The sequence below is a fragment of the Tympanuchus pallidicinctus genome, unplaced genomic scaffold (genome assembly GCF_026119805.1).
Source record: "Tympanuchus pallidicinctus isolate F22 unplaced genomic scaffold, pur_lepc_1.0 scaffold6, whole genome shotgun sequence".
In the NCBI taxonomy this organism is placed as follows: domain Eukaryota; kingdom Metazoa; phylum Chordata; class Aves; order Galliformes; family Phasianidae; genus Tympanuchus; species Tympanuchus pallidicinctus.
Window position 1 is genome coordinate 15,843,926 of NW_026294780.1, and position 144,179 is coordinate 15,988,104.

The 144,179-nt window shown below is 40.7% G+C and overlaps 1 protein-coding gene across 6 annotated transcripts; it reads left to right on the top strand.

Moving 5' to 3' along the window:
• Positions 1-9,837: 9,837 nt before the first annotated feature.
• Positions 9,838-115,770, top strand: ARHGEF7 (Rho guanine nucleotide exchange factor 7). 6 transcript variants are annotated; one of them, XM_052705887.1, is made up of 22 exons: positions 9,838-10,145; positions 20,900-20,986; positions 50,933-51,017; positions 54,044-54,174; positions 56,526-56,727; positions 62,463-62,551; positions 69,195-69,289; positions 69,599-69,694; positions 77,051-77,173; positions 87,196-87,334; positions 88,217-88,276; positions 89,448-89,594; positions 90,917-91,003; positions 93,519-93,597; positions 94,614-94,753; positions 95,386-95,610; positions 97,520-97,613; positions 99,967-100,056; positions 103,230-103,406; positions 111,699-111,798; positions 112,388-112,442; positions 114,864-115,770. In XM_052705887.1, exons 1-22 carry the CDS (start codon positions 9,981-9,983, stop codon positions 114,984-114,986), a joined length of 2,589 nt encoding a protein of 862 aa, XP_052561847.1. In that variant the 5' UTR covers positions 9,838-9,980; the 3' UTR covers positions 114,987-115,770. The 6 variants fall into 6 exon arrangements, with proteins under 6 accessions (XP_052561847.1, XP_052561848.1, XP_052561852.1 ...); XM_052705892.1 differs by lacking the exon at positions 9,838-10,145 and adding an exon at positions 20,684-20,805; XM_052705891.1 differs by lacking the exon at positions 9,838-10,145 and adding an exon at positions 20,722-20,827.
• The last annotated feature ends 28,409 nt before the right edge of the window (positions 115,771-144,179 follow it).

The following is a 144,179-nucleotide window of genomic DNA, read 5'->3' on the forward strand; positions in this document are numbered from 1 at the left end:
TTCCCAGGCAGGAACATGTAGAGATAGATCACTTCTGACAGATATTTGTCTCGTGTTTTCTTAAAGGTTGCAAACAAGGTTAAGATTACAGCACCATGCCAAAAAAGCTGTAAAGACATTTCCCAGTGTTGAATCTGAATTTGCCTTGCTGCAATTTAAACCTGTTCCTTCTCATTTCACGCACCACAGACATGGAAAACACATTATTTCCATCTGTTTTGCAATAGCCTTTTAATGTGTTTGAAGATTTCCTCCATCCTTTTGCATAGGCTATAGATGTTCTGTATTTTGCTCTTGCTTCTTCCACGCATTCTCACACTCCCCTTGCTGTTATCAGTAGCATCATTAGCATATGTGCCTCTTGCTATTCTTAATGTCATTTTTTGCATCAAATGCCTGCAGTTTGAACCTTTACAGGGAATTACTTCTTGATAGTGAGTCATCAAAACTTGTTATATTTCAATAGGATTATTCTAAATAAAGATTTCCAAAGTCAATGCATCAATATTTTTTGCTAAGTCATTGAAATTTAAATATTTTATTTGAATACTGGTTTCAGTATTCATACAAGTGCTCGTTTCACTTTTCAGTTCTGCAGTGTAAAAACACCCCCTGCCTAAAAATCAGGCATGGATCACTTCTGTTTGCCTCTGGTTTCAGGATGACAGGTCAGATGATTTTTGTGGAGGTCACAAAAACCCTCCAGCCCAGGTCCCTGTTCACAGCCAAGCTGCCTGCAGCTAGGTCAGCTTGCTCAGGGCTTTCTCCAGTTCAGTTCTGAATAACTTCCAGGATGGTAGATATTCACCTCTTTCTTCTGGGTGTCCCAGTGCTCAGCTGCTCATTTTACTTCTCATGTCCTCTCGTGCTGCTCTTTGCAGGAACACATGTCCTTTTCCCCTCAACTTCACTCTGGGTACCTCCAAAGGGTGTCTCCTTTGCAGCCCCCCATCAGATTAGTGGAGGCCACAAGCTGATGCCTCCGCATCTTGCTCTCTTCTAGACTGACTTGGCCAGCTTTCTCAGCCTCTCCTTTTATTTCATGGGCTCTAGCCCCTCATCCATCCTCATGGCCCCATGCTGGAAGGATTCCAGATTGCTGAAAAGTCTGTTCTTGTTCTGGGAGGCCAGAACAGGATGCAGTGCTTCAGATGTGGCACCACAATTGGGAGCCATCCCTTCCTCTGCCTTGCTGGCTGCACTCCAGCACTGAACACATCAGGCAGCAGGACATTAATGTGGCAGAGCTGAAGTTTCTCTGCTGACTTAACAGCTTTATTTTTCTCCCTTTGCTTCAGGCTGTTTCTGTAAGTTTTCTTCAGAAGAAGTAATATATTTCAGTAGCCATCACACATGTGGTTTTATCTAGGGCTCAGCATCACTGCAAGCACTTCCCTCCATAGTCCTTTTTTACTCCTTTCTGCTACCAGTGCTTCATGCTTCCCGCATCTTCAAACAAATAGGAACAGAAAGCCATGCTGAAAATTGATCCGTTTGCAGGCTTGCATCACCTGGATCCATTAAAGGAATATCTCTATCTTTTTCTTCCATAAGATGTATCAGCATTATTAAGCAAATATTCATTCATCTCATCACCATGTTAAAACCCCACTGCTAGAGTGGGAAGCGGAGCCTTCATCGTATTGTGGTTGGCAAACTCCTCGACGCTTTATTTTGGGAGCTCAGCTGGCTGCTGCAGAGGGACAGTTTCCGCTCTGTCTGAGCACATCCTGTGCTGGTTAAATACCTCAATCATGAACATATGTTACAGGAAATGCAGTTGTAGCACATAGTTCTTCTTTTTTTAACATTTTGTATTCTTAGGCTTATGACTAAAGGGCAGTGTCAAAGTTCATGGTCTAAAAGGCAAGAGTTCTTGACAGCCATCTTTTTTTTTTTTTTTAGGTTCTTTAACTTGAAACATGATTCTTTTTTGTTTTAAATGCCTATTTAAAGCTGTAATTTGCAGTAAACAATTAAATACCTTTGTTGAAGCTAAATTACTCCTTATGAGAGACAGATCCTAATGTTTACAAACCCAAAAAGAGAGCACTGCTTAACTAGAATAGCTGAATACACTCTAAGTTTGTTTGCTTCAGTTCTTTGGAGTTATTTCTTCCACTACTTGGGAAAGGAAGCTGCATTATATCCAGCTTTGTAGTCCTGCAGGCATGAGATGTCATCACTTCTTTCTCTCTTATTTTATTTTGCTGTAAAATACAAATACAAACACACTTCAGATAGAACCATACAATTTAATAAATACAGCCCTAAAACATATTTTAAAATAAAGCAAATGATCTGTCTCATACTTTGCAAATTAAAGCATTCAAACAGAGTCTTAAGCAAAAATGCCCAGAGCACAAACTTTTATCTTCTTATTGTATGGATCAGAAGCTCTTCCTCAAACAGTCCTGCTGTGTCTTTTTGAGGAGTTAGGGCCTCTTCCATGCAAATAAGACTTTGTCACACAATATTTAATTATGTTTAATTAAGGCTATAGAACATCTGCTCCTATAGTTGCTTAGGCACAGATCCTGTGTTAGCTAGCAGGGACTGAATGAAAATGGTAAGGTTGGACTGCAGCTACTATGAAGCCAAATGCACAATGAGACATTTCTGTGTAATGCTTATATGGTATTAAATACTTGATCCATAATTCTAACCATTTAAGCCTTTAATAACTGTGATACTAGCTGAAAGAATATAAAGATATCAAGCAACTGCAGAACTCACGGCTTTATTATTTCCATTTATTTTTTATTTGTGCAAACTGTTTAGCTCTGTTCCAATCACAGTGTTGCATTTGTTTAATATATCTTGTTACAGCTTCTGTATAAAAAACAAACTTTGTTTAGATCAATATTCAAAATCCTGTGAGATTCAGAGCAATTTTCCCTGGACATGAATTATTTCTTCATGCATTAAAATCAAGAAGAGAGAGCGAGGAAGAAAAATCCCTATAAAATTCCCCCTGGAGAACTTATAATTTGGGGGAAAAAAAGGAAGTTTATATTCTACATGGAGAAGGAAGGAGCCTGGAAAACGTGTGATCTTCTTGTGTCAGTGCTCCTCCAGTTGTTTTGCAGTTTCTCCATAGCCAGTTGGATCCATTCGCTACACATGCAATGGTGCGTGGTGGTGTATGATCCATCTTCTGCAGCAAAAGAGAAACATCCTTTCTGGAAGGATACAGACTCCAAAGGATGCTCCCTTGCTGGAGCTGGTAAATGGTCCAGTTCCACTTTTAAGGAAATAGCAGCGGTGGATGGTGTCTCCAGGTTTCCATTTGTTATTTCAGAAAGTTATTAATGACAGGAAGCAGCGATGCTTGCCTTTTGCTCTTGAAATATTTCAAGATGGAAGATGTTCAAGAGACTTATTTTTAAGCTGGTTTGAGTAAATGGAGTGCAGTTGTAGAGGCATAAGAGTGGCTGATGGCATTTTTTTCCTAGTTGGTTTAGAAAACAAGCCAAGCTCTACTCTAAACTTCTGAGTAGCTTTAGTGTCAAGAGCAGCAAGTTGGAATTGGTGCAGAGGACACCGTCTATGAAAGATCTGCTTTCTCCTGGCTCAGCCTCATCTGTTTTTTATTGCTAAAGTTCTCTGAGCTTGCAATCTCAGGTGGAGCATTTCTGATGGAAGTCTGTCCCCCAAGTGTGGACTCTTGCTATACAGATTTATATGATATACATAGCCTAGAAAGTTGCACCAAAGAAAACATGATGCTACCTTTAGCTTATTATTTAGTTTGATGGAAGGGATTATTCTTGTCAGTAGAATTTGCAGGCAGAAGTTACTACAGATTAAATTGATCCGCAGTGATGTCTTTTGAAAAAAAAAAAAGATACTATGAAATTTCATACTTTATGTTTAAAACATTACTTTTCCTTTCCTTTGCTCTGAAAAGTAGGAGAACAGTCAGATTCTGAGTGGCTCTTGAATGTTTTGTCAGTCCTTCCTCATGTAAAACTTAGAGCTCATTTGTGAGAATTTGCTTGAGAATGTACTCCAGTGTTTGACTCCGTATCAACTGGTTCAATAATCCTATTTTGGAGAAGTAGATAAAAATGCATGTGCTGGAGTGTAGCCGTGTTATGATAATCATTACTGGTTCAGACAGTTGTATGGGTTTGGATGGAACAAAAGGATGAAAAAAAAATACGAGTTTGAATTGCAAGGGCTACATTCAACTTCAACCTTTTTTTTAATGCTTTCCCCTCCCTCCCCTTCTTTTCTTTATTTCTTTCTTTCAGACTTTGTCTCATTTCCTAGTATATATTTGCAAGGTTAAATAGCTAGATCAAGTTATTTTGGTGATGTTACTTCTTCACAGCAGCATGAAGCTGTGACATTCAATCCACAGCAGTGGAGCCAAATAGCGTTTGAGGATCTCTGCGTACATTATTTATGTCAGACATCAAAGCGGGAGGCTCACATTTAGGTCTCACCTCAGCCTTATGATTGAATTTAAAGGCAGCAGCAATGCTGTTGTGAGTTATGCATCAACTGTAAATTGTTTACAAAACATACCTGAATGTTAAACTACCTCAGATCGTTGCGGTGTGATTAGATGGTGAATGTAATTTACGTGACGAGCAGCAGAGAAGTTCTTCCTTGTACTAACAAGCATGCATTAAAACTGGCTCTTGCTGGCTTCCTTCCCTTAATATCCTTTGCTTCTGAAGTTATTGTTTGATACACTTCCCCATCCCAGATTAGTGCAGGTAGTGCTGATTTAGCGCTATTTAGTGTTGATGTAGTAGTTGCACATGTTTCTTGTGACCGCCATATGCGGTGAGAAGCTTTTCCTTTCTGAACCGAACAATTATAGACTTGTTTTGCTGTTAAACTGAATATGCAAATAATTATGAGGAAAATAGGCAGCGCTCCCAGTGAAGCCTCTGGTTTCCAAGTTTCATCCAATTAGTACAGAAGGAAGCTTTCTCACACAGCTTTTATCATGGCCTGTTTCGCTGATCAGCTTTGTAGGCAGAGAAGGGACAGAACACTCCCCAGATCAGAAAGCAAATATAGAGCCAATCCATTGCAGTAATCACTGCATGTAAGCTTATAAATACCTTCACGTCCAGTCATGGCAGGTAATACGTTGGAAATAGAGATCTTCAGTGTTTTGGAAGCGCCCTACAGAGTTCAAGCCAAACAATGAGAAGCTTATTTTGCTTAATTTAAAAAGAGATTTTATCTTAACTACACTGTTTCCCTTTTGTAGCTGTATCTGATAAGGAGATGGAATATGCCTGCTGGAAACTAGCTGAATGATGCTGAAGCAATGATTGGAGTGCTGTATTTCAAAATGTATTTGACATAAATGCAGAAACCCTCCATTGGGAGTTAAATCAACAGAGAAAAAGGAGAAAAAAAACATCAGGCAATCCTCAGCCCTCGGTCCTTACAATGTTTTCTGACCTATTTACCATGCTTAAAAGCAAGGATATCCTATTGCTTTGCTGGAAGCATGGGATTTATCACAAGGCCACTCATTAACAGAGAGAGGTCTGGCCTCTGCTGACGAAGATCATTTTCACATTGAACTCTGAGAAACTGCAGGAGAAATTAAGAGAGGTCTAACCCAAAAGATGCTAAATGACAGCAGTATGCAACCACTAGAATTCTGTGCAATCCAACTTGCCAGTGACTCTCGTTTCTCCTCTCCAAGCAGATGTGGTGTGACTCTGGGAATATAGTTTGGCTTTTATATGTTTCTGCATCATCAGGATTCAAGGCCTCTAGAAGATCCTGTTTGCTAAGCTGCTTGTTGTCTGACTGCCAGTTCATCAGAGCATACTTTGCAGAGTTACTTGGCTAAAATGAAAAGCGCCGAGAATGGCAATGGCAGCACACAGGACTATAAAAGCTAAGGAAAAATGCACAATTTATTGAGCACTGGGAGCTCACAAAGAGAAAGGCAAAGTGCTGAGCCAAATAACCATCTCCACAGCCTATCTCTAGCAGGTAGCTGCAGTTTTAATCTGCAAAAAAGGTGGACCTCCACCCTTCTCCTGGTGCCAGATAACAGAATCAGAGCAAACCCTTTAGTCTGGGTAGATAAAACTTCACTAAGCCAAGATCTTCAGCAAGAATTTTGCAGGAATGGTTCATTTTCCATGAGATTTCTTTCAAAAGGAGCACTTGGGGAACTTGATGCTGATGGCTGAGAGTGGCAGGAGAAAAACTGGGGTGAAACAGCAGTAATACAGAAACCTACAACCTAAATGGATATAATATAAATATGTGATCACCAGGGCTGAAAGGGTGCAGATGTTGACTGTAAGGCAAATGGTGACATTTATTGATTGTAACATTTATTGACTGCAACATATATTGGCAGATCATTAAATGGCCTCTATCACCTTGGCACTTCAATACCAACTGCATGCAAAATACACATCATCAACAAATCATACTGGAGGACTAAAAATAAAAACTCTATAAACTCACGTGGTATGATGCAAAAATAGCTCAGGGAGCATTTACAAGCCTGGTGAAGACAACAGCTGCTCATGCTGAGCCGTGCTGCGTGGGGCAGCACAACCCCTGCACCCAAAAACAGCAAGGGATCAGCAGAGGGTAACATTTGCACTGCCAGATAGAGATGGTGATTTACCATGCAAACCTGGACTGATCCAGGTTTATGGCTGTATCAAGGGCCACTGTGTGTAGCTTCTGGCCCAGAGGTCCTATAGCTCAGAGCTTTTCTTCCATTAACCCAGTTGGCTAAATGAATTCTCCATGCAGTGCTGAACGAATGTCATTAGCGTTGCCTCTGAGAGGAGGAAGGGCTTTGAGTGTGGTTCTGCATGTTTGACTTGCACAGAACACTACCCACCATGATGAATGCTTGGCCCAGTCTGATTCTGATAGGGACAGGACTGGGTGAGCCCAATCCCTGCTGCAGCCAAGTCATAGATCTGCTTTAACCACCCATCGTGTGCCCTTCTAAAAACAGCTGGGCTACCTTCCCCACTGTTTCTTAACAGCACTGAAGGATTTTACAGACAGAAGGATCTTTTTTTTTCTTCCTGAATTCTAGCATTAATGTAATCAGAATCTGCTTCTATGCATTTATTTTTGTGATAGCATTGTCGTTGAGCTTACATGGCTCCTGTCTATCTGTGATATTTACTCACAGTGGTCCTACCCCCTTCTCCAGGCTTTCTTTTTCCAGATGGAATGAGCCAAGCTCTCAGATCACTGCCACGCTTCTAAGGAGTCTGTTCCAGTGTGATTTCAGTTTTCCTGAACGCAGCTGTCCAAGTCTCTGTGCTGCAGTCTAAACGAGATTTTACCAATGACTCTGCAAAACACCCTTATTCTGCCCCAGTTCCCCATCAGGCGTATCTTAGAATCCTCTTTTTGTGGATGGTCACATCAGTGCTCTGAGATCAATGTCTGCAGCCAAAGTTTTAGGGCTCGTTCCTTAGCGATGTCACAGACTCATCAGCTCGATGGAGCAGTGACAGCTGCTCCCGGCCAAGACCTTCCCCTGCAGCTCATAGGACGCAGACCGTGCTGGGATCTGGAGGCAACTGCCAACTTCCCTGCCCCCAGGACCTTACCCAGGGGAACCACCGACTCACTGCCACCCAGTCTGCAGCATTATGAAGGTGCTTACTGCATCCGCGCTAACAGAACACAGGGTAAATTGTAGTAAATATAAATACACATGAAAAATATCTGGATATCTTGAATCCTGTTTAATTGAAATTCAGGACCTTTTCAATCACTTGTAGCCTCTTTGATTCCTAGCAGTCCTGTTCTCATTCTTCATTTCTTTCCTGGTCTTCATTAAGTGTGAATAAAATACTTCAAAAATGCCAATCAAAATAGATTTCTTTCTGCAGAGGGAGCCCCATGTGACTGTTGTCCTTCTCCATTTCTTCCTTCCCCAGCTCTAACCTTCATCTATCACACGTGATGTAGACTGGGTGAGGACCGTGCTTCTATATTCATCTCTGCCTCAAGCAGAATGCTCATTATTGGTTTCTGGGAGAATAAAGAACACAACAGATCAATGCCATTATCTCAAGCTGCACTTAGAAGACAAATGTGGTGCAGCTGTTGCACTGATGGACTCAGGAGTACAGAAGCAGGGCTACATTTGGGGCTGTGGCAAACTAGCCAGAGGGCTCTGAGGGCACTTCCATCCAAAGAACACAGCCAGGGTAGAAGTTACAAATTCTCCAAGGATGCAACGCTGAGAGTTGTCTTCATTGACCTGAAAAATGAAGCAGATGTTAACAGAACTTTCAAAAGTGATCTGACCCAGTGACAGCATTTCTGCTTTGGCATGGCTCTAACAGCACCTGCCATGAGATAGCACAGCAACTGGGCTGTAGGCTCGAGGGCTTTAAGTTGTGTGCCAGGGGAGGCTCAGATTGGCTGTTAGGAAAGAAGGAGCTCCTCAGGAGTTGTGAGGCAGTGGCACAGGCTGCCCAGGGAAGGGTGGACTCACCGTCTCTGGAGGTGTTCAAGAACCTCGTGCATGTGGCACTGAGGAGTGTGGTGTGGGCACGGTGGGGGCGGGCTGGGGTTTGGACTAGTGGTCTGTTCTGACTTCAGTGATTCTGTGATTCTATGCAATTGTAGCTGGGGAAGGTTTGAGTGATTTGGAGGAGAGCGCCCGCTGTCCCCAGAGTATGTCTGCCTGGCTGGATGTGACTTGTGTCACCAGCCATGGGATTTTGCCTCCAGTGATGTTTCTCTGTGAGGGGAGGGATCTCTGCCTTCTGCAAACATGTTTTAGAAATACATCTCTCTTTGTTTTGTTTTGTTGGTTGCTTGTTTAAATAGATGAAGTGGGTCCAGAGGAGGGTCATGAAGATGGAAGAGCTTATTCAGTCTGGAGAAGGCTACTGGGAGACCTCACTGTGACCTTCTAGTATTTGAAGTGACCTTACAAAGAGGAGGGGGACCTTTTCACACATTCTGACATTGACAGGACAAGAGGAGGGGGTTGCGGGGGAGGGGGTAGCTTTAAACTAAAAGAGGGGAAATTCAGTTTAGATGTTAGGTGGAAATTCTTTACTCAGAGGGCAGTGAGGCGCTGGCACAGCTACCCAGAGAAGCTGTAGTGCCCCATGATGGTGCTCTAGGCCAGGTTGGATGGGGCCCCGTGCAGCTGAGCTGGTGGGGGGCAGCCCTGACCATGGCATGGGGTTGGAATGAGATGATCTTTAAGGACTCTTTCAACCCAAGCCATCCTGTGATTCCACGATCTGTGTGTTTACTGTGAAGTACTGCTCTGTACGGATGAGACTTTTTCTCAGGAGGATGTAAACTTCCATAGGGCGAATCTCCCTGTGAGAGTTACCTGCTGCGTGGGAGCTCTGGTTTCTGGTCAGACCGATGTTCAACCTGTCCCCTCAACACTGAGATCCCGACCTTGGTTTGGCACAGGGAGAACTGTACATCCATCTAGAGCACCTCCTCACTGCTCCAGAGGCTGACAGACGAGGCAGTAACAGCCAAAAGAGCCCCAGCCAACCTGGCCTTGATTGGTTGCCTCTCTAGGCAACCCATGCCAGCGCCTCACCGCGCTCGCAGTAACGGATCGATCCCGAGCACCCTCCCGCTGCAGCCCGCTCCCCCGTGCCGCACAGGCCCGCCGCAAGCAGCCTGCGGAGGCGGGCGGCTCCCCCAGCGCTCCGCAGCCGCGGAAGCTCCGCGCCGCTCGGGCCGCCGGGGGGCAGCCGCCGCCCGGTCCGATTCCGCGGGCGCGGGGGAGGGGGGTCCGCGGGCGCGCAAGCCCCGTGCCGTCACGGGGCGGGGAGGAGGCGGCTCTGCGGCTGCATGTGTGTGTGTGTATGTGTGCGTGTGTGTGGCGGGGCGTCGTCATCCGCATTCACATGGGGGAGGCGGGGGCCTCGGCCTGAAACCCCCGCCCGGGGAGGGGAGACAGCGATCCCATAAAGCCGCCCCCCCTCCCCCTCTCCCCTCCAACCCAGCTCCGCGCGGCCATGACTTCGGCCGAGCAGACCGTTACGTGGCTGATCGCCCTGGGCGTGCTGGAGTCGCCCAAGAAGAGCATCGCCGACCCCGAGGGCTTCCTGCAGTCCTCCCTGAAGGACGGCGTGGTGCTGTGCCGCCTGCTCGAGCGCCTGCTGCCGGGATCCATCGAGAAAGTGAGTCGGGGGGAGCGGGCTTTGTCAGGCCGGGGGCGGCGGCACGGCGCGGGGGGCACGGCGGCACGGCGGCCTCCGACTCGGAGCCGCCGGAGGTTCGGTGCCGAGTTCCTCCCGGAGAGGATGGAGCCGGCGGGAGGGAACAAAAAGCGCTCCCTTAGCCCCGTGGCCGCCGCTAACATTCACGTTTCACAATTTGATTTCCTTGTGCCGCTGTATAATGCGGGCTGTTGTCCTGCTTGCTTTCTTTATTTTGGCTTTCTGGAGGCCTCCGTGTGCTGGCACACCTCATGGAGCCAACTTTCCCCATCTTGCTGGTGACTACTGAAGGTCACCTGGCAGGTGGCTGTGGTCACCTGGTTTTCTGGAGCCTCAGAGTTGGAAACCTTTGAGCTATGTAGGGTGCTGGGTTTGGAGCAGGCTCTTCAATTCCCCACAGATTGTCACTGCTTTGTGCTGTTGTCCACCCTGCTATGTTTGGCAGCTCGGTGCTGTCCTCATGGACTGCAAGCAAATGGGGGATGTGGAAATGACACTGGAGCCCACAAGTGTTATGGAAATGACACAGGAGCATGAGTGACACAGGGACCAGCACAGGGACAGCTGCTGTGGCCTGGAGCAAGCTACCCATGGAAAGCGTGGAGTCTCCTTCTCCGGAGTGACTCAGAACCCACCTGGGTGCTGTCCTGTGTGACCTCCCCTGGGGAACCTGCTTTAGCAGAGGGTTAGGCTAGATAGATCTCCAGAGGTCCATCCCAACCCCTATGGTTCTGTTACTCTGTGTGTGTGATGCAGCTGGAAATAATGCGTGTCCACTCCTTGGCAGCAGTCACACGTTGGGGTGCAGACCCCCTCAGGAATAGTTTGTTGACAGACATCCTTCTGTCTGCATGACAGCCGTGGTGGTTTCCCAGTCTGTCTCGCTGTGCCTCCCCGCCTCTGGTCTCCAGAGCCTCATGGAGCTGGGTGCTGAGCACTGGGGCAACACAGGGCTATCCCTGCACTCCTGATAAGCCTGGGAGGATGGAGTCTTGAGATGGAGTAGGGAACAGGTTCTGCTGCAGGCACATTGAAACAGATATGAGTGCGATGGAAATAAGTGCTAGGAAAGTGTTTTCCAACTTCACGTGCTTCTGTGTACGGTGCAGCTAGGAGTGGCTTTGATGTGAAAGAGAGGCGTGCTTTTGCTATCGTGTCGAAGGAGACAATGCTTCTGATACTGGGGTCCCTTCCCAACCCCAGACCTAGAGGAGGCTGTGCAGGGGCACAGCTTCCCACAGGAGCTGTCAGCGGGGTGCTGCTATCCATTCTGCCATACAGAGATGAGCCTAATGGTGCAGGGATGTGCAGGGGGTGATGATGAGCTGGGACGGCTGGCAGAGAAGAGAAGGCCTCTCGGCCTGCCACCTACCCCAGTCAGCCTGTGTCCAGCTTTCTGCTAGAGCTCTGTATATCCACTAATTTCTTTGTTTTGTGAGCGGATCTATACGTAGTTTTTGGCCTTTCACGCTGTGCTTTCTAGCCCATAGGTGCCTTTGAAAGACTCACGAACTCATGTTCCAGTCCAACTTTGTGCATATGCTTTCTCTGTAGTTTCAGTGCGTACCCCACTGTGGTAGCTGGGAGCACGAAAGGAGTATGTCTGAGCTATTTGTATAATACTATTCTCTTTTTTTTCTTCCTGTGGCTTGCCAATAAAACATATAACATTAATATCCCTACGTCTTTGTATCCTGGTATTCTTTTTTCCCCCCATGTCTTTTTGTTTTTGCTACTACTGTTCATTTATAGAGAATTATTTTTATACTGAGCACGTTTTAAATATGAGTCCCTTTATTCCCTATTTGTCCTGAAAGTCTTCAGTTCAAACCAGACTTGTCTGAGCTCTCACCAGTACCTGGTTTGAGCCACAGATGTAGACTGGTTCAGCTCTCAGTATCATTTAACAACACAACTTTCTATGAATACCTGGCATAAGCAAGAAATTGGAAGACTCCCTCAGCTTATCTTCCTGTTAATACAAAATAGCAACTAAAACCAACAAAGAAGGATTGCTTATCAGTTTCTCGAAGATGTTTTCTAGCAAATGCTCTAAAAGCATTTCTTTCTTTCAAAAACTGTTTAGGAAGAGGACTCAATGCTCACAGGAATTTAATAATGTATTTTTGGCACTTTGTGCTTTGAAAGCCTCTGGGTACCCTGCGAGTAATTAGTAGACTAATTTTAGTAAATAAGGGTTGTCTGCCCATACAAGGAGTGAAGCACCTGAAGGTCAGCTAGCAGATTGTTTTTCAGTCAATAAAATGAATTGGTGGGTTTGAGGGCTGGTCACTGTTCTTCCTGTAGATTGCATTGTGTTTGTCTGCTGACTTTGTGCAGAGTAACTCCTTGTCAGGGAGCATTGGCTGCATTTGTTTACAGAACAGCTGCCTGTCTTGAGCAGCAGACAGGTATTCAATTCATCTGATTCCAGGAACTGTGAATGAGAGTGCATTGGAAGGCAGCATTACTATGCATTGCATCTCTTGCTTTTGGGCTGCTGCTGGCCATTGCTGCAGTTGTGTTGCTTTTGAAGAGTGGCCACGAGGAGGTAAAGCCAGGCAGGATTTGGGCAGAGCAATGGGCCCAATGAACAGTTTTGTAACATGGGAAAGGGGCAGAAGGCAGAGCAGTTGCCTGCAACCAACAGGGCAGTGACTGCCACCTCCCTGTGCCCAAACCCAGCGATGCCTCAACTCCTTAAAGCTCAAACTTGCGTTGCACCAGTCTGTGGATCTATGCTAGTGGATGGAGAGCTGTACTGAAAGTCATTTGAATGGGAAGCCAAGGTTTTGTGTTACAGCTTCTTTAAGGCTGAGCGGCCCTGGGGTCAGGGAGAGGCTGCTGCAGCCATACTGCCATGCAGTTGTTCACTGTGTGCATGTCTTCTGCTGCGGAGATCATTCTCCAGACAAATCCCTCCATTGCAGGCCCATTTGACCCACTTTTGGCATTGTAAATAGAGATTAAAACTGGAGCGAGAATTTTCCTTGTCATCCTTTGCTTCGCGCTCCATTAAGTTCTGTTTGTACTTTCATTTTTGGCCAGTTGCTCGACTGAAATGTATTACTTTGAGGACAGCTCCATTGGCTTTGGAGGAAACGGGATGTTCTTTTGGGGAGGAAGGAGTACTGTCTCTCAACTGGGAACTTCTGTGACGGTCTGTGACCCCTCTGCTATTGGTGCATACCAGGGACTAAGGACAGCCTTGACTGCTGTGCCTGTAGGGCCTGGCCTCCTGGAGGATGCTTCAATGGTGCAGTTGTGCAAGAGGAGTCATGGGAAGCTGGCTGGGGCAAGAAGGTAATATGTTTCCTCGCTGATGGAGGCTCAGTATATGGTCAAAGCAAAACTTGTTTCTCCCTCCGGAGGACTGGGCACTGGGGTCAGCGTTTGTGGTTATTTGTCGGTGCTGGGTTGGGACTGATGGGAGATTTGACCTAATGGTTGAGGTCTCTGGAGAAAAGAGGCATTTTGAATTTTAATTTGGGAAGAATTGAGCTGTGTGAGAATCCAAAGGCGAATGGAATGCTCTTCATGAGCACAAGCACTTGGAGTCTGAGTCCCCAGAAGGAGTGTCCAGGCTGTCACGTGTTGTGACCATCTCAGCGGCATTGCCTTATGGTAAGTGTAAACGCCCTTTGCTTTGTCCAGATGAGCTCTGTGATCATAGAATCATAGAATCACGGAATGATTTGGGTTGGAAGAGACCTTAAAGATCATCCAGTTCCAACTCTCTCACCTGGACTTGTCAACCACTAAATCAGTAATTTGGTCAGCTTGCCCAGGGCCCCATCCAACCTGGCCCTGAACACCTTCAGGGATGAGGCATCCACAGCTTCTCTGGGCAGCCTGTTCACTTCTCTCTGATTCCACTTAGCCAAGTACTTCTCTCCTGGTGACAAAGAGTGACCTGACTGCGATGTTTCAGACTTTGCAAATAAAGGGCAGGTGCCTGGGAGCCAGCACTGATCAGAAGCAGCGAATGTTGCAACCAGAGACCTTTGCAAGAGTGCAAGATGAACTGCAACCAAAGTTGCAGAGACTGAAATCAGATGCTTGTGAGGCAATGTGAGCACCCTGTGAGCAGTGCCACCCATCAAGTGGCAGTGCCAGCTGCATAAGCAGTCTGAATTTGGGAAGTAGCTCTGATACTTGGTGGGGCTGCCAAAGTACACCTGGCTGAACTAAAGGACTGCCCTGTCAGTGCTCATCAAGACCCACAGGAAGGCACTGAAGCAGCAGCAGGTCGTCCGAGGACTAGGCCAAGGAGGGGAGAAGCAAAACATTTGATGCATTTGATGTGTGTACGCTCTCTCCCCTTAGCAGCAGTCCTTGCATAGAGACTCCCAAGGAGATTATTTGCTTCTGGTAAGAGTATTCCCTGCTGGGCAGCTGTGGCTGCCTGCACAGGGAGACTGATGTTGCTGCAAGGAGGGTGAGCCTAGCTTCTGGGGAAAGCTAGCCCAAGTGAGATTGTTAAACTGCTGTTTTGTTGTTTTTTTTCTTTTTCTAAGTAGGTCTGATTCTCAAAAGTGTTCCTATGAGCTTCCTCATGGAACTGTGGTCCACTTACGGAGTTACCATTGACCACACTGCCTTGCAAGTACAGAGTACAGGAGGGGCACTGGTGGAGAATGCTGCTGCTTTTTGCATTTATTTGCTGGCTCTTTAATTCTGGTGGCTCTGATGTACAGAGAAAGACTGTGCCAAGGAAGCAGAGGACCAGTATCTGTATTTGCTGTCCCTTTTCCTTCAAAATCACACCCTGTTAATGCTGAAAGGTCTATACAGACCTTTTGATATGCCAGACCTACGGAAGAAAGGGTAATTAATGAAGCTATTAATGAGGGAATTGTTTTAATGAGAAAAAAATACAGAGGAAATTTAGTTTTGCTGATCTTGTTCTCTATAATGCCCTCTCCACAGCTCCTAGAAGATACATTCTTTCTAGGTTTGTGTGTAATACTTAGAACACACCTGGCACTGCCTTAGCCCTTGGATGCCCTGCTGTTACCCAGGCCATTCTCCAAACACCACATGTCTGTGGCTAAGAGCTCTGGGGTGCCCAATGTGCTAGGGAGCAGAATGCTCCTCATTGTTAGGGTGAAGATGCCTATGGTTGTAACTGAAGCCTTAGAAAAACTGCAACTGTGGCCTTAAAATTGAAAGTTTACAAACTCTATATAATTCATATGCATACATATATGTATGTAAAATCTGCTTTTGTGCCACTGGGGGGAGGGAGAGGTGTCTTGAATATTCATATTTACTAAATAAGACTTTTCATTTGTTACTGCCCAGTGTTTGTGAAGATGAAGCTTCACAAAGTTTCAGGCACAACAGGGCTTGCAGAGATGCTGTGAGTTGGCGGTGTAGCAGGGGCACCAGTCATGTGCTCTACCTGGATTCTGCCCTGGATGGCTGAGCCTTCCTGCCCCATCTCTAGCTGGTGTGAGCCCCTGATGTGGAGCAAAGCAGTGCTCTCTCCGCTCGGCGTCGAAGATGTGAGGTTGCAGCTGTCAGCCACCACTGGCGCAGGTGATGAGCTGAGAAGTTTCTGCAGCCCAGTTCTTCCCTGTGGACCTCAGCAGGCAGAGACCCTCCTGGTGCACGATGGGCTGTTCTGGTCTAGGAGAATGTCATTCAGGTCTCCATTTTCTGGCTCTGCAGTGAGTGCGATAGGAAAATGCTGGCACTGTGCCCAGGGCAGGGTCTCTGCTGTGGGATTTTAGTAGGCCTGTGGAATATTTCCTCACATTGAGGTGAAAAAGCAATCAAATCCCACACCCCTGGCAGATACAACTGTGCTGACAGAGCCGTGCTTTCGTTGGCTCCATCGATGTCACCGGGGGAAGTACGGTGCGGCTGGCAGAGGAATTCCCTCTCTGGCATATGTTACATCCACACGGAGGACTGGTGCCAGCGCTGCTAGCAGCAGAGCTCTCCCAGCGTAAACAAACCCTGAGTGATTGGGCTCCCACCGCCTCAGCTCGTGCTGCGCAGGCGGTGCTGCCGGGGCTGTGGGAGGGTGCGAAGCCCCCACCTGCCTGCAGGGTGCTCCCCAGTTATCCGCTGCAGTGGGTTTCCAGCAGCCTCTGCCTTTACCCTGCAGCAGAATTTCTTGGTGTTTCTTGCACCGAGCAGCTCCGAGGAAATGCTTTTCTTCCTGTGGGCTCTGTGTGTTCGTTCCTGCGGTTCAGTAACATAGCACAGGGCTTGGCACATCTGCATGCATGCAGGTACCATCATTTACTTTAAAACACACACACACACACACACAAAAAAAAAAAAAGATTTAGAAATATCTGGAAATGCTGGAAAAAAATACTCATCCAGATGTAACCGGACCTCTGTGTGCGTATTCACGATGCTTTGTGCATCAGTAGAATCCCACCTGGTTCAGTTCACAGAGTGGGTCTACAGGTGGCTCAGAGCTGCAGCTGCAAAAAACAGCTTTCATCTTCAGCTTTCCATGCTTGACATTCTCAGTTTCTTTGTGCTGTCTTAGCATAGGGTTGTTTTTCTTTTTTTTTTAGTGTGCCTGGAGATATAAAAATGGAATGGAAAAACTACATGTAATGTAATGTGAAAACAAAACTATCATTTGGAATACCATGATGCCCTTAACTTGATATGTTTATATCTTAGCCTTAATCAAATATCTGTCTCGTGGGAGCAGGTTTATAAACTTTGATGGGAATTTGATCAGGGTCCAAGGGAATTAACAAAAGTACAGTACTTCCACTGCAAAGAACATACTGTTTTGCAGGATGTTGTTTAATACAGGTGCAGATCTGGAAGGATGAGCTCCAACAGCTGTATCAGGCCCACAGTGTGATTTTCAAATGGCAGGTTGAAAAAGAAAAAGTGGCTCTAAGCGTAGTGTGGGACTCAAAGAAACAGCTTATTAAGGCTGCCATGGAATTGATTGACATTCTAAGAACACTGTAAATTTTCTTCCCAAACTTGAAAATATTAGCTGAGGGCTTTGGGGGGCTATTTGCAATAAGGGAGAGAAGCAGCTAAAGCAGAACATCAGTGTGTTTCAGTGCAGGTCACTGTCCATGAAGGCTGGTTAGATGCAGCAGTGTTCTGGGACACATGCAGAAGAGCTCAGAGCTGGAGAAGCCATCACCCAAAGTGTTCTTGATGCCGGGTGCCCTGATGGAATAGAAACCAGGTGAGCAGGAAGCTGCAGGTGGTGTGGCAACAGGCTTTATAGGTTGGGAAATCTCAGTACCAAAGAGCTACAGTAGAGCAGAAACAGTAGGATGCAGTGCTCCATTGAGCCTAAAGCCCAGGCTGTGCCTTTCTAAGAATCCTGCTCCATATTTTTAGTTTAACTATCAAATTCCTCTACTGTCACCTCATATCAAAATTAATATATGGGAAAAATGATCCAGTCACATACTGTGGCATGAGACTGTCTCCTTCTGATACTTACAGGAGAAAAACACATTCTCTTATGGTTTTATTCTTTTGTAACACTCTTTAAAGCACAAGGCTGGCCCTCTGTGGGGTTTTTCTCCTGGTGTGCCTGCCTGAAGGCTGGATCTTTAAACTACGCTCAGGCAGCTACACTCACAGTGCATAGAACACCATTAAGGTTGCGCTGGACACAGCTGCTGGTTGGCAGTATCTATTCTGTTTGCTGGTGGTTTCTGTTTTCTCATAACTGGGGTGATCTCTCTTCTCCCTTCATATTAAACCACGTTGTACCTGCTAGGTCACACTACATAAATGGATGAATGACAACAGAATTATTACACAGAAGTTTTAAAAAATCAAGCTATTGCTATCCTTTTTTTTTTTTTTTTTTTCAGATTTCTCTTACTTTTGCCCACTTTACTCATCATACAAGTGCAAGCAGGCAGCTGGTTTTCCATATAAATAGCTGATGATGTCACCTTCATATTGACTTATAGTTTACTCATTACAGAATCACAGAATGGCTGGGGTTGGAAGGGGCCTCAAGGATCATAAATCTCCGACCCCCCTGCTACATGCAGGGCCACCAACCTCCACATTTAATAGTAGACCAGGTTTCCCAGGGCCCATCCAATCTGGCCTTGAACATCTCTAGGGATGGGGCATCCACAAACTCTCTGGGCAGCTACCTTACAATCAAGGAGCTTTCTGTCTTTTAAACTCATTTATTATGCTGTGCATTCCTCTCTTAATTTCTTTGTATACTTTCCCTGCCCAAAAGGTGGCCTTTTTCATATTTTTTTTCTTAATGCAGTTCCTGTTATGGTTTTGCTCAATACTACCTGTCTCTGCTTTGCCCTTTTTAAAGTGTGTTTGCTGTTTTGCTTAAAGCCGTAGACTTTCTGGAGTCATAGAATGGCCTGGGTTGAAAAGGGCCACAATGATCATCTAGTTTCAACCCCCCTGCTACATACAGGGTTGCCAACCACCAGACCAGGCTGCCCAGAGCCACATCCAACCTGGCCTTGAATGCCTCCAGGGATGGAGCATGCACAACCTCCTTGGGCAACTTGATCAAAACAAATGTAATGTTAGCTGGCTGCCGTCCATTTGTATTACACCCTGTTTCTGGATGGCAGAAAAATGTAGTCCACTTCTTTGCAGTTGTGGTACATTGCATACGTGTCCTTCCTGAGCTGTCCCTAATTTCTAAAACTGCTCCCTGAGAGTTTTGGCCTCTATCAGAGTCTGTCCGTGAACCACACAGCAGTGGTGTAGGCTGTTGCTCCTGCTCTGTGCATTACCTTCCCTTGTCTCTCTGAATTCCACTCTGGAGCCCTGATCCTTAATTAAGAATCTGTCAGGTCCCTCTGGAAGTCCTGTCTTTTCTAATTACATGTATTCCTTTTTATTTGTATGACTGTAGCACGTAGAGGTTCCAGTTCAACACTGAGGCTCCTTTGTGCTACGGATGCTCCAGGCCTGTAATAAGAGGGCAGCCCCTGCTAATGAACTGACAGCGTGGGTCTGTGGCAGCCAGGGGAGAAAACAAGTACTGGATAGGAGAATTATTTAAGCTCTCCTTTTCATTGCCTTTATGTGCAGGCAGTCTGTTAAGCTAAGTAATTCTGGAGAATGACCCTACTTCAATCACTGAGGTTTTATATTTTGTTGTTTATCCTTGCTTTCTGAATGCATTTGCTGTACTTACCTGCCTTTACCCTGCAGGGTGATCAAAAGCAGCTGCTATGCAAGTAGTTTAAGAAAAAAAGTTGTAGAGTGCAAGTGTGTAGTTATTGTGTATCCCATGTCAGACAGGAATATGAGGTAGAGCAAACTAGAAGGGTAAACATGGAAGTACCCACAGCATGCTCTGGAAGTGTTTGTAACAGTGGGTGTTGGGATGGTTGGCTAAGCTTGAGGATTCCTACTTCTATTGAGTGAATCCAAAGAATCACAATGTATAGCATGCAATAAATGCAAAACTAGCAAAAAAAATAAAAGCACAGGAGGGATGACACTCGCCATGTTCCCTGCAGGGTCCATTGCCATTTGCGTGCTTTCCAAATGCACTCTGATTCCTCCTCAGGCTGTTATATGCGTGTGGGACTAACTTGGCACTGCCTTTACCTTCTTGTATAGTCAAGACATTATTCTCAACCCATGGCAGTTTACCATAGTATCAATCAGTGTGTTTGTGTGCATGTTTGCTTGAGAACAGTGGAGCTTCTTCCATTCATATTGCCAAATTACTTGTGAAAAACTGTGGTGTTTGTGTAAAATTGATTTGAATTTTGTCTTGAGAAAGCAATAGCAGCTCATGTTTTACATTTCTTTGTTCTAAGGTGTGTTTGCTGATGCTCGTGGTACTGTGAGGTCAGAATAGTTGATACAAACTGCGCAGGATGGCCCTGCCTTGGTTGCAGCTTGATGTTTGGACTCAGCCTTATGCTGAGCTCCACGTGCTGTGAAGGTAGATATTATGCATGTAGTTTGATTTCCATCAGTATGTGTGAAGCAGGCCTTCCTCTAGCGTAACGTGCAGGCAAAGGGCACAGCACCCAGAGACTTCCAGAGCACTTTGGCTTTCCAGCTCACACAGAAGGACGTGCCCGGGGCTGCAGGTCTGTTTACCTCTTGGTTTGAGCAATAGTTTGTTTGGTGGACTAATTTGTTTAAAAAAAAAAAAAAAAAATCAATTTTTTCTTTTTTCTTGGGGGGAGGTGAAACAATGCTTATATGTGCTATTAGGTGAGCTAAGCAAGGCTCCAGTAAAGATTCTGCACAGAGGCTGAGCTGTGCCAGGTGTGAACGTGGCTTCTTGGGCTGAGGTTTCTGAGGTCCAGCCACGGCTTTCCACTATGGGGTTCCTCTTTTTCCGAGGTAGGAAGGGGCTGCGGCTGACAAAAAAACCACGGAGCAGTGGATTATTAACCGGGTGCCGGCACATTTCCCACGGAGCTCTTCCCAGGCTTTTCTCTCAGTTATTTCTAAAGCTCGCCCAGGATTCCGCTCTCAGAGCAGCCCGGTGCCAGGCGGCGGCCGCGCCCCGCCCCTCTCGCTCTCGTTCCCGCTCCCGTTCCGCGCTGAGCCGCCGGGGCCGCGGCAGCCGGGCTGCGCGCTGCACCCTCCGCCCTCGCACGCCATTTCCTGCGCTCCGTGTTTACTTCCCGGTTCAACCCCTTCCCAGGCAGGAGCGGAGGGAGCGGGAGGTGAGGGAGCGGGGGCCGGGCCGCGCCCCGCGGGGCCGGGTCCGCGCTGAGCCGCCGCCTCTTCTCTTCCAGGTGTACCCGGAGCCGCGCACGGAGGGCGAGTGTCTGAGCAACATCCGCGAGTTCCTGCGGGGCTGCGGTGCCTCGCTGCGCCTGGAGGTGAGTGGGGCGCCGAGGGAAGGGGCGGTGGGGCCGGCGGGGCCGGGCGGCTCGGTACCCGGGGGAGCGGCGCTGCCGCCTTCGTGCCTTTGTGCGGACAAGATGGTGGCGGCCGCCCCTCCCTCGCCGCTCCGCGGGTCGGGGGCTGCGGGGTCGGGGGCAGCGCTGCGCTTCGGCTCGGCTCCCAGCCGTGCGGGGCTGCGCGTGGGGCTGGTGAAGGAGCCGGGCTGCGGCGCGCCGGGCTGCTCGCCGTGCCCGTAGCGCTGCTCGGAGTGCGGCAGCGCGGTGGTGCCGGTGCGGCTCTGCCCCTCTCGTGCAGCGGGCTCTTAGCGGCCACATCGTCCGCTTTGAGCGGCGCTGGGGTCGGCGTGTGGGAATGAAGCGCTAATGAGGGAAAATGGTAGATGTGGTTTCTCCCGAGCATCCTTCGGGTTACATAAAAACCCAGCGAACTGCCATATTTCCCAAACATGTGTTCGCAGGGTTGCACATTAGCGAGTCCCACGTTCCTTTTATATTTAGCTGTGAGAGGGACGTGCTGCTGCCTCGCTTCCTTGATGGGTGTGTGGGAGAGAGAACTGATGTAATCCAAAGCACTGCCCAACTTCTCCGCATTGGAGAGGCACTGTAATCTCTGTTCTTAGAAGCTTTTTTTGGGGTGGAAAAGATGGTTTCTGGTGCTTCTGAATGTGAATTGGCTCTCTGTTGCCTTAACGAGTTCTCAGGTTCTTGCAGTGCCTGTGGACCTGCCTGTAAGGCTGTGGGGCAGAATATCATTCTAAGCAGGTTGAGCTTTCCTGAGGCTCTGCACAGTGAGCTATCATTACTGAAATTAGTGGTGCAAGGTTTGCACTTAATCCTAGGTTCTGTTCTGGTAGAAGATTAAAAAATAGTTTTTTAGTGCTGTCCCTTGTGAAATTAGACTTCCCCCTTCAAAGAAGATCTGATAGGATTTGTTGAGAGGAAAGAAGAGTTTCTATGGCATTCAGAAACCAGGCTCTGGGCTGAGCTTTGCGTTGTCTCTAACGTTTGGTTTTTTCTTGCAATAGTTGACTTCCCACTCGTTTTTTATTTCATGTCTGTGTTAAGTTTTCCATATTTATAACCTCTCTGTGTGAGTACTGACCTAAAATTCAAGTAGTGGAGATACGCGAGCTACAGGGAGTTGGTGAGGGGAGATGCTTCAAGTCTCAAGTCAGAAATAAATTGCAAATACAAAAGCGAAAGGTGGGAAAAGATACAGTGAGTATCCATCTCTTTGTACTCATTCCCTTAGTAGGGCTCTCACTGAGCTTGGAGCTTTTCCAGTTGTAGTTTGCAGAAAGCTTTTGTCAGCTCTTTTGCTCAGAGTGGTAAGAAAGTGAAGAACAGTGATTTAAAAAAAAGATAATTTTTGTCTTATGCTTGGAGCATGAATATTTTTGAGCATAACCAAATTGTTAGCATGGCTTCAGGGGCTTCTCAGCAAGGCTGCCGGAAACTCCTTTCTTACGTGGAGGCATTTGGCTGCAGCAGCTTCCAGCTCAGCGTGTTGGAACAGGAATTATCCCAAGTTACCAGGAGAGGTGAGAGCCTGGCAGGAAGGGGCACAAATGCTTAGGTTTATGGAGCCTTCTGTATTTCTCTTAGGAACTTTGGTTATGCTTGGAGGTTGTCCATTCCCTGTTGTTTTCTCATTAATTTTCCCAACCCCCTGGCTGTGGCCAGAGATGAGAGGAAGGGCAGCCCAGATTCAACAAGTGAGTATCTGGCAGAGGCCTCTCGGCCGCCTGCTAACCCTGGGCTCTTTCTGCTCTCTGCTGTAACAAGGTGTGAGTCAGCCCTCGTAGATCTCTGCTTCACTAGCTGTGGGAACTGGGGAGGTGCCATAGCTTCTCCATGCAGCATTGATGTAATGCTTCCTTACTTGTGGCTGGGTTTGGAAAGAGGGTGGCTGCTTGCTTTGAAGACCGCCTTCTGTTTTTGCATCGAGTGAAGAGTGTCTCTGAAAACAGTGGCAGAGATTTTTCAGGAGAGAGAAGATTAAATAATGAGTCAATGGTGAGTATAAATATCTGACAAACCAGTGGATGTGGTTGTGACCTTTAAATAGAATAAATGTTTGAATAGTGCAGGTAACAGGAAACTGTAGGTTGGAGTGGGGACATGTCACCTTCTGTGCATGGATGTGGTGATTTTTGTAACGTGTATGCTACCTGCAATTTTGCATGGCTTTACATGGAGCTGACTTAGACCGGCGTTGAGTTGTACGTAGTCGGGTCGGGTGGTTTCTCTCTGATTTTTGGAGCATGGTAAGAAAACAGCACTAGTTTGCTTAGCTTAGGTTCAGCTTTGCACAATCTCTTCTTGTTCTTAGATCTGAAGTTATCATGAGTAAACTAGAATTGTGGTTTTACAAAATTATCAGAGCACTTTGCTTTTTATGCTGCATGATTCTAGCTTTGGAACTTAGATGTGTGTCTGAGAACTCGATGAACTGCCATGGTTAACAGAAAGATGCGCCTCAGTGGATAGTTTCTTTCAGATGTTTTCCTCTATGGCTTCTGTTTGTTGAAGGATGTGATGACTGCTCTCTGTACTTGAAGATAAGGGCAGAGGTGAGAGTCTTTGTTGGTTTGGGAATATTCTGATGTCTGGAAGTTATCCTTATTTTCATCCTTTCCCCAATAAGTTTAAACTGTTAGATATGATGTTCAGAAAGCATGGTTCAAATTCTAATGAGAAGTACTGCTGTTCCTCAAGGGAAACCGATGGATCTATTTCTTCCCTCCATGGTATTTGATGTGTAAGTGTTCCAAAACAAAATGAAAGCTTAATCTGGGGCTTGCAGTAAGCCTTTGTAAGTTGAAATCTGAGTTGGTAAAACAGAAATAGTTTCAATTAATAACTGTAAGATTGTTCTACAAGTGAAGTGTTTTCTTAACACTTCTTAAAATACTGATTTCTCATATATAGATTAAAAAATATTACACCTGTTAACCACAGAAAATGTCCCTGAGATCTCAACTAGAGTTGAAAGACTGAATTTTCAACTCTATATTATTTCTCCCTTCTGGAAGCTGTTAGTTTTTGCTTAGAATAATCATAGTGTCAAGTGGTTTGAAGCTTTGAAGCTTCACTGCGTTTGACAAATGCCTGCATAGATGGAACAGACTGTAGGAACAGCTGGCTACTTTGCAAGTTCATAATGTAATGTGCAGTTTCCTTAGGTGGGGAGACAATTTGCTATATATTGTTCTTACCAGTTTTGCTTTAAGAGCTGTTTTTCCACGCAGTTTCACCTTTGTGTGAAAAGATGCTTAACGATGTTCCCTTTTTGGAAGAATGACCTCTTTGTCAAAATGGGTTCCCAGGAAGGGCCTGCAGCATAGTGGATGTGCATGGCAGACTTGGTTCTAGAAGAGGATTATTAATTAGGTATGCTTGATATGGAACTCGCTGTGGATATGCAGTATCTTCCACTGAACACTGGCAGGAGAGGCAGAAATGAAGAAGTGATGATCCTAGAGTGTTTGTTCCTTCCTGAGCCCCCATGAGTTTGTCTGTGGTGATTGTCTCGTTCCTACATTGGGTTACTCCATGCTGTTCTTCTTTTCTGAGAAGTCTCAGTTTCCTGGGTGTTTGCAGTCTGTCTTTTGACCAGAGATGTGTAACAGTCTGTGGGGCCAAAAAGAAACTCTGAAGAACTTTGTCAACATCAACAGTGGAGGAGTTTATTTAGTTTCTCTTATATCTTAAGAGAAAAATGGTAGTGCATTATAGTGCTCATTGTTTAAAGCACTGAACACTTGATGTATCCCACAAACGCCACCTCTTTTATCAAAGTAGTGAAGTTCTACTTGATCAAATTCCCAGAGGAGTGTCTTGCCAAGTGTGTCTTGATCTCAAACACACTTTGTATTTCTGACTGTTACTGTGATGGAAAAGGTGACAGCAGGCTAATAGAAAAGTACAGGTGAGCCATGGACTTGAGAATCTTTTCCCTACCTGTCAACAGACCTCTGTACTTCTGGCATTCATGATAGTCAGTTTATTACAGAGGAAGCAATGCCAAAATCAGGGTTTTACTTCCTCAGTGAAATAACTAAAGAAGAAATAAAGCGAACCTGGCAATGCCATGGAATGTAAGGTCCTCTGTTTGTTCATCAGTAAATCTCTCGTGCAAGAATTTGCCCTTAAGGTTTTGAACGCTACATGCAAATTTGGGAAATGAAATCTTGAGAGCTATTTATTATGTCAAGATATGCAAATGTGTCTGTGATACAGCTGTAGCCCTGGGGAGAAGTTTGCAAGGGGTGTCAGTGTTGTTCTGTTAGACCAGTTCATCTTTTGGGAGCAGGATTACGCACCTTTTTCTCTTCTTCCCTGCCCCACTCCTTCTACAACCATAGCAATTAATCTGTAAGGTGATGCTGCTTTTTCTCTCTGAGCCTTGTATATTTCCCAAGATAATGAAGGCTGCAGTCCTGTTGCCCTTGTGGCCTTTGAAAGGTATTCTGCAAGTCAACACTCAAAGATGTGTTTGTGCAAGGAAAGTGTCGAGTTAAGTTGCTGTCATGAATGGAGCTTCCTGATGTCTGCTAGTGAATTAGGAATGGCTAAGGTTCTAGTAGAGAAGAGTGTTAGGCCAATATTACTATCAGATTTTGTTGTAGATTTTTATTAGATTGGAGGTTAAGATTAGATTTTAAATGTTTGTATACCTGCGAATTCTATTGTATTGCATGGTGACCTAATACTTGAAGCACCCACATAAACTAGTGTGCATGTAGAGTGTGTATGGCATGGTGAATGTGCCATGGACCTTGATCCATTTGTCTGAACTTCATGGATCATGTATGAGGGACGTGTGGCATGCCGAAATACACCTAGAGCATTTCAGTTGTCACTACATACAGGGGGAGTTTGGGAGGTGCACATGCTGTGCTTCTTTGCTGTAACTGTTATCTAGTATGTATCTGCTGAGAGTGGTTTTGCAACAGCTTGAATGGGGTAGCTCTGTGGTTCAGCAGAGGCTTTGGTATTACTGCTTAATTTGTGCGGTTCATTTTATTTTGAAGATCTGAATAAATCCTTGCCCAGTAATTAAAGCAGAAATATGGTGCACAGTTAATCTAGAATGCACAGCAGACTTCAGCAGTGCACTCTTATGCTTGAATGCAGCAAACAGTGTTCACAAAAGGGTTTTAGTGATTCTTCCTGATAGAAGAAGTATGGAAGCTAGGAGAATCAGGAGAACTGGGTTAGTATAGAGAGCCAGAGGAGGGGAGGCTTTTGCACAGAGCATCAGGGCACCCAAGGAAAAAAGGAATTAAGAGAATACAAAGGTAGTTTGCTGGCTTTTGCTCTTCTCTGGCTTGCTGGAGGAGTTCTTGTTCTGATTTCTTTAGCCCTCCCCTGCCTTCCAGCTCTTTGGAGTGGATTTCAGCAAGGAGGGGCTGCTCTGCTTGCCCTGTAGGAGGAGGAGGGACTTCTCTTCTGCTTAGTTCTGAACAATGTGTGAGAATGTGTATGAAGGCGGCTCCTGGGCAGAGGAGGTGAGCTCCAGGAGGCATGGTGACAGGATGAACTGAACACAATCACCTTGCTATTAGGTGTCAGATATTTCCCAAGCCTGTGTGTGACACAGATAGATCTTTTGTCCTCCCTACATACAGTATGTGTTATAGATAGTACATTCTGTGTGAAACTTGAATACCAGCAGCTTGAGTTATGTAGCATATGTGCCTTTAAGGTGTATTTTTGGACTCAAGCTACCAAAAAGTAGTTACATCTGTAGTGCATCCTACAGTATATAGCAAGTGGCGTTGGTTGGTCTTTGGGAAACTTTTCTATCAAAAATAGGATGCAACTAGAGGAAAGTTTTACCATAGAATATCCTGAGTTGGAAAGGAGCTGTAAGAATCATGGAGTCCTACCCCTGCCTCTGTGCAGGGCCACCCAACATTCAAACCCTTTGTCTGAGAGCAGCGTCGTCATGTCCTGTGAGCTCTGGCACTGGGCTCCGTGCCCACAGCCCTGTGCATCCCGCTCCATGCCCACGGCGCTGTGCTGCAGCCCCTTTCCCTGACCCCCAGCTGCCCTCCCCTGACAGCTCCATGCCGTTCCCTCAGCCCTGTCGCTGTCACACAGAGCAGAGCTCAGCGCTGCCCCTCCGCTCCCTGTGAGGAGCTGCACTGCCATCAGGCCTCCCCTCAGCTCCTCCAGGCTGAAGAAGAGCTGAAGAACGGAAGAAAGTCTGGCTCCATGAAATGGATGTTGCTTTTCTTTGCTGGTTTCAGCGTAATATTTCTGTTTGGGAGCCTTTATGTTGATTCTTGCGTGGGATGATGATGAAATATCAAATCTAGGTCATCTTATGACTTGATGTAATTTCTTAAATGCTTCCAGCGTTGTTACTATTCCTGACTTCTGCTCGCATGCAGATTTCTTGGCATGTGTGGGAAAGGTGATGTACGCCCTGTTGAGGAGAGGAGGTTTTGCAGGCTTCATTTTCCAAGATTGTCTTGATGAGAGAAAGTAGCTTGCTTGCTTCCTCTAATTTAAAGGAGGAGGCGTACTTAGAATGCGGTGATTTACCCCTTTCTTTTCGGGGAATTAATCTCACTATGTTGAGCTAAATCTCCAGCTGGTTGTAGTTCTTATGTGTTTTTGCTTGTGCCTTCTATTTCACTATAGCTGGCCGTATGTAGGCATTTCACCAGTTGCTGGGCTGCTTATGGCACTGTTACTGGGAGCTAGCCTGGGGAAAGAATAATTTTTCTGACGTTATTCACTTTTCCTAGGTCTTTACATCAGGAAGCATTGAAAAAAATTCTAGGTAATGGAGCAGTTGTAGTGCTGATAAGCTCGGCCTCATCTTACTGACAATAAGATGCCGTGTCCTCGTTCCTCCAGCCTCACCGTTCTGATAGCAGGTCCAGAGGCTGTCGGTGAAGTGGGAATATGAAGGCAATGTTTCAGTAGGTGGCAGACTTCTCTGGATCGCTGCAGAGCCGGTGGTGCAGCCCGATATGAGAGAGGGGGAAAGAGGTTGTGACACCTTTCTGTCAGTGCCATCTTATGGGCCAGGCATGAAGCCGGAGCTTGGTGATTCAAAACGAAGTGGGGAAAACCTTCTTATGTGGGGATGACCTGAGTGGTTTCCTCAGATGTTTCTGCCTCCCCACATCAGCCTTTGCTGTGGGGAGAGTGAGCAGCCCGACAGCTGTCTGTTTCAGTGCCCTGGTTCAGTGTGGTAAGCTGCTGTGCTGCTGGGGGAAAAGTGCAGGCTGCTCTTACACCTCGGGCATCTGGGATCAGAAGAGGGCTGGGGTGAGGGGCTCTCATGCTAAGTTGTTTCCTGAAGAGGTTGGGGTGAAGGCTCATAGCTAATAGATGATATTTTTGATTAATTCTGATTAATCCTTCTATCCCTGTAATTCTGTAGCGGGAGTTACAAACAAACAAAGCAACAACAACAAACAAATAACAAAATAAAAAGACACCAAAAACGAAACCCTGAAACCTCACCAAAGCACCAGCCCTTCCAATTTCTTTTGACTTGTGTTTTCATGTAGCATATGACCACTGCCCTATTTCATCATCAAGTTGGCTGAGCTTCTCTGAGTGGAGTATTTAGAAACAATTAACTTGCAGTTGCTTTTGAGTCTGATTTAGAAACAAAACATCAACAACTGAGCCAAGCCCCTGCTTCAGTACAAATCCTCAGTGCTGTTTGCTTTGCCAGCCCTACAGAAAGCACGACATAGTAGGGAACTGCCTCAGGTGGTCAAATAAATGAAAACCAGGGAGGGAAACAAGCAAACAAATAGGAGGCATTACAGGCTGGTGTATTGTTTGTGAAGGACATCCTGGCCTGCTGGCTTTGGGTGATTTTCATGTACTTACATTTTTACACTCCCACCCCTTATTTTCTATGGCCCTTCACATATTTTCCTTTGGGAGGGGGGCACTACAGTGGTCATCAGAGGGAGAACAAGTGGTGTGGTTAGTGATGACATGGCAATTTTATTATGAAGGTACTTGATAAATATCCTGTGAAATTTCTGTCTGGTGAAGCCATCTCCCTCTGATGCCCACTCTAGGTAGGCTGCTTTGCGTGATCAATTTAAGGGATCATTAGCTGTAAGTACCAGTGAAAGCAGAAGATCCTGTTGTGTCTGGAATAGGTGTCAATGCTGCAAAGCAAGCCAGTGCCCTAGTTCTATTTAGGTTGGCTCTCTATCCCTCTCCTCCCATTTCTCCAGAAAGGGGGCTTAACTGGTTGGACTCCCTTGTGTAGATTGCTGAACTGGTGGACGGGAAGGGTGAGGGAGGATATGATTACATCTTTCCTTTAATGGCGTTTGCAGTGCTGAAGAAAAATTAAATGCTCCTTAATTTGTGGGGTGACTGAAGCGCCCTGAGATTTTTCTGAATAGCACTCTATTCTCTGGGCTGAAAGTGCAGTCACTGTTTTGTTCTTTTGCACCAAGCTCTACTTTACAGAACACCAGGGACAGGGACTGCGGGCATCTCAGTACTGTCTGCATGCTGCTAAACATGCTGCCTACTCTGGCAATGACAGAGCATGGTACAGCAGGGCTTCCACGTGCCTCCCTGTGGCTGTGCACCAGCCTGCATCCTTTGCAAGCAGAAACCTGAAGTTCAGTTGCAGTAGAGCTAAAATATTTGGTAATGCAATTATTGTTGGTTTGGTATGGCATTGCTGATGGTGAATCTCTGTGATCTGCCCATCTGAAGAGTTGCTGGCAGCCACTACGGGGGGGTCTGTCCTTTTGTTTTCTGGGACCGTCCCTGCTTGACTGTTTCATCCTGTGCTACTTCTGGGGTGTGTGCCAGATACCTTCTGGAGCCAGCTGCCCGAGTAAATCCACAGAAATCCAACCTGTTCCCTCCCCACCCTTTGAAAAGGAAACGAAGCAGAACTGCCAGAAAGAAATCTGCTTCCCCCAATCCCCTAACTGCTGATACAATGAGCCTGGCTCCTCAGTGTGGGGTCTGAGTGCCAGGTTTGGAGGAATTAGGGATGTGGGTGAAATTTGGAGTCCTGCAGTAGTCTTCAAACAAACTAGTTTTGGTAATCCCATTGATGGGCAATCTCTGTCTGTGTAATTGGAGGCTGGAAAGAAAGAGTCACACCAGGACAGCACCCTGGTTTAGATGAGTGCAAGCTGCTATGGAAACACCCTTGGCCAGGCAGGCATCCACTGGTTTGACTTTCCTTACAACTCTGGCAGCAGGCGTGCATTGCCTGAGTGCTATTTTTACTTTTATTTGTGTTTAGCCTGTGTTTCATGTTTATTTCTTGTGAAGTGTGAGCAGAAACACCCTTTGCTTTATTTTTAGATGAACTGCCAGGCTCACTGCTTGGTGCTTTCCTGCCAGTCTCTGGTGGATCTGATTTCTTCCATCATGACTGCCTTCCACCCCTCCCCCCAAACTGAACCAGGGTGGAGTGGCTCGGTGACTGGCATAAAGTACACAACAGAGGAAGAAGTGGACTGGGGCCTCCTCTTTTGGCATCAGTGGGCTTCTGGCATGGCTTAGCTGTGTTGGGGACTGCCAGCCTAAGACACTGCTGCTGCTTATTCCTCTTCTTTACTGAGTGTGTCAGCACAAAGTTATTGGGCTAGTTTGTGAAGAACAGGGAAACAACCCCAACCAAAAGTAAGTATAACTTTGCATCTGAGGTCAGTTTGTGCTTCAGATATTCTCAGTTCACTCAGTTGATGGGAGACAGAGAAGCAAGAGGATTCATCAGCCCCCTACTTCCAATACTCTCATGTAGTCTCTCAAGTAATGAATAGAAATGAGGTGTAGGGGAAAAAAAAAAGAGCTCCTAATTCTAGAAGTCTGTCAGCAGGCAAAGCCTAGAAGCAGTTTTATTTAGATCAGCAGAAACAACAAACAGAGGTAGAAGCATTTAAGTGGTTTAACATGCAAAACGTGTTGGAACATTTTTCTTGTGTGTTCTATATGTTTATTAGCTCCATTCCATAGAGTGCCTTTGAAAATGTTCATCTTAACTGATTGCTGTGTGCAGTCTAAAAGCAGCTTAAATGCAGGAATAACATTGTAGTTCATCACTTCCTGTCACTTCATCAGGTTCTTTGTTCTGTACGTTGAAACATTTTAAGCGTGTGGAGATGGAATAATATCCCACTTCTTCCTCAAGATTGATACCCAACATTTAGGAAAGTGCTTACACTACAAGTGTGGAACAGGATATTAATCTATACTAATATAATCATCTTTAGAGTAAGCCATGTAAATCTATCCACCCTACAGGCTTGTGAGTAGAGTATAAAGGAAATTACAAGAGAATGCATTTTCATACCCTTTGCCATGGGCTACATCTTGTGTCACAGGAACATTTTGCAAAAGGAAGTTTTCATCTATAAATACAGCTAAAGCATTTTTGGTGCTTGACAGTGAAACTGATAGAGCAATTCTTCACTGTTAGGATACATTTGTTGTAATTAGCTGATTAGCTTTGATACTGTAAACTACTGATAGTTGAATTGACCACATCTAGGTAATATTTATGGCCTAAGTTAATTAACTACCTTAGAGGGCTCTCTGGATTTGCCGACGTCTGTCAGCTTGTTCATTTCTTTCCTGCCTATACTTGCTTGTTAATACAGTTAATGTTTTAAGTTTTTGTTATTACTGCTTACAGGGAGAAGTATCCCATTTTCAGATGTCAGTCTGTCTTTCAAAATTAAGTGAATGATTGCAATTTTATTTACAGCCGCTGTCAGCAACCGAGGAAGAAAATATAGATGTGCCTTTTAGGGATATCTGTGATCTCAGGAAATACTCTTTGGTACAGAAGTGAGCAGGAATATTTATCATCATTCATCCAGTCACTTTTTTTTTTTCTGAAGGGAAGCACTGGAGCATTTAGTTGGGGCTTATTTTGCACAGATGTTTTAAAAAAAAAAAAAGAAAAAGAAAAAAGATGGTTTAAGCTTTAAAGTGGGTGGGGTGGCTGCTTACCTTTTCACTACAAAAGCATCTCAGGCCCACAATGCAGTTTTTGCATACCAGGCTTCCCTCAAGTCTAACATAGTGGTGAATGCTACTGAGATGTTGAGAAAACTGAAGAGAAGCTTTTAGGTTTGGCATACGTCTGTATGTGCTTTGTGATCATATGTCGCTGCTTGGCTTTCAGTAGGAAACTGTCCTAGTTTCAGTTGGAAAGCTCATGTTTCTGCTGTGCACTGAGCTGGAAGAGGTGCACACGTGCTCAGCTGCTGTGTTACTGAAGCAGAGGGATGACATGACTTGGTTTATACATTAAGCTCTTGACAGCTGTTTCTGTTTCAACTTTTCCATTCTCCCTTTCTTGTTGGCTTTGTTGTCCCATTTGTCAGGGGGCTTACAATCCTCATCCTTCCTTCTGCATGTTCTCGCTAGTGGTTTACCGTGCTGTTTCCTTTTTTCTGTCATTGTTAGCCTAGCGTCAGCTGTCTTATTCCTGGATCCAAGTTGAAGGAGGGAAGATTTAGATTGGATGTTAGGGGGAAGTTCTTTACAAGGAGAGTGGTTAGGCCCTGAACGGGCAGCCCAGGGAGGTTGTGGATGCCCCATCCTTGGACGTGTTCAAGGCCTGGTTGGACGGGGTCCTGGGCAACCTGATCTGAATGTGTATGTTTGGTGGCCCTGCTAGGCAGGGGGGTTGGAACTACATGATCCTTGAGGTCCCTTCCAACCCGGGTGATTCTGTGATTCTGTGATTTCCAGGTCTCTGGGACGGTGTCATCTCTGCTCAAGAGAAGGATACTTTTCCATCTCTTTCTGCTGCTCACTGTAGGGTGGCTGTGGTACTTGTCAGTTCCCTGAAGCAGTGGAGAACTACACCTACCTAACATAGTAGTGCCAAAAGCAAAGAGTGCTTAGGAAACACTTTTCTGCTATGAGTATGGCCAAACGATGGGCTTCCTGAAGGTGTGGCTGATGCTTCATGTCTGGCAGCGTCCAAGAGACTTTTGGGCAACTGTGTAGCTGACAGCAATCTGGGAAGGTGTGGGGTTTGCTAAGGCAACTTTCTGTGATACTGTCCTTCCGTTGCTTCCAGCTCCTCCATCTGCTGGACTGCAGCTGAAGTTAATCATGGAACCTTCCTTAGACAGTCAACAGAAGAAGCACCTCCTGTGAGCTGCATGGGACGCGTGTCCCTCTAGGTGTAGATGGAAAGGGAGACGGCACAGACATCTGAAAATCTGTTCCCTGAAATGAGGTGAAATGCAGACTTGGCTTTGTCATTCTTCTTTACCATGCCTCCTTAGTTGTGGGTCTAGCTCTCTGTGCTGATGTTTGAGTTGGGCAGTTGCTTTCTCGTAAGGGCTCCCTCTGCTGGCATTAGCACCTGACCCATCCTTTGTAGGTGGAGTCCTCTGTGAATCTCTAACACACTCAATCTTTTCAGTGTGTCTTTATAGACCAGTTTAAAGAAAAATAAAGTGAAGCCAGAGAGTCTTTAGCTGATCAAAATTAGGTGGTATTTTTATTTTTTCTTGGGGACAGTTTCTGGTACATTTTAGAAATAAAGGACAGAATAGAGAGCCCTTAAAAACTGTGCTGCAAAGCAAGGGTAGCTGAAAGTTTGGATTTCTACAAGCTGAGTCCTGGCAAGCATTGTTTTCTTGGTCTCATTGCTGGTAATGATGGGGTTGGGACCTTCTGTACAAAATACTGTTAATAAGGTAAGGCATGAGGCAAATGCACTACGTGAAGAGTGTTGGGAATGTTTGAACTTTAAGAAAGCGTAATAGAAAATAAATCTGATACTGGGAAGTGTTAGCATTGCTGGGACTGCTGGCCTTGACACTTCAGTTGTGTATTCATGGCAGGATTTTATATCCTTATGTGGTGCACATGACTTGAGGATGAAACTTCTCTTGTGCAGAGGCTAAATTGGCCTAAAGTCAGACTTGTAATGAGAGAATCTGTGCTTGAGCAGCGTAGAATTGGCCCAAATCATCCATAGGAATTTGTTAAAGTATAAAGAGTACGTGTTGCAGCAGAATAACCAAAATATACTGATTGCAGAAAGGTTGCTGATTTGTAGTGAGGCCTGTCACGCATCTGGTAGTGCACTGGTACCACAGTGCTCAGCATTTCAAGTAGGATCTTTGTGTTTTTGCTTCACTACTGAGAGTTGTGGAGCCGGACTGAATTTCACCTAATTGCTGTCTGTAATTGCCCTGGAGTCTGGATTTGTTCCTGATAGTAGTTAATGCAGGTCTCATCAGAGAGCAGCCTTGTTGCTAGCTCCAGTAGTTTCACCAGATAAAGTGCCAAGTAGAATAATTTGTACCTTTGCGGTCATGTCTACCATCAGGTGTCTACGGCAATGCTTGAGTTGAAGTACACTGAGCTTTGTTGGAAATAAGCATGATTTTAATATTAAGTTGTTTCCACCTTTGTACATCTCTCAGTTGTTGTAGAATATGGAAGCTTTTTAGTCCGAAAGAGGAAGCTTCAGGTGCTCTCCCTGCATGTTAACGAAGGATGTGAAATCTCCCTTATAACGTGGAAGTCCTCTCCTTTGTTTTCCTGGCTTTTGAAAACAGCCTCTCGGAGGGGATTTCTGGAAGCAGATGCAGCCTCCTTTGGAGTTGTTGAGCTGGCTGTTTTGATTGTTGAAGTACTTTCTGCTCAAGCGGCTTGCAGAGAGCGCAGCTGCTCACCTACTTTCTGAGTTGGAAAAGCTTGGGACTGAGTTCTTTGGCTAGCAGGCAGCAAGATAGCACCGGGAGGGAGACACCCTTGTGTTGAAAGGTACTAAGGTGTCATGTAGGACTTAATGGATTAAATTGCTCAGAAAACACTAGGTGGATGAGACTGTGTAGTTAGGGTGATGAGTTGTCACAAAGTAGAACTATTGCTTTGGTACCGTCCAGAAGTCACATCACAGCTTCAGCTTCCTTTGAAGCATGTTGTAGTAACTCAAGCTCAGAAAGTAGTAATTAAATTTTAGAAAGAAAGTATAGGTTGTAGTTTGAATGTCTGTCTCTGGAAGAAACTGCTTTTGCAGCTGCCAGAAGGCATAATGGAAGCTATTGCTTCGTGCTTTAAGAGCAATCTTCACAGCTGGGTTTGCTGTCTGGCCACTCTGAAACTAATTAGGCTCCAAGGCACTGAATGTAAGGAGTATATACTGTATGTCTATTACTGTATCAGGTGTGCAGTATTGTATAACATGCCAATTTTGTACAAAATAAGGCAGGCTATTTTGAAAGCCTTGCAAAGGCTGGTGTTAAAACCAAGGTGACTTGACTGACTTAGACAAAATAAGCATTTTCAGTCTGTTCTTCAACTGAAAGAAAAGTGCTTTTTAATAACTATCAACAGTGTATGCTTTCAAATATGTGGTGTTACTTCTAGGAGGATAAAAACAGTATATTCACTTGGAATTGTTCATAGGAGTTGAGATGTATTAGAGAACTCAGTATTGTCCTAGGCTGTTCAGCCATGCATTCTGTTTCTTGCAGTGTAAGTGAAAAGATTCTCACCTTTGAAAGAACTTAAATGTATTCTTCTGAATATGAGTCAACTTCTTAGTGTTGTCTTGTATGCATAACATGTCTGAGACAACAGCTTCTTGAGATAATGTTACTGGAGGCTGTTAAAGATGTGGATCCAACAAAGCAGAATTGCTTGTTTTCTGATGTTTCTGGAACATCATATTGGAAAGATTTGCTTAGTTCTTCAACCTGGAACTGCATATTTTACTCAGCTGCGTTATATATTGCTTCCTTTCTTCCTGCTTGCAGTATCTGGTGTCACTTCTCATTCATTTGAGAGAAAATATGAGCCTTGGGAAAATTGTCAGTTTGCAGACATTTGTTGCTTTTTGATTGAGAAAGAGGAAGATATGCAGTGACTGTTGAAATGAGATTTGGATTCAAACATAGCTGAATAAGATACTCCCCAGAAAGTGAGCATCACCGTTCCAGGTACACACAGCACACCCTGTATGTGGTAACTTTGTGCTTCTGAATACTTATTGATGGCTTTTTAGTTGCTGAATGTGCCAAGAATTTGAAGTTGTGCTGTCATTGCTTTTTGTTGCCCTTTGTTGTTGTAGTTGAATCAGAATTAAAAATTCCTGCAAATAAAAACTGTTTCCTCCTCCAGGAGCAACCCCTACAGTGCCTCAGCTTTTTGCCTTCAGCCTACTTTCCCTGTTTGCCCAGTTATAGGTAACAGAGAAGCACTGTCTGTTGTGTTTGGACAGTTTGAGGCACAAGCTGCAGTAGGCTTTAAACACAGCATAAGTTGCAGTTCTGGTAACATCTTTATGTCATGGGTTGTATTTTTGGGTATGCTTAGACAAGAAAAGCTTTTGCCCCTTCTGTAGCTAAGCTAGATATTAACATCTGATACCACCTTTGCCTTAAGAAACAAGGAACATGAGAGGACATCACATTGGGCGTTGCTTGATGTGATGCCTGCTTTTGCTGTGTGCAGAGCATCTTGCTCATTTTTGTGTTGAACTCCTGTGAGGCTGGATTCTGTTTGCAGTGCAGTGTGGCTCTCTGGAGATCACCAGGACCTTCTGTGATCACAGTCAAAAGGTGGGGAGGTCTTAAGGCTGATTGGTGTCGGTGACATTGGTCACCGTGTGAGTTTCAGATGTTTTTTGGCCATGTTATAATGGAGATCGCAGTCTAAATAAGGATTATGAATTTTCTTATTTTGGCTGGTTTTGATTCATGCTAAATGACAGAATATTGTAGCTGTTTATGGCCTTACAGTGACTTCAGATGTAGTGTTCCTTAAAATGTGGTAGCTTTGTGCAATTCAATTGGTATCCTTTCTTCTCAAAGTGTTATGTGAATGGCAACTTCACTTTTAAGTATTTCCCTCTAGGTGTTTCAGTTGCTCTGGAAGCTACATCCTTCATCATACATCGTACTTCACATTGATGTATCAAAGAAATTAGTGAGCTGCCAGCAAGAGTCTCACTTGCAGAAGTCTCACAAATGCTTCAACTCAACTCTGTTGGCTGTGCAGACTGAGGTATTTAAATAGCAAAGGTTAAATGAGGGGGGGAACAAAACACCCCAAATGTGTCAACATACCATGCGACACCTTTTAATAACAAACTATCATTGCTGTTCTCTACCGTAGTCTCACCATAGTGGCACAGTGATACACGTGGAGTTGTTTCTTCTTGCCTGTCTTCTTACTACTGAAATCTAAATGTTTCAGTGAGCTGATCATGCAGAAAATGTGGAGGCACATGGGGTACAGCCATGGGGTGCCCTGAGTCAGGATTGGACCTTTAGTTGACAGGAGGCAATTGTCGACAGAGCTGATGGATGTATCAGTGTTTTTAATAGCTTGATGGACTTCTGTAGCTTTTTCTAAAGCCTTCTGAAGCTATTTTGAGCCTTTTTTTTTTTTTTTTTTTTTTTTTTTTTTTTTTTTTTTACCTCAACATCCCATGGCAATGAGTTCCATGGTTTGCTTATGCATTTTATAAAAACTTCCTTTTGTTTGTACAGCTGCTGCAGCTGATGCCAATAGGAACTCTTGTTCTTACGTTATGGATGACCTTCTCCATGCTGTATGTGACTTCACATATATGTGAACATATATGACACAGATGCAGTAAGGTTGTTACTGTGCATTGTCCTGTTGCATTTTGCCATGTGATGATGGACCAGAATAGTTTTTAAATTGTGGAGGTAGTATGGAAATAACAAATGCCATTAATTTGTTGCTTCAATCTTTCCTATTTATTTCCAGCATTGTTTCCTTAGAATTTCATGATTTGGCTGATTTGGTGTTATTAAGTGACTGTCCCTCTTGTATTTGTCAATGGGAATAGCTATTGCAGAACATTTTTTTAATAGTGAAGACTCCTCCACCCTCCTTTCAGTGGGGTCCTACTGTTGTTAGCATTGGATTTCACTTGCCATTGTAATATTTGGTCACCTCTAAGGTTCTATGGTAGCTATTTGTTATGAATAAGGTAGTGATTAACCTGAATGATTAGATATCCCAGCAGTGTTCACTATAAGCTTTTTGTGAAATGATGTCTGTTGAGTAATGTAGGTCCTAAATAGGATCCTTTTTGGACACTTCTTAGACAATCTCTTCCTAGCAAAAACCAATTGTTTGTGAATAGCTGTTGTTTCTTCATGAGTATTCTGAGTTTTCACAGGGAGTATTTTTTTTTAACTCAGTGTTCAGGTGAGATATAAGGAACGAGTTTTTTGTGATAAGGGTCGTGAGGGACTGAAACAGGTTGCCTGGGAGGTGGTGGATCTCGTTCTTGGATACATTCAAGGCTAGGTTGGATGGGGCTCTGAGTACCTTGATTGGGCTGTAGGTGTCCCTGTTTTTGCAGGAGGATTGGACTTAGATGGCCTTTAGAGTTTAAGTTCTTTACAGAGAGTGGTGAGGTGCTGGAACAGGCTGCCCACAGAGGCTATGGATGCTCCATCCCTGGAGGTGCTCAAGGCCAGGTTTGAAGGGGCCCTGGGCAGCCTGGTCCAGTATTAAATGTGGAGGTTGGTGGCCCTGCATGTTGCAGGGGGTTGGAGATTCATGATCCTTGAGGTCCCTTCCAACCCTGGCCATTCTGTGATTCTGTGGCCCTTAAGAGGTCCCTTCCAGCTCAAACCATTCTATCTGTTACTGCTCTTTGTTACAGCTCTTGTCAGTTTCTCAGGCTTAGGCACTGGCTTTATTGGTCTGTACTTCTCTTGACTTCTTCCCTTCTCCCTTTTCCTAGATCTCTAGAAGCCTGTGTTTGCTGCCTTCCAGTCCTCCTTCTGTGTCAAATATAATATTGTGTGCTATTCTTAACATTTCAATCTGGTGTCCGGCTTCTCTTAAGCTGACAGGTATCATTTGGGGCTGGTAAGTCACAGAGATCCATTTGATCAGTCTCATTGACTCTCCTGTGAATTCTGGCATGGAGATAATCAGCTTTACAGTAATACCTGGGAGAACAGTATTTAAAGGAAACAGTCGGTCATTAACACTAATTTTTGCAAGAAAAAGTAAGAAAAAGTAAGCAAGAAAAAGTTGGAATCTATGTGAGCCGCTGGTGGATGTGTTGACTCTTCCTTCTACTTGAAGAAGAGATGAGTATCTGAAACAGTGTCACCTGCACAGAGATGTTGGTTGTTTCTGAGTGGTGAGAGTGCACCTGGGGCTGGGCTGCTGCCATGATGGCATGAGGTGGGGCCTGCATGGGTTCCTGAATTAGTCAAGGGTGACCCTGCACTGCCTAGTACCATGGTACTTACGGCCACAATGCTGCAGGTAGGTGACTGGGCTCTTCTCTGGGGTTGGCTGGGGTGGTGAAACCTCATGCTGATGGCAGGTCTGAGGGTGGTGAGTGATTGCGTTGAGGATGCATGTATTGTTAGCACTGTGATTTTGTTTCCATTTTCCTCTTCTGTTGATCTGGTGTGTTCACGTGAAAGCTGTATTTTGTTTCCAAGTCTCTCTCTTCCTAATTCCAGGTGGGGACAGTGAGTGAATGACTGGGTGGTGCTAAACTGCTGCCTTGCTGCTAGGGTAAACCACAACTGGCAGGACTGGGACAAATGCTTTGTCACACTGTAACCAAACTGTTACCAGGTGGCCCAAGCTTGCTCTGTTCTGCCTGGTGAAGAAGCCCAGCGCTGCCTTGTGGCTCAGGATGCCAATTCAGAGCCCAGGCAGAGGTGGTGAGGTAGGGTGTGCGTAAGTAGGCAGCTGGGTTCAGGACCCTGCTTTGCAAAGGTCTGAATGCCTGTGGTTGTGTTACTGGGAGGAGTACTGGAGATCATACTGCTGAGACTGTTCACAGCAATGCCTTCAGTTCTCTCTGCCAGCTGGGATACCCAAGCCCATTGGCTGGCGAGCCAGAATCTTACAACTGCAATAGCTAGTGTCTTGGAAAAGTTCGCTTTATTTCCTTCAGCTTGCATCCCCAGGTACTACTACGAATAAACAGAAAAATTGACATGGATTTTGTTTTTGTTTTTGTTTGCAATCTGCTATAGGCCATCTTTTATGGAGTTTTGGGAATACATATTAAAAAAAGATCCCAAGTTCCATAGATTGCAAGTGTGAATTTTGTAAAGAAGTCTCTTGCCCAGCACCGGTGTGATGTTGGATAATTAGAACAGGGGAGGCTGCAGCTAGTTTTCCCTGTTGGAAAATACCTGACCTGTGACTCTTCCTCTTGCCTCAAGTGAGTTTTCTTCCTTTGACAGACAAAATGTTTAATGCTTCCCTCCCACATGTTAGCTTGGGTGCTAATGTGGTCCTATTTTGGGCTTGTTTAGCTCATGAAAGTTGCAGCAAGCTTCCTACTTCTTGCTGGATGCATTTTGTTTTTTTTGCCATGTCAGCTGTTAGAATGAGATTGCTGTGGGAGTCTAATGAATCCTGTGTTAAACATGTGTGAGGTCGTAGGAGATCGGAGTAAGGGAGATTCCCCATTTCAAACTGTGCGCTGATCTGTGGGCTTTTGAAACTGAGTCAGAAGGGTTTACTTGAGGCTGTGAAGTGTTTCTTGCCCTTAGGTATCTGCCTCACCCTTGGCAGGGATGACTGGTCTTTTCTGGCTGCTGCTGGATGGCCTCAAGGTGCAGTCTGTTGTGGTTAATAGTCTTTGGCTTTTGATGTTCTTTGCATGAAGATGCTGGGCCCTCTAGCTGCCCAGCTGCTGCTCAGGCAGCTAACCCAGCTTTGCATCTGGAGTGGTGACTGACACAGAGCAGAGATGATGGAACTTGTCCCTGGCTCCCAAATAAAGTTCTGTGCTTTAGAATCACAGAATGGCCAGGGTTGGAAGGGACCTCAAGGATCATGAATCTCCAACCCCCTGCCACAGGCAGGACCACCAACCTCCACATTTAATACTGGACCAGGCTGCTCAGGGCCCCATCCAACGTGGCCTTGAGCACCTCCAGGGACGGAGCATCCATAGCCTCTGTGGGCAGCCTGTTCCAGCACCTCACCACTCTCTCTGTAAAGAATTTCCCCCTGGCATGCAACCTAAATCTTCCCTCCCTCAACTTGAAACCATTTCCCCTTGTCCTGCAGTTATCACCCTTTCAAAGAGATGATTCCCTTCCTGTTTGTAGGCTCTCTTTAGGTACTGAAAGGCTGCAATGAGGTCACCCTGCAGCACAGAAATGGTAGGTGATCCCAGATCATGTTATTGCAGGTGACTGGAAGAGACGGAGAGATCCAGCCCTGGACTTTGTTAACAGCGTTTGTGCTTGCTGAAATCAGAACTGCAGGCTGTGACTAGCAAAGGGCCCACTTCAGAGGAGCTGTAGCTCAGAGCATGTGCATGGTTCAGAGCGGTTAATGGATTTTGAAACGGAAGTGTCAAAACGGGTTAGCTTGGATCCAGCTTAAACTTTCATTCTTTTTTTTTTTTCAGGCTAGCTCATTTCAGCTAAATGTTGCAGACTTACTGTTTTTCTTCCATTGCTTATAAATGGAGGCTTCAACACGCCTATGGAAATTCAGTAAGCCTTTGCTCTTTATTTTGGTGCTTTCCATGGTATAGTCAGGAAGCAATTGAGATTTCTGATAAATTCTCTCTGAGCTGAAAGATGGTATCACTCCCTTGTTTTTCGTTGTTCTTGAATTTCTAGGCTACTTTTCCTTTTTCTTCCCACTTTTTTTCCCCCAAACTTATGCATTCTTAGCATGTTTACTCAAACTCTGACCTATGCCAGAAATGTCAAAATCCATTCTCCTCCAGTCTGCCTCCTTTAGCTTCTAGTGCACATCTGACTATACAAGCATTTTCCTGTTTTGGCAGTTAATACCTTTATTTGGAAAACAAAACAAGTGTGTATGTGAAGTGCTTCTGCATGCTGATGAGCAGCAGGCTAAATGTGGTGCTAGTTTAAAGTCAGTGGGACTGTTCTTGTGGCTTGTGCCTTGTCTATGGCTCTTCCACCACTGATACTGAATCTGCGCATCATCTGATCACTTGGCTGTGTGCATTTGTTCCAGATGACACGTGAGCACGTGGTAGCCTTTAAGTTGTGGTTAAATCATGTGGTACTGTAGTAAAACAGCCAGCAGGCTATGTTAAGAGGGGAGGCGATAACCTCATGTAGTACAAAATCTTTTCCAGTACAGTGACTCTTCTGTAACACCTCCCTCCTCCACTTCCAGCTCTTACCTTCTGCCCTGCTCTGTCTAAACACTGGTGTTGGAAGTCTGTGGTTTCGCTATACATTATGGTAGTGACTTAACCTGGTATTTAGCTACTGTTATCTCTGTTTTGCAAGCGGAGGTCTGGATTACAGATAGGACAGGTAACGCTACATGCTTTGGATCAAAATAAACTGTTTTTCCTACTTTTTCTGCAGATTTTTTCATGATGTAAATGAGGTACTTGGCTTCATTACATAGCACTCTTCCCACTCTGTACAGTAAGGTTTTTGATATTGAGTTGATACTGGAGAAATCACTTGAGAACTGTTGGCAGAATATGAATCTAGACAGAAGGCATCTGAGATCAGTTGTGGTAAGCCATCCTTCCTGTGTTTTTCAGTAAGAAAATGGAAGTGTTTACAATTTAGCTGATACATACTTTGTTTTAGAAAGTAAATCAAATATTAACATTTTGGTACATAGTATTTCAAATCCTTAGCTTCAGGTATCTTGAATATATTGTCTCCCTTTTCATTAATACTCAGTTGATTGGGAGCCTTAAAAGATAAAATTCAGTGTCGCTATGGAATTCAGGCATTGGCAAATGGTGGTTTGACTCTTCAAAATGGAATTCTCTCTGTGGAATATTCGTGCTGATGATCAGCCTTCAAAACCTATTCAGAGGGCTGAGTTTCCTCTAGTCTTCAGCCCAATTGGACAGTTGGCTTCTGAAGTCCTAAGTGATTCTCATTCATTGCTGTCCAGTCATCTCAGTTCCTGCACTGATTGCATGTGATCCTGCTCTGGGGTCAGTCTTCGCTTTCATTGCTCTTGATATTTTCAATTAGGGTGAAGTGTTGGCCCAGAGTTTAAATGTGAAGAGCCATTTCTTGCGTTCTTTCTCCTTTGAAGTTTTTTCCTAACTTGTTTCTTTCTAGCTTAATATTTAAATGATTAAAAAAAAAAAGCCATGAAATGATATGCAGCTGTGATGCGTGGATTGCAAAGTAACATTAGATTCATTCACTTGTTTGTATATCAAGGCAGGAAGGAGTTTGCAGGTTCTCTTATGGTTACTTGAAAGTATGAAGCTTTCTTGTTGCAGGCAAGAAGGTGCAGATCTGCCTGTAAGCTTTACATAATACTTCAGGACATGGCGCATTTCCTCTAAACTGTAACTTGGGTGCTTGCATTCTCCATGCTGTTTCTTCATGGAGGTGTTGGATAGAATTGGTATGAAAATAGGTGCCCAACAAGGGTCTGAAATAGAGGATATGGAAAGAATGACTTTTAAAAAGGAAGAAAGCTCAGCCACTGCAGTGACCTGCATCCATCCATCTGACAAGGACTGCAGAGTTGCACTGGTCACTATAGCTACAGGCATCCTAGGAATGTAGAAGACCAAAATCTCCCATGTAATTTTTTTTAAGCAATTACTAGTTATTTACAAACTGATTCAAACATACAAAGGCCTGAAAACACAGCTGACTTGACCGGCTTTATCCTGCTGCATTGATTTGTATACATTCATATGAGGGAGAAGAAAATGGTTTTGAGTATAAGCAGCTATTCTCAGAATGAAAGGAACGGTCCTCGAGTAGATGTTAGCATTGTTCTCAGAAAAGCAGGAGCTAGAAACTGCCTTCTTTTCCTGCAGCCTATTTATTTTGAGAGGTCTCCTGGTAGTTCTGTGTGCTTTATTGTTTGCTTTGTCTGCTTGTTTATAAAATTTGGCCTGGGCTTCTTAATTATGGCACTACATTCAGTCCCATTTACAGCTTTGGCTTCTGCTCCGCTCACATCCTTCCGTGCTGTGTTAGTTTGTCATCTGTGATGTCTAAAACACTGAGATTAGAAGCCTTTATTATTATTTTTTTAAGCCAAATATAGCTGATACACTGCAGTTTGTTTACAGCAGCGCTGTGCTGATAGGAGCTTCAGAAACACTTGCATTCTGCTTTTAATGGGCTGGATGATATTGCTTTTGAAGAAGAAAATTTCTTTGACATTCTAGAGAAAACTTGCTGCACTCTCTTGAAGGCACTTCTGTGAGCTCACTGACATCCTCAAACTGAGGAAATAGAGTAACTTGGGTTACTGAGCACCTGATCTCAGGCATCAGAAAATTGTATTATTTTGTACAGTGCTTTTTTGTTATATTCACGCGTGCCTGAGCCCTACACTTGGCATGCACTGCAGTTTTTACTCCTCAGTTCCTTCAAGTATCTTCAGTGTTTTTGTTGTTAGAAACTGGGAGATGGAGAGAGTGGATTTTTTTAGTTCTCACTTAAAGAAAGAAAAACAACTTAGAGTTCAGTAAAAGTACCTTTACCTTTCTCTTGTGGTTTTCCCCCAGTGTGTGTAACTGTGTGACAGTGTCAGATGTGTTGGCAGTCTGTGCTGGATTGAGAGTTATTTGCTCTTCCACTTGTGAAAGCAATAATGAAACTTCATAGCAGTGCTATCTGTATTTCCAAGCATGTAATTTATAGGCTTTTTTGGTTAGGGTGTTTAGAGAGAATTCCTCGTGCATTTTGACCTGTATGTCCACAGCTATGTTTCCTTATTTAGGAAAGAGCTTTACATAGTTCTTGTCTCTATATATGAGAAATAAAGGTGAGCTTTACCAGGCTGAGTCTTTCTTAAGGAATGCTTCTGTCTGAGTTTCCTTCCCTGCTGAGATAGCTCTCTTCGTGGACACTGCATCTTGTTTAGCTGAAACAGAGGAGTTGCATAAGGATCCGTTCTAATCCGTTGTGTTGGCATTCACCAAGAAATCTCAGTTTTGGTGTCCTGATGAAATTTAGTTTGGTAGTTTCATTCCAACAACTTCTATCTGGAGATCCAAGAGCGGGAGCTTCCTGAAGTCCCTGTGACTCCATCATTTACTAGTATTACATGTCACTAAATGACTCTCCTTTTCCACTCTGCTCCCCAGTGACAAGAGTTTATCAGTGCGTAGTATCTTTTAAGATTTAAAATGTACAGGATAATTCAGGTGCTCAGGAGGATTGGACTCAGATGATCTTTCGAGGCCCCTTCCTATCCCTGACACTGATTTGAAAGTAAGTTAGGATGGGTAGTGATAGCTGTACTACTCATTTACCTGTGCAGGTAGAAATATGGAGCAAGCTCTGCTTGTAAATGAAAAACGCATGCAGGTGTTGCTAGCACTCCTGTATTTATTTTTAAATTAAATATTTTTGGCTACTGCTAAAAGCCTATACTTTAAAGTACAAGGTTCTGTAACTTTCTTACTAAAAAATCCTTCTGGAATTCATTTGAAGATGCTAGATTGCCATGTTTTGTGTTTAAAAACATACAAAATTCGGGTAATCCCGGGAATTGCATAGCTCATCTTCTAAAAGGAATCTAATATTTCTGTGCAGATTGTTTGCCATGTAATTTTTTCTGGGGTTTGTGAAAACCTGTGTATGCTTAGTTCTGGTGATGTTTAGATGTTGCCTTTGAAGCAGTGGCTTGGGTGGAATGTTGTATGGTATTTGAAGTGAATCGTTAGTGCCTCGCAGCTGGCTGTGGGACAGAACGGAGATGGAGATGGAAAGCTTTAGTACATCTTCAGGAAATCTAAACAAAATTTCTTTAACCTTTATCCTTTTCAAATTTGTGTATTCAGATGAATGCTTGCCATCTGTACACACAGGTGTGTCACTTGTATATGCTTTTACTGCCAGTGCCTGCTATAGTAGATAACAGGTTTTTAAAGTATTATTCATTGTAGAGATTAAAGCTATTTATGTGATGTGGTGCTCGTAGTACAATTAAGCTCTTTTGGTTTTGAGGAATACGTTTATATGAGCAATAAATTTTATTTCAGATCTGAATCTTTATACGTTCTTTACCACTGAGTTTTGATTTCCCTCGTGAACTGTTACAGATAGTCCAGAAACCCCACGCTGCAGATCTGTTCTCCCAGTTATTTGTCTTACTTTTAATTTGTCAAACGACTTGATTTATTTAGCTTTCCCTTGTGCTGTGTATTACAGTTTGGGCGACTGTATGCATCATACAAATTTCCAGAATGCTGTAATCTTCTTCCCTTTCCCCCCTCCCCTTCCTCCCTGTTGTCATAGCTCCCTGCTTTCCTTATCTCCCCTTTTAGTGCCGCAGCTTTCAGATGATAATTCCCTGCTCTCAACCAGCTGCTGCATAACGGCTGAGTGAGGCTGAGCTCCCTCACTGCTGACCCACCGTTGGAATGAACAAAGACATCGGTGCTTTGCCTGCAGGCTTACCTATGTGCTCTGGGTGTGTGAGGGTTAATCACGAGGAGGTGAAACACAGCCGTGGCCTTCGCGGCCCCTCGCCAGCTGCTGTGGGCAGGAGCACACCGGGGTAGTGGTGGAACTAAAAGAGTTGCTGGAGGTTCTTGTTTGTGAAGGTCACTATTTCCTCACTGAAGGGTTTTTGTTTTTTTTCCTCCTTTTTCCCTGCTGTTCACTTCTCTGTGCTCCCATGGCCAAAAGCTGTGGTCTGTCTGCCAGGAGCAGGTGGGATGACGCATTGCATGTGGTCATGCTGCTTGCTGCCAAACCCCGCAGGTGATGCAGAGACCCTGCTCATTTCCTTCCATTTCCTCCGGGGGAGCAAGCCAATGTTCTTTTAATCTTTTACACAGGGAGCCCTAGGCCACCAAGCTGAGCTAGGAAGTGTCCTGCTGGTTTGGAACACACAGCCTGGAGGTCATAGCTTGTTGTAGGGGTAGGTCAGCAGTGGCAGCCTATCTGTGAATCACAAATAGCAGGGCTGTCCCTAAATTAGCTGCTGTTGCTCACAGTGCTGGGCTTTAAAAAAAGCTGCTATCTATCTTCATCAGATGTTTGAAATGTTAATGTCTGCTGAGAATCCTGTACAGTAAGTTTGAAGCATTGGTCTAGCAAGGAAATACATATTTAAAAGAACCCTTTTATCTTCACCAGTATGTGAACTTGTCTTACTGTGAGATGCTCCTTTCCAGTAGATCATCCCCTAACCTGTACTGGTGCATGTAGTTATTCCTCCCCAGGTGCAGTATTCTATACTTGCACTTGTTAAACCTCATCATGTTCCTCCCTGCCCAACTTCCCCATCTGTCCAGGTCTTGCTGAATGGTAGCACAGTCTTCAGGTGCATCAGCCAATCTTCTCAGCTTTTTATCATCAGCAGGCCTTGAAGATGGTTAATTTGAAAACAAGTCATTGCTGGACATTTTTGGTATTGCTTAGTTTGCTCTTACCTGACCTTAATTTCATTTTTTTTCTTTCTCTTATTCCTCTGCCAGTGTGTTTGTGACTTCAGTGGATACTGCTCCTCAGGAATATAAGGGATGAGTATTCCTGTGTTGGTTTTATTTCATTAAGATTAGGTCATAAACACCTTTTGAACAGAGTTCTCCTCTCACCAAGGGCTGACAGCTCAAGTGGTTTAGAATGACCTGAGTTTATTACTGTGGTCCTTATTTATGCATTGGGGTTTAAGTAGATGGATACAGAAGTCAGTTGTGCTGTGAAATGAGAGTATGGATTTAGTAGCTGAAAACCATTACATGGGTGAAATGGATCTCTGAGGCATTTAGCTTGATGTTTAGGGAGCATCACTAATGGGAAAATCAATATAGCTCCTATGAAATGAATTTAAGAACTGTCTAATTAATAGCCTCTAATACAATTATAAATGAAGAATTACCATCTAACATACATCTTCCTAAAGGGTATTTGCTGCATTGATACCTGCTCACGTTGTTTAACATTTCATTAATTGCTCAGGAGAGGCCATTATATAATTGACGGGAAAGTTTGCTTCCTGCTGGAATTTTAGCTGCAGCAAATCTGCTGGCTGTGACCGAAAGGGCTGCTGTGCTCCTGGGGGTGCGAGTAGTGCTGTGCGTAATGCAAGGCAGTTTGGTCAGATCTGCTTTAGAATATAGCATTTGTCCAGGAGATTGATAGGTGAGATGTTGAAACACAGGAGAGGAGAGAGAATAACGTGAGAACGATGTTATTGACCTGTTTTCCTGTTCCTGAATAAGAAGTGTAAGGGGAATCAGTCTGCTCACCTTCTGGAGTTCATTGATTTCCAGTGAACTTTTATTTACTGTAAGGAGTTTCCTAGCATAGTCCTGCTCATACCTTTATTTAATACGTTATGTGTTATGTTATGCTTTATGTTAATACTTAAAAGGCATATTTGCTTGCGGTCACTTCTGTGGAATTTGAAATCAAAGGGCTGATGTTTATTTGCTTTAAATCATTTGCTAGAAGGATTTGGCTTATCTGTGTCCTGGTGCAGCGTGACTTATGCAGTTGCACAGTCACATCCTGACTGATGTTTTCCCTAAGTGTCGTGGGGGAAGGTAGGGGGTGGATGAATGGGAGGGTAAAACATCCTTGCAGGTGGTGTGTCTGCAGAGTTGTTTGCCTGTGCAGCAGGGAAAGATGCGCTGGAAGTATTTTTCCATGTGGACTTGCTTAGTGTCTGTATATGCCTGTCACACAATGTTTAAAAGACAGTGGAATTATTCCCGAGTTAATATATTTTGTTTGCATATTTAGGTTCTAAGAGCTGTGGCAAGGATGTACAAGTCTGAATTCATGCTATGTTTCTGCAGTTTGAAAAGTGGGTTATACTGCTGTCATGGGAAGTAATTTAATGTGCAGGCTTTGTTTTGGTAACGGTGTGCAATATGAAAATAACTGAGCTCATTACTCGCATCTCAAAATTCAGCCTTGGCTCTGTCAGTTACCAGAGTACTCCGTGGATGTCCTTCTGGCCGTGCTGAAGGGAGAAGCTGCTGAGGGACTCTCAGATCCAGATGAGATGTTTCAAGGATCAGCTCTTAGGTCTGCATGTAAATAGCAGGACGGAGAGGGCAGTCCATCACACACGCGACTTATTGTGAAAACCTGCAGTTAACCCTTTTCTCTAGAAATCCCACGAAGCTCCTCATGAAACATCTTGAGATAATTTCGCTTAGTTGGAAGGGCTTCTTGGGTGTACTATGAAATCAGCATGAGGATGTCGTGGCCATTTCATTAAAAAACAAACGACCTACTGGCTGTGACAGTGCTGAGGCTTCCTGTTGGAATGGCTCTATATAAAACCACAAGGAAGCAAACATTTCTCTTATCCTCTCATTGTGCTGCTTCCTGTGAGGCAGATTGGATGCACACCCTGGATACAGGCATTTTTTACGACCTCAAACACATTGTAAGGCCCAATGAGCTCCTCCTGGGTCCCTCATAGTTCCAGCACAACAGGAAACGGGGCGCACTTGCATCCTGCTGTGCTCCGCTTAGCTGGCCTGGCAGAGCCCTGGCTGAAACCAAGCTCAGAATGAAGGTGAGCTGAAAATGTAGTTGTGATTATGATTATTTCTTACATTTCTGTAAGTTTTAGCTGTAGTTTATAATGTTTTTCTTAAATGTACCTTTTTAATAATTCTCTCCCCCTCTGCCTGACCCCTTCCCCCCAGTACCTTTCTGATTCAATGTCCATGCAGGTGCCTGTGTCTATTTCCATTCTTTTTTAGGCTCAGAGCCACTGTTTCAAATACTCTTTACAAGTACTCCTTTGAACAATCTGTAGCACAGTGAAACTTGGTGGAAGTTATCTGACTTAGTTAACGCAAGCGGGAACTGCTTGGTGCCTGTCAGCTCTGCCTGTGACCATGGGATCTTCGGGCTGTCTGCCAATTGGGAGATGCTAGCAGCAGATGATCCTTTGGTGTTTGTCAGCCTGTGATGTGGTTACTTTTAAAAGCTTCCACGAAAGCTTTCACTGTTCCATTTCAGCTGCTTCCCAGTGCTCCGTTCTCTTTCCTGGGGCAGCAACCTCTCCGTCCTGTAGGCTGCTGGAGGATGGGTGCGGGGCTGTGGATCTGCTGGTGGGATGTGGCTATGATCAGGAAAACAGCCAAGTTCTTGCTGACTTTTTTAGTTAAGGGTTGGGACACTGCAGGAAGCTGAATTTTTTTGTTTGTTTGTTTGTTTTTTGTTTCTGAAATTAGTTGGGACAACAGTGATAGCTGCCTTTTTGCTGTCCTCTTTCTAATCTTACACAAGGGAATACTGTTACTCCTTTGAATCAATGCAGAATCAGTTGCGAGAGCTGTTTTCGTGACATTTTGCATGAGCGTTTTCATTACCTCAGGCAAATATAATGAATTTTCTCTTTTTCTCCCCTTGAAAATCCAGATGTTTAACGTCATCACTGCATGCTTGCAAGCTACTAGCATGTTTTCTACAAGATAGTTTGAGGTTTGAATCTACTTCCCACAGTTAAAAAATAAAATCATCCTCAGCTTTCATCATCCCTCCCCTTCCCAAAACTCATTCCAATTATATAACCTATCCAGCAATGTAGAATTCATTGACTTCAAGGAATGCTGTTTTCATCTGTGTCTTGTAGAATAAAGGAGTGTGTATGCTACTGTAATATTTTAAAAGTATGTTATGAACAGTTGGGTACAGTGCTTGCGAGCTCCTACAGAATAAAAAGAGTGTGCTGAGAGGGTAGTGCAGCACTCTGAACTTCTTTTTGCCAGAATCACACTTGATATCTTTAGCTTATATTTTCTTCCATTCTTTTTGACTCAAATTCATCTGTTCCTATGTTTTATTTCTATTGAAAAACAAGTTTTTTAAGAAAGGGGAAGAGAACCCCACAGTTTGGATCTATGACAGCCACCTGAAGACTGATCACCTTGAACAGGAAATAGCTCCTCCAGTTATGGTTTGCATAAGGATAGAAATGCTTTGTTTAAATGGTTCCATGACTTAATGTACGTTCTTCTGTTTTCAGACTTTCGATGCAAATGACCTGTATCAGGGTCAGAACTTCAGCAAAGTCCTCAGCTCTCTGGTTGCTTTAAATAAGGTGACTGCAGGTAAGTGCAGCTTACACTTTTGGTGCTCTCTTGCCTTGTGTTCAACTTGCAGCAATGTATATTTATGCCCGCTGCTATACTTGGGATAAAATAAGCATCTGCAGCCTTATAGAGGTGTGTTTCTTTTTTTGTTGTTGCATCTTGTTGTTAAAGCTTTACCAGTGGCCCTGTGGATTCTGTAGTCTCTTCTTCTGCAGCAGGAAGTTCTGCAGTGAATCTAAGAGTGAGCCTTTAAGCTAGCAGTAGCTCTTAGAAATCAAGGACCTTTGTTTAATAGTGCTATTAGTATCGTGTCCCCCTTATGGTATATCTCTGGTCCATTACTGAAGAGTTATTTTTTTTTGTTAATTGTTTTTCTTACGTCAGGTATGACTTCTGCAAACAAATTATTAGGGCTAGTGAATGGGCATGGAGTAATATCATTCAGTTCTTTTGAAGCTGCCTATACTACTGCTTCTCATCTTAACTTAGAGCGGAAATGTTGATTGCTTTCAGTGCATCTTTAAAGCTGCTACTGCACACTGACCATAGCAGTCTTCACGAGGAGGGGAAAGTGTGTCTGATTCAAATACCAGTTGAGTAATATCCACATCAAAAAGTCACTATTGCAGGTGGTCTTAGAAGGGACCCCGACTGGTTCATTTCATGGAAGTAGAGAAGCAGTATGTTGATATGGAAATCAGAAATCAAAGCTGGGTGTTGTGCCTCATTTATAGAAGCAAAAGGGACTGCATAAGTCTTCTTGACCAGCTGTTCCTCCTAATGGTTTTCTTGGTGACTGTAGGCCTTTTGGACTGTAAATATCCTGTCTAGTATTGGAAGATGGCTTTCAGATCTGGGTCTGCATGAATTACATGGATACACAGATTCTTGAGATAGATCTTTGCACAGCAGAAGGAGTGTGTGTAGTGAGCCTGAAGACTGACTGATGAAAGGCTGAGTATGTACTCTCCATTGAGTTCTTTAACTTCAGAAGGGATAAGTTCAAGGGACCAGTTATCTTCTGTAGATGGATAAGGGGAGAGGAACTGGTACAGGGAAGATGAGATAACTGTGAAGAAGTGTTACAAACCCTGGAAATGTTTGGATAGATGGAAGATTCTGTGAAAACTAGTGGATTAAATATTTATCTAACATGCAGACTCCGTTGCTAGAGAAGATTATTGAATTTTTTTTTTATTTTTTTTAAACTTTCCTGGGCAATAATCCTTTTGGAAGCATGGATTAAGAATAAAGTTACGACTTTCAAGTGAAGTCCATGATCTTGTCCCATTTTTCTCCAAGCAGTTTATGAAAACGAATTTGAAGATTTTTTCTGTAGTGGACTATAATCACCACTATTTGTATTAATAGTTTGTTTTAATACAGTGGCCTCAAGTGCTTTTAAGAAAGCAACTTCAAAGGGAGAAGTTTTTATGACTTTGGTGCGTGATTATACTATCTTTACAAAATACTTAAGTTAAAATGATAGTTTTAGTCTTGCACTATTTGAGTAATAAGTTTACCCTTCAAAAAATATATAAATGCAATGACTAATTTAAAAATATATACCCAAATAAGGTAATAATTGTAGGCATAGGGCATCCTCTGCCAGCATTTTTCTCCTGTGCTCGTTGCTCATCTCAGTCTGGTCCTTCTCCTGCATTTCAGCTGCTGTTAGATGCTGTACTGTTGAAAGGCATTCTCTTTGAGATTAATAGAGTTGTCCCATTGGATTTGATGTGAAACAGCAGATGTATGTTGTTCATCTAACTCTGTGTGGAATGGAACCTGCTTGTGTCACTTTTCTATACCAAAAATAACTAGGATTGTGTAATCACAGTTTGTTTTAGTCTGAAAGCAGCCAAACAAGGGAATATGGTTGTCTGTGTACCTCTAATGTAGGTCAAATGCTGCTGGAGGTGCACAGCAAGCTGCTAGGAGGGATTAGCAGGCCTAAAAATTAGGAGAGCAGGTAGGATGGGAGACACGTGCAGCCTCGTGGTGTCCAAGTTTGGGACACATGGCTTATAGGGCTCCTTGAAGCTCAGATGCTCACTCAGTTTTGTTATGTATGGAAAACATGAGGGAAAAGGATGAGATGTGGTGTACAGGCAAAGGAGCAACGTTTGCCTGCTTTAACATGCCTTGATCTCCTTGTAATGCTGGATGGAGCTCCGTGTGGATTTCTGTGGTGGAACCCTGGCACAGAGAAAATGCTAATGCACAGCTAATGCCTTGCTTGAGCTGAGCCCCTGCCTTGCTAATACACAGCTCTGCCCCCATCATGGGTAGGCTGATGGTGGGAGGGCCCAACTGATCACCTCCTACTGCCCTGATACCCAGTAGGGTGGCAGAATGAGCCCAGCCCTGCTCATTCTGACAGCCCCTCGCTGTCAGCCCTTTGGAGAGGATACATCACAGATGATGCGGGCTTATTTTGTTTGTTTTTTTGAGAGAGAAACTAGTGAAAGAGTGGAAATGTTGTGGTTTTTTTTTTTTTTGGAGCGGGGAGGGCGATGCTGGTGTTCTTTCCTTCAAGCAAGCAGCTTTCTTCCTATTCTGCTATTCCCTCCTGCCCTCAAAGAAGAAGAAATAGCTGATCTGGCAAAAAGGATGGGAGAGGAACGTAGGAAGACAGTGGAAAGAATGCTCTAATTGAGAAGGAGATGGTGGTGGGGAAGAATTAAGAAACAGATGTGGCTGGCTTTACTTCAAGCAGATTCTATGCATTTGAATTTCTTAGCCACTAGCTAAAATGATGTTGGTTAATTACCTTTAAAAAGACCGGTAGTGGGTAGGAATGGAGAAATGCAATCCTAACCCTCCTCTTCCTAAGCTCAAATTGTTTTCCTGTCTATACGTGAAAGAAGCTGAGAGTGTCTGGATTTCAAATCATACTGTTGCTTTAACTTTTTAAAACTGGAGTTATTGAGCAACTACGGATACCTTAAGCCTGCTTTAAGCATGTGAGTTGTTCAGAAGTAAGCAGAAAGTTACATGCAGATCTCTCAAATTCTAATTGTTGCTTTGTGTTCCTTCTCCAGACATAGGGCTGGGTAGTGACTCTGTATGTGCACGTCCCTCATCTCATCGGATAAAATCTTTTGATTCTCTGGGATCTCAGTCTTTACACAGTAGAACTTCAAAGCTCTTTCAGGGCCAGTATCGGAGTTTGGTAAGTTCTGTAATTCAGATGTGCTGAGATGTGCTTTTTAATTTTTTTTTTTCCTTTTTACTTGATTTATAAATAAACAATTGTGTAACAAACAACTGATTACTGTTTTTCTTATTTTATCCCTGGATTTCAAGCCTGTGAAGTTCTGTTTCTGCAGCTTTTCTTACAATGTTCTGAAGTACATGCAGCTTTCTGTGACCTTCTAGGGTAGTGGTTTTTTTTTTTTCTTGGTGATTTTTTTGCCTTTGTTTTTTCCCTTTATTGATTACCACTCCACGTTGTTTGCACAGAGTGTTTTGCAGCATTTATTTCATAGTCTGAAGTATAAGGTCTTTTTTAAAGGCAAAATCTTGTGTTTGTCACTGGTTGTACTCTCTCTGAGTTTAGGGAAGATTAACGAAGTACCATCCTTGCTGAGGCCTGAATATCTTTCTAGTGTTGGCAATACTGGTAGTTGTTCCTGTTTACTGTTATGTTTCAAGATGAATCTTTCAAACAGCCTTCAGGTAGCAGAGTGGCATGGGCAGTTGCTTCGCACTGCAGCCTTAATCAGGGTGGGATATTACTTTGAAACTAATTGTGATGAAAGGTGCTTTTGGCAACTAAAAGCTTGGTAAGGAAGGTTCCAAACTGTAAACTGCTTTTTTTTTTCATTCTTAAAGGGGGGGCTATTTTGAACTATGTGATGATTGTTGTATGGAACTTTAACACGGTGCTATGTGTGGCTTGCTGTGTTTTCTCTGCTGTAGCAGAGCCTATGCATGTTCTCGCCCTAGGCCACTAATTCCAGCTCCCACTGTGCTGTTCACCACCCACTCTGTTTTGCTGATGCAACCATTTGCAGGACTAGCTGTTAGCTGGAAAACTGAAATAACAAGCTTTAAGAATTTGTATCAGATCGGAACAGTTGTGCAGACAATTGCAAAGGGAGGGAGAAGCTCAAGAATGAGAAGAAAGCTGGTGACCAAAATGAGGAAAATACATCATTTGGTTTTGCTGCTTTAGATAATTAGTTTGGAACTGTTCTCACCAAATATATTGCTCATTTGATTCTGCTGAGGAGCCACTCTGATAAAGTGAATTGGCTGTAGTTGATATAACTCTGCAGTGTTGCTGCTCATTTTGTGACTTTCTGCTGTTTACTAATCTTGCTAAGCAGTTTTACCAAGTGAAAACACATGACATACAAGCAGAGGGCTAAGGCAGAGATAATTGTTTGAATCTGTGGCAATATAATCATCAGACATTTTGAAACTTAGAATATCGTGAGGCTTTCTGTATGTTTTCAAACTAAGCTGAGGTGTTGTATATAACGATGAAAAAAAAATCGACAAGGTAAGTATTTTAATCTCCTCAACTGCATAGCAAACATGTAAGTGGAATTCTGTTAACCTGGAGACCTGAGTAGGATCACTTACACAGAGATTTTCTCACGTTACATTTTTTTTGGTTATACAGGAGCTGGCATTACTGTGTAAAGATGGGTGTGTTTAGTGATCTTATTCTCTCAGTTACAGTGCAGTGGTTTGTATTTGGATTACTTAAAGCTGTTCAAGTATTTAGCTTTTTTAGCTTTTTTAAAGCATAGTAGTGCATCCTAATTCTACATTGCTACAGGTAGCCAAGAACAAAATGCTGAGTTTGAACGTTGTTCACTTGAAAGTAGCTGTGAGCATTTAGTTATTATAGAACAAGAAACCTCCTCATTTTTATAAGCATATGTGTACATGGACAGCTGCAAGCTGAGTGTGCATCAGATTAGCACCTATTCTAACCTTGCAGCAATTGATTTTGTGAGTAGTTATTTGATATAGATTGCATAACTGATTCTTAGGCTTTCTGGAAGAAAACAGTCTTCCTCTGTGGGCAGGCCACTGTGACTTGCACATTCCAGGGGAGGGAAGCTTTAAGTTGCAAACTGTATTTGCTATCCAGTAGTAAAGGTTCTGAGTCAAACCTAACTCAGGACCACCACTCCTGATCTGGAATGAGTTAGAAAACTCTCTAATATAAAACTGTTGCATCTTTGTATCTGCAAAAGGCATTTTCAGTTTATGCTATATAGAGAAAAGAGTTGTGTTTTTTGTTTTAGTAGGAACTACTCTGATTTTTTTAGTTCTGTTTCCCCATTTTGATTTGAAGAGGCTGTAATAAAGTGATATACTTTTGGGACTTGCAGATATCAAGAAATGAAAATGAGACACACCAGAAATGGCAGATCATCCCTTAGAATAAAAATATGCAGGAGATGCGTGTTTTGGGGGAAGAGGGCAGGAACTATTTGTATAAATGCTTCTGTTAATGAAATAATCGTTTAAATGTCTAAAGTTATCCTTCTGTATTCCTACTAGGACATGACAGATAACAGCAACCATCAGTTGGTGGTGAGAGCAAAATTTAATTTTCAGCAGACAAATGAAGATGAACTTTCTTTTTCAAAAGGAGATATTATTCATGTAACAAGAGTGGAAGAAGGAGGCTGGTGGGAAGGAACTCTAAATGGCAAAACAGGGTGGTTTCCAAGTAACTACGTACGAGAAATAAAATCAAATGGTGAGTTTTAAAGTAGATTGTATTTATACAATTCTTTATTTTGGCTAGAGGTGGGTAGTTGATTTAAAAACTGTACTGTTTTAAGTTTCAGCTTGACTGTATTTACTGAAGTTCAGTCATGGAACACATTAGTGCTTAGGAACTCATACTCCTTGTCCAGTTTACTATGTGGATCACTCCAGGAGTTTAAGTTCACAGTAAGCATGCAGAGAACTTCCACGTTCTTTTGTCTGTCTCTCTTTTGCAGTTGGATTGCTTTGACTTTCTAGAATGCTAGATTTTGCCTCTAATGTTGATATGCTTTGAATCGGTGCTTTGGGTTTAGGTAGTAAGGGATTTCCTACAAATATCAAAAAAAAAAAAGAAAAAAAAAAAAGAAAAATCGAGGCTTGAAGCAAACAGAAGTGTGTCATTCCTGGAGGAAAAATCCCTAGTTCTACTGAAACCTTCATAGAGACAGTTTCTTTTTTTTTAGGCAATGTATTTGTGATGTTTTTTTATCTTTATTGTTCCCATGTCTTCCTCTCTTCTTTGTACAAGCCATGCTCTTACACCAATCCTAGATGCTGAAAATCGTGTGGTGAGGGTGCCTTCTGTGAATGTCGTCTTCATGACTAAATATCAGAACAGACTTTAACCTACTTGAACATTGATGTGGGTGACATGATCTACTTTTTGTCTCTTCCCTGTCTTTACTTGCTTTTGTTGACTGGAAACAAACCTTTTGCTCTACCCCAAGAAGCTCTGTAGCTTTGCCAGTGTAACCTTGTCATAGCTCCAACCAAAACAAATCTTTCTGGCCCTGCTGAAACGTTGGGGTGACTGCTTTTTAGGCAGCTAAGACAGATGCTTAGTTGCTACCTCAGGCTGTGAGATTAAAACTCCATTTTAAAATGTATTCTTTCTCTTCCAGTTGTACCCTCTTGCATTTTTTTTCCTCTTCTTCCTGATTGCAGAGTGTTGGAGTCTCAAATATCTGCACCTCTGTGTTTATTTTCAACTAGATTCTCTTAGATGTACTCAGGATATCTGTAGTGTTGTGGCAGTCTTTCAGCCGTGATGAATGTTTTTTCCCATTGTTGCTCACGTAAAGCATTGCTGCATAGATCTTGTTTGAATTGCATCGGTTCTGATGTCATCGGACTCTGGAGATTGGAACCTGGGTCAGCCAGAAGGCTCCAGAATTGAAATAGCTTTTAACAGTGAGCACGCAAGAACCTAAAGCTGCCAGCAACTGGAAGGAAGGTTGTTACAGTCTTTTGAGAATACTTGACACGGGTAAAGTGACTTTTCTAAGCAGGAAAGCCAGAAAGCTATGAAGCTGAGCTTAGTACAAAGTACAGTTCTTGCCAGTTCTTGCAGCCCTTCCTGATACCTGATTTCTAGGGCCAAAATGAACTGCTTCAAGGATTAAACATTCACTTCTCACCAATGGAAGAGTTCTCTGCTAAGATCTTCATTTCGCTGTGCTCTGTAGGCATGTTTCCTGTGCTGTCTTCTACTTCTGTAAGGCTGCTTGCATTTTTGGAGCACTTTGTGCTGATTCCTTTCTCTGGAAGGGAGTAAGTGCTGATTTGTAATAGTGCTAGCACAGTATGCTAGCTGATATGTGTATGATACTTGTAATGAGTGGTTGTAGAAAAGATAATGAGATTTTTGAGCAAAACATGGCATTCTGTTTTCTCATGCTAAACGGTGACTTGGTAAAATTTGAGGAAATAAATTTGATTGGGATAGGAAAGGATTTTTATTTTGTAAACAAGACACTATCACATTTAAAAGCTTTTTTAAATTTCAGAATGGAGAGGAAAAATAAACTTGCTTGAAATTTGGTACTTAAGATCAAACATGCGAGTAAAAGAATACCTGAAGTAGTAGGGTTTTCTTTATCCATGTGTATGCCTACACTGTAAGGAAGAGATGGTCTGTTTTTTCTCTTCATGTGTTCTATGCATGCTTTCAGTTTCCACTTCTTAAACTCTCACATCTTGTCCTTTTTAGTGTTCTCTGATTGCTAGTCAGAAATATTTTAGAATGTGAGGGCTTACTTTCATACTGCTGTAATGTTGCACGTGACAGGGTGAAAGATTCATACTATCAAAGTTTATTAGATATTTGATGCTATGGCTTTAGTGAGCTTTTTCCTTGCACAGAGCCAGGAGAGAATGTGAAGGCTTAGGTGGAACCTTGTGTCTTATATTGCTGGTCCTGTCTTGCACAGGAGAAAGATTAGGAGATTTAGAGAGCTGTGGTTTACCTTTCGATGAAAGAAATAGTATTTAGCCAGAACACGAAGCACTTCTCTTAGCAACTGGCATTAGCCAATCAGTTGTATAGAAGAATTCACATGGTAGCTTTCTGGGTTTTATCACCGTAACCCATTTAATGGCATGATTATGTAAACAGGAATATAGCTTTGAAAAATGACATTTGGTGTCACAAACATTTTTCTAATTCTTCAAAGAAATTAATGTTATTACTGTCAAGCCTCTATTCAGTTATGCTCTCTTGACAGTTAATGTTGGTTGCAGGCCCAGTACAAATTACTGTTAATAGTTCTTCTGCCGTGGGAAAAGTCAGTATGGAAAAGCAAAGTGCATCTGGTGGTCCCATCCTGCGCTGCATGAGGAATGGACAAATACACTTGCAGCTTAGTGAAAGAAAACGAGAATGCTGGTTTTCCTCTTCCCACCCATGCATACTTGGAGGGATATTTTCTTCTTCTTTCAAGTGATATTCTACTAGCAAAAATTGATTAGAGTAATACTTGAGTGGGCGCTTGTTTGGTTTGAATTTGGTCCTGTGCTGTCCGTACTGCATTTTCAGCGTTGATGTAACAGGTTTATGTAGGGACTAAAAGGCTAAAAGACAAGTAGGCAGAAGGAAAGAACATTTTGTATGGCGAAGCCTGATTAGGACACACTTGAAAAATTACAGCTTTCAGTGCTTTGAGAAGCAGCACTTAGGTGTTGGAATGGGTAAGATGCTAGGGTTTAACTAACGTTACTGAAACCTATGGATTTTGTGGCTTAAGGCCTTTATATGATCCCAGTATGTTGGATGTGGGTCACACCTGCTTGAAATGTTTATCAGGTTATGCTGCACGTTTGTGAAAGTACTCTGATGCTCTATCATAAAGAGTAACAGACAGTTATTTTTGTTTATGCTGAGAAAGTGATATCTTACGTGCAAGATCAGGATTTTCTTCTCTGTAACACACTATGTAATAGAGCTAATTGCAGCAAGACTTTTATTCCTCCTTATGAAGCAAGGCAGTGCTTAAAGGCAGGATACCAGACACGATAGATGGACTGATTTACTGTGCCTAATTCTTTTTCTGCAATAGAAGCAGCCTTTGTGTTCTACAAGCTGAACGTTGATTATGGCTGTTCAGGCAAAAGGATTCTAATGCATGATTCTTTTTCTGCGTCTTCTCTTTAAACCTGAATTTAATCTTCTGTGTGGATAACTGAGTCAGCTGAGCAGCTGGTAACATAAATTACTGTTTATTTCAGCAAAATTTTCCAATCTTCAGCAGCTTAGTAGAGGAATAATGTTAGAGAAGAGATATATTTTTACATCTTTTAAGATGACGAAGTAACCAGTATTCTATGACCAGTCAATTTGCTCCAGAATAGCAAGGGTCAGGCATCTGTATTGTGACATAGTTCAGTAACAAGTACTTACTTTCTGCTCGAGTATATCAATTTCATCAGTTCTTACTTTCATGTTCTTTGGCAAGTGGAAAACCTTCAGGTTTTTAGTGAGTCTGAAAGTCACTATAAATTGCAGAATCAGATGGGAGCTCCCACAGAGAATGAAAATAAATCACCTATGTGTTGGTCATTCAGTGCAATGAAGCAAGTTGCAATTGTCCCATAAATGAGCAGCATTCTACATAAATATGTAAATAAGTAGCTGGGTATAGAGTGTTAACTTAGATGTTTCTTTTGCATAGACTGTGTGATCACAAATCCGCTTGGGTTTTTGGGTGGCAGTAGCCGTCATTTGGAATTACTTGATTGCATAGCAGAGCACCTCGTGAGAGCATCAGTATTTCCAGCTGCATTGCTGGGAGCTAATGGGATTTTGTGCTCTGTCAGCTTACAGCTGACTTGAGGTGGGGGTTCTTCACCAAGAGAGTTCTCATATCATCTCAGGATATGGTATGGAGAAATGTTTTTGCCCATGTTTGGTAGCTCTAAGACCGTACTGTATTTTTAGAATAGCTTCTCTGAGAAGAATTCCAATGCAATTCAGAGAAAACCCTCTTCAAGATGCCACGAGTGCCCCTGGGGACCAATCAGCCTGCTGGCTAACCCCTCTGACTAGCCAGCATAGTCAGGAGGCAGGAGGGCAGCCTGCAGGCTCTGTGTCTGAGGGGCCTGCTGGGCAGGCTGTGAGAGCACTGAGTCACTGCACCCTGGGCAGAGGCCCACGGAGGCTGGTGCCTTATGGATCATTCTGCTGATGGTGTTGCCTCCCTGGCCAGCCTTTCTGGCATGGGATTTCCCCATAGCTGTCCTATAATGAAGATGACTGGGTTTTTCTTGTAAAGGCAGTTGTGGATCTGAGACTTGCATAATTTATTCTTAATGGCCATGTGGAATCATGCTAACTACAGTTAAATTATGTATGCTTATTAAAATGTTTTTGGAATAGAAACTTGCTTTTAAAATCAATGTAAAATTTTGTGTAGGTGTGCTCTGATGATGCTTTTTTTGTACTGTTTAGATTAATGTGACTTGAAGTGCTTATCTGAAGTTTGCATGTTTAGGCAAGTGTGCTTATTTGAAACAAACCAAAACACCACGGAGTCCTGACAAACACCACAGAGCATCCACACTTGCTGGTGTGTTAAGTCAAATGTAAGAAATCAAAATGTGGTGCTATAGATTTTTAACTTGTGTTTTCCAGCGTGCAGCATGATCCTTGCGGGAGTCAGGGGAATAGTTAAAGTCTCCTCACCAAGAGGAGACTTTAGTGTCATGTCTTTCCATTTTGGGAACCAGCACACAGCTTTCAGGACAACAGCTCTGATCATGAAGACACAGGCTTTCCTTCCAGAAGAGCATGTGTAGCTGAGGGTTGATTTCCTATGGGATTATTATATAAAGGCATGCATTTACTGCTATAGTAGATTCTGTTCTCAAGTACGTAAGCATGGGTGTTGTTTTTTTTTTTTTTTTTTTTTTTTTTATTTTTAATATTTCATTGACAAAGCTCATCTTGTTTCTTTCTTTAAATGGTTTTCTGAGATAGGCACGTGGTAAATCACTTTATTGTACTCTATGGTGATTCTGTTTGCAGTGTCTTGCCTCTGATATGTTTGACCTTTATTTGCTCAAGTACTTTTACGAGTTCGTTAAATTGATACCAAAATTTGTTTGAAAGTGCCAGTAGTGTGTAAAACACTTGTATTTTTAATTGCAGTCTGTGATGTTTTGCCTTTAAATAAGTATATTTGGAAAAAGCTGATTTTTATTAACTGACTATCTAGTTCCAGGAGAAAGAATGGAGAAGTTTTGTTTGCCTTCATTGAGATTAGTGTTACATTTATTATGATCATATGAACAATTTTGATTCCTTGCCAGTAATCCCTAGCATAATAAATATGAACGTTTCTTAATGAAGCATTATTTTTTCCATCTTACTGTTTTAAAGTGGTTTGTTTGACCTCTAGTGTTAAGCTATGAAATTGCACCCCATTGACACAAAAATACCTTTTATTTCAGAAAAGCCGGTCTCCCCCAAATCAGGTACATTGAAGAGTCCACCTAAAGGCTTTGATACATCTGCAATCAACAAAAGCTATTACAATGTGGTGAGTGAACCTTTTTTCTCCTTGTGAGCTTTTTATATACAGTAGAACCTCATTTAATTAAATGCTCTTGTCACTACAATGAAATTAAGCCTTGTCAGAACCCTAGTGTTGAAACCGGATAGGAATTTTAGTGAGTTCTCACACAAACAAGATCATTTCAGTTTAATGAAATATCATGCATATGGATTCTAAGCGTGATTCAAAATTATAGTCTAAAATAAGTGAATAATATGCATTACTGTAATGTATTCTGCTCATTTTACTTGCTTGGCTAGTTGTTAATTTCATTTCTCTCACCTTAATATGCAGTCGCTCTTCACCAGCCACTATAAATTAATGGAATTCTGATGTATGAAAATAATTGAGAATATTTTGTTCTTTTGTTGAACAAGGCATTGAACAACTGGAATGATTTACCTTCTTTGTATTCATGCTTATAAATCCACTTGCTTATTAACTTCCAGAACCTCTCCCTTGTAACTGACGAATTGATTTCATGGCAGAATTTGCATAGCCAGAAAATATGGATCGCCTTTAATACGCACCCAGGGGTTCTACGGTCTCGTATTCGTACCTTTTTAATAGATAAGAAATGTGAAATTTAATCTTTAAACCTGATGTAACCATTTTGCGAAACCTTTGTTTACTAACAGGAGGTACTTGGGGAAGCAAAAACAGTGTGATGCTTTTTGTTAACCACTGCTCCCTGCTGGTGTAAGAAGAAAGCACAAGCATTCTTTCCTTTTTCTTTGAACCACTGCCTTTGGTTTTCTTTTCTCTTCATCTTATTTGTCAGGGTTAGAAGGACCATCAACATCGTTTCATGCTTTCATCTTTTGTGATTGTGGCATGGATAACGTGAGCCACCTGGGGAGCAGAGCAGCCTTGTGCATAGGCCTCTATTTGAAAATATGGAAGCACCCCCCTGCTCCTCCCCACTCACTTGCACGATGTATCTGTCAACAGCCATATTTCTTTGGTAAATGATGGGCTCTGATGCTTTGGCTTGTGTTCCACACCTGCTAGCCTTGATGAAAATGATTGACGAAGGCACATATCTTCAAATACCAGAAGTAATGCTCTCACTCTACTACATGCAGCAACAAAATACTAGATTGCTTCCCTTTTTACTTTTTCCCTGTGTATCTTCATTAGCCCATTTTACTGTCTTTTTTTTTTTTTTTTTTTGAAGTTGCTGTAGTGTGATGGTTGTTTCTCTTTAATTGCTGTTTTGATGTTAAAACCTATTGGTTTTTTCCCTACAAGTAACTGGAATGAATGCACAAATACAGCAAAGATAAGGTTTAATTGTTTCAGTGGGTGGAAGAGTGCTCTTAGTTCAATTGAATATATATCCATTATGACATTTTAGTCAAAGTAAATTGACGTTTTACTTTTTTTTTTTTTTTTTAAGCCTAAATTGGGCTGCTAAATCTTAGGGTTTCTCTGATAGGTCCACATATTACATAAAGTCATAATAAATATGCGTAATGTAATAAAAAGTCATTTGTTAAATTAGGATTTAGTTAAAGCTCCAGTTCGACTGTGTACAAAACAAGTTAAATTTTATGCTTGCCTACTTTACTTAATAACTTAGGCCAGTTTCAGGGCTAACAGTTTACTTCATTGAAAATAAAAGAAAGTAAATGTTTGAAAGTAAATGGCTAAAACCATAGTTAAGGAGGCTAAGTTACAAAAGGCCATGCAGTTTTGAAGCAATGTCTTTGTTTTCTTTTTATAATTGTTTCCTGAATAACATATTGCCATTATCACAGAAATTTGAGTTACTATCCACGTTAGGAATCACAGAATCGCAAGGTTGGAAACGACCTGCAAGATCATCTGGTCCAACCACCTCCCATTCCTATCAGTACCACAAGCACTAAACCACATCTCGTAGCTCCTCATCCAGGCACCTCTTGAACAGGGACGGCGACTCCACCACCTCCCTGGGCAGCCATTCCAGTGCCTGACCACCCTTGGAGAGAAAAAGTTTCTCCTAATGTCCAACCTAAACCTCCTCTGGTACAACTTTTGGCCATAGCAGTTAGGAAGCAGCTAGCCATAGCTGCGTTCTACAGTTGTCTGTCATTTTCTGTTGTAAATGATAAATAGTGACATAGGTGACATCACACACTCAAAACCAGGTTATTTTTCACCTTGATCAGGTGCATTGATCTGATGAGATAAGTTTCCTTCTGTTTTGACTGCTAGCTATTTATTAACTAATGAGGATCTGTCGTGTCCTGAGGGGGAAAACTGACTTATCCATAGTAATATAGATGGTAAATTAAAGCATTGGCCCTAGAATATTGTTATGAAGTCTGTCAGCAGTGAATTAGATAATTGTTTTGTTTTCACTTTTTTCTGCACTGTAACAAATACCTCCAATTGTTAATTTCATCACCTTATTATTTTTGTTTAAAAAATGAGAGGCTGTGCTATAGCATGCACTTTGTTTCCAAGAGGTAAGACTTTATTGCTGTTCTTAAAATTTAAATTGGGGTAGATGGCATCTACATTTTCTTGAAACATTCTAAGTGCTTACTACGGCAATATAACCCAAATAATTATTTTAAGTCATTAGTATGTAGTGATATTTAAAGGTAGATTAACATTCAAACAGTTTAAACTGTGAATTGATTTTTTTTTTCTTTTTTTGCTGTGTGAGCTGCAACTCCTGCTTTATGTAACTGGTCATTGTTACAGATGTGGTTCTTCCCTATGATAAGCATTTCATCATCAATCCACATGAAACCCGTACTAAAGGTCAAAAACGAGTAGCTCCTAATGAACTGTAGATGAAAGAGCATAGCCTGAGTTAGAGTAAGCATTTAAAAACTGTGTTGCTGTCACTTGACAGCCAAGCATGTTCTGGGACTGGTGTGCTGGAATTCCTTGCTTCTGTTGAGTTGTGACTGTATTCCTTCATACATACTAAGACCCTGTAAACCTCATGATTATTTGTTGCTATCTTTCCTAGGGAAGGATTTATGCTGCAGGTAGCACCTGTGAGTGTGTTGGTCAGCCTGAGGAAAAGAATCAAAGGACAGTTCAGAGGAAACTCAGGAAGTGGTAGGAGAGGCTTTGCTAATCTCCCCTTCTGGGAAAACAACTGTATAGGCTCAGGAAAGTGCTTAAAATGAAGATGAGACTGCTTTCTTCTGTTCTTCATCTCCGTGTAAACATGTTCATGGATTTGCAGAACTCCACTCGAAGTTCGTAACACAGATGGTGATGGTCTCTGTGCTTTATTAGTGGTGCCTCGCAGTTGGGGTTGCTTGAAAGTATGGGATGTGTTTGGTTTATTGTTACACTTTGCCTAGATGGAGACTGTGGGTTACTGGAGTGACTGTGCTGCAGCATCTTCTCCATTAAATGCTACAAGTCTGAACAGGATATAATATGAACCAGACTTGTTGGAAGTGTTTCTAACTTGACCATGTAGAAGTAATTCAGTAGCCTGCCGCTGAAGAAGCGATCGTATTATTGCATGTTATTCCCTGAGGACAGAATGGGTTATGTTTTATTTTTTCTTGTTGATTCCTTGAGAATTTAAAACTTGGCGTCCCACATAAAAATTATCTTGGCTTAGAAGATAATTGTGTGGAGTCTAAGCAGCTTTTCTAAAAGCTGGTAAAGAAATGGACAGCATTCTCTATGGTATGAGTATTTTGATAAGTGATTGGAAAACAACTGTGCCTTCTGAGGCCCTGCTTTTCAAGTTGGAGCAAGTATTTGTATTTATCAAAGTTCATGAATGTTTGAGAGGGCACTGGATATAATGGGATACTTTTATGGTGCTTTACAGTGCTCCTCTTGAGACCTCTTTTAGGGAATATAGTCTGAGTTGCATGATCCGGGAACATTAGACATTGACTGCTTTTGCTGAACACGTGATACTCCACTTGAATGCTTTACTGCTTGCATAAAATGAGAATGTGCTGCAGGATCATGCCCAAGTGTCGCTATGAAATCTGCCTTTTTTCCCTCTGTTGGAAGGTGATCAGCTTTGTGCAGGTCATTCAAATCCATTTTTGGGTGGTAGCTTTCCCCTTAGGGAAATGACTGGGGTTTTGTGTGACAGAATTGTTAACCAAGCTTGAATTTTCCATGCCTTGTGATTGAGAGAGCTTGTGCTCTGTGAGCTCAGTTTTCTGTGCCTGCCATTCATCAGTGTTACGGATTGTAAAAGCTGCCACTTCAATGCTGCTCTTTTGGTACCCAGACTTATCTGTGCAAATGTTGTGGTGGAGCTGTGGAAACAAGGTCTTCGAGGTCTCATGGGGTCTTGCAGCAGCCAGAACACACGGAAAACAGGAAAGGGAAGAAAGGTGATTATCAGAGTTTACGGGCAAGATGTGGATATGAGGAATATAAGGGTGCTCTGGTGCCAGAATACAGAATTGCAATACGGGGCACTTAATGCTTCAAAGCATAGCCAAGGATTTTATCCCTGTTGCTTCGTCATGAGGTTGGTAAGTCAAGCTGGAAGGATGCAGAAGTTCACAAAACGGATGTTTTAGAGTGATATCAGCAAGATGTTCTCTTTAAAAACATATTCAATTAAAAGTATGTTGTATGGAAAAAAGGGAAATAGGCTGAATGTACTTTGAGAGGTGTTTAAAGCTGTGTTTATGTTTGAACTATTGTGCAGAATAATGTAAAGCAGTGTAAGAATATCTACTGTGCAAAGTATTTAGGTGTTTTTTTTTTTTTTCCAATTAGCTTATCTGGTAGATGCTTTTACTGCTTAAGTTTTCCCATTTTTCCCCCTCATCCTTTACATCTTTTTCCTCCAACTACTTCTACATATTCCAAAGAAAGCCTTCAAATAAAAATCCCAATGAGCACAGGAAAATAATTGAGCTGTTAGAACAACATGAAACTGATTTTATTTCAGCCTTCTCAGAAAGCTGTTTGTAGCAAAGGGTGGAAAATACTCTGAGAAAATGGAGCACAGTCCTTCAGTGTCTCTAGCAAGCTTGTTGGTCTTTTTTTCTTTTCATGTTTTCTGAAAATGTTGTGTTTCATCAGGTTGCTGTGTTTTTGTCCTTGCCTTTGTCTCCTTTTCCCAACTGATGACTTTAGCAGGAAGATTTTTGTTGGAAAGGCTGTATTTGAAAACATTGATCTTGCATTTGGTTTTGAACCATACGGATCACAAGTACTTTTATGCTCTCATGTTAACAGCTGACTTCTTTTGTATCATATTTGTTTTAGAAAGCAGCATTTAATTTATTTTATGATCAATGGAAATGTACTTTTCTCTTGTTTTTCTTGCTTAGACCAGAGAAGAGTAAAATCGTTTTTAGTGGTTTTTTTTTTTTTGAGTAATTTTTGCTCCTATGTTGTATTTCATGCTGTAGATTCCTATTTAATAGCTACAGCTTTCCTTGTGACATTCTTCTGTCATCATGTTTAGCAGAGAATGGAGACATTTTAATCTTCAGCTCAGGATTCAGATTTCCAACAAAAGAATGAACTCAAAAGTGGTCTCTCTCTTTCTCCAAATGAATAGAACCATTCAAGGAATAAGCAGAATCAATGACACCAATGAAAGAAACAGTGAATTCTTCATTGACATACTGAACTATTTAAAGTTATTTCATCAGGTTTGCATTTAGGAATGAATGGCTTTTTTTATTTCCTAAGAAAGAGTATTGACTACAGCACTGAATAATGCACTCAATTACAGTCGTTACTATAAATGCTGAAATGAGATATTGCTGTAGGCCTGGCAAATATGGCATGTAGCAAAAAAGAGATTTGTGGTGTGGCTTATGAGCAATAATTCCCAAAAAGTTTTCGAAACGTACCGTGTCTTATGTTTTTGCATTTAACTGATGAATCTCCTGCTAGATCACTCACTTTTTTGAAGGCAAAAAATAATTTGTCTGCTAGAAGCACTGTAGATTTTGACGTGGTTCTCTTAAAGCAGGCTGCTTAGAGATGACTCATTAAAATGTTCTCTTGTACACAATTGGGAGTATTCCAGTGTTTGATTCATATTCATCCAAAAAGCAAGTGCATACTGTACATTATAATTTTTTTTTTAATTTCCTTGTGGTACTGTATTTTACTGCACTCTTGATGGAAGCTTGAGCACCCTCATTTAAAAAGATCACTGCAGCAATACTAATCATATTGCAAAGTGAAGTCGTCAGTTATTTGATATTTATCAGTCTGGCCTTTTAGCTAGAACAGCACATCTGAATGAGCAAACTCTTTGCTAGTAAGATAAATTGTGCTGTAACTCCGACTGAGAAAACAAGTCGTTTGTTTCTCTTAAAACATCGAATGTGCTTTGCCATTTTCTGATCTGTGACATTTTGAAGTGCACAGGAGGAATAATTACTCCTGGCTCTGGAAGGACACTCTCTCTTCACAGTAAAAGTTAGCATAATGTAATTATTGTTAGCACTCCTGGTGTGTGGCTGAAAGGTAGCTTGTGTGGTTGTGTGTGTTTTTCCTCTTTGAGTTCTGTAAGTATATACTAGTTAATGCTTTTCTGCTGATGCTAAATGTCTGAATATAAGAGCGTTCTTTTAAATTTTCCCAGTGCTAAATAAGTATGTTTTAAGGCTGGTATTAATTTGAATGTTTTTGAAAAATACCCATTAGCCATTGTCATTTATTGTAGGTGCTACAAAATATATTAGAAACAGAAAATGAATATTCTAAGGAGCTACAGACAATGCTTTCGAACTACCTGCGACCATTACAAGCCAGTGAAAAGTATGTGAGTTTGTTCTAGCTTTTAAAATAAGGCTGCAGATGACTTGGGTATTGGGGAGGGCTTATGTTATCAAAACTGCAGTTCTAGTGTTAATGTGCATTTGCTTGTGTGGACTGAGATCCTTGAAGCACGGGGTTCTGTCTCAAGTTCCTCTCATTCTTCTTGCTTGCTGACTTGGACAGGTTGATTCTGGCTCTTGATCAAGGGATCAGTAAGCATTTTTTTTTTTTTAATGTTCTAGGTTTTGTTTAAGAACAAATACTCAATAACTGCAAACATAAACACGTTTTGTTTTACCTTGGCAACAGGTTAAACTCGACAAACACTTCATACTTAATGGGAAATCTGGAAGAAATAAGTTCTTTTCAGCAGATGCTTGTACAGTCTTTAGAAGAATGCACCAAGTAAGTACATTGCACATCAGATGGTGTAGAATTCTAACAAGCAAATATTTTATTATTACTTAACTTGTTGTGTAAATTAACATTTGAGATGAAGTTTTGTACCTCTCACTGTAATGGTAGTTGCTACAGCAAAAAAAAAAAAAAGTAATAGATGTGTAGATAATCATTCTCTCCTGGTACAGGTAAATATTGGCCCTGGGATGCAAATACAGAGGTAGGAATTTTAAAATAGTTAGGAAACAATTTATAAGTTTCCATAATGCAGTTGTGTGCTAGCAAGGAGGTGATAAAAAGTAGTGTGGTTTTTTTTTGTGGAGGAAGGATTTTTTAGGTCTCTTCTTAAGAGTGAAAGAGAATAGAGGTAGCTTATGCTGTGATGGAACAGTGGAGGCAGGGAGGAAAGTGAGTTGGTTGAAGGACTCCATGAAAAGATTTTTGGTCAATACGTTTTTGTCCCAATCAATGGTAGTCATCAGATGTGTTGGGAGATGCATGTAGAATAGAAAGAAAAATCTGAAAAAAAGAAAAAAAATCAGTCTTAATGCCTGTACTGTATTATCTAAGAATCATGAAGCAGAAAGGAAAAGCGGCATGAAGAATGGAAACATCTCTTTTCCTTCTATAGGTTAGATGAGTTGTAGCAGGATGTTTTTCACTATTCCTGCAGTGAAGGTGTAAGAAAGATGAACATCACATTTGTATTTTCCCTACAGGTTTCTGCTGTTGAAACTCTGCAGAAAGTGCAGTTCCTCTTCTTAAACTTGCTTGAGTTCTTTTCCTTGCTTGTGTTCTGATTTTTGCCTGACCATGTGATGAGCTACTGTGACTGCTAATCCAAATTTGCTAGTTTCCTGCCAAATCACTCATTTAAATTGCTACTAAAGGCTGAGACAAGTTTTAGTCTTTGCAGGGGAAGTACTGGAAGCACTTCACTGCGAGTACCAGAGAATGTCTTGGACAGAGGAGAAAATACCTATCTTGGCAGCACTGATTGTACTCCATGTATTTTATTTTGACTTCTTCCTCCTCTGTTCCTCTAAGCTGATCTGTGTTAAGAGGAAGCTTTGACAAAGTGTAAGTTGTATCTCCTCTAGACATTAATTTCTGTCTGAGCACGTTGCTGACTTCGGATCTCACGTTCTCCTACCATCTGGCTTCTCTCCCTCTCTTTTTTCTCTAGACAGCTTATACTGGGGAGAATGGAAAGGAGCTAATGATTTAGCAGTGGAAGGGAGGCGTTCTCAAAATGATCTTTCTTCCATGCTGCATTTGAGTTAGAAGGGTATTCTTTTTGGCAAGTTCAAGTCAAACACGTAGCTGACCAAGTCTCAAAGCCATGAGGATGACTGTATGTCCACGTGCTTGGATATTTTGTTGTCTTTTCTCTTATCATTTCACTTCCTACTGTTGAATTCTTTTTTACTATTATCTTGCTTTTATAAGTCACAAGTTAAGAAAATGTGCAGACTGTTGTCTTCCAAAACTTTTGATTAAGCAGCTTTTAAGAAAAATATTGCCTTCAAACAAATGTTCATGCTAGCTTCATTTTAACTTGATATGTAAATTAATGCTTTATCTTTAAGCTTAAAGCAGTGTTTTAGAGTTCTTTCTGTGATTTAAATCATGTTAGCACGCTCTTTCATAATGTCCTTTGTTTTTCTTCTGGGTAAGTGAAATATTAACATGTAATAAATTAGGAAACATAATGGATCATAGTAGGTGGGCAGAGGAAGTGATGCTTCAGGATTACTGAAGGGTTACTACAAATGTTTTTGATTATTTTCTTTTTATAAATATGCTGGTCCTGCCAAGTTATATTTTCAGTTCAATTTTCATCATAGCATATCAACTTGAGCATCCAACTTCCTCCTGTTTTGAATCTAATCCATTATAATTTTTGTAATATAGAAGAATGCTTGCCCTGCTGCCCTGGTTTTTGTCATTTTGCCATGTTTTTTTGGCTGGTAAACCTGTTCTCTAAACTCCCAGGCTGCAAATAGATTTATCATTTTCTTTTATTTTTGGCAGGGAGCTTACAGTGCCATCATTCAGTCACTTCAAGTTGCAGCATCCGGTGTGTTGTTCTGTTTATTTTTTTATCTTAAACTTGTCAGAGTGACCAAACACAGATGTTTTGCCACTTGTGGTGTTGCCAGCCAACATAGCTCAACAGATTCTTGCTCTTGTGCTTGCAAGTTTGAATGCTGGTTAAGTTCTGAATTCTGCTTGCATCTATTTGTCATTTTAGTTCTCTTTAATAAATCTTTGAATGTGAAACTTCCTGGTGCTTTCTTTTTGCCCGCACCTTGTTGACTTCTTCTGATCTTCATGTTGTTAAACATAGGTTGCTTTCACGACACTTCATGCTGTAGTTTTTGGATTTTGGTGTGTTTTGGAGGAGAGAGGCATTTGGATACAATCAGATTCTGATCCTGTGTCCCACTTTCCTCCTGCCTTGCCCGATTTTCCAAACCTGAAAGCTCTGCTGGTGCAGTGCTGAAGGTTTGTCCTCTTTGAACTTGTCTGGGTTGGTTTCACTGCAGTACAGCTGCTGTGCTCCTGTGCACTGCTCCATCTGTTGCAGTCTTGGGATTTTTTCTGTCTGGCTGCCTGAATGCTAGGGACTGGGTAGCAGATGCTTTGAGGTTACATCTGCCTTTGCAGTTTCTTTTTATTGGTTAGCAAACAAAAACAGTGTATTAAATGAGTCTAACTAGCATTGAATGAGAATCTTCTGACTGATCACTTCTTTTCAAGTGTGCTTAGTTTTGATGGACGTCAAAGCACAGCAATGGCCAAGGCAGAGAGGTGCTGCTGGAGCCTTCAGCTTACAGAAGAGGATGTATGATGGCAAAACAGAGTAAGAGTGCCCCAGCCTCTTGAAGGAGTGGTCCATTGTTCTAAAGCTATTTTCAGATCTGTGATCCAGTACCGAATCTGAGGAGTGTCTCAATGAACAAATCTCTCTCTATTTAGTTATATCTGGGCTGATCCACGTGATCTCTACTGTTGAAATGCTGCTCTTTAGATGTTTTTGGAGCAAGTGGTTGATCAGATATCTCTTGCTGAAAAAAAACTTGTCCATTCACCTGACAGTACAAGCTGTCAGTCTGTGGCTGCAGTTCTCAGGGCAGGTTGTCTGGTGGTGCCAGTATCAGCCAGAGTGCCTATGTATTATCTTCTCTGTAGCAAACTAAAGGCCAGCTGCTTTTTATGTAGCAACGTACTTATCTTCTTGCACCATCACACCCATAGGGTTTTGACTTCTTTTCCCTCACATCCTCCTCCTTGCTCATCACAGCTATGTTTCTCATCTTGTTCTGGGATGGTCCTGGAATGTTATGGGGATTAAAAACAGGGGTGGAGGGGAGGGAAAAGGTCTAGTTGTGAGCAAGAGAATGCTTCTCTGTAACCCAAGATGAATGGGTATTTTGGAATTGATTCTGAGTGTCTGTCTATCACGTCTGTTAAAAGTTTGTTCTAGTAGCTCCTCTTGCTTTTGGTTACTGTGACTATCAATAAATAAGGCTATCCATCTTAAGTGAACTTGAACACGTTACCTTCAGCTTGTGTGAAGGAAACATGCAACTTCACTGATCTTAGAGAAGTAAGGTAAGCAGGTAATGAAAGGTATGACACTGAAGAGAGCACTGAAAAGTAGATTGATAGATTACAAGTTGAATAGTGTCTCAGTTTGTGAATAATAACAGCTTGGAAGGCTGTGAAAGTTTTCCTTATTTTTAGCAACCCTGTTCACGTCATCTCCCCGGCTTTGCAGTTGTTTCACGTTCCTTTCACAAACTGCATCTTTGAAGTTATTAGCTAACTTCATCATTTAATCATCTTTGTAGACCTTCGCTTACTTTCACTCTTGCAGTTGTAACAAATGAAGTTAGCATTGATGCTCAAAGCCTTTCACAGAGATGGGAACAGAGACAGGAAATTTCTTGTGGAAGGAGATGGAGAGGAATAGAAAATGCTGCCCAGATAATTCACAGAATTGTAAGGATTGAAAGGGAACTCAGGAGATGATCTAGTCCAACCCCCTGCTAAAACAGATTCCCTGAATTCCTTAATGGTTAGTCTCCAGTTTGTGACAGGCTGTGTAATTGTATGTGCAGGGACATAGATGACAGTGTGTGACAGTCTTCTGGTAACCATACAACAAGGTGAGGTTGAGAGTTGTAATCTTATCGTAGCAAAAAAGAAAGCTTACAGAAAGCATGAGATGCTGATTACATTATCTATATTTCTTTAAATTTGCCTTTGTTAACCTGTTATGATTTGTCTGGATTCATCAGTTTACAACAACCTTTACTGTGGTGTTGTAAAAGTCAGTGATGCGAAAACTGAGGTAAACTTCAGAATACACAGGATACAATTCTGTAGTGTTGCTGTTTCTCTGCTGGCTGCCAGTCAAGCTTCAGTCCAGTTATGATCACTGATCATGAGAAGTAATCGTGACTGAGCAACAAAGTCATCTTCTTTCTTACTGCTCTCAAATTATTTTGCTATAATAGGAACCCACTTTAAATCTGGGAATGGAGCTGGTAGCTGTCAGAGACAGCAACAAAAAATAGTAATTACTCAGTAATTTAGATGCTGTTGTACAATGATTATGCTTGTATAGGCCTTGTTAATGTTCTCTAATCCTGTAAATGAAATTAAACATGTCTTTGGTTTTCTTATAACTGAAGCTTTTTTTAATTCTTTAAATATATCTACATGTATATATGTGTGCCTATATTATGTATATTGTTATGCTTACAATTCCTTTTTAGTTGAGGTATTAAATGAGAGAATATTTAGATGCCAATATCAGAATAAATTATAAAACTGTGCTCTTTATTGAATCGGAGCACATAATTACCAGAAGGTTTGTATGATTTGGTGACAGGCATTAAATTATTGTTTTTCAGGCAATTAAAGGAAGTGGGGATAATTTATTAATTACTCTTGTAAAATTAGTAGAACACTCACAAATATTGTATGTAGTTGAGAAGTTGAAAGGAATGAGTGGCCACACCCTTGTGAAGTCTGTAGATTATCTTAATTCAGCAAAGAATGCGTAGCATAAAGTTACAGTGCATGTGCAGCATGTGAGCGAGAATAATATCGATCTTTCTTTCTGCTAAAAGAACAGCAGGCTGAGGAGACACAGATGTCTGCTTATTGTGAGAAGCCATAATTCACTTCCCACCATTCCCCACCCCCTCCCCCAGGCAATACAGAGACAATTTTTACCATTTTTAGCAGTTGTTCATTGGGGCCTCTTACTATTTAATGCTGAGCTATATTCCCTCTGTGTGTCTACAGAGTCTGAGATTCTCACTGCTTCTATTGCTTGAAGAATGTATTGTTAGCTCATGCTTAGATTTATTAGAGGAGACTGACTGCTAGAAGGGAAATCCTGCTAGGATGGCTGTGTGAATAACATCTCTCAGTCTACTGAGGAATGCCCCTGGTTTCCCCTAAGTGCCTGCAGAAGCTGCTGCCCTGTTAATGTCAAAATTAAAATTTTATTTCAAGAGAAATAGTTACAGACAGTAAAATACGGACTCTGGCTTTTGATGTAAGGAGCACCTGACAGTGTGATCAAAATGCAGCCAGCATGGCGTGCTAATGGGGAGTTCAGTCAAGATTTTCTGGATGCCTTCAGGTGAACGGTGTTATTGGATAAGGTTTCCCTTGTCTCACATCTGAACATCTCCACAGTCAATTTTGATTCTTCAGCGACTTGGTTTTCCTTTGCCGTACAGAGGGACTAGACAGCATCTCTCTTCAGATGGGAAACACTATCTGTTGATGTTTAGAAATGTTATAAGCATATTCAGGACACTGAGATTTTTGATTTTGAAATGAAAAACAATATTCTACCTGAGGGAATTATCTCAACTAATGTCAGCATGAGACCACCAAACTGTGCTAATGGCAGTCTGGGTGTTTGCTGAGGACTCATCTAGCTTCAGAGCAATGTGAAATACTGGATTTAAGAGTAGCTAGATGGATAAAACAACATCCATCCTTACTGTGCTTGTTAGTCTGATTCATTCTTTATCTTAACGATGAGTTCTGAGAGTGGTGGTGCGGTAGCAGCAAGAAAGCAAGACTAGACAGACTTCATACTTCCCATTGGTGTATGTTCAACTTGAAGATTTCTTTATATTTTTGAACAGTGTGAGAGTGTTTTTTCCCTATGTAAGAAGTATGCAGCTTAAGGAGATGCTAAAATAGAGCAACTCTCACAGTCTTGTTTTTGCTGTTTATACTGATTCAGAATCAGAGTTCGGGCTTTCTGCAAATTGTTCAGGCTTGAAGCTGTTGTGATTCAGTCATCTTTGTATATGTACACTCTAGATGTTTTCTTGCTGCAATTTGAAATGATAGTTTCTGCTACAAGCTTTTGAAAAACAGGTTGTATACTCATATTCTTTTTTCCTGTCCCCACCACCTCATTACTTACATGGAGAAAATGCATGCGTATCTTTCTGACAAACACTATCAAAACTGATTAGGTTCACCAAAACTGTGAAAGTAACCTTTTTTTCTAAAAGCTGTTTCACTTGCAGACTATTTTTTTTCTTCTGAAGTAATTAATGCTACTGTTACAATGTTATTCAACAAAAAGAATTCTTCTGCGCAAAAAGACTATGGAAAAAATTTACTGCTTAGCAGATGTGGCTCATTCTAGCATGGAAGACAAAGTATGAGTTACAGGAAGTATTTCTATATTGGTGGTAAAGCAGCATTTTTGTCCCTGTGGCAAATGAGCCATAAAGGTGTTTTATGATGCTTAGAAAGCAAGATGAGGGATGATTGTGTGAAAACTACCTGTAGTTGCTCCATAACTGGCTATTTGTTCTATCAGAGCTTAATATGGTACTGTTGTGAGAATTTTAAGCACGTCACATTTGTTGTTGAGGGTAGAGCAAGAATCCTATTGCCTACTTGATCCAGTTTTGCTGAAATGCTGTAATATTCATTTCAAGACATGGTGTATACATGGATAGTGACAATAGATGCATTGTGTAAAAATCAAGCTCCTAAAAAATATGCTGATTAATTCTTGAAAAAGGCCAGCCAAGTGAATGTCTTACAAATACGTCATATTATGCCTACGCTTTGAGGATGTAGCCAAGCCTGGCAGGTACAGGATTGAAGTTGTAAAGAATAAAGAAGATGCTGTTGTTTGCTGGCTGATGTCCAGAGAAACCCGTATGTTCATTTAAAATAATAATAAAGAGGTTAACATCGTATAAACTGGGTGGACTTCACTCACAGGCACATACTGTTTAGCGTGAGTTTAACTTTTCTTTGGTTCATATTAATGTAACTTCTTTGTTACTCCATTTTTAGGTTGCCTGAAGCTCAGCAGAGGGTTGGAGGATGTTTTCTAAATTTGATGTCACAAATGAAAAGCTTATACCTTGCCTACTGTGCCAATCATCCATCAGCAGTAAATGTTCTCACAGAACATAGGTATGTTTACCTTGTGGTCTTCAGAGAGTTATACAGGAAAAGTGTATAGCAGGTACTTGTGTTGTAAAGACTTGTCTTTCATTGACATGCATTTGGTATACTAGAACTTGTTTGGGAAAAAAACCAAAAACAACAACTCATAGCTTGAAGCTGGTTTGTGTCCTCCTGGCCAGCCTGTAACTTTCAGCAGCTTATCAGTTCAGAAAACTTTACCATTTACAAAGCACATACTGAACTCTGGATATGTAAAACGAACTGTACTCATTGTCGTCATCTGCGTTTTAAGGATGTAAAGATTAAAAAAATAATAATAATAAAAAAAAGGTTGTTTGAAGTAGGCATAATTAACATGTTTACTAGTAGGCTTTTAATGCAGTTGGCTAATTGTAACTTATCTTAGTCTGTGCTTTTGTTAGCATGTGGTTAACTTTGTGATAGAATAATAGAATGATAGAATAGCCCAGGCTGGAAAAGACCTTGAAGATCGAGTCCAACCACAAGCTAACCATGCTACCCTAACTCTAACAACCCTCCAATAGATCATGTCCCTGAGTAACACATCCAAATGGTTTTCAAACACATCCAGGGATGGTGACTCCACCACCTCCCTGGGGAGCCAATTTCAGTGCTTAACAACCCTTTCTGTAAAGAAGTTTCTCCTGATATACACCCTAAACTTATCTGGTGCAACTTGAGGCCATTTCCCCTCGTCCTGTCACCAGTGAAAAGAGACCAGCCCCACTCTCACCTTTCAGGTATTGGAAGAGAGCAATGAGGTCTCCCCTCAGCCTCCTTTTCCCCAGACTGAACAGCCCCAGCTCCTTCAGTCTCTCCTCGTAGGCCATATTCTCCAAGCCCTTCAGCAGCCTTGTTGCCTTTCTTTGGACCTGCTCCAGCACCTCAGTGTCCTTTCTGTACTGAGGTGCTCAATGATATGCCCTTGGGTTGCTTTTGAATAACATGAGGAGTGTGAGCTTTTCAGGTTCTTGTAATTTGTATTTCTTGTGTGTAAGATGTAGGATGCTGAGTTAACAATGTAGAAGCTGCACAGCTTTGGAACTGACCTTGAATTTGTATAGAAAATAGCAGAATTACATCTAGGATGGAGTGTTGAGGCCAAATTTGATTTTAAGTCTACTTTCCCAGAATTTCACTGTGTATTCTGATGAGCACATGCTGCAACAGCTGTTAACTTGATGCTGTTTGTTTGCTTGTGATGCAGTATGGAACCGTGACCTTCTCTTGAAGGTCAGACACTATACATTCTGGCATCTTACCTGTTCTTTTTCCTTTTTTTTCCTCTTTTTTGTCTTGATGTGTTGGACCAAAGTAAAAATATTTTAATATTCTTAACTCTGCCTAAGTAGAGAGTAGTGTAATGGTCTTGTTTTCTATGCTACTAAGCTATTCCAAGAACTCACATTTTATTTTAACAGCAGCAATTTGCATCATATTTGTGACACCTGTAATAATACTAATCCAAAAGCTCCCAGCTACCAAAGACTAAGCTGTCATGTATGTTAGTAAAGCTTTTGTTTCACTTTGCTTTGAAAAATAGGGCTGCAAGTTCACATTGCAATCCAGGCTGTTTTTAGGCTGTTTAGTTTTTTTTTCTTTTTTTTTTTTGTTTTCAGATGCAATGAATGAAAATTAAGACAATTTATAAAATAGCAATGAAATTGTAATAGTGTTTTCTTTCAGATGGCTTATTTCCAGCACCATTATCAGTAAATACTAAACATGTTTCAATGATTCAAGCTTGTTATTTTAAAATAATCTTAGGCTTAGAGCTGTTTTTTGTGCCTATATGCTCTTTTCATACATAGATCTGGGCTTTAATCTGTAGGTGGGAGGTGGCAAGTGATTGTGAAGTGAGCACCTGCATTTCAGAGTTTGAGGCGTTTGTCAAGGATTATCTTAATTTTCAGAAACCTGTCTCCTTTGTTTTCCAAAAGTTGTATTTGAGAAACAGTGATAAAAATGTGAGGGAGGTAAGTGAATTGTTTCCCAAATTGGGAAGAGAAGTGTTTAGTCTCCTCTGTGTTGTTGCTTTGGGCATGGGTTGTCCTATGCAAAAAATAGCTCGTGATCTGTAAAGTCAGCTTCGTGTCAAGCCCTGATGCAGTCAGTACTATGGGGTAATTAAGTAAATCAGGTGTGGGAATGAGCTCACAGCAGTTGTGTTGTTTGTAGGAGATAGCTCAAGGGGGAAGAATTTTTGATAAACAGTTGTTTAATGCTACTGTGTACCAATGCATGAGTCAAAAGAAGTGAAACTTTTTTTTTTAATTACCTCTGTTTTATTGTTCTGAGTCTTTCAGTTTTGTTGACTGCCAATGCTATAGGTAGCAAACAGCTCAATGAAAGTTTCTGCTTGAGGCAGTTGCCTTGAAGAAACCAGAAAATGGCTTTAAACTGTTTTGCACTTCTCTCTTCTCCAAATACAAGATACCTTGTAATTACATAATTTTAAATGTGGGGACAAGGAAGCCGGTTTTGCCTGGAATAACCTGATCGAAGGCACAGAGAAAATGAAAGCAGTCAGCACTGTCTCCTCAGTTAGCTAGTTGAAATGACTTTATTATATAGGAACATTCCTCATAAACTTCATTGTAAAAATTACTGTGAGATTTGAGGCTTGTTGTGACTGTAATAGTAATGAAACAGACACATGCATTTAATACTTGATTAATACTAAAATGAGATCTTCCAGGAAACTCATAGGGAGGTTTGGACTTTGAGGAAATGATGATTTGTTTGCTCTTCCTGTGGTATGGCTATGTGTTTTAATATGAATTAAAGTGTGGCAGAGAAATGTTTCAATTCTTGGATTTGAGTGTCATGTTTCTAACAGCTGTGCTTTTCAGTGGCATGTTAGAGTGAGGAAAAGGGAACAGTCTACAGCAGTTTGATGCAGAACATAAATCCTTATTGTCTACTTCAGATTGTTTCTTGCCATGAGCACTGTGTGCTTTATAAAGGGACCGTGTGCCTTAACTGTGAAACACACTGTACGGAAAAACTAGTAGGTAATTTTAAGTCAGATTCTTAAATCACAAGGTTAGTAATTTCTGCAGTTGATTAAATTCATTCAAATTATTAAACTCACAAAACCAAGCCCAAATCTGAGTGGTTGCTCTAGGTGCTATCATTTTGAAGTATTAACTGTGCTGTTTCTTCAGCCAGATAGATCACTAATATCAAAATTCTGTAAGCAGTCATCTGCCTTGATGAAATATGCCACCTATGAAGATCTTATATCACTTTTTGGACTTGGAAGTGTTCTCTTCAAACAGTGTTGTAGTACCTGTTGAGAGGTCTTGACACCTGGTAAAGAGTCTACATATATGTAAATACGTATAGAAACTGATACTAACTTACACAGAATTGTTTTGATCTTGTAGTTAAAAGGTATTTTTGAACAGCAGTTTTATAAACAAATGGTAATAATTTTAAACAATTCTACTTGAGATTTAAAAAGAGGCATTCAGTGAGAAAGTGACTCTTCTTCCCCCATGCTGTTCCATGTGGATGCTGGCCTGATGTTTCCTGTTTCTGTCGTTTGTGCTTCTCTTTCATATCTAAAAGCAAGCATGGGTAGTCTTTTCCTTTGTAGAAAATAAGGTGTTAGTGCATGTATACATGTATGTTTTTATGTGTGTGTATAATACAGAAAGGGATTAATCATTGTACTGCTGTGTATGAGCTTTTTCATCTTCAGACATTCAAAGCCACAAACATCTTTCATTTCCTTAAGTTAATTATTAGTAGTTAAACTACTAAAATGAATACGAAAGAGACTTACATGTGCATGACTACACAGAAGTAGGAATGAAACCTAATGCATCCATACGGGTATTCAAATTCCACAGCTAAATGTTTCTGAAGTTACCTGCCTCTGACAGCAACAATAAAAACAGCAATCTTCTGCTCTGTGATTTCTATTAGGGTTGGAGCATTATGAGCAGATTCTTGTTTCTGGTTCCAGTTACGTTATCCAAGTTCATAATAATTTTTCCAGCCTTTCGTGCAGTCTTGAAATTTTATAGGTACCTTCTGGGGACTTGCTTCTGAGCCATGGCATATTTTTTTCCAGAATTAAGATTCTTTCGGTCTAAAAACTCAAGAATGTTAAAGAATGGAGTAACTTTTTTGAGGCTTGTCACCAGATTTTGTAATTGTGTCTTAAGCCACAGGTTAGAGCTTGAGAGATGGAGCTTGCCAGGCATAAGTATGTGGTAACCCTTGCTGAGATCAGTGTTCTGGCTTCCACCATTGTGTGTGGTTCACATTTCCTTCTCCAGCAGCCATCACAGTAGCTGTGGTGCCACTGTACACAACCTGTATTTTCTTTACTGCTTTCCATATCAGTCATACCTCTCTGGCAGCGTTGTATGAGATATCAGTTTCACTATCTCATAGTTCTTCTTGAAGATCCCAGTTCAAGTGCAGGGTTAGGTGGTCAACTGTAATAATGCTATGTTATTTTTTTGGAGAAAATTGGTCAAAGCTGTACCCCCTTAAGGGTGTTAAATGGTATTATTTGCCACTTGTGCTTCTGATCAGAGAAATAGGCTTGCCTTCTAGTAAGAGAAAGAAACAGGATGAGCAACCTAAGACATGAAAGAATTCCCTGCAAGCCAATAAAAAACCCAAACAAAACGGTTGAATACAAAGTACAGTAATGAATAATTGCAGAGGAGTGAGTAGTCCCAGGAACTTGAGCTGTTACCTACCCCTGGGGAAGATCAGAAACCACAAAGTTCAGTGCAAAGGCAGGGTCCAGCAAAGAAAAAGAGGAGGCAGTAGCTAGCATGGGAATGTATGCAGTCTATATCCAAAATGGCAAAGGATGAAATATTTAAGTATAGAATTACCTGGAAGGTGGATAATGTAATGGGGTGGGGGTACTCTCAAAGCATTACTTGTCCGGTGGTACCTTATAACTCTTCTTAATTAAAGTTGTCTTAATAAACATGGAGAACATGCAGTAAGTAGTAAATATGTAATTACTGGGGAAAGACAGGTTTTTAAAGCTTTTTGACTTTTGTTTAAAGTAAACATGGCATTATTTAAACAATGTGGGTGAAAAATGTTTCTAAAAGAAAAATATTTTGCTCAAGAAGAAGCTTCAAATCAGTAATCTCTGTTGCTTTTATTGTAAAATAAGTTCTGAGCCAGTTTTCAGCTTGAAGAATAGCTGGGAGCTATTTGCAGAACTCCACTTGTTCAAGTATTAGTTTTGTTAGATCTTTCAGGTTTTTTAGATAACGAGTCCCACGTATATTCTGTGTTTGCATCACTGGCTTAGCAGTCTGGAGAAAGCTTCTGAAGCTGAAACATCACAATTACTCCATGTAACTGGAGCATGGAATACAGATCAGCTTGAGTCAGAAAGCTCTTTGTGCCTCCCCCATTTATGTGCATCTCTGAGCTTGCAAGTGTGCAGGCTGATGTCATACGCTGATCAGCAGTCCTTGAGTGAGGAGCTCAGCTGAGAAGTTGGGAACTGAAAGCAGCAGTTGAAGGGTTGCTGAGCTGAGCTGTGCCACAACGCTCTCAAAATGCGGTGCCTGTGTGCAGTGCTCAGACCTCTGAGCAGTGATAGCTCGTGCTCCATCTATTACAAACAGAGACCTACTTCAGAAGCGTAAGTTGTGATTTTAAAGCTACATTTTAGTTCCTGGATGTGCTTTCCTTTCTCTGACTGTGCGCGCATCTGAACTTGTTTTCTTCCTTCCCCCCCCCCCCCGATTTGCAGCTTTCGAGGCAGCTGTGCTAAGAAGGATTTGAATATGTTAATGTGGCTTAAAGATACTTTTCTAAAATTTCTTTTGCTGTGAGCTAAGTTTAGTCTGGAGAGGAGGGAGGACTCTTCTGCTTGAGATTTGAAGCACAGCCTTTTTTATTCTGTAAAGTGATGCAGGCTGTGTATTGAAATCTTGACCACTTCTTTCTGAGAAGTTACTTACGTAGGCAGTTTTGACTCAGTTGATGATTTAACAGTTAAAAAGCTTTTCTTGTTCAGCTAAATTGATTTTTATTTTTTATTCTTTATTAAGGAAGCAAACAACGACAACAAAATAACACAAAACCCACAAGAGTAACATATGGCTTAACTGTGGGCAGGAGCTTGATTTAGTATATACTGACTAGGAAGGTGGTACTTATAAGCATCAGTTGAAACAGTGACATGAAAGAGCCATTGTCTTTGTCAAAGCAGCTGTGCTCTTAAGCTAACAACACGGATATTTTTAAGCTGCTATTAATTAAAGAAACTGTGTCGTATTCAAACACTACTTAAACCCACCCATGTTTTATTGCAAGCAAGTCTTTCCATTATGTTTCAGAGTCACGTTTGTCCTTTTGAATAAATGAGGGACGGTCACTTTGAGCTAAAATCATTTCCTTCTTTGCCAGATACTTTTTGTTCCTGTACCTGTAGAGATAGGAGGCTGGTTTAGGTTGAGCCAGAGAGGTACCAGGGTCTGCACCAGCACACTGCTTGAACAAAGCTTTGCCTCCTGTTATTAAGTGTGTGTGCATGTTCCTTTTAGACTTTGAACAAGTGAGCATGTCGAAACTTGTCAGAGCGACCTATAGAAGTGAATGAAAGAAAACATTGTCCTCTTGGGAAAGTCAGGAGGGAAACTGCGTAATTCAATTTTAATTGCACCTTTTAACACAGCTCTGTGTAAAAGGCTTCCTGGTGATGCAATTGTTAAGCGAGTTTTTCAGGATGCTGTGTACATTTCAAACCTCAGCTCACTTCAACTTGCTCTGTAGGCTCTTGCACTGTGATTAAAAATGAGGCAGTAAACAACAGTGTCCTGTGCTAGAGAGCAGTGGCTAGCATGGCAACCGCTGCAACCTCGCTTAAGGGTAGAATCGCTTACTTAAAGCCAGGGGTTGCAGAGTAGGCAGAGAAGATTTTGTTTATATTTTATTTCGGGTTTCAAAGTAGTCACCTGTCAGGCTTCAGTGAGCTTTTTTTTCCTCCCCCCCATTTTCTGACATATCTGCATTACAGTGCTGAGGTCGGGAAGAAAAGGCACAGTGGCAAACAAAGGGAAGATGAATGTGGGAGAAATGGAGTTGGTAGGCACTGTGTTCCTCCTACTGTAGAGGCATTAGATAATGAAATATTTATTTATTTTAAAAAGCACTGTGTTGTGGGATAGCTCAGCAAATGCCGTTTATATAATGGATTTGTACGCACACAGCAGCATGGAGGTAGCCAAAAATAATTAGGGATGTTCGTGTCTTGGCAATCTAAAGATGAAGGAATGACGGTATATTGAATGAGAGGAATCAATGGTTGGCTTGTACTATGAAATATACTGATATTTTTGAGATGAAAGAAGCTTGTATGGGCATGTACGTCTATCTGAAGTGGGGATGAGTAACAAGGCATGAGGATAGAAATAGTTTGTAAAGTTAGGCAGCGGGGCTGCGTCTGGCTGAAGTAAAGAAAAGGCAAAGAATGAGTTTGTTTATTTTCTGTTAGTTCTTGTGGCACCTATCACCGACGAGAAAACAATAATAGATAAGGGGATATGGGGTGCTTACAGGGAGAATTAATTAAAAACAAGATAGATCAACCCAGTGGTATACCTGAGATCAATACTATATACGGAATGAATCGAAATGTAAAGCATTGTATCTTGTGACAGAAGGGCTTTCACAGGTGAGCTTTGGTAAAGCTTTGTGTAGAAGCTAGCTGTGGTGCCCTGATCTGTCATCGTCCCTTCCCCCTATGTCACCTTGCACATTCACTTGTCAGAGGCAGAGGATGTGAGACCACATCACAGCCAGTTAGTGTAATAATGTTCCAGGGAATCGGCCATAAATGCTGGGTTGAACAAGTAGCTGGCAACCCTGTAAACCAACGTAAGTGTGAGTCAAAGTCCATAAGTCACCTTGAGAGTGCCACCTGATGAATAAGTTGATAACACTTTTTTTTACACTGAGTGAGGACTGTGATTTAAAAAACAAAACAAAACAAAAAAAACCCAACAAAACAAAAAACAAACAAAGAAACAAAAGCTTAGACCAAAGTAGATCTTAAGTATCAAGATACTCTCTTGGGCAGCTTCTTATATCTAAATTTAAGTCAGAGAAGTACTCAGTTTTATTGCAGGAAGCTTTTCAGTGAGTTTTGGCTAAAAACTTGGTCATGTCCCAGGCTGACCTGGAGTCACACAAGTGTTCTGCTTGTAAGTGATGGAGAAAGGAGGCCTACCTTGTGGGTGCTCTGCTGATCCCTTCCCTATACAACTTGACAGTACAAAAAAGGTGTTGGGAAACTTCCTGATCTGCTTTGTTAACTTCAAGTTCAGAAGTGCAGAAACACACCTGGTATGCACTGAGAAGTGCCAGGGCTTGGTGTCCTCTGAAGGAGGTTATGTGAGGTTGTGCCCTACCAGGCGGCAATACAGAAGCAGTAATGGTGTATTTAAACAAGGTAGTATAAGTAAATACCAATTAACTAAAGGCAAATAAGAAAAGTGCTTTCTGTTCTTTGAACCTGAAGAAAGTAATAGCCAGAAGGAGAGAGATTTTGGGGAAGATGTATCTGCGTGAGAAGACCTCTGTTCTTGGTTTGCTCTCGTTATCTACTTGGATAAATTATGCTAATAAAAGCGTCAGTCCTTCTGAAATGGGAAGGGGTGTGTGTGGTGGTGGGGGGAGGGATAGACAGGGTCAATTTTGTCTTAATCTGTGTTTCTATATGTACAGCTCACTGTTATTTGGACCTATGTATTTTAATGTATTATAGTAATGTCCTGTCAGTGTTTTGTTTTTTTATCTTTAGGGAAGCTGAACAGACAGAGATTTGCTTTCATTTCAGTACATCAAAACACTGTGCCCTAAGTGTGGAGAAACTTGCCCCTCCTAGATTGTCACCTAGGCTTAAGTGAAAGAATTTTATTAATGAGACCCTAATGTGCAAGTATTCCTCCTTTATTGCAAATAGTTGTTTAACAGTTACATTTTCTTAATTTATTTACTGTTTTCAAAAGAACTTAATCTGACAGCTGGCAAAGGCTTTCTTTGCAAAGTAAGACTACAAAGGCAAACAAGTGTTTTAAGCCTTGACTTACAGGGAAGTAGTGTTGTTAATGAGCTGAAAGTAATGATTTTCAGGATAGCTTACAAAAGATTTTAATGATTATCACATGATAGTATAGGGGTTTGTTTGAGAAGTAGTTAATTTACAGTAGCAACTGCTCAAAATGCTAACAGCTCCATCTGCAGATAACTTAAATGGCATAGCTTGAATGCCGAAAGGATTTTCTTCTTAATAAGTAGCTTTCTGAATTTTCTTAATTACATTTTATATTCAGATATGTATGTTCTTCTGCAACGTGTGTTTTCTCAAGCCTGGAAATAAGGCCAGATGCTGCTGTACCTTCCTTTCCTCAAAGAGAAGGCTGGTTTTTAATTCTTTTATTATTTTTTTTTAAGCTTAGATGACCAGTAGCAACTTGTCCTCTACCTTATTTCTCTGAAATTTCTGCTGTGTAAGGAAGCAGAGAGAATGTAAATAACATAAGCTTCACTGGTAGCAAAGTGAACTTTAATTCCATTAAAAGGTAGCAAAGCGACACGAGAATTTATGTAACAACTAGAATGGATGTGCTGCAAGTCAGTTGTGAGAAGTGATGCAAATATGAAGAACTATGTGTAGAGGAAATACCAATTCATGATATTTGGAGAGTGTTGGTTTCTTAAACTAATGCTGATGTCAAAAATGTGTTATGTAATTTTAAAGACCTTGAAACTCTAGCTCATGGGGATGGACTGCATACCTGTATCTGATTATTTACTATTTGTATGGCTGCTGGTTAGTTGATCAAATAAGAACTCTTAAGTTGTACTTGAGTTCTTGAATTTTTTAGTTTATTTGAATTAATGTTTTATCTGCAGAATTAAGGGTGTGTGAAAGTCTGAAGAGAAGAATCTAATTTGATTTTCTTGGTAACTTGATATTAATTTGCTTAAATGTCTTGTGTGTGCAGTGAGGAGCTAGGAGAATTCATGGAGGTGAAAGGTGCCAACAGTCCTGGGATCCTTGTACTGACCACAGGCCTCAGCAAACCTTTTATGCGTCTGGATAAATACCCCACGTTACTCAAAGAGCTTGAAAGGCACATGGAGGTATATCTTATCAGCATTTATGTTCCAGCTTAATGATGATTTGACAACAATTATTTTAAAGGTACATGTCAAACATGATGGGACCCCAAATGACTTTTGTTTCTCTTCCTGCAGCCTTCCAAAGTATGGGCTGCCATATTTCAAAAGGCGGTGCAGTAAGACTTCCTGAGAAAGCTAAACATTTACACTAAAGCTAGGCAGAGAAGCTAACCTTCACTCCTAGAACAGTCTTGCAGGGTCTGCAGTTGACTTGATGTTGGGTTTTTTTTTTGGGTTTCCTGCACACAACTAGAGGCAACTTTATCTTGTAGGAGTGCTGCTTTTCATAATAGGATTTCAACCTGTTGGAGACATCTTGACTTCTACTGAACACTGTGCAGAAATGATCTTCCCATAGTGGGAAGATGTTTGAAGATTAACTGTTTTCAGCAGCTTCATCTTATAGGCGAGACTTGTGGGCTGTGAAGGAGAAAGAGAAACTATTACTAGTTTCTGAGTCACATGGTTTGGCAGTCAATGACTCTGAAGGAAATGTGATTTATTTATAATAAAAGTCAACAAGCCAAATAAAACCTTTTAAAATCTACACTTCCTATTAGGAGTTCAAGTTGGTAAGCAATTTTTTGTGTCCAGAAGGACCTGTAAAATTTCCTTGACCCTGTTGTAAACTTAAGAGTCATCGACAACATTTCTATTTCACTTTTACTGAGAGGAAGATCACCAGTATTTTGAATGGGAAGACTATGGAAAGAGAACAGAAAGGTTGAAAAGCTTTTATTTTGTGGCATAGTTTATTTGCTCTTAGGTAAGCCTATAAGCATTTTTATTATTATTTTTACTAAAACTAAAATTTTTATTGTATGTTTTTCTCCTTGCTTTTAGGATTATCATCCAGATCGTCCAGATATTCAAAAATCCATGACAGCCTTCAAAAACCTTTCTGTAAGAGGAATGAAAAATAGATCATGTATATTTTCAGCAGCATGCTTTCCAGCTTAATCTCTGTTGCTTTTATAAAGCAAAACACTTTTGTACACATCTGTATAAGAAAATTTTGTGAAAGTTTTGGGATTTTGGAGATTAATGTAGTTTGTGGGCAGAGCTAGGAACTGCAGATTGTTGGGGAGCTACAGCGAATAGACTATTGACAGAAGAGCATTATGCATGTCTGCTCTCTTGTGCTTCCTTTTCCTTTCTATGTGCACTTGTGACCTAAAGATTGTATTTTTGAGATTTTACAAAGGTGCATTCATTCTTTGGGTGTAGTATTGGAGTTGAGGGAGAAGTGATAATGGGATGGGCAAATGAGGATGGGAACGTAGGAACTTTAAGTAATGAAGAGAATAAGCCTGCTTTGAACAGATGAGTTGTTATTGTCATTTAAAGGACAATAAATCTTCAATTTGAAGAGTGCAACTCTTAAATTTAGGAAGTACAGCTGCAAGAGATGTATTTCTTGCATTCTCAATTACAGTAAACTTAACTTTAGTGTTTCCTGTTAGCAGTGTATCCTGCTAGGTGGCACTTCCCATTTTTTTTTTTACATTTTAATGCAGAAATTGTATTGTTTTCTGTGTTCAGAAGAGGTTTGAGGATCCCCAATTCTGAGTGCTTCACAAATGAGAGGAAACAATTCTTGAGAAAAATTCAAGTGAGATAAGATGGGAGTATGGTTAGTGAAAATAAGTTGGCAGGAAATGTAACAGAAATAGGAGCAGAAGGTTGTACGCATTCAGTTTGCACAATTGACAAGTCTCTTCAAATCCATTTTGTGTGTAAGCCATATGTATTCAAGACAGCTGTGTTACTGCTTCATGCTTAGCCTAGCTGTTTTGTGTTACAAATCCTAAAATGTAAAGGAAAGAAAATTTAAAAAAAGAGGATGTGACTACGAATTTGTAATTGAAGTTGGTCTGTTAAAGAAAGAAATGATATTGAAGTTAGCAAGATTAGTTTTATGCTGGTAATTGTAATATAAAAAACGCTTCATATTCAGGTACTGTCTGCTGTGTACTACAGTGACAAGGGTAAATATATGGTGGTATTTCTACCCTCAACCTGTTCCATGTTGATAGAGTTGATACAAGAGAATATTTTTGCCTCTGTTTGTTAGGCACAATGTCAAGAAGTACGGAAACGGAAAGAACTTGAACTACAAATATTAACAGAAGCAATCCGCTGTTGGGAGGGGGAAGATATTAAAACACTTGGCAATGTGATCTACATGTCCCAGGTCATGATTCAGTGTGCTGGAAGTGAGGTAATGTACTTCTCACCTTTACTGTCAGTCTTCCTTTCGCTTTTGCAGTGAAGTTGGTAATCGTTTTGTAGCAGAAATAAAAATACTTTGTTATATTTTTCTAGAATAAATTTTATTCTAGAAATAAAATTTATGTGTTGATTTAAGACTTTTATGATAGAATAGGAAATAAGCTACTTGAAGATAGGTGTTCTCATTTGTAAATAGATACTGCCATGGTTTAACAATAAGCTATTCTCCTGTGTAATCAATTAAGCTTTGAACTTGTTGGGAGTTTTAGTATTGCAACCATATTCGATCAGTTTCCTCCTTTATGTATGAGGAAAGAGGAAAGTGCTTTTGCAACTGGATTCTTTAAAGTTTGTCACCACATATCTTGCTACCAGATACTATGTTAGCTGTTTAAAATAAAATATCTATCACTAGAGCAGATAATGCATCTTCTACTGCTGCATCTTGTTTTAAAGCAAAAAAAAAAGTCTGCACCAAACTCATTATAGTTAAAATGCCAAATGTAATGGACCCTTAGAAGTTTCTGCGTAGCAATTGCTTTTTGACTAGATATAGAACAAATTAGTTTGTGCAAAAGCATTTGCTTTTTGTCTTTCAAATGATGTATGCTTTTGTAAAGACTGAAAAACAAATAGAAACATTTAAACTTGGTAAGAAGCTGTATGGTATAGCAAAGGTGTTAGAAATTGAAGCAATCACTTAAAAAATATATATATTTGTCATTAAAATAAAAACTTTGTGTTAATGCTAATCTTAAGTGCAACCATCATATTAAAAGAGAACGAAGCAATGTTGTTTCCATTCTGAATATAAGCATTATTACTTTCATAATATTTTTCTAATTCTGATGCTAATCTGATATTTTGTAAAAATCTGATTTTATATTTGAGAGACAGAAGTCTTGACATTATAGCAACAGTATCCAGTCAAGTTTTGTGTATTGTATATACATATATTTTTAATGTTCTTGGATTCAGTGAAATCAGCAAATTGGATGTTACTAAATTAAACAAGGCTAGTATTCCACTCAAAGTGTAAAAATTAATTCTTTAAATGATAAGGCTCTGCTTTCCAGGAAGGAATATAGGCATGTCACTAGCAGTTTTCAAAAAGAAAACGAAAAAATTCTCATTTGTTCTACTTGTTCTAAACTACCATTATGGGAGTTTAATTTTGCTAGAGACAAGTGTTTGTGGTGTAACTGTAGAGTTGTAATTTTGCTGATCATTTTAAATAATGTAAAACATAAAAAACGGAGAAGGGTTCTTGTGATGTTGTATTTACTTTTTTCTTTTCTTTTTTTTTATAAGGAAAAGAATGAAAGGTATCTTCTTCTCTTCCCTAACATTTTGTTAATGTTGTCTGCCAGCCCAAGAATGAGTGGGTTCATTTATCAGGTAAGGTAATACGTTTACGTCTGTGTAAATGCTGGCATGTATTTTTGCCAAACGTTTCATAGAAAACTTGGATTGTTAAACTTCCACTTTCACAAGTAGCAAAGGTAGCTTCTGCAACAAGAACTGATCATTCATTTAAAACAAAACCAAGAAAACAACCTAAAACAATGAGGAGAAAAAAACCTGTTTCTTCATTAGTAGTGATTCATCTGCCATTTGGGACTCCTACGTGGTTGTCTGCATCCAGTCACAAACTGTGTGACTTTATTAGGAGCAATTAAATTGTAAAATTCACTTTTTGTATTCGTGGGAGTAGCTGAATTTATCTGACTGTGTTGTGTTAGGTAGTTCAGTTAGATAATTAAGCTTCTGTTAGCTTTGTGCTGCTCCTAACCTTTGGTCAGTGTTTTGTCCTGATGTAGATGGACAAAGATATTAAGAAAGGCAGGTGAGTGCTAGATCTCAAGTAGCATAACCAGAATTCTCAGTGAAGGCAGATGCTTGTACACTGGTTACAGAAGCAACTGACTGTAAATTTTTGTGCTAAGAAACACTCAATATAGAATTAAACAGTGAATCTGTCACGCTTAATTCTGTCCTCCTGTTTTACATTGCATGTGCTTTTTTCCTTCTCTGTCCCATTTTGTCCTTCAGGTGCACAGCATTGTTCAGTAAATAAGCAACTTTCTGTGCACTTATTTTCAGCATCTGTTCAGTATGTACATGACACTTCCTTAGTATTTACTGCCCAATCCTCTGTTGAATGCTAAACTATTAATTTCTCATAAGTTCTAATGTGATTTTTTTCTCAACACTAAGCACTCCTTAAATCCTAATGTCTGCATTCTCATAGCAAGGCAAAATTGTTTAATCACTCTGAGACAGTGCTTGGAGAGTGAGACAGTGAGGCAGTGGCTTTGGAGCTGTGTCAGGATTGCATGGCATTTGCCATCCGGATTTCTATTTCGAGGTTCTTGTCTTCTAAGTAGGACATGAGCAGATGAAAGATGCAACTCCCCCAGTTGTTCCAAAAGAAAGAATGTCCTTGAAGTCAGCATCTGTACCTGATTTATGCCTTAATGTCTCTTTTCCTGATTGGTGCATGTTTATAAACTGAGAAAATAAGAGAGTTCCTGATCGTTGAAGTTTAGGTATAAGCTGCAGCTTCTCTGACTTTACAATATATTCTCTGTGTAGTTCTGAGTATTTGATGTCAGCAGATGTCAGGTGTTCCGGGTCATAGTGCTGGTATTTGCTAGGTGAGTTAATGGGGAATGTATTTAGCAGTAGTAAGTGGAAGTTGTCAGGAGTGCAAATGGTGTTTTATGAGAGGGTCTCAGAATTGTCTGTTGAAAGGAAGGAGAAAGCAAGCTCTCTCTGTTCTGGTTTCCATGTGGCTCAGGTGATGATTATTCTGTTGTCAGTCTCTTGCCTGTTGCATTCCCAGATTCTCTTTTTGTTTGTATCTTCAATTCTTGCACCTCATTCAGTGTGGCTATGCTGTGTTGGTCAGGAACCAGCAAAAAATGGAAAACAGATTTTAGGCTGCATTGTAAGGTACAGCACTACCATCTTTCCTTCACTGGAAAAGTTGTAGCAAAAAATCTTTTCTTTGGCATCTTATGATTGAGCATGTTTTGTGCATAGAGAACACCAAGTGATTTCAGATCAGCTTGTAAGAAGCCTTTGTCCATCCTGCAATCACTTTAAAAAAAATAAAAAAAAATTCCCCTTCTTTGGAGCCAAAATTCCTCCACGCATTGCATTTGCACTTTTGCCAGCGTGTTCTGAATAGTGCTTCTGTGCAAGAGAATAAAGAATCTGTCTTAGAGAACTTCTTAATAACATTGCATTTTTGGTAAAGCCTTTCATCCTGACAGCGTTGCATTTTTACCTGTTCTTCTGTGTTTTGAAAGGGACAGAAAGTTATCCCAAACCAACTTTTTTTTCCAGACTGGTTGGGCTTAAAATGAGATTAGGTTTGTTTTCTTAATATATTTGAGAGTGAGTTTGATAGCAGTGTAGATACTGGAGATGTAAGTCTTCAGTAAGTAAGTATATAATTGATGGATTTATTTAATGAAATCTTCTTTTCTAAATAATACCACAAACAAAATTTGTTTGCAGATATATATACTTTCAGGTCAGTCACCATTGCTTCTGATCTTGTGACAGGGATGACCCTGAATGTCTCAGTTCCCAGAACTTGAGACTATGATGGATGACTGCTGTTACGTTTGTATGGATTTGTAGCCTGCATAGGTATCACATAGACTCATTAAAGTCACAGGTGTTATTTGCAGGTGTTTGGCTTGAAAACTTTTGTTACAAAGTGCCTGTGTGGATTTGAAAATATTTTAAATCCATCAGCATGTGTTTGTGTGATTGCCAGTTTACTGTGTTGCACCTGTGTTCATTCAGAACTTAAAGTTGTATACATTTTACTTGGTAATTTTTTGGTGTATTTTGGCTTCAACTTCATCATTAACTGCTTTTTTTTTTTTTTTTTTTTAAGGGGAAGCTACCAATGACTGGAATGACTATCACAAAGCTAGAAGACAGTGAAAACCATAAAAATGCATTTGAAATATCAGGTACTAGTTGTAAATATTTTTATTTGCTGTTTACTGGACTGTGCTGCTCTCTGTAAGGAGGGTAATTTCAGACAGTCTGGAGGAGCTTTAGTCAAGATCTTTCCTTTAGAAATGGTCAGTCTCTTTGCTGAGAGACCTTCCGTAGCTCTGCTGTTCACGATTGCAGTAGTGCTTGTTTTGGATGTTTTCTGTCTATTAAGTGATTTGTTTTAGCATGTAACTTAATTCCCTGGGCCCAATAAAGTCAGAATCTTAGGAATATACTTTTGGAGGAAAATCCCCACAGTGGAGACTTACACTTTCATTTGTTTCCTGGATCATTTCTGCCTCCAAGCAGGTTGTGTTTCACTGAAGTAATATTGAGGCTCTCAAGTGGCAGGCAGTGTAACACATCAGTGCTTTGAGGTGGAGGGAAAAAGCAGCTGATGGTACTTGTTCTTCTGAGATAATAGCTATGAAGCTGACCTCGGGTGAGGAATGTGGTGGGTTAAAATGGACTTAACTGTAGAAATTAGAGGTAACCCTTGGTAAAATTTTCCAGAGGTGTTCCCAAGTGACTCTTGCCTCATCTTTCATATTAGATTTGGTCTGACCTCAAGACCTTCTCTGAACAATACTTTATGATTTTTCCTATACTGAAGCTTACGGACTAACGGGTGACATTGTAGGCAATACATTAGCTTTCCTGGGAAAGATGGAAAAGTATAAAGCTACTGGATTCACCCTTTGGAGCTGAGGGTGGTCCTGTCTCTTACATATAATAGTTGTAATAATTGTGTTTAATTATCAAAGAGAGAAAACCAGGTATAATTCTTTTGCTTCATAGACAAATAAATATGTGGAAGAAATGTTATCACATAGAAAAATGTTGCTGTTTTTCCAAAAATACTGATTACATTTTTTGCATAGTAATTGATGAATATAATATTTTATGAAATGAGCATCGTGTGTTATCGTGTCAGTTTGACTAAGTTGTTCTTCTGTGGTTTCCTACATCTTATTTTTATGTCACCTAGGAACTATGATTGAAAGGATATTAGTGTCATGTAACAACCAACAAGATTTGCATGAGTGGGTCGATCACCTGCAGAAACAAACCAAAGTCACAACTGTTGGGAATCCCACCATTAAACCTCATTCTGTGCCATCTCACACAGTAAGAAAACACTTTGTCATTGAAGAGAATCAGTAGTGTGTACAGAACTAGGTTATCTGGCAAATGTGCTGCTATGTTAAGCATTTTCTTTGACTATTAGTAGCAAAACCTATATGCTACAACTACAGTTTGCTTCAAAATATTGTTTTGTTTTTAATTGCATGAGGGAAGAGTAGGATGTTTAGTTTTTGGTATAATAGTTTAACAAGGTTAAAAGAAAAAAAGCAGTTCTGTTTTGACTGCATAGTGTGTCATCATCTTTTAAGTATCCTTGGAATAGTAGGTTTTAACTGATGATGATGTACTTGAGGCTGTGGAGAAACAATTTCCTTTTGTTGGCATCTTTTGTATTCTGGAGTTGATGTGAATGGATCTTAATTTAACTCTGAGCCTTGTGGTGAAAGAAATGGGAGCCAGGCTGCTTGAAGCTGTTCCTTCTCTAATGCATGCTTTCTATGTGTTAGGCAAAATGTTTTTATGCTCAGTTTTTCCAAATAGTATTAAAATTTTAAAAACTCTTAAGTAATAGACAAAAGGACTAGATGAGAGATTTTGACTGGATCTTTATGATAGTTTGCCTTTATGATGATGACATGCTTTCTTTCCCTTCCCACAACCATTGTCTTTGACAGCTTCCTTCCCATCCAGTGACACCCTCCAGCAAGCACTCGGACAGCAAGCAGATACCACTGACTCCTGCATATCACACTCTCCCTCATCCGTCACATCACGGGACTCCACATACCACGATAAACTGGGGACCTCTGGAACCTCCTAAAACACCCAAGCCCTGGAGTCTGAGCTGTTTACGGCCCGCACCTCCACTACGGCCTTCAGCAGCACTTTGTTACAAAGAGGTGAGGTGCAGCAGACAAAAAATGTTACTGCATAGCCTGACTACGGTGAGAAATGTAACTCACATACCAACATTTTACAGTTTTGTGTGTGTGCATTAAGAGTTAGCTCTGAATCAGTGGTAATGGACAGTGAAAGCTGTTCATTTCAAGTAGACATTTATTCTCATGGCTCAGAAGATTCAAAGGTTTGTTAGGAGCGTATGCTGACACCTTTTCCTCCCTGCCAGGTATTTCCACTTATTTTCCAACTTCATCTTGTTAAGAAGTTTTTTTTTTTTTTTTTTTTAAACCCATCCAACAAAAACTAGCAATTGATCATTCCAGCTTACTGCAAAGCTGCTTGCTAAGCATACTGAGGAGCATCTAGTATAAGGGATCTTCGGTTCTTGAAAGTGCAGTATGAAATCATTCTGAACAGCTGTGGGGGTATAATGGGCTCTTGGTTCACAGCTTAGATTTTAAGATGCTGTTGTAGTTTTTAATTAGCATATGGTATGAAGCAGAAATCTGCTCTAAGAGAAATAACGATGGGGGTAGGTTAATTTGGTCTTTCCATTACACTGTGCGTGGCTTTGTAAATACTGAGAAACTATTAGGTTTATGTATGAAGGTCTGCTTGTAAGAAGGAGAATGGAGAATACTGAATGTTGTCTGTCACGGTGATATCTTCAGGTTTAGTATTCTTCTGTAATGCATTCTTAGAATTCTAATTTAGTACAAAGCAACAGGACCCAAAAAGAGTAGTAAACTTGGAATCATAGAATCACATAATGGTTTGGGTTGCAAGGGACCTTAAAAGTCATTTAGTTATAAACCCCTGCCGTGGGCAAGGACACCTTCTACTGGATCGAGCTGCCTAAAGTTATGCTTGTGAACATTTTTTGTCTCCAACCATATGATGCTAAGAGAACAATGTTATTTTGAAGGCATGTGAATTTGCAGTTTAAACACAACCTAGTGCAGTATGGTTGGTTTCTTTTTGTTTGTGCTGGGTGTGCATTTGTGACAGTTTTGACTGTCTTTTTTCCTCGCTTTGTACATCCACTAAGCAGCTGGGTGTAAGTGATAGGTGGCCTTCAATCAAGTGGTTAGTATTTGGGCTTGGTTGCTACAAGAAGTTCTCCAGTTTAGCTCTACTACATATTCATCTCTTTGTAAGTTAAATTGTTTTCGTGTCTTTTATGTACAGCGCTGCATTCTCCAATATGGTTAAGTTTTACTCATGTGTTTAAACACTCAGGTGTTTAACCTATGACAGCATTCAGTTTATCTTCATCATCTCCAGTCTGTCCTGCCCATTCACCTTTTTACCCTCTAGTTCTGTACTTTTATAGAGGATGGCTCATTCCTGTAAGGTAAGGGGTAGATGAGAATATTCCTTTTTGTTCCTGTAAAATTAGCAGTTTCTCAAAGTTAGCATTGTTTCTCTAAATCAGCATGACTATATTTAGAGCAGAAATGCTGTTTGTAGCTGTATTTCTTTTGCTGTAGGTCTGTTCTGATAAAGCTCCAAACATTCAGAAATGCTCACTACCTCCCAAGCTTCCTTTTTTGGTCCTTTTTAAACCTGCTTCTAAGTAGACAAATTAAATGGGTTGTTTCTTCAAAGGTTAAGGGAAAAAAGTGCATATATATGCTTTTGTGCTGCTTTTGCTCCAGTTCCCAAACAGCCTGCATGCTTTTGCTGCAGCTTTTTTGTATATTTCTGTTCACAGAACAGATAAAATACCCAACTTAGTGTATAGTTGGTGGAGGGATAGAAACGAAACGAGCTGGTTCAGGCAAATCTCATGTGCCAAAGAATATTAATAAACTGAATTATGGCACCACGTGTCTTAGAAACTAACCTTTGAAATATTTTAGAGAAGCTCTACTCTTTTTTTTTATTTTTTTTATTCTCCCCACACAGGATCTAAGTAAGAGCCCTAAAACCATGAAAAAGCTGCTTCCCAAACGCAAGCCAGAACGGAAGCCATCAGATGAAGAATTTGCACTGAGAAAAAGTAAGAGACTTGAACAATTATCTGCATAGTACAAAGACTGGAATTAACATCAGTTTAATATCTTTACAAGTTAGATGTACAGTCTAAATAGTCTGGTTTCCTCTCCCCTGGCAGGGGAAAGAGGGTAGGTATCTACAGAGGACTGTTTCATTTATTCACCTTAGGCACTTATGTCACACTGGCATAAGCAGCTTTCTAGAGTCATGCAGTTGACTATAGAATACAGGAACTTATCCAAGGCTAGGTGGGAGGCCTCCTGCTTTTCTGTGTTAATGTGTGTACGTAGATGAGGAAAAAAAGTGTGGGGAGGAAGGCAGAAATAGCAGGATGATGCACAGAGATTTATTTATTTCTAATTATGAGTCTGTCAGCAGCACTTGTACTGTGTTGCTTTTTCTATTTAGCAATTAAATAGCTTGCAAGTTTAATCTCAGTATGTTTAGAAATTCTTTTTTAACTTCTACCACTTGGATAACGTTATTGCTCCCACCAACAAGTAACTGTTTTTGGTACCTTTACTTTAGGTGGCACTCATACCCTCTGATCAGATGTGTTCTATGAGATCCAATCATTGCAGGCTACTATGTGGTCAGAGAAAGGTGCTTGGTCCTGAAGCAGACAAGCAGACTAGGTCAGGTGATGTAGGGTGTTGAAGTGCCTTGTACATTTGTGGGAATGGATGATCCAATTGCTTGTGTCACTAAAAGATAAGATGTTTAAAATAGCTGATGTTCACACTTGAAGGCCAGAACCTTTTATTCCAACTTCTGCTTTTGTGTCTGCCCTTTGCTCGTGAGCTTCTTAAGTCATGTGCCTTGACTGCTGAATACATGAAGTATGTTATTGTTAACATTGTCTCTCCTTCTATCAGACAGCTTTTCAGGATTTTGTTAGTTTTCATCTTGTTACTGGCATAAGGAAGAAAATTAGATTTAACTACAAAATGACAGTAAATTGGTTGTCTATTGTCCAGCATTATACAATGCACTCCATTCTAGTCATGTCCCTGATACTTGCTACAGTATTTTAGGTCTGCTTTATTGCATTCAGTGTGCAGCATGTGTATAGTCTTTTAGTAAATATGCGGAGAAGCTTCTGTTTGTTCAGAATAGATTAGAAGTATATCTTGGTGATAGAAACCCAAGTTAACTGAGTTTTTAAAGTATCAGTGAGAGCTGAGGTAGTAACAAGCTCTGATACTCAGCATTACATGGAAACTAAATGTCTGTGTATGGGCTTGGATGGTGTATATGCGTGTGAGTCATGGCCCTCATTTACTCCATGAATCTCTGGGTATGTTTTTCTTTCATGATAAAGTTTATAGCTTGAAAGAAGCTTCTAAATATTTGTTTGTCATCTGGCTCACACTTCATTTCAACATGATTCCCTTCCATAATTTTTAAAAAATTATTATGAATTGACCAAATAAGAGGCATCCTTAAATCTTAAATCATCCTTAAATCCTTTAAATCTGTCCAAACTCTTAAAAACCTTTGTAGCTAAGTATGGTTATGGCTCTCTGTAATATGAAAGGGCACTTTTTTCTAGTTTGTTCTTATTCCTCTCTGTAGAAGATAGCATGTGGTGAGTTGCTGTTTTCATCAGCCTAAGCATCAGGCATAAATAGAAGCTTCACCTTTAAAATGAGATTTTTTTCCCCATCAGTAATTAGAAGCTTAAGTTCTGTTGTAGTGCTCCTTCAGCCTGTGGAGATGTAAGAGTTTTCCATTGAAGGATTTCTACCAAAACTAAAGCTTTCTGATAGATAGGTTTGTGTTTTATAGCAGACAAATGAAAGAAAGGCGTTCCAGCTGAGCGTCCTCTCAGTACTGATTTCAGAAGTGAAATACTTGTTTTGCTGTGGTAGTGATATGGTGCTGCTTTGTAACTGCAACACAAAACTCAATTATTTTTCTTGCCTTGAAAGAGAGGGAACTTGCACTTTGGAATGCCTGCATCTCTTGAACTATGGGTGAACCATACCTAGTCAAGATACTTCAGCAGTTAGTTTGTCAGGCAATCCTGACAAAATATTGAACAGTTGGCTTTACTGTCACAATAATAAATTACAAAGAACAAATCTGTATGCTGTGGTTCACAGATGATACTATTACATCATGATGTTTAAAGCATTATATTCTTTATAGCAATTTCTCTTTCCGTTGTTGCTTTCAGTCATTGAAGCTTGATTTTTGAAATGATTAAGAATTCTAAAGGTTTCATTAGACTAAACTTTGGTCTCAATTCAAATATGTAGAATTTAGCTTTAAACAAACATTGTTTACAAAGGCCTGTCTGTAGTAAGAAACACATGCCCATATTTAAAATTTTGTTGTTTTCCGTTGTTTTCTAGGTACAGCTGCTTTAGAAGAAGATGCTCAAATTCTTAAAGTCATTGAAGCATATTGCACAAGTGCCAAAACACGTCAAACACTAAACTCAAGTAAGTTAGAAAATACCGGTACGACTCACTAAGCCACGTATCAGGTTGTTTTAAAAAATGATAAGTGTAGTGTGAGCGGTCTCAGAACTTTATAAACAGCAAGCTGGACGTGAAATAAGTTAATAATCTGATTTTGGCTTAGTAATAATGCTTGAGCGATTATGTATTTGGAAGCCAAGGTTCATATTTATATGGGTCTTACAATGCTTATTTAAAATAAATTACAAGTGGCTACTTGGATTTAAAATTGCCAATGAACCAGAGGTTTTGAGGTGTCTTGCTAGAATATGACGGCTGTCCAATGTGGTTTTTGGTAAATTTCAAGAAGTTATTGGTAAGTATTGAGGAACGAAGAATAACTTGTGGAGAAGTGTTCTTCTGTCTTATTTGGTTCAACAGTTTTCTTTTACGGAAAAGTAACGTGAACCTGTACAAAGCTTTTTTTTATTGCCAGCCACTGTTTTTAGTATTAATTACAAACTTTAATCCTATGTCGTAACTTCAGGAGAAACTGTTCTGAGATCTTTCTGTTGCTTAAAGCCATTTATAGTTTCTCAGATCAATATCTAGCGTATTGAAAACTTGTAACGTGCCTCTGGGGTCCTCCTTCATTTAATCCAAATCAAGGTTGCCATGTGGAGTTCCTCTGTGTTGTAAGTAAAATGTTGCTCAAAGCAGGGGGAGTCCATCAGCATGTGTTCTGCTTACACAAGAAAGGAGAAAATGCTGTTAGGTTTGTTTTCACACTGATGATTAAGGATTTAATTGGTGTCCTTGAAATGCTGTATAATGATTCTGGAGTACCTGGCTGTTTTTGCTATTGTCAGGAATTAGAAGGATAGATATATCCTCACTCCTAGTCTATTGTTTAAATTAGTATTAAACACTGTTACTGCTAGCCACAGGTCTCTGTGCCCATGTCCAAGCAGAAGCACTTTCTACAGACAGGTGAGAAGTCTCAGAGTGCAGTTGCAGGCCTAGATCACATATTTACATAATACATGTTCACTTATTGTTATCACCTTGAAAACTGCAAAATTTTGTATTTGTGTGTACTTCAAAAATGGGAATATAACCCTTGTATTAGGCTTTTAAAGCATTTGAAGTAACAGCTAAAACATTCATTTTAATTTTTGATCTCGATGAACTGTAGATCTCCGAGGTGATAATTATCAGTTTGACAAATTGGCTACTATAACATTATTTTTTATTAATGTTTGACCAGTTTTCTGGCTCTGCAGTCATTATTGTAGTGTGTTGAATTGGATAAAAGGAAATTAATGTGTTCAAAATTCTGGAGATACGCAGTTGTTCCAACAAAATTGAGACATTGCTGTTAACTGTATTGGATTTGTTGATTATATTCAAGGATACTGTGACAAGAAGTGGTTGGGGAAACATTTGCACTTGCACAGTTGTGTGTGCAGGCATCTAATGGATATGATATTTTGCTTGCTGTTTTTTTTCCTTTCTATGTATATTTAAGAAATATACATGGTGCAGTTAGGTATCATTGCATACATCAGAAGTCAGCAGCTTTTATTTGCTCATAATTGCAGTGAGAAACAAGTGTTTTGCTGCTTTGTTTGGAAAGAGTAATGTTGCCATCTAAGACATCAAGTTTCTGAAGATCCCTTTGTAGATGGGAATTGGAAACTGGGGGAAAAATGATGCTGGGATTCTTTCTGTGGAAGCATTGGTCAGTGTAGAAAAACAGAATGAAAGAATTGCCCATCAGTGCAATTGCCATCCACTTTTACATGTCAATGGCTTACCTCTGTGTTAGTTCTCTACCTGGCCCTCCCATCACTGATTCGGTATTTCTATTAGCTGCATCTTAATGCAAAGCCCCAGAGGTGCTGCCCTTGGCAATGCCAGCTTTGTGTTGCTTTGGCACCAGTGCACGTTGGATGGGAGTTTTCTTTTTGAAGGTGGGGAGGATGTAGGGATTAGTTATATATGCAAATAAAATAACCGTTAGTTTCCTCTGTTGCTTATATCCTGTGTTTACTTCACATTTCTATTCCAAATGAAGGCTTAAATCTTTTGTAGTGTCATGCAGATTTTGGCTTGTAACATGGCCACTTACATAGTTTCAGTTTTCAGATACTGCCAGGCTTTTTCTTATTTAAAAAACAAAACAACACAACCAGAACAAAATAGCAACACAGCAACAAAAAAAATCAAAAAGGGCAAATAGGTGAGAGAAAGTGTCTTTAATCATCTTTATCAACTATTCTAAGCATTTAAAGTATCTAAATACAGATTCAGATAGAGGCCAGTTAGAATAGGTGTGTGAGGGTATGTGAGGCACCAGACTGTATTGCTGTTAGTCTCTTGGCCTTGTTTTTCTGTCAATCCAGTTTCTACTTGGTTAAACAAATAACAGGGTTGCAGGCACAAAGAAGCTTCAGCTTGGCAATCCCTTTGAGTGGGTATGAGATGGTGCTGCACATGTAGAAAGTTTGGCAGCTCTGCTCTGCATGAGAACCTTGCTTTTTTTCCCCCTGCATTTTCCCCTTTGTAATAGTGACACAAGCACTTATGTGGCTGTGTTGGGAGCTGGTGGGAAATTATTTGTCTACCTGAAAAATAAAAATGAAGGGTTAATTACCATTTGAAGCTGTTCCCTGACCTGGCTCACCAAGCAGCTGTACAAATGGCTGTGTCATTGCAAGGGAGGGAAAGGATGAAGGTATGGATGTGTAATGGGGAAGGGGCTATTGCTTTTCACATTAGCACTGGGTCATGCTGGCTTGCTGTGTTTATTGCTCTGTCCCAGATCAGATTGCCCCCAGACCAGAACTGATTCTTTGCTTGAAAAGAACTGATCTCCTTCATCCAAAAAAATCTACCCTCAAACAAGATTTTGGTTACTTAAAATTCTCAACTGAGACTGCTTGTAAGCTTAAAAAACGCTTCAAAAATTTTATTGTAACAGTTCAAAAACTATTACAGTGAGTGTAATTTATACCTGAATCCCAAACAAAAAAGAAAATGAAAACAAGAAAAAGCTTTGGTGCCTTTTTAACAATATTTTCTCTTTTCCTTCTCTTCCCATCACCTTTTGCTTTTATTTCATGTGTTTGGTTGTGGCTATTCCTTACGTTCTCCTCCTCATCCCACCTCTGCCTATCCACATCCACCATTTCATTTCACCTATACATCCTTAGCATGGCAAGGCACTGACCTGATGCATAATCACGTCTTGGCTGATGATGACCAATCAAGTCTAGACTCCTTGGGTCGTCGCAGTAGTCTTTCTCGTTTGGAGCCTTCAGACCTCTCAGAAGACTCTGACTATGACAGTATATGGACAGCCCATAGTTACAGAATGGGGTCTACATCTCGTAAGAGCTGTTGCTCATATATCTCTCACCAGAACTAATGCACTTCTGAGCTTTTTCTTAACAAATGCTTGTTGTATCACAGCCTGCTTTTCTTAGATGTTTTCTTGCTGTTCCTTGTCTCTTTAATGTGATATTTTAACAACTTCTGAGGGAGCTTCTGAAACTTCAGTTATACCTGGTGGAAGGCTCTATTGCCGATGCACATACAAATAAGTCGTTCTAAAAAGTGTATATCCTGCCAAGGATGATATTTCTTGAGAGTTTTTTAAGTGACAGATATTAATTTGTAGCTCTGAATGGTCTTTACTTCTGGTTTTGGTCAGTGTAGCAACAGGTCCTTTTTTCTTTTTTTTTTTTTCTCCTTTTGAATACAGCACATTTTTGTATTTTGTACTGAAACCATACTGGCTTATGAGCTGAATGCCAGCAATATGGAAATACTTCAGTGATAGCTGTTGAATTTTCTACATATTATTAACAAAACATGGAGCTGGTAGTAAGAAAAATACGGTTTAAAATTAACAGTACAAGAGCTATGAAATCATTCAGATTCACATATCTGGCCCATTTGTTTGGAAAAGCGTTTGCTAATCCATGAGAACTTGTTTTTATACTGCTGTCTCTTTGTTGTTGCTTAGACGTCTATATGAAGGATTGCACTGCTCTCCCTCTCACCCTCAATCTGGCGCTTGTCATGAAAACCCAGCAGTCCATGCTCATTACATGCAGTGTTTTGATAATCTCATATTACCCGTGGTCATATTGTCACTTTACTGTATGCAGTAGTGTGGCAGAAAACAGGGTTTAGATGTTTACTTGCCTGTTAAAATACACAGCTTTCAAATGACCATTCTTCCTGAAAAGACGAGATGAAAATCGTTCCTCAGCTGAAAGCTCAAGTGTTCAGCACCTGAAACTCTAGGTACAACTGCAATCAAACTGGCTTGTACAAAGTTCTTGAAAACAGAATGCTTGGCTTTTGGTTTTACTGTTTGGAGCATGTCTGTGACAGATTTTGTGTCTTGTAACTTTCCTCACGAGCAGGTTTGTTTTCAGCAACAGCTCTTCACCTACAATCATGTTGGCTTTTCAGAGAACTGTAACACCTTATACACAGCTGGTGGTCTTGAACCTGTACCTGGGGCATGGCTGGGGTGAAGTGTGTGTTCTGTCTTGTGGATGATGCAATTGGGATTGAAACAAAAATAAAGTGCTTTCCAGATCTTCTTTAGCATTAGAGAAAAGCAGATGATAAAAGGACAGAAATAGTTCTCATTTTCATCAGGATCTCTGAATGCAATTCCTCTATTCCTTTAAGTGTTATCCAGTGTACAGCTATTACTCTGAGCAAATTCAGAGTAGTTATGATGCTGTTAATTGCTGCTTATTATTTGCTGCCTGGGGATTTGATCTCTCCATTTAAAAGTTTACAAGTAATTAATACCATCGTGCAGGTTACATGATCAGAAAGTTGGTAATTGCTAGATATGAATGATTACACGAGGTTATCGACATGGAGAAGCTATTTCAAAGCACTTAATATTTGTAGATTTGCATTTCATCTTGCTTTGTTTGATCACCTCCTTTATCTTTTTATCACTGTTGCTTGTATTTGAAGGCTTGACTAACAAAAGCAGTAATGCTTACTAAACAGAATTTTTAGGGGCACATCTTACTAGCAGTCGTATATTAACTGAATGGCCAGGAACTTGTATATGTTGAACTTTTTCCTAAGAGGAGGATTGTTGCTTAGAGAAATGAAAAACGTGTGTGTGCTCCATACCATTCCACAGTGCATCTGTAAGCCACTTCACTTCCCTTTTTCCTTTGAGTTTTTGTTCTACATATATGGAAAGTTTGGATTGCTTTTTTTTTTTTTACCCTGTTGAGCTGTGGTGTTCCAGTTAAGTAATGTTTTCTGCATTAGATCAATGATAATTCTTTTATGTCTGTTTCATGTTACAGTGTAAAATAAGTTGGAAATACAGTTGCTGCACTTGAATTTCCATATCATGCAGAATGTTTTGTTGTCAAGATTTGAAGATTTTATTGACTTTCTATGCACCAAAGCTTTGACGGTTTACCACCATTAATTATTGTAGCACTTAAGTCATTAATTTTAGTTAAAGTTCATAATTACGATCTCTAACTTTATTACGTTTAAATCATGCAGTGTTACAGACCACTAACTGTTGTGAATTGATCAGAAGTATTACTGCAACATGCTTAAAAAAACAAACGAACAAAAAAAAAAGCAAAGTGGAAATGGTGGTATTCAGTCCAAAGGTTCAGTGTTTCTATTTTTGTGGAACTTTAGTCATGGTAATAATAGTACCTTCTGTTTATGCAATTCTGTAAAATATTTGTGTACAGTTACAAATATACTGGAAGGATGGAGAATCTGAGTTAGAAGGTAGGTTCAAGCCATTGTCAGCCCCTCTTCACATGGCTTACACAGTGTTCCCATGAATTGGTATTTGCTATAAATTGAAGCCAACGAGTATTAATAGCGTGTTTTGCATAATCTTGCCAAAACACAGTAATGTGTATATAGTGACGTAAAACATAGAAAAATTAATATATATTGTGCACTTCATTTGTGAATGGGAGAAGCCATTTTCAGTAGGTAACTGCCTTTTGAAAATACAAAATGGATGTATATCTGAATGTTGCATTGTACTGTACAGTATGCATATTGTTTGTGGTTGCATATATCAATTAAGTGTTTTGTTTTATATAAAAAAGGACATCTGTTATGTACAGTTGAAATAAATTTTGCATTTGCTAGACTATGACTTTAATATTTGATTATTACACAGGGGGAAAGTACAGCGTAACTGGTAACTTAACACTTGACTCCCTTTTCTCCCAGTACCTCCTTTCTTCCCTGCCTTCTCCATAGAGGAATCAAATGCTGAAGTGAAAAAGCTTTTTTTGAGTTGTGTATAATCTTTGTTTAATGTAATTGGCAACTGCAGGGAATTCCGTATAATGTGCAGTATGTGTCTTGGTGTTTATTTTCTAATAACTGTTCAGAAATTTTGTCACTCATAGAACACTTTTGTAGTCTCCCTCCCTCCTTAATTATCTTTTTTCATTTTCTGAATTGGTATATTTTCAATAAAAGCACAGTTGAATAATTGGAACAATTTCAAATGTGCTACTGCAGAACCTGTTACCAGAGATACAGTTTATGAATATATTGATTTCTACAATGTTTCTACAACTTTATTCATTTTCAGGATTTAATATCATACATTTTTCTCTGAAAGCAAGTCATCTTGTGTTTCTATTTTTAAAAAAAGTCATATTTGAGTGTTTTAAAGCAAAATAATCATTTAATAGATGTATTAATAGAACAAAATAGTTCTATCAAATGAACAAAATACAAAATCTAGTTCTGTTGAAAGGTCTTTTTTTTTTCTTTTTTTTTTTTGCTGTGACTTAAATTTAGGTTTAGCCCTCTGGTTGCATTTTTATTTGTATTGCTTAATGAAAATGTAGTAAATGTTGTGGGATAACTCTTTAAAATTATTGTCTTTGAAAAATTTGCCACTTCAAATAATATACCTGTCTTTCAAACTCTTCATTCTGTTCTGAAGTGACTAAAGTTTGGGTGTGGAGTTGTATGTTTATTTAAGTCTAATTATTTTCTTTTTATTCATCAAAATGTTTTGCTGTAAGCTGCCTAGATCTGTCATTTGAGTCTTGTGGGTTCTTTCCTAGTTGTGAATTGCTGCTAGTAAAAAAAAAAAAAAAACAAAAACAAACAAACAAACACCATTTTTGTGCTAGACTTTTTTGCTACCTGAAGGTTTCACAAAGAAGTTGTGTATTTTTGCACAAGATATTTAAGGGCAGACTCCCTTTTGACTTCTGACAGATCTATAGCGTGAAGGATTGCCTTTCTTTTCCTCTCAATTCTTTTAATGTCAACACACACAGCTTGGAAGCTTTGACATCAAATGCAGTGAGAAACAGAAGATTATTTTGCAGGTCTGCTTATCCACTTCAGCATCTTGAATGTAACTAATACAGTGAAAAACTGTGTTCTAAATAAGTAATTCTTATTTTCTGTTAAACATTTCCTTCCACAGGGAAATGATGTGTCTGAATACACCCAGTGGCTAACTTGTCTAAAAATTGTGTATGAACATGCATAGGTCGCTCTGAAAGCAATGCCTCCTGTTAATTTCCATGAAAGCTGTAACAGATACAAAGAGCACAATATTATTTGATAGAGCAAATTCTCAGCTACAGAACACTTTTTCAATAACATCACCATCATTAGCTACTCATTTTGCCATCAATGAACAAGAGGCTCTGGGCAATGCATTTAATGGTCTGCATGACTGTCAGGAGCGTGGCTTGTCTTTCATGCTGCTGTCACCATTGCTGCAACGCACTGCTCAGTGCCTCAGGGTGCTCACATCTCACATCCACCATTTGTTGTCCATAAATATTCAGCGCGTGTCTCTGAATGGCAGTTTTTTTCCTGCAGGGAGGAATTCCTTTGCACACCTTTGCCTCTTACGCAGCTCTGTGTCAGGCGCCGTGTGTCACATTGCCCATCTGCTGCCATCTGTTGCAGGGCAACAACGTGTAATGGGGTATTGGTGGGAAGGTTCAACCCCTGCTGCTGAACCACCAACGTCCTCCTCTGACTTTGTGGGCCAACAAATAAGATAGGAGGCATTACTCTTGGGGCTGCCCTTGTATTTGTCTTTCAGTGGCAAGTCAGACTTCTGTCCTCTGAAACTTGAAATAATTTAGATCTATGTAGCTTATGTAGAGAGCTTAGTAAAGTCGGTAGAAAACAGCTATACATCCGTAAATACTATTTCTAATTTTTGACCTTTTATTGTGCATTATTCACCCCCTTCCCCAATCATATTAAGGGTATGAAAAAGTATAAAATTGCAATTCTTTGAAGTTGTGCAGTAAAAACTCGATGGTCTGAAATTCTCAGGGTTTTGTTTGTTTGTTTGTTTTTTAAGTGAACCACCATCACTGCGAATCTAACTTTCTAGCTTAAAGTAGAACCTCATAATCTCTGGGAAGAAGGCAAACTCATAGCATCACTGTGAATGTAAAGTACCCGGGTTGTGCCTTCTGCTCAGAATGGCTAAGTGGAAGAAAGAGCTCTGTTCTCTGACTTATGAGGGGAGCAAGCTTTGAAATGAGGCCTGAATTTAACAGCATAAAGAATGGGAAATGAATACCCGCCTTCATATTGTTATTGGCTTAATGGGTTCATTTATTATTTTTTTTTTTAGACGTGCTGAGAACTGCTTGCTACTGACAGGCCTGCTCTGTGTGTCACGTGTGTGTGTTGCAAAGGCCTCAAGGCCTGGTGGGCTGTATTACTGTTTGCTTGATTCTATTGGTTTAGCAAACTCAATCTCCAATTTAGGGTGCAGTATTGGTAAGAAGCACTGTAACCCTTTTTTTTACCACTCTAGGGCTGGGAAATACTAAATCTGAATCTTTACTTTCTTGCTGGCATCTAAGTGAAGGTTGAATGTCAGTGGTTTCTTATTTTGCCTTTGTCTTAATTATGAAGCACTCAACATGGGATGTCTCATTCTTCTAAGATTCTGGATTTATGAGTTTCCCTACTGAAAAGTTATGGCAGCTTCCTCAGCTTTTATATTTCTCTGATCATGAAGCAGTCATTTGAGTTTGCTGCACATCCCTCTTTCTCCCTTCATTTAACATCTCCACCAAAAAGTAAAACAAAACAAAACCTCTCTAGCAAAGCTTGAGATTTTTTTTTCCCACTATAGTTATTTTTAACCTAGGACTTCTGGTTGAATCATCTCAGGAGATTTAGGAGCATAATTTTTGGTGGTCAGTTGAACCTGCTCTTTTTGCCTGTTTGGCTTGGACTAGGGATTCTTGTGTGCTCAGTATTTAGGATTACTGAAGTTGTGACAACTTCCTGACCTTAGTACAGCTCTGTGCACAGCCTGCAATGTACTCGAATGCAGGTCCCTCTTCAAGTCCTAGAGATGTAGCTTGTAATCCTTTCTGAAGAGAAATAGTTACATGGAGTCCCTGAGAAGCTAGTGGAGGCCGAAGGATTAGTATATGGTATATTGCTGAATACTAGTTACCAAGTAATGCTCTGTTTGAAGTTCATTCGAGATGCAGAGAAGAAATAAGGGCTTTAGGCATAAATGTTACAAAAAAAGCAGGACAATTACATAGCTTCATTTTGCTTTTTGAACTTAACACCTCAAATGGGACCTGACACATCAAACCTGACACTTCTGTGCACTTACTCAGTTGATAACAAGATCCTCCTTTGTTGCAGGATACATGACCTATGTGTTTGTGCCTTTGATAGTTAGCAAGTGCATACGGGGTTTAAAAAAGCAACTTTCTGTTTACATGAGAGCAGTGAAGGTGAGGGTCACACTTGTGATGTCCTGAATTCTGCAGTAGTCGATATTCTGTGGCACAGGAAAGCCAGTGTTCGCATGAGCAGTTTACCTTGTGTAACTGTGTGTATGTGTATTGTGGGTCTCATTGTGTGTATAATGTTGGTGTTGGTTTTATTTTTATGAAGCAGCGTATTCTCAGTAGTATTGTTTATTGTACATGGATGAGGATATGCCAGTGTAGACTTCTACATGCATGTGTATATAACTGCGTGTGTTTACATGCGTGTGTATATAACTGTATTGGATTATAAGGATTGATACAGAGACTCAGCATTTAGTAGTAGCTGGTGCCAACTAATGTCCTCAAGTAACATTTCATTAAATGCAAAATGTTACGTCAAATGAAGCAAACAGGTAACCAATTAATTAAAATAAACATAAAGTGACTTTTTTGCAGCTAAAGATTGATAGTGCAAGCAAACATCCATGAGCCTGATTTGCTGTGCTTGTTTTGTAGATTGCTCCTTCCCTGCAAAATGAGGCAGGTTATTAATTCCAAAGTTTTTGTTCACTTCGCAAGATCAAGAACTTATGGCTTTCAAGGACGAGATTCTGTTCTCAGATGCTCAGTTGTCTTTATTCCATGAAGTTTGACCATCACGTACTGATATGTTTGATCTTTACTTTCAGGTTAAGGAAACTAATTTCTACGTTACAGATGTTTAAACAACAGTCTAATGAGCTTAATATGTGCTGCAAAACTATGTTCTCTGCAAACTCATTGTTTAGAACACGAGACTGCAGCTGTTAGAAAGTCAGGATTTCCCAGTGAGCTTGAATTTCTTTAACTTGATGTGCTGAGGTCAGATGTTTTATCATGAATTTTGAAAGAGAAACACTGTTATCACAAAACAGCTGTTCAGAGGGGGCTGTCTCCTGGAGGCATGTAACTCTGCCGTACCTGTTGAGCTGTGCAAACAGTGCTGGAATGGAGATATTCTTCATTAGTAAAAACTCATTACGGTGAATTGGTAGGCAAGCATACATTGTTAATACTTGTATATTAGTCAAAATATGCAAGAATTTTAATGTCTTATCTATGGTATTTGAATTCTAGACAAATGTTTAGGCAGAAGTTTACAGCCCATCTTTAAAAAATTTGTTGCAGTCTAAATAGTGTTTTTAGAGTACATACTTTATGAATGGATGCACAGCAACTGGATTCTTCTATTATGAGCTACACTGTTAGAATTTGTATGAATTATCTTAATGTTAAAAACTGTAACGATTATAGAAAGTATTCTGAAGATGTTAGAAGGTTTTGACTGTTTGTTAAGCCGTTAAGTACTTCTGAAAGCTTATTTTAAAATATGGTGGCTGTATTACATTTATGTGACTAAAAGATTGTCTTAAAGCATATGTGCATGTTTGTGTCTATGCACATATGCAGTTGTGTTGTTTGTGGTGTTCTGGGGAAAATGTTTTTAACTTTTCTGTCATTGTACCATTTTGGATTTGTATCAGTGTGAGATCAGAATCTGTCCTTGAGGCTTAAATTGCTACTTCTTAATCATAATTATCTTTCTCTGACTCAGCTATGGTGAATTTGTATAGATCTTGCTGATAGTTGACCAGTGCCCTATTCATTGAACTGTGTAGCATCCCCATCAATAATGCAGGGGAGTTATCATCACCAGGATGGAAATGTTAGACTATAGTTTTTAATTGTAAGGCTGTGGTTTCGAATATAAAAACATCAGTAATCTGTGTGTATGAAGGGAAGGGGGGGGAATTGAAAGTGATATACCTTGGTCATGTGGGTGTATTGTGCAATGAATGAAATAATGATTAAAATTCCCCAGTGCTGCTTGCTAGCTTCTCATTTTGTAATCTATTTTTACAACAGGTTCCCGCAAAGAATCAGCTCCCCAAGTCCTGCTTCCAGAAGAAGAGAAAATCATTGTAGAAGAAACTAAAAGTAATGGTCAGACTGTTATAGAAGAGAAGTAAGAGAACATTTAATGAATGATAGATTAAAACCGTAAACTTTGCACTTCTCTTCCTCCTCCCATTTCTTACTGCAATGTGCATGGTATATAAACAGAAGGGGATGTAGGTGCTTGGAGTATGCTGCCAGTCCTTGTGAGTGCAGTTGGCCTTCATTTAAATGCTTGTTGCCCAACTTCTCTGCAAATGGTACTCAGTTTATTCCTTTTATGCCCCGGAATGTTATGCTTCACTTGTAAATAGTTTTTCCAAGTGCTTTAAGATTTCATTATTAAATTGATGTTGTCTTTCTAGTTGGCGTGTGGTGTCATTCTGTTTTCTTTTGTTAAGGTGCATTTTAGAAGTTGAATATCTTCCTGTTAAAGAAAGCTATAATGTAGGAACTACTGTAGGTCAGTATGTGTTTGAGGAGTGTAACCTGTTCAGAGAAGCTGATGGTGGGCCCTTGCTGCTGTTAAAAAATATAAATCAGGATGAGAGAATTTTTAACACAAAGTTGAACAGATTTCACTTAACAGTTTTGTCTAATAGTAGATTTAAACATCATTATGAAAATCATTGTAACAGATGATCTTTTTTTCATTTTAGAAGCCTTGTTGACACAGTATATGCATTAAAGGATGAAGTACAGGAGTTAAGACAGGTTAGTAACTTGCTACATATATAGCAACATGGAGAATGGAAAGATAAGGCTTGTTATTGAAACAAATGCAGGTTGTAAGTTGATTTAGTTCGATAGGAATTAACTCTGATTTTGGACTAAATTCATATCTGAGATTCAATTTTAAAAGTAAGCAACACCAATTTGAGAGATAGCCACCACCTTTTGTGGTTGTCATTAGTAGCCTTTGGGAGGAGCATGATGTATCCTGTGTCTAAGGGGATTTAGTTATGTTTCATTGATTTTTGGATGCTACAACTTTTGAAATGTTTAAAGCATTAAATTTAGCTCTGGTGTATGGCAAGCAAAATAAGTACGTAGAGACTGAAATTGCATTTGCTCTTGATTTTTAATAATATAATTATTTGGATTTAGTTAGGCTTCGATTTACAGTCTTCCAGTAACCTGAACACCTCCTACAAATACTCATTTCAGGAGCTAGAATCCTGTTCTCTGCCTATCATGTGCCTTTTTTAATGAGGTCTAACCTTAGAGGTAGCTTAGTGTGCTTGTTTGTCATGTGGGAAATTGCAGTATATTACGCTTCAGTTGCTAGTATGGAAGTTGCAGCTGATATTCTAAGCATGTTTTATATATCCAAATGAGTTATTGTAAAAATCTTTTATTGACAGGACAAAGCCTGTTTAAACCATATTTATATGCTACTTTACATACTCAGTTCTCAAAACTGGTGAAAAAGAATTGAATTAACCCATTCTCCAATGCGTGAATTTGCAAACTGATCTTAACTGAAACCAGATAAAATCTCCTGTGTTAAAGTAAAATGTGTTTGTATTCAAATTACTTCAATTTTTGAGCTCTAAATGTGTATCTGAATTCTTTGCCCATCTGTAAATATGCCCACTATTTTTAAGGGTGTTATGCCTGTTTCTTGAAACAAGACAGTTGATGTATTTTTGCTGTTTTCAGTCTACATTGAAACATGTATTCTAGGTTTGTAAATTTTGCAGTCTTTTTAGAAATACAGTACAGGTAACATTAATAATTCACTAATATTTCTGTGGCCTGGCTGCTTCTGTACAAAGGGTAGAAGTTCTGCCTCATTGAGGCCGTGCTGATGTCTCTGTGATCCTAAGCAAAAAGTCACCCTCTCTTGAACTTACAGCTTCTTTTTTTTCCTTTTCAAATACACTTTGTAATCTGGCATCTTCCAAGGCCAAGACTTATTAAAGGCCAACTTTGTTTTCTTGTAGTATCAGGGATGTTAGCTTAGAAGACCGTTTTTGGTCTGCTGTTCTGATGTCACCAGGTGGAGAAGTGGCAAAAATGATCTCTGAGCTGGGAAGGTCTTAAATGACCCCAAAGTTCATGCATAAAAGCTGTCTGGGAGTACATGGTGCACTAGTTGGTGTAGGTCCAAGGTTAAACCACAACATAGGATCCTTCTCATAGTGGTTTCCATCAGTTATTCATCACTTGTTCTTAGTAGTACATTCCTGAATTGGCAACAAGTGAAATTGTCTGTACTTACAAGAAAAGGTTGAAATTTCTTGAGTTCTTCAAAAATTTGAGGAGGGAATGTAGGCAACTGCTGATCTTGTTCTGTTTCTTGAAATTTCTGTAAATGACAGCTGATGGGAGTCCAGTGGGACCCCTGGATTGCACACCTGCTTGTGTTAAACACCCGTAGACTCTTTGTCTTGAGGGCTCATCTTCAGTAGGGTTGCTTCTCCACTGTTGTCAGCATCAGCTTGGCCTCTTCTGGATTAACAAATGGAAGAATTGCTGTGTTTCGGTCAGAAACATCCTTACAGTCTTGTTGTTTGTGGTATTTTGGTGCATTAGTGGATATTCTCAGCACTGGTCTTTGGTGAAATTCAGAATCGTCTTAGATTATTGGTATTTGTGTGTGTTAAACTTCGGTCACAAAACACTTCTCAGAGAACATAACAGTTTTTGAGGTGGTACTTTCAACTGTTTGCTTACTAACTGAAGGAAGCTAATATGCATTAAGCTTTCAGATGCTTTTCTAGGATTTTAAAGCTAGGTATAATTACAGGAAGTTCTTAGGGGGATACTTATTCTACTTTGTTGCTCCGTTTCCCTCCTCCATTGACAAGAGACATTCTGCTGCTGTTGGTTAGCTTTGGGCAGAAGAATTCAAGATTACTGGCCATTTGTTACTGGCACTTGCATTATGAAGGACCCTCAGGTCCTTCAAATAAATAGCAAATATTTCAATCTCTGTTTTTAGTTTTGCTATGTGAAGCAGCTGTCACGTGTTAAATTTTATTAAAATTGTACTTGTAAACAGCTAATAACACACTTCTGAATTTGTAATTGATAGTGTGTGTGGTCAGAAAAGATCTTTTCTTAAAATAAAACGAAAAAAAACCCACCAACCCTCAACCCAAAACTAATAGTTCTATCTCTGTTAAACAGGACAACAAAAAGATGAAGAAATCATTAGAAGAAGAACAAAGAGCTCGCAAGGACTTGGAGAAGCTTGTTAGAAAAGTTCTAAAGAACATGAATGATCCATCTTGGGATGAAACCAATTTATAACTATTTTTTTTCTTTCTATTGAAAGACCAGTTGTAAAACTGAGCTGGGAAGCCTTCTGACATTAGTCAGTGTTGCATCAAGAGCACTACAAAACAGGATTTAACTGGATCTGGTGATTTCTTGCTCTGAACATATAGAAACAGTCAAGCCATTCACTGAAGCAATCTGTACACTAGGTGTTGGAGACTGTGGATCCTGAACTCTACTAAACTTAATTTGTTTGCATCTAAATTACCTCATTTTGCAGAAAGTGCAGCATCTGACTAAAAGTCCATGTTTTTCAGTGGCTTTTTAATTAAATATATATATTTTTCTTGTAAATATCTGTAATTTTGAATGCATATGTGGTTGGTATATCAGGGCTGATACGTTGTTTTTTTCCTTCTTGTTCTTACAACGGTCACAAGTGTTAGAAAGGTGGCAGTACTGTCTTAGCTAAGAAGGGTCAGAGTTCTTTGTGGCTAATTATGGATTTGCTCCAAAATGCTCACTCATCACACATGCAAATTTAAAAACTTGTTTTTCCTATTGACCAGTGTATTTAAATCCTTTCCTGTTATTTATCTCTGCACATACGTTTGAAGCAGTTTACAATTGCTTAGAAACAGTATTAAACTACAGGAAATCGTTTATTGGTGGTGGAAACAAAACTTAACGACACTAATGCCCACGATTTATGTTCATGTACTTTCATTTGGCAGACTAATCTCTTGTGCTTTGGCCACCAGAAGACTGATGTACTTGCCTGCTTTTTGACTGTGATTTTTAGGTGTTTATGTACTACTTTTTTGTTGTTGTTGTGCTTAAGCATACAGCTGGCTGGTAATTTAATGGATCATACAGTTTGTTAAAGCAAAAAAAAAAAAAAAAAAATCAATCTAATCCATAATTTTGTGAATAAATTGTTGCTATTTATTTTTTATGGTCACAACAATTAAATTCTAGCTAAGTTTTTTTTTTTTTGTTTTGGTTTTTTTTTTTTCTTTTTTGTTTTTTTTTGGTTTTTTTTGCATAAGGTGCATGGGCCAGAGCAAACTTCACTCAGAGATTTGTTTTTTTTCTCCACTGTTTAAGATTTGGGTTGGAATTCCCAAAGTGTGGATGTAGTCGTTCCTTTCCCACCCTGTTTTCTCAGCATACTGCTGGTTTCTGTCCTGCTAGGAGTTAAATGGAAACAATTTGGAAATACGATTTTTTTTTTCATCGTACTGTAATTCATTTTTTTGCATCATTGGCAGATTGGGAAATGCATATCATGAACATACCTGAACTTTTTTATTCCCTAGTCTGCTAGGTGCAATTACCACAATCTGTTTCTTTCTTTAAAGTAGGAGATGCTACATCACCACAAATGCTGAGCTTCATTTGGAGCACTTAAAATACCCATTCAAGCTCATTGTAAGAGTCCCCTTGATTTCAGCAAACTGTGGGTCACACTGTAGGTGGTACAGCTTTCTCAGGAGGTTTTCTTCACTTGACAGCAGATGTGCAGGTATAGTGCAGACCCAAGTTGCACCTTTTGCCATCTTGATTGTCTGCTGCCCGTTAATTCTCCTTAAGTGTAAGCAAATGTTTATGAAAACTGTAATGAATTGATGCCAAAATGGGTAGGGTGGTAAAAATTATCGTGCATATTGTGAATCTAATGAAAAAATGCTCTTAAAGCTGTTCTTTCTACAAAAAATGTGAATAGCTTTCTCTTTTTTTTAATAGGAAAGAACATTAATGATTACATTACTGCAGAATTCAGTGAGAATGGGTACTTAATCTGAACTACTTGTCTGATTTTAAAAGCTGAATAGATTTGTAGTATTTTCATCTGTGTTCCTCTGATTTCTTCCCTTAGTTCTAAAGGAGCAGACTGGGTAAGAAAACTGGAGAATGTCTGCAATATCTAGTTAAATATACTCACTGAACTTTAGGGTTTCGGCAGTTCTTGATAGCAAAATCTTTTCCTAGCAAAATCTTAGCAGTTGCACAAAAATGTATGCTGGCATTTACAATGATCTTCATCCTTAGAAAATAGTCTTGCTAAAAGCTAAGTGATATTAAGCCCTGCAAATTCATGGCTAATTGGCTAAATTTAGGGTCGAGAATGACATAATTAAAATTTTGCTAACACTTCTACTTCTGACATCAAGGCCGTTCTCAGATTGAGTTTTAACTTTCAATTGTGCATATGTGAAAGGACATTCCAGAGGAAGTATAAAAGGAGAACATGAATCTTAGCAGTATTTAGCAAATTTTAACTCAGGAACAACTTGGATCATAACACGACTTTGTTTTACATCGTATTGTAAAGAGTAGCATTGCTGTGTAAATTTGCTGACACGTAGTACCTGTGATTAAGATAATTTCTGACAGTACCCCTATACTGATATCTAATGAACATGCCTTAAACACTGGGATCAAGCAGTTGTTAAATACGACCAGAACTTGGGGACTGATTTTATTTGAGGTGGATTGGGATGATGAATTTTTTACAAAAAAAAAAAAAAGAAAAGAAAAGAAAAAGAAATAAAAGAAAAAAAAAAAAAAGAAAAAAAGGTTAAAAAACAAACAAAAAAAACAACCAACCCAAACCCACCTAATGTTATATGTAGCTCTTGTCCTTAGCTCTAGCACAGAGAGCGAGATTCAGGCTTTTGGGAACCAAGGAATATCTGAACGTTTTTCTTTTACAATTTGTTATACTGTACATAGAGTGTAAATTTCACCATGGACCTTCTGAATTGTTGGAAACTTTATATAAGCATGGATAAAAGGGGCACTGTTTATTTAACCTATTGAAGGGTTATTTCTTTGCTCTCATCATTTAGGGATGAGGAGATGAAGCCATTTCTTATCCTGTAGATGTGAAGCACTTTCAGTTCTGAACTGTCCAAAATGTAGCATAACATTTCTCTGTACTTATTGATGTATGCGTGTTTGTCTCACCATGTCATGGCATCTTAAAGATTAAACAACTGACTGCCTTTGTATAAACTTTCTTAATGCCAATTATTTAGTGCATTTAGGGTGTCTGTTTACAGTATCTGTGGAGAAGTCAAGTTTAGCTTAGACATCACGATAATATCCTGGTATCGACTACTAAAGTGTTCATGCTACACTGTTGTAATTAAACCATGGTTTTCCCCCTACCTAATGAAGTGTTACATTTAATCTAGCGCGTGGCTTATGAGGTTAAGAAGGAATACCTGTTGGTTTTGTTCTTTTCAAATTACTTTTCATAAGAAATAACTCTGCTGTTTAGTAGCTGGAATACTGTCTTGAAAGGGCCTTTTCATCATCTTTTATACCAGCAAATCAATGCCTTGAAAACAAAACCAAGCAACAGTTGTTGAGAGGGGTGTGAGCCATTTGCTTAAAGAAAGTGTCAGTCTTTCAAAAAGACATTTGAAGAGGTTAATAACTGAGCTTAGATTTGTGAAATAAAACATCTGTTTCAGGTCAGTTCAAGGAGGTATTCTTAGAGAATAAGAAGAGGACTTGAAGTGGAGCATTGTACAACTTCTCTTCGAAGAAAACTTTTTCTGCTCTTCTCTTGGTTCATCATTGTAGAAGTAGAAGGTTGTTTGTTTAGTGACAATTTGAAATCCACATTTACTTTCCTTACCGTGTTGTTCCTCCCACCATCCCCTTTCTGTGTGTCTTTTGGGTTGGCCTTACTTTGTTCCCACATCTCCACTCAGTCACTCTTATGTTCCTCATTAGGAGATGGGGGAGAGAGTAAGATGGAGCAGCTTGATGGGTTGAGATAACGACCGTGGGATGACTTAGCAGTCATTTCAGGCACATCAATTTATTGCCAATTAAAAATAGAGGTGAGTGGTGAGGAAGAACAAACTAAAAACACCTTTACCCAAGCCCTCCCTTCTCAGTCTCAACTTTACTCCTGGCTCTTCTACCTTCCCTCCACTGTCTTTAGTGGTGCAGATTGGGCAGGAGATGGGAGTTGCCATCTGTCCATAGCAGTTCCTCCCACACTCCTTTCTCCTCATGCTTTTACTTCAGTTTGGGATCCTCCATTGTCTGCAGCATGGAGGTCTGCCCTGATGGACTGCAGGGAAGCAGCCCACTTTGCCATGATGGTCTTCAGAGCCTGCGGGGCCAATCTCCACTCTGGCATTTGGAGCACCCCTTCCCACCCCTCCTCTGATCTATATGTTTTGCAGAGTTGATTTCCTCAGTCTTTTCCTCACTGCTGCACTCTTAAATATCTTCTGCCAGAGGTGCTACCAGCCTGGCTGATGGTCTCATCATATCCTGTAGTGGACACTGTGCAGCTGGTCAGAACTGAGCATATCCGTTCCGCATGGCCCCTGGCCTCTTACACAGATCACCCCTGCAGACCTCGGTGCCACCAACTTGCTGTGTAAAACCAGGTTCTTTTAGTAACACCCAGGAGCGAGCGGGTTCACTGGGATTGGGAAATGTCCCCAGAACCTGTGTGTAGTACACCAAAACTACTGGCGAGTTTGGTAGAGGTAGGTGCACCTTATGGCAGATGTGAGTGGGAAATAGTAGGCTGGTAGGAACATATCAGGGATGTTTGGCATTGTGTGCTTTGATAGCTATGGGAGTATGTCAGTGCTGGCCACCCTTCCTTCAGGCAGCGCTGAACCTGGAGCTGAATACTGCAGGCTGTGCTGGCAGAAGCCACAGATTGAAAACAGCAGATAGAAGACATGCTGCTGCCAGCACAGCACAAAGTTATTTCTGCTCGCATTGTGATGGGTTTCTGAGGAAAGACTAAAAAGATCTTGGGATGCTTTTCACTACAAATGACTGCAGCTGTGCTAGCATTTCTAATTTAAGGCTATGCCTCCGATCTGCTGCTATTTGTCCAAGGGGTATCTAATTTGTGTCCTGTTGGATCTGCTGCATGAAATAGGCTCAGACATTTAGGTACAGAACCCAGTATAACCCAATTGTTTTCGACTCTTTTGCTCTATCTGATAGAGCAACGGATGGGTAAAGAGGAAGCATGAATCTTCTGTTAATTATAGGAGTGAGAGGCCTAAAATCATCGGAGGATATGTTGGCTGAAATGGGAGATGCAGATGAATTGTGTATGTGTTTGCATGGAGTTTGCCCTTAGGAGAGAAAATTTGAGATGGATTTGCTCTGCAAGGCGTGCTCTGTAACTGGGAGAAGGGAGGTGGACTTGCTGTGTTTCACCTGGTGTGCTCTGTGCTTCAGCTTTCTCCTGTAATGAACCAAGTATAATCTTGGGATGGTAGTTGAGCCTGGGCGTGGGGCTAAATCAGCCTTCTGAGCTCTTTAATTTATGTGGCCAAATTCTTATGTTAGAAGAAAATGAGAGCAAAAGTTCAATGAATTACTGTGAACAGTGACTAATTTTATTGCTATTTAAATAGCAAAAATTGGGGCTGAGACATCCTTATGTTTGAATAGCCAGGGGATGTGGTAGTACTCTGGTTTATTTTTTCCAATTAATCATTGAGAGCTGATCCCTTCAGCTTACCTAATCTGGCTATAAGGCCAGAAGATCAAAAGTGTCAGGTGCTTCCTCACCAGAATTTGTCCATCTGAATGATGGGTTTTACCATAGTGCTTTATCAAACATCTGCAGTGGAACCACCCTTGGTAGCCAGAGGCTAATGGCAGAGCTCCCAGCTGCACCAGCAGCCTGATAGGTCTTGTCTGTTCAAACAATCTGCAGGAGGGTTGTACCGAGTTTAATCAGTGCACCAGTAATGGTGTAATGCTAATGACAAGTGAAAACTATGATCAACGTTGGTCTAAAGGATTTCCCAGCTCCCACCCAAAAGGCTGTGCTGCTGTGGGATCTCCGCCTGGAGCGGCGCTGGTATGGAGGAGCAGGTAGTCTGCTGGAGGAAGGGAAACAAAATGGGCATTACCCGAAAGCAGACTTCTCTGACAGGGTCTGTTGCATCTCATTTACTCTGACAGACTCAGTGCAAGACTCCTGTGTCTGGGATACAGTTTTTCAGGAATATCTGGTGCACACAGTGTGTCCTACCCTGCACCTTGCCCCCTGCATCACAGTGAGGGCTGGAGATGAGCTTTGTCTACAAATGCTGCATGGGAAGAACGTCCTTCAGTTTTGAGGGGCTTTGTGTGCTTAGACAAGTGGACCTGGGTACCAAGAGGAATTTTTCCTACTGGAGGAAAATTTTTCCATATTGGAGGGCATCATACCTGAGGAGCTGCCATGGATGGCTGCACAAATCAGCACTGCATAACGTGCCTGCTGCTGGCTGTGATGGGGGAAGCTGTTCTGAAGGAACATCAGGACTAAACTAAAACACTCATCACCATTGTACAAAGCATAGTGGAATCTGCTCCTGGAAATTGTTGTTCTTTTTGCTGTTACTTTGAAGGCAGTGAAGGCTTCCAGCGTAGCAAAAATTGTATTCCAGTTATTTTTGCTCCTGTCAGTTTGTAGCCTATTGAAATTCTACTAGAAACGTCTTTTAAAATGATCCAGATTAGGAAGCAAAGCGAAATCAGATTTTGAAGCAGTGACTGGGGAAACGTTTGCCTGAAAGGAGCAGCATGTGCTTCTCTCCCCATTCCCAATGGCCTCCTGTTCATCGAGTGTCAGATCTCATCAGCATCTACCATGGGATACTCACAGTGATCAGTTGCACCCTTTGCCAGGCGGAGGACAAGCTGCTCAGAAGCATCTGTGCAACAGAAACAACATGGGACTGGAGGAAAGGTTGTTTCTGCCTAAATAGAGATGTGTGCGTGTGAGGCTGGAGTGTCCTGCACAGACCCAAGGTGCTGTGTGTGTGTGTGCTGGAAGGATTCCTCTTGGCAATACAAAATGGCAGTCAGCTGGTTTGTATGCAGTTAAATTAGGTGGCCTCATGCAGAGGGGCACGTGGGCAAGGAAACTGGGAGCTGTGACACAGGACTGGGCTCTGTGGTAAGAGAAGGACAGTGGTAATGCCCTTTTCTTTTTATCCCAGTGGGGGAAATGCTGGTACAGTCCTTCAGCATGGCAGCACGTCCCTTATGCTTTGTACACTGTGAGGAACGTGAGTGTGAAAACTTGTGCATGATGTGACAGACAGGCTTGGGGATGCTCAGAACCTGAGCTGCTGGAAGGGGTTTGAACCACAGCCATTGTTTGAGGCAAAGGAACGAAAAGGGCTGAAAATACCAGACAATCCACAAGTATGATCCCAACAAGGGTGGAAACATTGCATCTTCAGGGCGCTAAGCTCCTCCTCCTGCTGTTTTCTGCTGTTTCTGCTCTGAGTTTTGCCTCCTCTGATGATGTCTATGACACTGGAACACCATGTGACCTCACTGTGGGAAGAAGGTTCGGAATGAGGTCCTGAGCACCTTGGAAGCAACTCAAGCTGCATCAAATGCCTTGGTGTTTTCTCTCACGCAGAAGCATTAGGTTTCTCCTTCACTGCTTCCATTCGTGTCCAGGTGGACCTGTGGATTTCCAGAAACTTGCAGATCTAGCCAACAGAAAAACAGCAAGGTGTTCTCCATGTGCAAGCTTTTAGTTTGTTCATCCTCATAGCAAGTTTCCTTCCGGTCAAGTATGTGAACTACACTACATCAGGCAACAGCACAGATGCTAAGCACTTGGTCAGTGTGTTCAGGTGAGGATGTCTTCAACCTATCCAACAAGAAAGATTTTCAGGTAGGGTTGAAATGCAATGACAAATCTTACTCTGCTCATACACCCATTTTGCTGTATTTGCAGTATCTATAACGGCTCCATGACTGATCATAATGACGTGCTGTCAGCTTTTGGCTTCCTTTAAAGAGCATCCTCTACAGAGCTTTTCACGTCTGATTGATATTGATTCATGAGATTTAAGAACTCAGTCCCTTTGCCAAACATGGTTGAAGTTCACCTGGACTTTCAAAACTTGTTCAGGTTGAGAGGGGGTATGGGAAGCAGGTGAGCTGGCCAAGTGGCTCCTGGTACCACAGGAAGGCAGTGTCAAATGGTCTATGCAGACTTGGAATGGAGCAAGTAATTGCTCATCGCTCTTGAAACAACTAAAAATAATACGACAGATCTGTTCCACATCAAACACAACTGTTTTATGGGGCAGAAGGCAACTGTACGTATGAAAGAGTTGTCTTTTTATTGCCGTTTCATATCTTACTGAAAATGCCACTTTTCCTGGCATTTCATTCTGAAGCAGCATTTTTCCCCAAGAAGCAATGAGTCAAGACTTAACGCAGCACCCACCAGGGCAGTGCTGTCTGGATATCAGCAAGCAGAAATGATTCCCAGTATCACACACGGCTCAGCACCCTGTGCCTCCTGATGGCCAGAGGTCGTGCTTTTGGGCAGCCGTGAATGTTTGCAGTTTTGCTAAAATCCCCTTATAAAGCCAACAGCTCTTTGCTTGTTTAGTTGCCAAATTCTGCTTTAAGAACAGCTGCCCAATAACTTCGGAATAGCGTTGCTGGGTGCGATGTCCCGAGGAGCTGCGGGGTCACCATTAGCGGTGGCGGAGCTCCTCCTGCTGGCTCCTCCTTCGCCCCGGCGGCCGCGCTGCTTCCCACGGACAAGACCTGGCTATGGTTGGTTGTGCGATTGGGTTTTTCCCCCTGCTTTTTTTCTTCCCCCACCCCACCTCCCCCCCTCTTTATTTTCTTTTATTTTATTTTTAAAATTATTGTTTTTTTTAACAAAGCGATGAAATTCTGCAGGCAGGGAGGAACTGTTTGTTTGCATGAGACCAAACCTTGTGAGCCTGATGTGTGGCTGTGAGCTATGAGAATGAAGGGGGCAGGGTCTTTAGCAGGATCTGCTGTGTCAGTACAAAAGGAAATGATTTCAAACGAAAATACTGGAGATTGAGACTGGATATAAGGAAGAAGTTTTTTTACTGTAAGAGTGGTGAGGAGGTGGCACAGGTTGTCCGTAGAGGTGATCAATGTCTCATTCCTGGAGATGCTCAAGGTCAGGCTGGCTGGGGCTCTGAGCAGTCTGACTGAGCTGTAGGTGTCCCTGTTCATGGCAGGTGGGTTGGACTAGATGGCCTTTAAGGGTCCCTTCCAACTCAAATGATTCTATGATTCTAAAAAAACACAGTAAGTCCTTCCAGGCTCAGGGTGCTGTTTCTGCTCAAGGAGATCTAAGTATCCGAACCCTGTTGCAGACCTCTGGAAAACTTCCAAACTGATGATGAAAAAGATGTACGAAGAGGGTTGTTCTTTCCTGGCTAGGCAGTTGCATGTGTTTTTGTTTATCTGTTTTGTTTTTAACTGGCTAGGCAGTTGCATGTGTTTTTGTTTATCTGTTTTGTTTTTAACTGGATATTTACTCAGCTTTGCCACAGTTAATACATTTCAGAGCTTATATTACTATACGGAATTAGAGATTTGATGTAGCAAAGAGAAAAGCACCTGAAGCTTATCATCTTATAATCTCATTCTGAGCACTGATGGTAAGGATCAGCTAAAGCAGTTTGGACTCAGAGTGGGCTACTGAGACTGATGTGATTAAAACCATTCAGGTTGGAAGGAATGTAGGGATGTCTCCAGTCTAATTCTCTGTTGCAAGCAGGGTCCTTCTAGAGCTCAAATTGAGTTGCTCAGGTCTTGGAAACCCCAAGGATGAAGAACTAATGGGAAAACACAGTGTGCTTGAACTGCTGCTGGGTTGGAGATAGCCTGGGCAGGTGTCCAAGGCTGCAGGGCAGCTGCTGCAGGTTCTGGCCCAAAAAACTAAATGGTACTCTGTGCAGCCAACTGCTGGCCGTGCCTTTCTTGTGCCCCACACTGAGTACCATCGCATGCTTCTGTGCTGCCACCACACTGTGTACTGCAGCATAAAAGTGCTCTGAGACTCCAGACTGCTGTTTGGAGCCCTTAGGCTGTACCAGTGGTTGCTGAGTCTCTCCCTTTACTCACAGTAGTTAAGGGGTGGCAGGTATGCAGCTCTCATCTATGGCTCTGCGCCACAGGCACATCCAAATGAGCAGCTGCCGAAGGACTTCTGATGAGAAACAGCTCTTTTAATTTTGCCTTTCTAATGTTGGTGCTCAATTGAAATCAGCTCTGCATCTGGGAAGCATCCTACTGTAAGTTCAGCATCTTCTTTTCTGCTCCAGGCAGCGTCCTGTGTGAGCCACTCCATGTGCCAGCACTGAGCCTGCTCTCCATTTTTAGCTTTTTTTTCTAGCTGTAATCATTTTACATTCCCATTTTCACTTTACACTATAAAAAGCCTTCCTGATGAAAACGTTGAGCTTACTTATTGTAAGTGCATTGAAAATGGTCAGTCACAGCATTGGTACTTTTCTTTAATCTTCTTCTGTAGTACATATTCATTATTGTCCTTCCTGTCAAACTGGGAGTAAAAATTTCTGTTCCATTACACAGACTTGAGATCCTGAATTCCTCTGATGTGGAAAATTTAGACTCATCGTATATCTGAATATGAAGTAATTGTACATTACTAATGGAGTCTCACCATTTCTACTGTATTCAATCTGTCTTGTGTTCTCCTCAGCTCTAAGACTGGCATCACCAGAAGTCTTCCACTGAAGTGTGTTATGACTTGAGGACTATGTTGCTGGGAGTAGTCAACTCCACTTTTGTTTTATTTGCTTCCAGCTTTAATTTAGTCTGGGTATGCATTACAGATTTCACATTCAGTGATTATTCAGATAATGCAACTGTTTTCAGTGGAATGAAATGAAAAGCTAAGGTAAAATACACTGCATTCATGCACTGGAAAACAGGATTTCTATGAATAATGGGGTGGAAATGAATACACTCAGAAAAATTAAGGAAGGAGCCTGTATAAGAGTAAGGCAAGCACCTTTGTCATGGGGGAGAGAGAAATCTGTGAAAGAGCACATTCAGTGAGAAATGAGAGGAGTGATTTTCTTTTGACTTTTTCTGCATTGGTTGTACATGTGTAAATTGAATCTGTATTGATGCAAGGCAGTGATATCTGGAATGCTGTCCTCTTAAAAATGTTATGGTTGAAAAGGTCTGATTTTAAGATAAAATGGTGGGCTAGACTGACTGAACAGGGTAAAATTAAACCAGGTCACTGTGAAAAGCCTGTATAAATAATAAGGAAGAATTTAGAAAATGGTGTAAAGCCAATTGTAGTACCTGTGTATGAATAGGTAGGTAACGAATACATGAAACCCAAAGTGGGGAAGTTACTGACTTATACCTGTGTAGCCTGAAAAACTCTCCTTGCTCAGCAGATTTTAATTCCAGAGTGGAAAAAAAGTTTAGGATATTGCAGGAACAGTGGACAGTGGTCGTGTCTTCGTGTTCAGGTTACAAGTTGCAAGCTTCCCTTCCTTCACCTACTCCTCATAACCTTTTTCCTTTCTCTAACTCCTTTTTCTGTGTGAAACAAGTGTGAAACACCCATATGCACGTCTACCCTTCTTCAGTTTCATTTTCTGTTATTCCACGTTGTATAAAAATTACTTTTCTGCATTTCCCCATTTATAATTGGTTACTGATAGCCCTACAGATTCAAATCGAAAGTAGAGACCATTCTCCTCCTTTAAGGAAAACTAAAAGGAAGTCCCAGCTTCTGGTCTGCTGTACCAGTATCTTTTCCAGCACTGGGAGTGATACCTAACATCCATCACATCTCAAAGCGTGTTGCTGTCTGTGCCATTCTTGCATGCAGTCTGAGTGCTGCTGCCGTCACTGTTTAGAGGAGCAGGAAGAGGTAATGCTGAGGAGCTGGTGATGACTAAGTGCAACTGTTTTTCAGCCTATGTGAATGTGTTCTCCAGGTTAATAATATTTCTGCTGGTGGCCTTCATCGCCTTTATGTGCAGCAGGTGAGTGCTGCACTTTATTAAGGCAGTTTAATTCTATTGGCTTCGACAAATCTGAATTAATGTTTTCCATAACTTGGTTTTGCGCATAGAGGGGCTTCCACAGATATTGAACTTCTGTCCTTTCTTCTTTTTTGTTTTTTTCCTCCAGAGGAACATCTGCGCTCGCCTGCTCGTTGAATACAAAGTAAAGGTAGGAGATGAGAATTATTCGTGTGGTGGAGCACAGCGAACCCATTTTGCGTGGATGGTGATTTGATGCGACAAACTTCTTTCAGCCATGGAAAAGCAGTGACAGGCTGATTATAGTTTTATTCCACTGAACAGAGGTTTTGAGAAAAATTGTCTGGGTCTTTTTGAATGGGCTTGACAGGATCTTTGCTTAGGTGGCTGGATCCTGCCCTGGTTGTGATGGTCAACTACAGTGAAGGTGTGTAAATCACCTCTGTGTGAACTAAGTATCCAAGCTGCCCAAGGATCATGTCAAAATACTCTGGAGTCTAGAGGAGCATGCAGATATTTGCTGTCTGCTTTAGGGGATGAGCTGAACTTACTTTGGGCTCCAGATATTCTATCAACGAGCTGGACTTGATTCAGTTGTCTAAATTCAAAATATCTTGCCGAATCTGGTGCCCTATGGTATTAAGACATCTGTCAGCCTCAGCAGATGTCTTATAGAACCCCTGCCTTGCTGAAGTTTGATCAGAAAACAGCTCATCTTAAACAATACTGGATACCTCCACGTAAGCAACTGAAACAAGCCTTATCTCTGTATGGTCTGTAATGGGATCTTACGCACCTGGCTCATGTTACTCATTTAGGTGATTCATTCTAAGACTGAATCCTTAATAAACTCCCTTTCCCTGTGTCTACCTCTTGTTCCTCAGTAACTTAGCAATGCTGTGGCTTGACTTGCTGCTCTTCATGCAGATTATAGTAGGCTTAACTTGTTTACATAAAGTGTGAGATTTCAAAGATAGGTAGAGCAAGGGCAATCCAAGTACATCCTTGCACAAGAGCTGGGCGTGGAGTTACCAGCTCTTGAAGCCAGACTTTCATGGAAGCAGGTGTAGCTGCTGCCCTACAATTTCCTCTCGTGTGGATGTGGAGGGTATTTCTGTCTGTCTTGGGCCTTTGACTGCAGCTGGGGAAGGCCCAGCTTTTGCTTTTACTAACTGCCTTTGCTGCACAGGTACCAGCTAAGTATTTCTGACTGTTTAATTAATGTAATTAATGTCAACTCCCATTCTGACCTTAGCCTCAAGTGTGATGCTTTTTCAGACCTGGAGTGGGATTTGTGTGCTTAAAATCTCTTCTGTTTCTTCTTTAGATGCATGAGATGATGCCCTAAAAGGTAATATATTTCTTCACAAATCTTACCTTGATGAAGTACAAAATACATAGAGGAAGAGGGAGGACAGTCCACATTTGTCAATGTCTGTAAAGCCTCCAGATCATGATTTGTGTGTTCTGTTTACTTGAAGAACATCTGCTGTATTTAAACACTCTCTTGCACAGACCAAGATGGGGGTTTTATAACACTGAATGTATCTCAGGCTTCCTAAGGTGGGAAATATCACAGAGGCCTTAGTTGCACTTCAGTCCCCTTTCCTGTTCCTCTTGAATTCACTTTTTGAAGACCATGAACTCTTCTTTTGAACTGAAATTTTGTCTTTCTTCCAATCTCAGATGTAGTTATGGGGTACGGCAAATTTTTTGGTGTCTTCTTCCATACTGTCTCCTGTGTTGGCACTTTCTTCTTGCTCCCTTTGTGTTTGTAGTCTCATTTTCAAGACCCTTGTTTTTCCCATTATTTTCACATAGGATGCTATTGAAACATCAGCAGTTCAAGATGTTTATTTCTCTTGTGTACTTTCATTCTGCGAAACACTGCAGAAACTGACTTCTCACATTTCTGATTTGTAAATCACTTTCTATGTGAGATGCCTCTTCATGCCTGACAATCCCTTGTCTGCAAAGCCCTGGATATTCTGTTGCTAAAAGGCTGGAACCAGCCTTGCTCTAACCCTAATGTTCCTGTTCTTCTTTCAGTGCCTTTGCAGTCCAGTTTAGGATGTTCTTCTGGTCTGTGTAAATATTTGTGCTGACATTAAGGGAGAAAAATCCATCTCAGTCTGTGGTCCAAAGGGACCTCCCCTCATCTAGGATGTCACCCATTTCTTTGCATTTGTAAATCGGGCTATGTGTGATCATATTTGATAATTCTGAAGGGTAATTTTAGGCTTTACTTCCTAGAATTCCATTCCTTACATTTCAAGGAATATAAAAGCTCTCTATAATTATTGTTTTCCAATTTAAAAACTTGGAATTCTTCTAATCTATCATATTTCAGTCTACTATTAGAGAATTTAATAGAACAGAATTTAAGAGCCTTGTGACATCCTGGCTCTTGGAAGCTGCATCTTCTGAGCTCAAGGGCACAGCTCTCTATGTGTTCAGCTAGGTTTCTCCACATAAGCCTATTATCTAAGTTCCTAGTCTAGTCCCTGAGGTGTGGTCAACAAAAGGCTTAACCCAGTTCCTTCCACATCCTTCTTGACCAGTTCAAAACAGGCAGCAGGATGCATGTCCTGCAGGTCACGTCCTGCCTGCCTGCTCTGTGTGGATGCTTCAAACAACAGTACATTTTGGGGAGGGAGAACAACCTGAATGCTTTGTATCCCTTAACAAGGACCTTCCAGGCACATCACTAAGCAAAAATGCTGTGAAGTCCTACAAGTTACAGAGGTACCAATTTAGACAGTGTTGCTGGGTCGCAGCTGCTTTTGTTTGCAAGTATTTCAGGAACCCCAGCACCACTGTTCTGCTGATTGTGAGCACCTCTGTCTGGTCAGTTTGGCACTGACTGTGCTCCGCTCAGAGACTTAATCAGTTATCCATACTTTGGCAACTACTTCATGGTAACTAGTTAGTGCTGTGTTAACTAGACCTCAGTTGTGTGCAATAGTATCTTAAAGGTGCAGCACACACAGATAGCTGAATTTACCCATTTCGGTATGGAATTAGATCTCCTCCAGGTGTGTGCAGGCAGTGCAGTGCTCTTAGAACCCTATGAAATCTGAAAGGCTCGACCTGTGAGCCTGACTTTACCACTGTTCTGTCTGAGCCTGACTGGTTTGGGACAGTGCAGAAGACTGAAGGTAAAACAAGAGGTGATGATTGATATGAACCTAAAAATAAACTCTTATCAGAAGCTGCAAGTTTCTAACATTTGTACAATGGCAACCTTGTACAAAGGTTGCGTAGAGCCATTAATGTGTGCAAGTTAGTGTACAAAGGTTGCATAGAGTGTGCAAGTTAGTATGTTGTGGATGTGCAAGTATTTCTAGAAAGGGTTTTTTGGCACTTCAGAAGGACTCTAAAGAAGCTGTTCCACTTGCACTGATTGAATTCAAATTTGTCCTTCCTGACAAAAGTTTTACTGTTGAAAATTTTATTCCTTTTACTTTCAGCACAAAGAAATTCATGAAGGGATGCTCAGTGGGTTTATGGGGGGGAAGTATTTTAGTTAAAAACGTTTGCATGGGAATTAAATTGCTGAAACTTCTTTTGTAGTTGATCATAAATTCACAATCAAAATTCATTTCGCAGAGGCACGCATTAGCAAGCATTCCAGTGATATGCTTTAACCAAATATATGTTGACACTGAAAAAGTCAAACAATCCAAACAGTCTTCAATCTGTAACAGATCAAACTAATACAGTAACATCGGGAGCATGAAATGCTCTCATTACGAATTGGTCATTAATGCCTGATTAAATTATGTATGTAGACTTCAACTGTTTATCCAAGTAAATTGTTGTTTTTAAAGTCAGTTAAATGATAGCTGGAAAAGAAAACAGTGTAGCTGCTGTTAAAACACTGACTTTTATCCATGAGCTAACAGCCATGTCAATCACGCTGCTTGCCTGCCTGATGAAGTCCCGAGTTTCTTTGTTTTAGTTATTTAGGAAACTCTTGAAAGAGGTGGTGATGTATCGACAGAGAGACTCACGTCAGTATGTCCAAAATTGCAAATGTTTATTTATCACTACCAGAAATCAGGGAGATTTTTGTAATTTTGTTTCTTGCTGTACTAACTGTTGCACAGTATCTGCCTAGAATGTTCATCTCTAGAGTTGTGTCATATCTAGGAGATGCAATTTGTTACATAGACAAGTAAACCTAAGAAGATGCCTTCATAATGGTGACGGTAGGATCAGTGGTAGGATAGAAAGAGAGAGCACATGTTTCTGTTCCCTAATACAGAATTGAAAGTAGAAAAATGGCTCTTCTAGTAACAGGTCTGAAAGAAAGAATAGGAGTTATATGGTGGTTCTGACTTAAATGAGATCTATTTATTTATGAATCTTCTAATTCTGTAGCTGGTAAAAATAAAAGAGAACTGGATTTTTATGATGATGGGATCTATTTGAAGATTGAGGGCTACCAGAAATAAATATTTTCAGGCAAGTGAATGGCAAGAAAATCATCAGGAGGCAGCATGGGTTGACCAAAAAGTTGCTTTGCGAATCTGATACATTCCTATAATTGCATGTCTGGCTTGGTAGATGAAGCAGCAGTGGATATTGTTTATCTAGACTTAGGTACAGCTTGTGGAGGTTGGTCTTTGGTCGTCAGATGTCTCCTAGAATGGACCTCTGAGATGCTAAGGAAGGTGTTATTTGGGTGTTGTCAATTGCTGTTGTTTCTTCTTCTCTCTCTTTTTTTTTTTTTAATTCCTTTGTTGGTGCACAGATGAACTTTTGTATAACCCAACAAGCAAATTTTAGTCAAGTGAATTGCTCTGCTTGTAATTGCTCTGTCCATTGGTTATAAAGGAAGCTGGAGGTGACTAGCAGATATCTGACTGTGGCACTTGCACGTATTCGAGATCAGATGGGAAGAATCCTCTTCAGCTCAGGCCATCTGATGGTGTGTCGGGAAGAGACTCAAACCAGGGACTATTCACTGTAGAAACCAGTGACAATTGGTGTTCCTTGGGGATATGTATTGGGATTAGTGCTATTTAACATCTCTGTTGGAGACATGAACAGTGGGATTGAGTGTATCCTCAGCAAGTTAATGAGTGATAAAAAGCAGAGCAGTGCTGTTGACTTGCTGGAAAGAATTCCATACAGAGGTTCCATGGCAGGATCAAGAGATAGCCTGTATGAACAGCATGTAATTAAAGAAGAGCAGGTGCAAGTCCTGAACCTGGTTCAGGGCAATCCTAAACATGAATATAGATAGAGAGAGCAGCCCTGTGGAGAAGAACTTAGGGGTACTTGTGGATGAAAAGCTTGAAATGAGTCAGAAATGTGTGCTTGCAGCCCCTAGAGGTAGCCTTTATTCTCAATTGCACCAAAAGTGGAGAGAGCAGGTCAAAGGAGGTGACTCTTGCTCTCTACTCTGCTTTTGTGAGGCTCCAGTTGGAGTACTGCATCCAGCTCTAGGATCCTCAGAATAAAGGACATGGATCTATTAAAGTCAAGTCCAGAGGAGGCTACAGAAATGATGTGTTCTGTGTTCATTCTTGGCCACAGTCTATTGCAGAACCTTTATTATTGTGTTGAAGTCTTTGACCATTGAACATTGCTTTTAAAAACCATTTGGATGTGGTGCTCAGGGACATGATTTAGTGAAGGGTTGTTAGAGTAGTATGGTTAGGTTGTGGTTGGACTCCATGATCTTTAAGGTCTTTTCAAACCTGAGCGATTCTATGATTCCAAAGAGCTGGTAGAACCTCTCCTATGAAGAAAGGCTGAGAAAGTTGGGGTTACTTAGCATTAAGAAGGCTATAGAGAGACCTCATGGCATCCTTCCGATACCTAAGGAGAACTAGAAAGGTGATCACTGACCTTACATGAGATGATTGGCTAAAATGCTGCAGTGCTAGTTTTTTTGTAAGTCTAGCTACACAAAATATTTAAACCTGTTGCAATTATTTTAACTTTTTCTCTTAATTATCTTTTTTTTTCTTTAGAGAGATGCTAAGAAAGACAAGGGACAGGGAGTGTGGGAGGCAGAGGTTCCTATTTGTCATCATTGTGTACTTGCTAGGCTCTTTTTCTGAGTTACTCAGTAAAGTAGAGTTAATGTATTTTCTAAGGAAAAAAAAAAGCTCTATTATGCACTAATGTATTTTTCAAGGAAAATTCCTTCTGGGTCAGCATAAATGTTCTGTAATATTTACTGAAGGAGCTATTTTTCATCCATAAATAGTTTCTTTTATACTTCAAAAGACAGAATCCTTCCGGCTTAGAATTAAACTCGAAGTGTTGCTTTATCAGACCATTTGTTGTTGCAGTAGCTGTTTGATTACAGATGTACATCTTTTTTTTTTTTTTGTCTGATCTTTTTAGAGGCCAATCACTATGGTAACCATCACAGAAAATTGCTTGGTCTCCTTAAAATACCCTTCAGAAAAAGGTCATTTGTTATTAACATTTTCTGACTAAACTCAAAATGATAATAACATCAGGAATATCGTTGTCACCGTTTCTATGCTTGCCTGTGCTTTTCTTTATGGCGTACCTTTCAGCTAGCTATCAAAACAGGGCAAAATATTGATGCTCCAAAACAATTGTAACGCAGCAAACTTTTGAATATGTTTTGAAATATGGAGATTTGCTCACGTGCCCGAGTTTCCGCTGTTAGCACACACAGCTTTGTTTCATTGTTTCTGTTGCTCTGATTCTGAGAAACATCCAGGCTGAATTTCCTTTTTCTACCTCTGCACGCTGGTGCACCACCGAAAAGAAGGAGCAGGCAACTGACTACTGCAGACAGCCATCTGTTGTTGAATTATGAAATAGCTGTTCTGGATGGCCATTTAAAAGCCTGGAAATGGCTGGTTAAAGGTTTCTGCTCTCAGGGTGAAATGCATCCAAGGGGTGTTAGATGGGAAAAATCAGGTCTGATTATAATAATAGGGTCCTAGTCTGTGAATTGAGAATACACAAAGTTGTTCTCTTTCTGGCTCGTGCCTCTTGTGCTCTGCTTGATTGGACACGTTGTTTCTTTGCCATTTCACATTATCTGCGTCGCCGGCAAAGGATTCTCACATTTGTATAGCGTTCTTGTTTCGCAGATAGCTATTTCCATCCAACTTTTATTCAAGCACAGTAAACAATTAAAAAAAATAAATCCCTTTTCTTGGAGTTCCGTCATTTTGGAATTGACAAACAAGTTAAAAAGGCTGCCAAAAGAAAGCAGTAGTTGGAGGAAGTTAATTCACATTGATGTGTGCGTGCCACTGATAGCAAGTTATGCCTATGACATTCTGACATTGCTTCTCAAAAAAGAGAAAGAGTGGAGTGGAGTGAAAGACTAAGAGGATGTTCATTTAATTGGAAAGCCTACTGAGATCTGAGGCAGCTGAGGCAAAGGATGCACCCTTTTTCTGCACAATGGCGTTGGTTGAAGGTTGTATATAAGGTGGCCTTATTAAAGTGACAAGGCAATTTAATTCTTTTGTGCACAATGATTCTACTTCATTGATTTACAATGGGAAGGATATAATTTTGCTAGTGTTGGCAAAAAGCTCAAATGTCAGGCTTTTCAAATTGCCATACTTGCCTTGTTCAGGATGAATAATGAATAAGTCACCTTTTGTCTACAGTTAAATATTCTTGAATAAATACAAAGAACATAAAAGACATAAATGATTGCCTGATTTATATTTAAAATAAAGATCAACATTGTGATAAATGGTTGAAAATGCTTAGTGTGAAGTAATATGACTATGCTGATAATTACATTATCAATTAAGGGGCAGCCCAGGTGTGGAGTGTTGGAGAAGGGATGGCAGAGAGAAACCCCTGGTATGGAGCGTGCCAGACTTCACTGTCTGGGACGTGTGTGTGGGGAAGAGACCCTTAGCTATGCAGAGGATCTCATGCTTAACATTCTACCACTAAGAATACCAAAGCATCTATTCTCTCAGGAAGCTGTAGCTTTTTCCTCTCACTTTTTCACAAGCAGGATGCACTCGTCTCAGTTCTGGAACTTGATTGTGCTCCTGATACTTTGGGTGGGCAGAAAAGACTGTTCATCATTTCTCATTATCTATCTTCATTCAGAGTTGAACGGATGGTAAAGACCAATGTTCGTACCTGGCATCATTGTCAAGGCCTGGGTAAAACAACTTGGAAGAAGATGAGATGGAAAAAACATACTGAATACTTTCTCAACATCTGATTCCTAGACTGTAAGCAACAGGTTTCATCTCTACATGCACAAGTACACAACCTTCTGTTTGGTTAAAATAATTGGTTTGCAATCATGCCCACTTCTGCTACATTGTTCTTCTAATCGAAAGCTTATGTTGTCCTAGGTCGATTCGAAAGAGAATGCTTCTTAGATATTTCTGTTAGATGAAGGGTGTGCTTTGAGGTTGTAGGCAACCTCAGAAGTAGCTGGTTGACATGAGAGTGTGTTATGGTAAAGATGTTCCATGCAGAAATGCGAGAGGGCAGTGGAGTATGTACAACACATGCTTAGGTCCTACAATGCTTAGATCATGATGATGGAAGGAAGGTCCAGTGCTTGCATGCAAGGAGGCCTTACAAAAGTACTGTAGGCAACTTTAACATCTTCATAGTTTAACGTGGGCAATTTTACACCTATTCACGTACTTTTATAAGTCTGTAAGTCTGAGACGGGGATTTCTGAGACACTTAAACAAGCAAACCTTTCAGAGGTGTGCTGTATGACATTTAGTTGCCACCAATACGAGATCATCATCAGGATCAATTACATCCACCATGCAGAGAGCTTGTATTGACTAATGGAATATTATGCAAGAGCAGCAGACTGCAGCTCTCTAAATGAACCGGACAGTCTGGATTGTAGAAATTGCAGGAAGGTTTTAGGGGTATCACTGACAGAAGAGTGATAGGGAGAGCCTGCTGTTTGGGCAGGGGCAACATTGTGCTCTTCTATTTACTCCCCTGAGCCTAAAATTGAGAGTGACTAGTTTTTCCCTTGCTGCCAAGAGCCCTTTTGGTGGCTGTCTGCCTGCCCTCTCTATAACAGGTTTGTCACTAACTGATTCCTGAGGACTTTGTGAATTTACAGGTGGCATGAAAAAGCTTCAGGTATGTTTAGTTTTTCCTGTTTTTTTTTTTTTCTAACGGAAAAAATGCTGGCTGTAGTGCCTCTTTTTGATGTGACTTTTAATACTTAATGTTATGTCAATTGATTGTTTTGCAGGCAGTTATTGTTAGGAAATAAAATTTTGTTTCCTATCAATCATGTTATCTGAAAAAAATCCGTATGCATAAGAACTTACCATTCTGAAGCAGCAAAATATCTTCCCTTCCTTGCTTTTCCTCATATACAATTGAACTAAGTGAACTTCCAAGATTACACTGAAAAGGAAAAATTAATGACAACATGAATATGGCACGTTTCTTCTAGGGATCCTGAATAATTTTAAGCTACAAGTGGTTAAAAAACTTCCATTAAGAAAGAAAATTTAGTGCATGCTTTTAGCTGAGTTGTATGGATTATCATACTCTAGACTGCACTTTTTCAAGTTGCTACTATGGATCTAATTTAGTTGTTGTAAAAGTTTCTGTACATCTGGATCTGTGGAAACAGCTTATGATTTCTTTGTCCCATGACAATGGCACTGTAGATTTACTTGAAGAACAAGACTGTTGTATGAATGAGCATGGTGAGCTGCAAGGGGTGGGCAGTGGAAGTAGGTAGGAGAAGACAGTGTGCAACATTACTCCTTTTGGACCCTGTGCAGAGTCCTTGCTGAGTCCCATTTTCAGACTTGCAAGAAAGCAAGTCTCCTATGTCAGGAACAAAACCTATGATGAAGTAAGATATTTCTTTGATGCAACTGTGCTTGTATCCAAAGAACATCCAAATCATTCAGCGCGGTCTGTTTGCTCACTTATAGTTGTTGAGTTGAAGACTACCTAAGCCTATTTTCAGATAATATGTCCACCAGAACTTCTGTGTTTGACAGAACATGGTTGCTTTGTATTCTCATTGTACCTTTCCCTAGGGCTGTATTGTTGTGGGTTTTTGTTTTTGTTGACATGTGGCTTTGTCAATAGCGACTCTATCTACTGCCATCTATCTATTCTCTCTGTTAAGTTGGATGGCCAGCTTCTGCTTAAACCTTGCCTGCACAATTTTTGTTTGAGTTAATCCAAGTTCTTAAGTTCTTCATGAATGGAGAACAGAGATTATGATTAATCTTTGCTGATATTTTTTTGTCGGTCCATCTTTACAATATGGCCATGAGATGCACAAATGAGGTATGCTATTAGTATCAGACTCCTTATGGAAAACTTACAAGAGATAGAAAGAGGTGTCCTTGTTTACACATCTGGCAGCTATGATTAATAAAAACCTCCAAATAATGTGGTCCTCATTACTTTTCTGTTTGTTGGGACATTTGCTACCATGAAAAGCAAGTGTAAAAGATTTTCAGGGGCTTAACTAGTAGTGTAAGGAGCAGAACTGTTTGAATTATTGCTCTTCTGCAGGAGGAGGGTAGAGTGAGATGTGCAGCTGCTATTCTAGTGTGGACCAAAGGAGACTTAGAGAGCAAGGATTTTCCAGTCAATATTCATTAAGCAAAAGAAATCAGTATACAACAGCCATTTCTATTATAAGAACTGGCTGACAGAAAAAATAAAAAAGCATAGAAAAAAATTATTTGCAAACATTATTGTTTTTTTTCCCCCTATCTAGAAAATGTTGAAAGAATGGAATATTTAAAAGATTCAGATATTTCTCAGTGGACTTCAAGGCTTCCTTTTCGCTTTTACAAGAATCTCTTCTAGTGCCAGGGAATGTTAGTGTTAAAGGCCCAAAACTAAGAATAGGAATTTTCCAGCTGTATCTGTTTCTACCATCCTTACCTCTCCCAGCTCCGTTCTTGTGCCATGAGAAATGTCATATAAGCTGCTTTGTTTTTTCATTTAGTATGAACCTAAAGACTAGGGAAACTTGGAACATAAAGATGAACAGTACCTTTTATCAGCTCATGTAATTCCGGCAACTTTTTTGTTTTGACATTAAAATAAGTCTGCTGAGAACAAATGGATTGTTATACTATTGAGATGACAATTTTAAGAAGGATTTATATAGCATTGTTCAAATGGCTCTCCAAGCCCTCTTTGTCTGAACAATGCGTGAGTAAGCCATGGAGGAGCAAGTAATAAGTCAAGAAATCAAGAAAATGAAGAAATTCTTGTCCCTCTTTTAAAAAAAAAAAAAAAGAAAGAAAAAGGAAAAAAAAAAAAGGGGAACAGAACTCCAGAATTTATGTGAACCACATTTTGCAGGTTATCCAGTTACGGTGATATGTCATCATAGATTTGGTATAGTTTCAAATCTGGGAAGAGGTCAGTGATTGCAGTTCAGAAACTGCCTTGTATGTGTAATGGGAATTTTTTTAACCTGAAATTCCTAGGTTAAAAATAATAAGAAAAAAAGAGTTACATATATATATGTGTGAGTATATAGTTATTCTAGACAGAAGTAGGTTGTTTTCTTTGTGTTTTAAGGACACATCAAACCTAAACAAAGTATGAGTTCTACTCAAAGATGTGTCTCCAAAACTGACCTAGTCCTTTTCCCTGCTTAATATATACGCTGAAACACTGTAGATTTTCATAGAATCATAGAATGGCCTGCATTGAAAAGGACCATAGTGATCATCTAGTTTCAACCCTCCTGCTATGTGCAGGATCTCCAACCACCAAACCAGGTTGGCCAGAGCCACATCCAGCCTGGCCTTGAATGCCTCCAGGGATGGGGCATCCACAACCTCCTTGGGCAACCTGTTCCAGTGCGTCACCACCCTCTGAGTGAAAAACTCCCTCCTAATATCTAACCTAAATTTCCCCTGTCTCAGTTTAAAATTTTGTGATGCTGACTGTATGTTTTCTCATGCTAAGCATCTCCTAGAATGTGTTTTAAAGCAAGATGACTCTTTTTTTCTCTTTTATTTATTTATTTGTTTGTTTATTTATTTAGACCAGGAGGGATCTTAAATGCGCAAGTATTTTGGTATAGCATGCCCTCTGCTTTTGTTTATGAAAAAATGGACCAATGCAGAGCGTCTGAGGGTTGAGTTATTTCCAGATCATGTCTCCTCACTGTCTTGTGGGCTTCAGCTCAGGATGTCATGAAGACATGGCAGAAGGACAGGTAGAAGGAGAAGAAAAGTAGCAGGTCTTTGGGACTTGAATTTCAGCACCTCGGCATCAAAGTGTGCAATGGAAGTGACTCACAATCACTGTCACTGCTGTGGAAATGCACCACCACTGCCTCACTGTGCTCACATTTTATGTTTGGTCTCCATAAACACTCTGCAAGCATTGATGAGTATCAATGGATACCACTATTTTTTTTTTTTTTTTTTTTGCATGGAGAAATCCCATTGCACACCTCTGCATCATCAGCTCTTCCATGTCAGACACCGTTCTGTCAGAGTGCCCCTCTGCTGCCATCTGTCACAGGGCAACAAAATATGGTGGAATGTTGGTGAGAAGGTTTCAGCCTCTACTGCCATGCCAGTGACACCTGCCTCTGAGGTCATGGGCTAATATAACAAAATAGGACACAATTCTTTTGGAGCAGCCATTGTAAAATATAGAACATAGTTAACATATATAAGTAACAAAATTAATTTTAACTGTTATTATTATTATTACTTTTTTTTTTTAAGAAAAATTGGCATATGTGACCCTGTTTTTGTGACACTAATATCTCAATGTCAGGTTCAGTGGCAGTGGTTGCAGTTCTCATGAGCTCTCCAGGTGTTAGAGATTTTTGATGAAATTCTACTGTTCCTGTGGTTCACCATTGAGAATATTTGTTCACAAATGTATGTACTGCAAAAGAAGGTGCTTACAGTGAGAGCAGGGTTGGTCACTGGTGACAGGAGAAGGGGAAATGGCCTCAAGTTGCACCAGATAAGTTTAGGGTGGATATCAGGAAAAACTTCTTTGCAGAAAGGGCTGTTAAGCGCTGGAATTGGCTCCCCAGGGAGGTGGTGGAGTCACCATCCCTGGATGTGTTTAAAAGCCGTTTGGATGTGGTGCTCAGGGACATGATTTAGCGGAGGGCTGTTGGCTAGAGTGGTATGGTTAGGTTGTGGTTGGACTCCATGATCTTTAAGGTCTTTTCCAACTGAGGAATTCTTTGATTCTATGAAAACAATAGCATGAATAAGGAGTGACTGTGAAGTTAGGGTCTCTAGTAAGAGGAGGATTATGTCTCCCTGGTAAAGGATAAAATTTTTCTTTGAGTTGAATTTCTGATTGAAACTGTATACGTTCCATTTGAAAATGTGCAGGTAACTTATTTATGTCAACTGAAAATACAATTGTAAACCAAAAAAAACCTTTTTTTGCAATCTGGAAATGTTCTCAGATTCCTTTATGGCAGCAGAAAAGCATGGCTCCGTATTTTTGCTGTTCACAAGACTGTGTTCAGTCAGTGAATCAAAGTCTACAAAACTACTAGCTATCTCTTGAGCTGGCACTGCCCAGTGCCCTCCCTGTGCCCTGCTTTCAGCGCAGACAGCGCTAATAGCGCACTGATGGTTTGGCTTGGCCGAACAGAGCAGCTGCCATGATGGCATAGAGCCAGAGGTGACTGCACTGAGAGCTGTGCTGGGCTGGCAAGCAGGCCACAGGTTGGACATGCCTGGTTTATGTGGTACAATGTGTTGAAGTAGTAGCACTAACACCACTAGCACACTGGCTCCCTGACACACGAGACCAATATTTGCTGTAATTTTATTTGCTTTTTGGAGTGCAAGAGTTAAACAACAAAGACCTGTCTTGCTAGTAAAACAAATATCAGTGGGAGTGCATGTGCCATGGGCAGAAAAGAAAAGAAAGAGTAGATGCTCCTCCTTTGCCTGAAAGCAATTCGTAAATTCTGGTGAAGGCATAATTTTCCATGTATTTCTTTTTTGACTTTAAAGTACAGATTAAAAACAGTGATGCTTCTACCTATTGATTCTTCCAGGACTAGTGTGATATCTTATTGTTAATTACAGCTTTTCCTCATGTTTTGGGCTGTAAAGACAAGCTGTGATTCTGTTTATGAGACTGTTTACTAGAGTAGACCATCAATAGATGAGACTAAAAGATGATCGCTTAGCAATAAATTTTCTCTCCTCTTTTTCACTGCTTTCCTTGGCTTCTTCCTTTTGTTGGATTTAAATGTTTGTGATTTTCACCTCTTTATCCATCATAGCACGCCACTGACTGAATAATACACTTTTACCAAGCCTCCTTCTTTCTGTGAAATAAATGCCAGTAATAATCAGTCAATCATTCAATCCACTTGCATGTGGAATTTAGATGTGGCTGCTTGAATCAGGTTTATAATATACCATTTCTTGGTACAGCATGTTCTTTGATAGTATTCTTCTAAACAACTACTTCCAACTGCACTTGAAAGCACCTATGAAAGAAATTGTTTGTGACGCTATACTCAGTTTAAATCGCCTTCTCTTTTCTCCAGCATTTTTGTTTGTATTTCATTTCTATGCAAATTATATCTTTCTGAGGTAGTAAAATTTCACAAAGCAGATGAAATGTAGCTATGGAATGAATTACGAGCAAAAATCTGGAAAATATGTTCGTGAAAGGAAAGCTGAGGAAAACATTTAAATCTCATTGTGCATTATTCAAAGAGAATTTCAGAGCAACACTTAGGCAAATATTACATAAATGTATACCTATATTAAATGATTAATTTACCACAGGTAATATACTTGAAGGCTCAGGGACTATTTTCCTATTAGCCTTTGCATGTAGCACTTGTCAGCTGAAATACAACCTAGGTATACAAATGCATTTAACTCCCTCATGGGGAATTGCGGAGGAGAAATTGTGACTGCAATGCTTGTAAACAGCTAAACAGCAACAGCAGTCACTACCAGTATCCCAATAGTTTGTCTCCATTAGAGCAAGTGTGACTGAGGTGAACCTCATGGGGAGAATCCTTGATGATCAAGAATAATTTCTCATAATCTCAAGTGCCAAATCTCTCCTAAATTCATTAACAGCACTGGCAGATCTGCTGTGAGTGCTCTAAACAGCTATCAAATTCTCAGCAACTGGTCTCCAAAATGGGAGATTTGTCGGTCAAGAGTAATTTCCATGATTTGTGCCTCAATGAGGTACCTGCTTCCTCTCACAAGAAAAAAGGCAGGCTTTGTGAAGATTCATGCCCCATCTCATCACTTACCTTGGAAGGCTGTGGGACCAAAACATATGATAGGAGACTAAAGTGTCTCAAGTACATCAGTACATTTAGAGCTTCCATGAGAGAGAGGAGTTGAAGTCCAATTCGAAAGTTGTGCTGACATCCAGAAGATATTGTAGCAAATCTTAATGTGAAACTTGTTTCTTTTCCACTTGTGCTTCCCTGCTGACAAGTGATAAGTTGTATGCTCCATCTGCATGTCCAGGTGCGCCTGTCACAAATGCAAGGAACTTGCAGATCTGCTAACCTAGGTGCTACCACCAGCTGCCATGCTTGCAGTTTTACTTCTGATTTTCCTTCTGGCACTTCAGCATCCAGATGTGCCCAATCACTCTCCATTCATACCAATCTTAACAATTCTGTTACAAATCTTTTTTCTCTTGGGTGGATTTCGAGACATGGTCTAGTGGACACAGAGATGATGGGTAGGCAGTTGGACTAGATGATCTTAGTGCTTTTTTTCAACCTTAATCGTTCTATGATCAATCACTTCAGGTTTCTGCATCTATGGAGTATTTCCTCACTCCTTAAGGATGGCTAATGATGATCAACAAACATTATCTAAACCTGTGTAACTAAGGGAGGGATCCAATAGGTCATGTAGGAACACACAAACTGAAATGCAGGCAGATTAAAGGCACTGACATCTCAACTTAGAGGTGTACCTAGTGCCACCCAGCTTGAATCCCAAGTTCCTCATGAATTTCTCTGATTGGAGAAGGTGATTAGCTGGCGTCTACTGTTGCTGAAGGTCCACCGGCTGCTGCATTTGACTTTAAAGGAATGAATCTTCAAGGAGAAAGCCAGCTCAACATGTGCTGGAAGAACTGAGTCCTGCATGAAAATGCACAGCAAGAAATTCTTAAGGTGCTTGTTTGGAGCTGTTTAGCTAGCTGCTTAAAAGCACCCCTCTTAATCTGTGCTCTCCAAAGGGAATCAAGCACCAAAGCATCCTGCTTCACATTTCAGGGGCCAGGTACCCCTACCATGCATTGTCATGAAATGGCAATTAAAAATGTAATGCTCTCACTTTCCATATTAAAAAAAACACAGTTCCTCTGAACAACAATGGCTAAGCAACAAAAAATAAAGCCAAAATAACAACAAAAAAAAAAGCAATCTGTGCCTATGCTTTGCAGGAAAGCCTGTCGAGTAATGAATTAATCTTGACACATGGAATGCTTATATTGAGTGAAGATGACATGAAGCTTAAACATTCTACTTATTTCAGCAGATGAAGTAGTGCTTGTTCTAGCATGGTATTTTATATATTTTTAAGTATATGGCAAAGGAAATGTAATTTTTAATTTGATTTTCCCTCAGGGATATCTTCCATTATAAGCTAGTTATAAGAATTCTGTTATGCAAAACAGGGCTACGTATGTGTGTGCGTTGTTTTTTTTTTTTTTTTAATTACTTCCTGGTATTATGTGTAGGAAATAAAGCTCACGTTATTGTACTGAGTGCAGACATTTGTACAAACAGTTTGCAAGTTGCGTGGTAAATCCAACTCACAGTGCCTTGTAGGTGTCACTGCCTGTGTGGTTCTGGTGAAACTCTATAGAATTCTATGTTAAGTTTCAGTGTCCCTAGACAACAAAATGGGATAATTCATTGGATGAAATTCACCAAAATTATGATAGTGAATGGAGTGATCAAATAGTACTAAAACAGACAAACGCAGATAAAATTTACTAGGATAATAAAAGATAAGATTATCCTACTTAATCTTAGTAATATCAAGCAAAATCTTAGTGTGGATGGGAGAGCTGATCCCAAACTTTCCTTCACGGCTGAGTCTTCTGAAGAGGCAGAATGCAGGTTGAAAATGCATCTAGGCACAAAGGCTTCTAACTCCAGAGAGACAGGCTCCATCATTCAACTCAGTAAGTCCTTGTTTTGACCCCACATCAGTTGTGCATTGGGTACATGTATAGAGGGGTGATAGGACACCAAGAGATGCAATGCTTGCCCAGCCTCATGGGCTTACCAGCCAAAATACCAGCCAAGCTGAGCTATTAGGGGAGTTTAGTTTAGGTGTGGATTTTGGAAAGAAACCACTCTCCTATAACACTCTCTTTTTCCTCCAGTAGTAATTTGTCCTCTTGCGCTTGACAAGGGGGGGCACAGCATCAT

What these genes read in the sequence shown, in the direction of transcription:
- ARHGEF7 (XM_052705887.1), top strand. Translation starts at nt 9,981, where the DNA reads ATGACTTCGGCCGAGCAGACCGTTACGTGGCTGATCGCCCTGGGCGTG. An exon ending in TGCCGGGATCCATCGAGAAA is followed by an intron (nt 10,146 to 20,899) that starts GTGAGTCGGGGG and finishes CTTCTCTTCCAG; the next exon opens with GTGTACCCGGAGCCGCGCAC. An exon ending in TTCAGTGTGCTGGAAGTGAG is followed by an intron (nt 89,595 to 90,916) that starts GTAATGTACTTC and finishes TTTTTTTATAAG; the next exon opens with GAAAAGAATGAAAGGTATCT.